The sequence below is a fragment of the Anomaloglossus baeobatrachus genome, chromosome 7 (assembly GCF_048569485.1).
Source record: "Anomaloglossus baeobatrachus isolate aAnoBae1 chromosome 7, aAnoBae1.hap1, whole genome shotgun sequence".
Taxonomy (NCBI): domain Eukaryota; kingdom Metazoa; phylum Chordata; class Amphibia; order Anura; family Aromobatidae; genus Anomaloglossus; species Anomaloglossus baeobatrachus.
The window spans coordinates 299,673,383-299,787,832 of NC_134359.1; the positions used below are offsets into that span (position 1 = coordinate 299,673,383).

General features: G+C 52.3%; 5 protein-coding genes across 10 annotated transcripts; 4 read left to right on the forward strand and 1 right to left on the reverse strand.

The window, feature by feature from the left end:
- Positions 1–19,633: 19,633 nt before the first annotated feature.
- LOC142246533 (sulfotransferase 1C2-like) lies at positions 19,634–28,015 on the forward strand. Its single transcript, XM_075319596.1, has 8 exons — positions 19,634–19,762; positions 19,867–20,039; positions 22,806–22,931; positions 23,046–23,143; positions 24,964–25,090; positions 27,027–27,121; positions 27,196–27,376; positions 27,507–28,015. Exons 2-8 carry the CDS (start codon positions 19,868–19,870, stop codon positions 27,617–27,619), a joined length of 912 nt encoding a protein of 303 aa, XP_075175711.1. The 5' UTR covers positions 19,634–19,762; position 19,867; the 3' UTR covers positions 27,620–28,015.
- Positions 28,016–32,683: 4,668 nt separating this feature from the next.
- LOC142245643 (sulfotransferase 1C2-like) lies at positions 32,684–77,275 on the forward strand. 4 transcript variants are annotated; one of them, XM_075318537.1, is made up of 8 exons: positions 32,684–32,776; positions 32,883–33,055; positions 62,584–62,712; positions 63,044–63,141; positions 63,231–63,357; positions 63,673–63,767; positions 63,843–64,023; positions 76,989–77,275. In XM_075318537.1, exons 2-8 carry the CDS (start codon positions 32,884–32,886, stop codon positions 77,099–77,101), a joined length of 915 nt encoding a protein of 304 aa, XP_075174652.1. In that variant the 5' UTR covers positions 32,684–32,776; position 32,883; the 3' UTR covers positions 77,102–77,275. The 4 variants fall into 4 exon arrangements, with proteins under 4 accessions (XP_075174652.1, XP_075174651.1, XP_075174649.1 ...); XM_075318536.1 differs by lacking the exons at positions 32,684–32,776; positions 32,883–33,055 and adding exons at positions 57,792–57,884; positions 62,360–62,438; XM_075318534.1 differs by lacking the exons at positions 32,684–32,776; positions 32,883–33,055 and adding exons at positions 60,581–60,685; positions 62,237–62,438.
- A 3,005-nt stretch (positions 77,276–80,280) lies between these two features.
- Positions 80,281–85,070, forward strand: LOC142246534 (uncharacterized). Its single transcript, XM_075319597.1, has 12 exons — positions 80,281–80,545; positions 80,775–80,886; positions 81,334–81,427; positions 81,532–81,586; positions 82,113–82,253; positions 82,972–83,132; positions 83,258–83,356; positions 83,440–83,585; positions 83,661–83,832; positions 84,004–84,116; positions 84,225–84,309; positions 84,403–85,070. The coding sequence occupies exons 1-12, from the start codon at positions 80,428–80,430 to the stop codon at positions 84,457–84,459; spliced, it is 1,353 nt and encodes a 450-aa protein (XP_075175712.1). The 5' UTR covers positions 80,281–80,427; the 3' UTR covers positions 84,460–85,070.
- A 705-nt stretch (positions 85,071–85,775) lies between these two features.
- Positions 85,776–93,614, reverse strand: NUPR1 (nuclear protein 1, transcriptional regulator). The gene is made up of 3 exons (XM_075318542.1): positions 93,207–93,614; positions 92,829–92,977; positions 85,776–86,060 (listed from the first exon to the last, which is right to left on the reverse strand). The coding sequence occupies exons 1-2, from the start codon at positions 93,304–93,306 to the stop codon at positions 92,832–92,834; spliced, it is 246 nt and encodes an 81-aa protein (XP_075174657.1). The 5' UTR covers positions 93,307–93,614; the 3' UTR covers positions 85,776–86,060; positions 92,829–92,831.
- Positions 93,019–110,024, forward strand: SGF29 (SAGA complex associated factor 29). 3 transcript variants are annotated; one of them, XM_075318539.1, is made up of 10 exons: positions 93,019–93,111; positions 104,486–104,579; positions 107,759–107,834; positions 108,313–108,385; positions 108,647–108,711; positions 108,837–108,966; positions 109,037–109,183; positions 109,255–109,290; positions 109,521–109,684; positions 109,837–109,949. In XM_075318539.1, exons 2-10 carry the CDS (start codon positions 104,505–104,507, stop codon positions 109,863–109,865), a joined length of 795 nt encoding a protein of 264 aa, XP_075174654.1. In that variant the 5' UTR covers positions 93,019–93,111; positions 104,486–104,504; the 3' UTR covers positions 109,866–109,949. The 3 variants fall into 3 exon arrangements, with proteins under 3 accessions (XP_075174654.1, XP_075174655.1, XP_075174653.1); XM_075318540.1 differs by lacking the exon at positions 93,019–93,111 and adding an exon at positions 101,183–101,288 and having other exon boundaries at positions 109,521–109,692; positions 109,837–110,024; XM_075318538.1 differs by lacking the exon at positions 93,019–93,111 and adding an exon at positions 101,183–101,288.
- Positions 110,025–114,450: the final 4,426 nt, after the last annotated feature.

The following is a 114,450-nucleotide window of genomic DNA, read 5'->3' on the forward strand; positions in this document are numbered from 1 at the left end:
CTCCGCTCACCCCATGGCTTCTCACCTCTGACCCAGGAGACCGGTGCTGCTCCTGACCGGGCGCTGTCTGCTCCGCTCACCCCATGGCTTCTCACCTCTGACCCAGGAGAAAGATGCTGCTCCTGACCGGGCGCTGTCTGCTCCGCTCACTCCATGGATACTCACCTCTGACCCAGGAGAGCGATGCTGCTCCTGACCGGGCGCTGTCTGCTCCGCTCACCCCATGGCTTCTCACCTCTGACCCAGGAGACCGGTGCTGCTCCTGACCGGGCGCTGTCTGCTCCGCTCACTCCATGGATACTCACCTCTGACCCAGGAGAGCGATGCTGCTCCTGACGGGGCGCTGTCTGCTCTGCTCACCCCATGGCTTCTCACCTCTGACCCAGGAGAGCGGTGCTGCTTCTGACCGGGCGCTGTCTGCTCCGCTCACCCCATGGCTTCTCTCCTCTGACCCAGTAGAGCGGTGCTGCTTCTGACCGGGCGCTGTCTGCTCCGCTCACCCCATGGCTTCTCACCTCTGACCCAGGGGAGCGGTGCTGCTCCTGACCGGGCACTGTCTGCTCCGCTCACCCCATGGCTTCTCTCCTCTGACCCAGGAGAGCGGTGCTGCTTCTGACCGGGTGCTGTCTGCTCCGCTCACCCCATGGCTTCTCACCTCTGACCCAGGAGAGCGGTGCTGCTTCTGACCGGGCGCTGTCTGCTCCGCTCACCCCATGGCTTCTCACCTCTGACCCAGGAGACTGGTGCTGCTCCTGACCGGGCGCTGTCTGCTCCACTCACTCCATGGCTTCTTGCCTCTGACCCAGGAGAGCGGTGCTGCTTCTGACCGGGCGTTGTCTGCTCCGCTCACTCCATGGCTTCTCACCTCTGACCCAGGAGACTGGTGCTGCTCCTGACCGGGCGCTGTCTGCTCCACTCACTCCATGGCTTCTCACCTCTGACCCAGGAGAGAGGTGCTGCTCCTGACCGGGCGCTGTCTGCTCCGCTCACTCCATGGCTTCTCACCTCTGACCCAGGAGACCGGTGCTGCTCCTGACCGGGCGCTGTCTGCTCCGCTCACTCCATGGCTTCTCACCTCTGACCCAGGAGACCGGTGCTGCTCCTGACCGGGCGTTGTCTGCTCCACTCACTCCATGGCTTCTCACCTCTGACCCAGGAGACCGGTGCTGCTCCTGACCGGGCGCTGTCTGCTCCGCTCACCCCATGGCTTCTCTCCTCTGACCCAGGAGACCGGTGCTGCTCCTGACCGGGCGCTGTCTGCTCCGCTCACTCCATGGCTTCTCACCTCTGACCCAGGAGAGCGGTGCTGCTCCTGACCGGGCGCTGTCTGCTCCGCTCACTCCATGGCTTCTCACCTCTGACCCAGGAGAGCGGTGCTGCTCCTGACCGGGCGCTGTCTGCTCCGCTCACCCCATGGCTTCTCACCTCTGACCCAGGAGAGCGGTGCTGCTCCTGACCGGGCGCTGTCTGCTCCACTCACCCCATGGCTTCTCACCTCTGACCCAGGAAAGCGGTGCTGCTTCTGACCGGGCGCTGTCTGCTCCGCTCACCCCATGGCTTCTCACCTCTGACCCAGGAGAGCGGTGCTGCTCCTGACCGGGCGCTGTCTGCTCCGCTCACCCCATGGCTTCTCTCCTCTGACCCAGGAGAGCGGTGCTGCTTCTGACCAGGCGCTGTCTGCTCCACTCACCCCATGGCTTCTCACCTCTGACCCAGGAGAGCGGTGCTGCTCCTGACCGGGCGCTGTCTGCTCCGCTCACCCCATGGCTTCTCACCTCTGACCCAGGAGAGCGGTGCTGCTCCTGACCGGGCGCTGTCTGCTCCGCTCACCCCATGGCTTCTCACCACTGACCCAGGAGAGCGGTGCTGCTCCTGACCGGGCGCTGTCTGCTCCGCTCACCCCATGGCTTCTCGCCTCTGACCCAGGAGACTGGTGCTGCTCCTGACCGGGCGCTGTCTGCTCCGCTCACTCCATGGCTTCTCGCCTCTGACCCAGGAGACTGGTGCTGCTCCTGACCGGGCGCTGTCTGCTCCGCTCACCCCTTGGCTTCTCGCCTCTGACCCAGGAGACTGGTGCTGCTCCTGACCGGGCGCTGTCTGCTCCGCTCACCCCATGGATTCTCACCTCTGACCCAGGAGAGCGGTGCTGCTCCTGACCGGGCGCTGTCTGCTCCGCTCACTCCATGGCTTCTCGCCTCTGACCCAGGAGACTGGTGCTGCTCCTGACCGAGCGCTGTCTGCTCCGCTCACCCCATGGATTCTCACCTCTGACCCAGGAGACCGGTGCTGCTTCTGACCGGGCGCTGTCTGCTCCGCTCACTCCATGGCTTCTTACCTCTGACCCAGGAGAGCGGTGCTGCTCCTGACCGGGCGCTGTCTGCTCCGCTCACCCCATGGCTTCTCTCCTCTGACCCAGGAGACCGGTGCTGCTCCTGATTGGGCGCTGTCTGTTCCGCTCACTCCATGGCTTCTCACCTCTGACCCAGGAGAGCGGTGCTGCTCCTGACCGGGCGCTGTCTGCTCCACTCACTCCATGGCTTCTCGCCTCTGACCCAGGAGACCGGTGCTGCTCATGACCGGGCGCTGTCTGCTCCACTCACTCCATGGCTTCTCACCTCTGACCCAGGAGACCGGTGCTGCTCCTGACCGGGCGCTGTCTGCTCCGCTCACTCCATGGCTTCTCGCCTCTGACCCAGGAGACCGGTGCTGCTCCTGACCGGGCGCTGTCTGCTCCACTCACTCCATGGCTTCTCGCCTCTGACCCAGGAGAGCGGTGCTGCTCCTGACCGGGCGCTGTCTGCTCCGCTCACCCCATGGCTTCTCGCCTCTGACCCAGGAGAGCGGTGCTGCTTCTGACCGGGCGCTGTCTGCTCCGCTCATCCCATGGCTTCTCACCTCTGACCCAGGAGACCGGTGCTGCTCCTGACCGGGCGCTGTCTGCTCCGCTCACCCCATTGCTTCTCGCCTCTGACCCAGGAGAGCGGTGCTGCTTCTGACCGGGCGCTGTCTGCTCCGCTCACTCCATGGATTCTCACCACTGACCCAGAGAGCGGTGCTGCTCCTGACCGGGCGCTGTCTGCTCCGCTCACCCCATGGCTTCTCGCCTCTGACCCAGGAGAGCGGTGCTGCTTCTGACCAGACGCTGTCTGCTCCGCTCACTCCATGGCTTCTCACCTCTGACACAGGAGAGCGGTGCTGCTTCTGACCGGGCGCTGTCTGCTCCGCTCACTCCATGGCTTCTCACTTCTGACCCAGGAGAGAGGTGCTGCTCCTGACCGGGCGCTGTCTGCTCCGCTCACCCCATGGCTTCTCACCTCTGACCCAGGAGAGCGGTGCTGCTTCTGACCGGGCGCTGTCTGCTCCGCTCACCCCATGGCTTCTCACCTCTGACCCAGGAGAGCGGTGCTGCTCCTGACCGGGCGCTGTCTGCTCCACTCACCCCATGGCTTCTCTCCTCTGACCCAGGAGAGAGGTGCTGCTCCTGACCGGGCGCTGTCTGCTCCGCTCACCCCATGGCTTCTCGCCTCTGACCCAGGAGAGCGGTGCTGCTTCTGACCGGGCGCTGTCTGCTCCGCTCACCCCATGGCTTCTCTCCTCTGACCCAGGAGACCGGTGCTGCTCCTGATTGGGCGCTGTCTGCTCCACTCACTCCATGGCTTCTCGCCTCTGACCCAGGAGACCGGTGCTGCTCATGACCGGGCGCTGTCTGCTCCACTCACTCCATGGCTTCTCACCTCTGACCCAGGAGACCGGTGCTGCTCCTGACCGGGCGCTGTCTGCTCCGCTCACTCCATGGCTTCTCGCCTCTGACCCAGGAGACCGGTGCTGCTCCTGACCGGGCGCTGTCTGCTCCACTCACTCCATGGCTTCTCGCCTCTGACCCAGGAGAGCGGTGCTGCTCCTGACCGGGCGCTGTCTGCTCCGCTCACCCCATGGCTTCTCGCCTCTGACCCAGGAGAGCGGTGCTGCTTCTGACCGGGCGCTGTCTGCTCCGCTCATCCCATGGCTTCTCACCTCTGACCCAGGAGACCGGTGCTGCTCCTGACCGGGCGCTGTCTGCTCCGCTCACTCCATGGCTTCTCACCTCTGACCCAGGAGAGCGGTGCTGCTGACCGGGCGCTGTCTGCTCCACTCACTCCATGGCTTCTCGCCTCTGACCCAGGAGAGCGGTGCTGCTCCTGACCGGGCGCTGTCTGCTCCGCTCACCCCATGGCTTCTCTCCTCTGACCCAGGAGACTGGTGCTGCTTCTGACCGGGCGCTGTCTGCTCCGCTCACCCCATGGCTTCTCACCTCTGACCCAGGAGAGCGGTGCTGCTTCTGACCGGGCGCTGTCTGCTCCGCTCACCCCATGGCGTCTCTCATCTGACACAGGAGAGCGGTGCTGCTTCTGACCGGGCGCTGTCTGCTCCGCTCACCCCATGGCTTCTCGCCTCTGACCCAGGAGAGCAGTGCTGCTTCTGACCGGGCGCTGTCTGCTCCGCTCACCCTATGGCTTCTCGCCTCTGACCCAGGAGAGCGGTGCTACTCCTGACCGGGCGCTGTCTGCTCCGCTCACCCCATGGCTTCTCGCCTCTGACCCAGGAGAGCGGTGCTGCTCCTGACCGGGCGCTGTCTGCTCCGCTCACCCCATGGCTTCTCGCCTCTGACCCAGGAGAGCGGTGCTGCTTCTGACCGGGCGCTGTCTGCTCCGCTCACCCCATGGCTTCTCTCCTCTGACCCAGGAGACCGGTGCTGCTCCTGACCGGGCGCTGTCTGCTCCGCTCACTCCATGGCTTCTCACCTCTGACCCAGGAGAGCGGTGCTGCTCCTGACCGGGCGCTGTCTGCTCCACTCACTCCATGGCTTCTCGCCTCTGACCCAGGAGACCGGTGCTGCTCATGACCGGGCGCTGTCTGCTCCACTCACTCCATGGCTTCTCTCCTCTGACCCAGGAGACCGGTGCTGCTCCTGACCGGGCGCTGTCTGCTCCACTCACTCCATGGCTTCTCTCCTCTGACCCAGGAGAGCGGTGCTGCTCCTGACCGGGCGCTGTCTGCTCCACTCACTCCATGGCTTCTCGCCTCTGACCCAGGAGACCGGTGCTGCTCCTGACCGGGCGCTGTCTGCTCCGCTCACCCCATGGCTTCTCGCCTCTGACCCAGGAGAGCGGTGCTGCTTCTGACCGGGCGCTGTCTGCTCCGCTCATCCCATGGCTTCTCACCTCTGACCCAAGAGACCGGTGCTGCTCCTGACCGGGCGCTGTCTGCTCCGCTCACCCCATGGCTTCTCACCTCTGACACAGGAGAACAGTGCTGCTGCTGTTCACCCTGACACTGATTGGCTGCAGCTGCCTGCGCTGCTGCATGGCGGAGGACCAGCGGGAGAGTGGATAGTCTGCGCAGTGCTGCTCCTGACCGGGCGCTGTCTGCTCCGCTCACCCCATTGCTTCTCGCCTCTGACCCAGGAGAGCGGTGCTGCTTCTGACCGGGCGCTGTCTGCTCCGCTCACTCCATGGATTCTCACCACTGACCCAGAGAGCGGTGCTGCTCCTGACCGGGCGCTGTCTGCTCCGCTCACCCCATGGCTTCTCGCCTCTGACCCAGGAGAGCGGTGCTGCTTCTGACCGGGCGCTGTCTGCTCCGCTCACCCCATGGCTTCTCGCCTCTGACCCAGGAGAGCGGTGCTGCTTCTGACCGGGCGCTGTCTGCTCCGCTCATCCCATGGCTTCTCACCTCTGACCCAAGAGACCGGTGCTGCTCCTGACCGGGCGCTGTCTGCTCCGCTCACCCCATGGCTTCTCACCTCTGACACAGGAGAACAGTGCTGCTGCTGTTCACCCTGACACTGATTGGCTGCAGCTGCCTGCGCTGCTGCATGGCGGAGGACCAGCGGGAGAGTGGATAGTCTGCGCAGTGCTGCTCCTGACCGGGCGCTGTCTGCTCCGCTCACTCCATGGATTCTCACCACTGACCCAGAGAGCGGTGCTGCTCCTGACCGGGCGCTGTCTGCTCCGCTCACTCCATGGATTCTCACCACTGACCCAGAGAGCGGTGCTGCTCCTGACCGGGCGCTGTCTGCTCCGCTCACCCCATGGCTTCTCTCCTCTGACCCAGGAGAGCGGTGCTGCTTCTGACCGGGCGCTGTCTGCTCCGCTCACCCCATGGCTTCTCGCCTCTGACCCAGGAGAGCGGTGCTGCTTCTGACCGGGCGCTGTCTGCTCCGCTCATCCCATGGCTTCTCACCTCTGACCCAAGAGACCGGTGCTGCTCCTGACCGGGCGCTGTCTGCTCCGCTCACCCCATGGCTTCTCGCCTCTGACCCAGGAGAGCGGTGCTGCTTCTGACCGGGCGCTGTCTGCTCCGCTCACCCCATGGCTTCTCTCCTCTGACCCAGGAGACCGGTGCTGCTCCTGACCGGGCGCTGTCTGCTCCGCTCACTCCATGGCTTCTCACCTCTGACCCAGGAGAGCGGTGCTGCTCCTGACCGGGCGCTGTCTGCTCCACTCACTCCATGGCTTCTCGCCTCTGACCCAGGAGACCGGTGCTGCTCATGACCGGGCGCTGTCTGCTCCACTCACTCCATGGCTTCTCTCCTCTGACCCAGGAGACCGGTGCTGCTCCTGACCGGGCGCTGTCTGCTCCACTCACTCCATGGCTTCTCTCCTCTGACCCAGGAGACCGGTGCTGCTCCTGACCGGGCGCTGTCTGCTCCACTCACTCCATGGCTTCTCGCCTCTGACCCAGGAGACCGGTGCTGCTCCTGACCGGGCGCTGTCTGCTCCGCTCACCCCATGGCTTCTCGCCTCTGACCCAGGAGAGCGGTGCTGCTTCTGACCGGGCGCTGTCTGCTCCGCTCATCCCATGGCTTCTCACCTCTGACCCAAGAGACCGGTGCTGCTCCTGACCGGGCGCTGTCTGCTCCGCTCACCCCATGGCTTCTCACCTCTGACACAGGAGAACAGTGCTGCTGCTGTTCACCCTGACACTGATTGGCTGCAGCTGCCTGCGCTGCTGCATGGCGGAGGACCAGCGGGAGAGTGGATAGTCTGCGCAGTGCTGCTCCTGACCGGGCGCTGTCTGCTCCGCTCACCCCATTGCTTCTCGCCTCTGACCCAGGAGAGCGGTGCTGCTTCTGACCGGGCGCTGTCTGCTCCGCTCACCCCATGGCTTCTCGCCTCTGACCCAGGAGAGCGGTGCTGCTTCTGACCGGGCGCTGTCTGCTCCTCTCACTCCATGGCTTCTCACCTCTGACACAGGAGAGCGGTGCTGCTTCTGACCGGGCACTGTCTGCTCCGCTCACCCCATGGCTTCTCACCTCTGACCCAGGAGAGAGGTGCTGCTCCTGACCGGGCGCTGTCTGCTCCGCTCACCCCATGGCTTCTCACCTCTGACCCAGGAGAGCGGTGCTGCTTCTGACCGGGCGCTGTCTGCTCCGCTCACCCCATGGCTTCTCACCTCTGACCCAGGAGAGCGGTGCTGCTCCTGACCGGGCGCTGTCTGCTCCACTCACCCCATGGCTTCTCGCCTCTGACCCAGGAGAGCGGTGCTGCTTCTGACCGGGCGCTGTCTGCTCCGCTCACTCCATGGCTTCTCACCTCTGACACAGGAGAGCGGTGCTGCTTCTGACCGGGCGCTGTCTGCTCCGCTCACCCCATGGCTTCTCTCCTCTGACCCAGGAGACCGGTGCTGCTCCTGACCGGGCGCTGTCTGCTCCACTCATCCCATGGCTTCTCACCTCTGACCCAGGAGACCGGTGCTGCTTCTGACCAGGCGCTGTCTGCTCCGCTCACCCCATGGCTTCTCACCTCTGACCCAGGAGACCGGTGCTGCTTCTGACCGGGCGCTGTCTGCTCCGCTCACCCCATGGCTTCTCGCCTCTGACCCAGGAGACCGGTGCTGCTTCTGACCGGGCGCTGTCTGCTCCACTCACCCCATGGCTTCTCACCTCTGACCCAGGAGAGCGGTGCTGCTTCTGACCGGGCGCTGTCTGCTCCGCTCACCCCATGGCTTCTCGCCTCTGACCCAGGAGAGCGGTGCTGCTTCTGACCGGGCGCTGTCTGCTCCGCTCACTCCATGGCTTCTCACCTCTGACACAGGAGAGAGGTGCTGCTTCTGACCGGGCGCTGTCTGCTCCACTTACTCCATGGCTTCTCTCCTCTGACCCAGGAGACCGGTGCTGCTCATGACCGGGCGCTGTCTGCTCCACTCACTCCATGGTTTCTCTCCTCTGACCCAGGAGACCGGTGCTGCTCCTGACCGGGCGCTGTCTGCTCCACTCACTCCATGGCTTCTCTCCTCTGACCCAGGAGACCGGTGCTGCTCCTGACCGGGCGCTGTCTGCTCCACTCACTCCATGGCTTCTCGCCTCTGACCCAGGAGAGCGGTGCTGCTTCTGACCGGGCGCTGTCTGCTCCGCTCATCCCATGGCTTCTCACCTCTGACCCAAGAGACCGGTGCTGCTCCTGACCGGGCGCTGTCTGCTCCGCTCATCCCATGGCTTCTCACCTCTGACCCAAGAGACCGGTGCTGCTTCTGACCGGGCGCTGTCTGCTCCGCTCATCCCATGGCTTCTCACCTCTGACCCAAGAGACCGGTGCTGCTTCTGACCGGGCGCTGTCTGCTCCGCTCACCCCATGGCTTCTCACCTCTGACACAGGAGAACAGTGCTGCTGCTGTTCACCCTGACACTGATTGGCTGCAGCTGCCTGCGCTGCTGCATGGCGGAGGACCAGCGGGAGAGTGGATAGTCTGCGCAGTGCTGCTCCTGACCGGGCGCTGTCTGCTCCGCTCACCCCATTGCTTCTCGCCTCTGACCCAGGAGAGCGGTGCTGCTCCTGACCGGGCGCTGTCTGCTCCGCTCACTCCATGGCTTCTCGCCTCTGACCCAGGAGACCGGTGCTGCTTCTGACCGGGCGCTGTCTGCTCCACTCACCCCATGGCTTCTCACCTCTGACCCAGGAGAGCGGTGCTGCTCCTGACCGGGTGCTGTCTGCTCCGCTCACCCCATGGCTTCTCGCCTCTGACCCAGGAGAGCGGTGCTGCTTCTGACCGGGCGCTGTCTGCTCCGCTCACTCCATGGCTTCTCACCTCTGACACAGGAGAGCGGTGCTGCTTCTGACCGGGCGCTGTCTGCTCCGCTCACCCCATGGCTTCTCACCTCTGACCCAGGAGAGAGGTGCTGCTCCTGACCGGGCGCTGTCTGCTCCGCTCACCCCATGGCTTCTCACCTCTGACCCAGGAGAGCGGTGCTGCTTCTGACCGGGCGCTGTCTGCTCCGCTCACCCCATGGCTTCTCAGCTCTGACCCAGGAGAGCGGTGCTGCTCCTGACCGGGCGCTGTCTGCTCCGCTCACTCCATGGCTTCTCTCCTCTGACCCAGGAGAGAGGTGCTGCTCCTGACCGGGCGCTGTCTGCTCCACTCACTCCATGGCTTCTCACCTCTGACACAGGAGAGCGGTGCTGCTTCTGACCGGGCGCTGTCTGCTCCACTCACCCCATGGCTTCTCACCTCTGACCCAGGAGGGAGGTGATGCTCCTGACCGGGCGCTGTCTGCTCCGCTCACTCCATGGCTTCTCACCTCTGACCCAGGAGAGAGGTGCTGCTCCTGACCGGGCGCTGTCTGCTCCGCTCACCCCATGGCTTCTCACCTCTGACCCAGGAGAGCGGTGCTGCTTCTGACCGGGCGCTGTCTGCTCCGCTCACCCCATGGCTTCTCACCTCTGACCCAGGAGAGCGGTGCTGCTTCTGACCGGGCGCTGTCTGCTCCGCTCACCCCATGGCTTCTCACCTCTGACCCAGGAGAGCGGTGCTGCTTCTGACCGGGCGCTGTCTGCTCCGCTCACCCCATGGCTTCTCACCTCTGACCCAGGAGAGCGGTGCTGCTTCTGACCGGGCGCTGTCTGCTCCGCTCACCCCATGGCTTCTCACCTCTGACCCAGGAGAGCGGTGCTGCTCCTGACCGGGCGCTGTCTGCTCCGCTCACCCCATGGCTTCTCGCCTCTGACCCAGGAGAGCGGTGCTGCTTCTGACCGGGCGCTGTCTGCTCCGCTCACCCCATGGCTTCTCTCCTCTGACCCAGGAGACCGGTGCTGCTCCTGACCGGGCGCTGTCTGCTCCACTCATCCCATGGCTTCTCACCTCTGACCCAGGAGACCGGTGCTGCTTCTGACCAGGCGCTGTCTGCTCCGCTCACCCCATGGCTTCTCACCTCTGACCCAGGAGACCGGTGCTGCTTCTGACCGGGCGCTGTCTGCTCCGCTCACTCCATGGCTTCTCACCTCTGACACAGGAGAGCGGTGCTGCTTCTGACCGGGCGCTGTCTGCTCCGCTCACCCCATGGCTTCTCACCTCTGACCCAGGAGGGAGGTGATGCTCCTGACCGGGCGCTGTCTGCTCCGCTCACTCCATGGCTTCTCACCTCTGACCCAGGAGAGAGGTGCTGCTCCTGACCGGGCGCTGTCTGCTCCGCTCACCCCATGGCTTCTCACCTCTGACCCAGGAGAGCGGTGCTGCTTCTGACCGGGCGCTGTCTGCTCCGCTCACCCCATGGCTTCTCACCTCTGACCCAGGAGAGCGGTGCTGCTCCTGACCGGGCGCTGTCTGCTCCACTCATCCCATGGCTTCTCACCTCTGACCCAGGAGACCGGTGCTGCTTCTGACCAGGCGCTGTCTGCTCCGCTCACCCCATGGCTTCTCACCTCTGACCCAGGAGACCGGTGCTGCTTCTGACCGGGCGCTGTCTGCTCCGCTCACTCCATGGCTTCTCACCTCTGACACAGGAGAGCGGTGCTGCTTCTGACCGGGCGCTGTCTGCTCCGCTCACCCCATGGCTTCTCACTTCTGACCCAGGAGGGAGGTGATGCTCCTGACCGGGCGCTGTCTGCTCCGCTCACCCCATGGCTTCTCACCTCTGACCCAGGAGAGCGGTGCTGCTTCTGACCGGGCGCTGTCTGCTCCGCTCACCCCATGGCTTCTCACCTCTGACCCAGGAGAGCGGTGCTGCTCCTGACCGGGCGCTGTCTGCTCCGCTCACCCCATGGCTTCTCGCCTCTGACCCAGGAGAGCGGTGCTGCTTCTGACCGGGCGCTGTCTGCTCCACTCATCCCATGGCTTCTCACCTCTGACCCAGGAGACCGGTGCTGCTTCTGACCAGGCGCTGTCTGCTCCGCTCACCCCATGGCTTCTCACCTCTGACCCAGGAGACCGGTGCTGCTTCTGACCGGGCGCTGTCTGCTCCGCTCACCCCATGGCTTCTCACCTCTGACCCAGGAGACCGGTGCTGCTTCTGACCGGGCGCTGTCTGCTCCACTCACCCCATGGCTTCTCGCCTCTGACCCAGGAGAGCGGTGCTGCTTCTGACCGGGCGCTGTCTGCTCCGCTCACTCCATGGCTTCTCACCTCTGACCCAGGAGAGCGGTGCTGCTTCTGACCGGGCGCTGTCTGCTCCGCTCACCCCATGGCTTCTCGCCTCTGACCCAGGAGAGCGGTGCTGCTTCTGACCGGGCGCTGTCTGCTCCGCTCACTCCATGGCTTCTCACCTCTGACCCAGGAGACCGGTGCTGCTTCTGACCGGGCGCTGTCTGCTCCGCTCACCCCATGGCTTCTCACCTCTGACCCAGGAGACCGGTGCTGCTGCTGTTCACCCTGACACTGATTGGCTGCAGTTGCCTGCGCTGCTGCATGGCGGAGGACCAGCGGGAGACCGCACCGTCTGCGCGCGGTACACGCGGCTTTGCTGGGGATTAAATTCCGCACAGATTAATGGCGCTGCACAATGTGACATTGCAGGAGGTGGAATTCTCATGTGTGTCTCTCATACAGGATTACACCGCGAAATACACAGCAAATATGCAATGTGTGAACATACCCCGGGAGAAGGGAGGGGGCTCCTAACGAGTATGGGGGGGTCACAGTAACCGCACATTAGGATCTGACGACTGCAGGAAAAGTGACCGGCATTTTAATGACCTTATGATTTAATGAGAATAAGTAACCTTGTAACAAATCTGATCTATAGAAGGATAATGATGGGGAATGTGGATTGTGCGCCCCGATGGGGACAGTGATGTCTGTATATAGCGCCATCAAATGCCACAGCGATGTAAGTAAAATGTAATAACACGTGATACACTAGGAAAAGTTTCAATGGTGCAGTAATGATCTCTACCTGAAGGTGGCGCCATCTGTATAATAATATCCAGGACAGAAAGGCAATCACTCCTGTAACTTTCCACTAATAGCTGCTGAAAAGATGCTGAGACCAACATACTGCACGGGTTATTACATTAGTGAGTGCAGCTCTGGAGTATAATACAGGAGGTAACTCAGGATCAGTAATGTAATGTATGTACACAGGGACTGCACCAGCAGAATAGTGAGTGCAGCTCTGGAGTATAATACAGGATCATAATGTAATGTGTGTACACAGTGACTGCACCAGCAGAATAGTGAGTGCAGCTCTGGAGTATAATACAGGAGGTACAGTTAGGTCCAGAAATCTTTGGCCAGTGACACAATTTTGGCGAGTTGGGCTCTGCATGCCACCACATTGGATTTGAAATGAAACCTCTACAACAGAATTCAAGTGCAGATTGTAACGTTTAATTTGAAGGTTTGAACAAAAATATCTGATAGAAATTGTAGGAATTGTCACATTTCTTTACAAACACTCCACATTTTAGGAGGTCAAAAGTAATTGGACAAATAAACCAAACCCAAACAAAATATTTTTATTTTCAATATTTTGTTGCGAATCCTTTGGAGGCAATCACTGCCTTAAGTCTGGAACCCATGGACATCACCAAACGCTGGGTTTCCTCCTTCTTAATGCTTTGCCAGGCCTTTACAGCCGCAGCCTTCAGGTCTTGCTTGTTTGTGAGTCTTTCCGTCTTAAGTCTGGATTTGAGCAAGTGAAATGCATGCTCAATTGGGTTAAGATCTGGTGATTGACTTGGCCATTGCAGAATGTTCCACTTTTTTGCACTCATGAACTCCTGGGTAGCTTTGGCTGTATGCTTGGGGTCATTGTCCATCTGTACTATGAAGCGCCGTCCGATCAACTTTGCGGCATTTGGCTGAATCTGGGCTGAAAGTATATCCCGGTACACTTCAGAATTCATCCGGCTACTCTTGTTTGCTGTTATGTCATCAATAAACACAAGTGACCCAGTGCCATTGAAAGCCATGCATGCCCATGCCATCACGTTGCCTCCACCATGTTTTACAGAGGATGTGGTGTGCCTTGGATCATGTGCCGTTCCCTTTCTTCTCCAGACTTTTTTCTTCCCATCATTCTGGTACAGGTTGATCTTTGTCTCATCTGTCCATAGAATACTTTTCCAGAACTGAGCTGGCTTCATGAGGTGTTTTTCAGCAAATGTAACTCTGGCCTGTCTATTTTTGGAATTGATGAATGGTTTGCATCTAGATGTGAACCCTTTGTATTTACTTTCATGGAGTCTTCTCTTTACTGGTGACTTAGAGACAGATACACCTACTTCACTGAGAGTGTTCTGGACTTCAGTTGATGTTGTGAACGGGTTCTTCTTCACCAAAGAAAGTATGCGGCGATCATCCACCACTGTTGTCATCCGTGGACGCCCAGGCCTTTTTGAGTTCCCAAGCTCACCAGTCAATTCCTTTTTTCTCAGAATGTACCCGACTGTTGATTTTGCTACTCCAAGCATGTCTGCTATCTCTCTGATGGATTTTTTCTTTTTTTTCAGCCTCAGGATGTTCTGCTTCACCTCAATTGAGAGTTCCTTAGACCGCATGTTGTCTGGTCACAGCAGCAGCTTCCAAATGCAAAACCACACACCTGTAATCAACCCCAGACCTTTTAACTACTTCATTGGTTACAGGTTAACGAGGGAGACGCCTTCAGAGTTAATTGCAGCCCTTAGAGTCCCTTGTCCAATTACTTTTGGTCCCTTGAAAAAGAGGAGGCTATGCATTACAGAGCTATGATTCCTAAACCCTTTCTCCGATTTGGATGTGAAAACTCTCATATTGCAGCTGGGAGTGTGCACTTTCAGCCCATATTATATATAGAATTGTATTTCTGAACATGCTTTTGTAAACAGCTAAAATAACAAAACTTGTGTCACTGTCCAAATATTTCTGGCCCTGACTGTAACTCAGGATCAGTAATGTAATGTATGTACACAGTGACTGCACCAGCAGAATAGTGAGCGCAGCTCTGGAGTATAATACAGGAGGTAACTCCGGATCAGGAATGTGCGGTCACTTTGTCATGTTATGTCTGCAGTGTCTTCTGCTTTTCCAGGTGATTTGTTTATTTGCAGCTTTTATTTAGTTTATTATTTTATATGATTGAGATTTCTCCAGATTATTTTTGCCTCATTTTTAAGACCAAGAACAAAAACCCCAGATGAGGAATCTATGAAAAAGTTACAGAAACTTTCCCGGACCTTGAGGCCAGAGCGGCGGAGGCTGCAGGGGAGGACGGTCAGATCTGTGCGCAGAGGATGCTGCAGGGGAGGACGGTCAGATCTGTGCACAGAGGAGGCTGCAGGGGAGTACGGTCAGATCTGTGCACAGAGGATGCTGCAGGGGAGGACGGTCAGATCTGTGCACAGAGGAGGCTGCAGGGGAGGACGGTCAGATCTGTGCACAGAGGATGCTGCAGGGGAGGACGGTCAGATCTGTGCGCAGAGGAGGCTGCAGGGGAGGACGGTCAGATCTGTGCACAGAGGAGGCTGCAGGGGAGGACGGTCAGATCTGTGCACAGAGGAGGCTGCAGGGGAGGACGGTCAGATCTGTGCACAGAGGATGCTGCAGGGGAGGACGGTCAGATCTGTGCGCAGAGGAGGCTGCAGGGGTGGACGGTCAGATCTGTGCACAGAGGATGCTGCAGGGGAGGACGGTCAGATCTGTGCGCAGAGGAGGCTGCAGGGGTGGACGGTCAGATCTGTGCACAGAGGAGGCTGCAGGGGAGGACGGTCAGATCTGTGCACAGAGGAGGCTGCAGGGGAGGACGGTCCGATCTGTGCGCAGAGGAGGCTGCAGGGGAGGACGGTCAGATCTGTGCGCAGAGGAGGCTGCAGGGGAGGATGGTCAGATCTGTGCACAGAGGAGGCTGCAGGGGAGGACGGTCAGATCTGTGCGCAGAGGATGCTGCAGGGGAGGACGGTGAGATCTGTGCACAGAGGAGGCTGCAGGGGTGGACGGTCAGATCTGTGAGCAGAGGATGCTGCAGGGGAGGATGGTGAGATCTGTGCACAGAGGAGGCTGCAGGGGTGGACGGTCAGATCTGTGCACAGAGGAGGCTGCAGGGGAGGACGGTCAGATCTGTGCACAGAGGAGGACGGTCAGATCTGTGTGCAGAGGAGGCTGCAGGGGAGGACGGTGAGATCTGTGCGCAGAGGAGGCTGCAGGGGAGGATGGTCAGATCTGTGCACAGAGGAGGCTGCAGGGGAGGACGGTCAGATCTGTGCACAGAGGAGGCTGCAGGGGAGGACGGTCAGATCTGTGCGCAGAGGAGGCTGCAGGGGAGGATGGTCAGATCTGTGCACAGAGGAGGCTGCAGGGGAGGACGGTCAGATCTGTGCACAGAGGGGGCTGTAGGGGAGGACGGTCAGATCTGTGCGCAGAGGAGGCTTCAGGGGTGGACGGTCAGATCTGTGCGCAGAGGAGGCTGCAGAGGAGGATGGTCAGATCTGTGCACAAAGGAGGCTGCAGGGGAGGACGGTCAGATCTGTGCACAGAGGAGGCTGCAGAGGAGGATGGTCAGATCTGTGCACAGAGGAGGCTGCAGGGGAGGACGGTCAGATCTGTGCGCAGAGGAGGCTGCAGGGGTGGACGGTCAGATCTGTGCGCAGAGGAGGCTGCAGAGGAGGATGGTCAGATCTGTGCACAGAGGAGGCTGCAGGGGAGGATGGTGAGATCTGTGCACAGAGGAGGCTGCAGGGGAGGACGGTCAGATCTATGCGCAGAGGAGGCTGCAGGGGAGGATGGTCAGATCTGTGAGCAGAGGAGGCTTCAGGGGAGGATGGTCAGATCTGTGCACAGAGGAGGCTGCAGGGGAGGACGGTCAGATCTGTGCACAGAGGAGGCTGCAGGGGAGGACGGTCAGATCTGTGCACAGAGGATGCTGCAGGGGAGGACGGTCAGATCTGTGCGCAGAGGAGGCTGCAGGGGAGGACGGTCAGATCTGTGCACAGAGGAGGCTGCAGGGGAGGACGGTCAGATCTGTGCACAGAGGAGGCTGCAGGGGAGGACGGTCAGATCTGTGCACAGAGGATGCTGCAGGGGAGGACGGTCAGATCTGTGCGCAGAGGAGGCTGCAGGGGTGGACGGTCAGATCTGTGCACAGAGGAGGCTGCAGGGGAGGACGGTCAGATCTGTGCACAGAGGATGCTGCAGGGGAGGACGGTCAGATCTGTGCACAGAGGAGGCTGCAGGGGAGGACGGTCAGATCTGTGCACAGAGGATGCTGCAGGGGAGGACGGTCAGATCTGTGCGCAGAGGAGGCTGCAGGGGAGGACGGTCAGATCTGTGCACAGAGGAGGCTGCAGGGGAGGACGGTCAGATCTGTGCACAGAGGAGGCTGCAGGGGAGGACGGTCAGATCTGTGCACAGAGGATGCTGCAGGGGAGGACGGTCAGATCTGTGCGCAGAGGAGGCTGCAGGGGTGGACGGTCAGATCTGTGCACAGAGGATGCTGCAGGGGAGGACGGTCAGATCTGTGCGCAGAGGAGGCTGCAGGGGTGGACGGTCAGATCTGTGCACAGAGGAGGCTGCAGGGGAGGACGGTCAGATCTGTGCACAGAGGAGGCTGCAGGGGAGGACGGTCAGATCTGTGCGCAGAGGAGGCTGCAGGGGAGGACGGTCAGATCTGTGCGCAGAGGAGGCTGCAGGGGAGGATGGTCAGATCTGTGCACAGAGGAGGCTGCAGGGGAGGACGGTCAGATCTGTGCGCAGAGGATGCTGCAGGGGAGGACGGTCAGATCTGTGAGCAGAGGATGCTGCAGGGGAGGACGGTGAGATCTGTGCACAGAGGAGGCTGCAGGGGTGGACGGTCAGATCTGTGCACAGAGGAGGCTGCAGGGGAGGACGGTCAGATCTGTGCACAGAGGAGGACGGTCAGATCTGTGTGCAGAGGAGGCTGCAGGGGAGGACGGTGAGATCTGTGCGCAGAGGAGGCTGCAGGGGAGGATGGTCAGATCTGTGCACAGAGGAGGCTGCAGGGGAGGACGGTCAGATCTGTGCACAGAGGAGGCTGCAGGGGAGGACGGTCAGATCTGTGCGCAGAGGAGGCTGCAGGGGAGGATGGTCAGATCTGTGCACAGAGGCGGCTGCAGGGGAGGACGGTCAGATCTGTGCACAGAGGGGGCTGTAGGGGAGGACGGTCAGATCTGTGCGCAGAGGAGGCTTCAGGGGTGGACGGTCAGATCTGTGCGCAGAGGAGGCTGCAGAGGAGGATGGTCAGATCTGTGCACAAAGGAGGCTGCAGGGGAGGACGGTCAGATCTGTGCACAGAGGAGGCTGCAGAGGAGGATGGTCAGATCTGTGCACAGAGGAGGCTGCAGGGGAGGACGGTCAGATCTGTGCGCAGAGGAGGCTGCAGGGGTGGACGGTCAGATCTGTGCGCAGAGGAGGCTGCAGAGGAGGATGGTCAGATCTGTGCACAGAGGAGGCTGCAGGGGAGGATGGTGAGATCTGTGCACAGAGGAGGCTGCAGGGGAGGACGGTCAGATCTATGCGCAGAGGAGGCTGCAGGGGAGGATGGTCAGATCTGTGAGCAGAGGAGGCTTCAGGGGAGGATGGTCAGATCTGTGCACAGAGGAGGCTGCAGGGGAGGACGGTCAGATCTGTGCACAGAGGAGGCTGCAGAGGAGGACGGTCAGATCTGTGCACAGAGGAGGCTGCAGGGGAGGACGGTCAGATCTGTGCACAGAGGAGGCTGCAGGGGAGGACGGTCAGATCTGTGCACAGAGGAGGCTGCAGGGGAGGACGGTCAGATCTGTGCACAGAGGAGGCTGCAGGGGAGGACGGTCAGATCTGTGCACAGAGGATGCTGCAGGGGAGGACGGTCAGATCTGTGCGCAGAGGAGGCTGCAGGGGTGGACGGTCAGATCTGTGCACAGAGGATGCTGCAGGGGAGGACGGTCAGATCTGTGCGCAGAGGAGGCTGCAGGGGTGGACGGTCAGATCTGTGCACAGAGGAGGCTGCAGGGGAGGACGGTCAGATCTGTGCACAGAGGAGGCTGCAGGGGAGGACGGTCAGATCTGTGCGCAGAGGAGGCTGCAGGGGAGGACGGTCAGATCTGTGCGCAGAGGAGGCTGCAGGGGAGGATGGTCAGATCTGTGCACAGAGGAGGCTGCAGGGGAGGACGGTCAGATCTGTGCGCAGAGGATGCTGCAGGGGAGGACGGTGAGATCTGTGCACAGAGGAGGCTGCAGGGGTGGACGGTCAGATCTGTGCACAGAGGAGGCTGCAGGGGAGGACGGTCAGATCTGTGCACAGAGGAGGACGGTCAGATCTGTGAGCAGAGGAGGCTGCAGGGGAGGACGGTCAGATCTGTGTGCAGAGGAGGCTGCAGGGGAGGATGGTCAGATCTGTGCACAGAGGAGGCTGCAGGGGAGGATGGTCAGATCTGTGCACAGAGGAGGCTGCAGGGGAGGACGGTCAGATCTGTGCACAGAGGAGGCTGCAGAGGAGGACGGTCAGATCTGTGCACAGAGGAGGCTGCAGAGGAGGACGGTCAGATCTGTGCACAGAGGAGGCTGCAGAGGAGGACGGTCAGATCTGTGCACAGAGGAGGCTGCAGGGGAGGACGGTCAGATCTGTGCACAGAGGAGGCTGCAGAGGAGGATGGTCAGATCTGTGCGCAGAGGAGGCTGCAGGGGAGGACGGTCAGATCTGTGCACAGAGGAGGCTGCAGGGGAGGACGGTGAGATCTGTGCACAGAGGAGGCTGCAGGGGAGGACGGTCAGATCTGTGCGCAGAGGAGGCTGCAGGGGAGGACGGTCAGATCTGTGCACAGAGGAGGCTGCAGGGGAGGACGGTGAGATCTGTGCGCAGAGGAGGCTGCAGGGGAGGACGGTCAGATCTGTGCACAGAGGAGGCTGCAGAGGAGGACGGTCAGATCTGTGCACAGAGGAGGCTGCAGAGGAGGACGGTCAGATCTGTGCACAGAGGAGGCTGCAGGGGAGGACGGTCCGATCTGTAAACAGAGGAGGCTGCAGGGGAGGACGGTCAGATCTGTGCGCAGAGGAGGCTGCAGGGGAGGATGGTCAGATCTGTGCACAGAGGAGGCTGCAGGGGAGGACGGTCAGATCTGTGCACAGAGGGGGCTGTAGGGGAGGACGGTCAGATCTGTGCGCAGAGGAGGCTGCAGGGGAGGACGGTCAGATCTGTGCACAGAGGAGGCTGCAGAGGAGGACGGTCAGATCTGTGCACAGAGGAGGCTGCAGGGGAGGACGGTCAGATCTGTGCACAGAGGAGGCTGCAGGGGAGGACGGTCAGATCTGTGCACAGAGGAGGCTGCAGAGGAGGACGCGAGCGGCAGAGAAGATCCTGGAAAGTGATCACACGAGCGGCAGAGAAGATCCTGGAAAGTGATCACACGAGCGGCAGAGAAGATCCTGGAAAGTGATCACACGAGCGGCAGAGAAGATCCTGGAAAGTGATCACACGAGCGGCAGAGAAGATCCTGGAAAGTGATCACACGAGCGGCAGAGAAGATCCTGGAAAGTGATCACACGAGCGCTGGAGGAAAGGGCGAGATCAGCCACCACCGAGCCCGGACTGCAAGGAAAGGTGGGCGCTGGCACTTTAAGAAACTTTTCTTTAGGAACTTGTTTATTTAAAGTGATATCGCCCCAAAAATGTTTTATAACTAAAAGTAGGTTGTGTGATTCCAGAATGGATCCGGAATTAATAAAGAAGTTAGCGGAGGAGATCAACAACATGACCATAAAAATGGAGGAGATCCAAGGCGTCCCGCTCCCCAAAAGCACCTGTGATATCTGGGACCAAATCTATAACTTTCAGGCCCGAGAGGACGATATCCTGATCGCAACGTTCCCTAAAGCAGGTGAGAGAGCGAACGGGGGAGGGGGGATCAGAAGAGACCGGACCCCACAGCTCAATATTAATGTATTATCTCTATACAGGGAGCTCCCCCTAGTGGTGACTGCAGACAGGATCTTATCATGTATCTCTGTATACAGGGGGCTCCCCCTAGTGGTGGCTGCAGACATGATCTTATCATGTATCTCTGTATACAGGGAGCTCCCCCTAGTGGTGGCTGCAGACAGGATCTTATCATGTATCTCTGTATACAGGGAGCTCCCCCTAGTGGTGGCTGCAGACATGATCTTATCATGTATCTCTGTATACAGGGAGCTCCCCCTAGTGGTGGCTGCAGACAGGATCTTATCATGTATCTCTGTATACAGGGAGCTCCCCCTAGTGGTGACTGCAGACAGCATCTTATCATGTATCTCTGTATACAGGGAGCTCCCCCTAGTGGTGGCTGCAGACAGGATCTTATCATGTATCTCTGTATACAGGGAGCTCCCCCTAGTGGTGGCTGCAGACAGGATCTTATCATGTATCTCTGTATACAGGGAGCTCCCCCTAGTGGTGACTGCAGACAGGATCTTATCATGTATCTCTGTATACAGGGAGCTCTCCCTAGTGGTGGCTGCAGACAGGATCTTATCATGTATCTCTGTATACAGGGAGCTCCCCCTAGTGGTGGCTGCAGACAGGATCTTATCATGTATCTCTGTATACAGGGAGCTCCCCCTAGTGGTGACTGCAGACAGGATCTTATCATGTATCTCTGTATACAGGGAGCTCCCCCTAGTGGTGACTGCAGACAGGATCTTATCATGTATCTCTGTATACAGGGAGCTCCCCCTAGTGGTGGCTGCAGACAGGATCTTATCATGTATCTCTGTATACAGGGAGCTCCCCCTAGTGGTGGCTGCAGACAGGATCTTATCATGTATCTCTGTATACAGGGAGCTCCTCCTAGTGGTGACTGCAGACAGGATCTTATCCTGTATCTCTGTATACAGGGAGCTCCCCCTAGTGGTGACTGCAGACAGGATCTTATCATGTGTCTCTGTATACAGGGAGCTCCCCCTAGTGGTGGCTGCAGACAGGATCTTATCATGTATCTCTGTATACAGGGAGCTCCCCCTAGTGGTGGCTGCAGACAGGATCTTATCATGTATCTCTGTATACAGGGAGCTCCCCCTAGTGGTGGCTGCAGGCAGGATCTTATCATGTATCTCTGTATACAGGGAGTTCCCCCTAGTGGTGGCTGCAGACAGGATCTTATCCTGTATCTCTGTATACAGGGAGCTCCCCCTTGTGGTGGCTGCAGACAGGATCTTATCATGTATCTCTGTATACAGGGAGCTCCCCCTAGTGGTGGCTGCAGACAGGATCTTATCATGTATCTCTGTATACAGGGAGCTCCCCCTAGTGGTGACTGCAGACAGGATCTTATCATGTATCTCTGTATACAGGGAGCTCCCCCTAATGGTGGCTGCAGACAGGATCTTATCATGTATCTCTGTATATAGGGAGCTCCCCCTAGTGGTGACTGCAGACAAGATCTTATCATGTATCTCTGTATACAGGGAGCTCCCCCTAGTGGTGGCTGCAGACAGGAGCTTATCATGTATCTCTGTATACAGGGAGCTCCCCCTAGTGGTGACTGCAGACAGGATCTTATCATGTATCCCTGTATACCGGGAGCTCCCCCTAGTGGTGACTGCAGACAGGATCTTATCATGTATCTCTGTATACAGGGAGCTCCCCCTAGTGGTGACTGCAGACAGGATCTTATCATGTATCTCTGTATACAGGGAGCTCCCCCTAGTGGTGGCTGCAGACAGGATCTTATCATGTATCTCTGTATATAGGGAGCTCCCCCTAGTGGTGGCTGCAGACAGGATCATATCATGTATCTCTGTATACAGGGAGCTCCCCCTAGTGGTGGCTGCAGACAGGCTCTTATCATGTATCTCTGTATACAGGGAGCTCCCCCTAGTGGTGATATTGGCTATGGAATTTAAAGATTAGATCCGTTGTATCACACATGATTGGCTTAGATACATGAGTCTCACCTGTGTGAGATGTAGCTGAGCCATTAATGCTGCAGTTTGCTCCGGTATCTCACCTGAGGTCAGGGCCATATTTATATGTGGGGGGGGGCAGAGGTCGGGGAGATTTGGTTGATTTCAGTCTTTTTCGCTGTGTCATCGTGAAACATGAACTTCAGATCCAAGAAGGAAATAATGACAGTGTCGGTGGGAAGGGAATTAAAGGGCCAGTGATCCTGTGAATTATCCTCCTCCATCAGGTCCTCGACACATAACCGGGCACATTGGTGATATCCGCAGTTTAGTATGTGCCCGCTCCGCTCCTCATTAGGATTTCTCTATGGTGTTGTGTGAAGTTCTCAGGAATCCGAGATGGATAATATCATAATTGTGGGTTCAGAGGAGACAGAACCCGATCTCCCGAGATAATACGACCGTTACATAATCCCCGATACCATAATACGTTCTGCGCAGCGTTACTACCAACGCCAACCGCACCGAGTTACACCGCGCCCGGGACTTGTCAGATGTTTAAAGGGACAGTACCATACATGTGATTTCAACTGTAAAAGAATAGAAAACTAATTTTAAAGGCAATGAAATAAGACTACAAATCTGGGAATAGTAGCTGCATGTCTCTTTAAGATTTAAAGGGGACATGCATAGTAATAGAAAATTTAGTTTAGGGTATAAAGCTGCTTCTTGTGGTTCAGATCAGTGATGTGGATGCATTTTTGCAGGGACTACATGGATGCAGGAGATTGTGGACCTGATCATGCTGAATGGGGATGTGGAGAGGAGCATGCGGGCCCCGTGCTTCGTCAAGGTGCCGTTCATTGATCTACATGCAAAGCCCATGCCATCAGGTAAGAGACAATTCGCCGGTCTCCAGCTTTAAGCTGCGAATGTTAACCGAGAATGTTGTATTTGTGGCAAAAGTGAGATAAACATGACTGGTTTCCGGCGTTCTGACATTTTAGGTGTGGACTCCGCCAATGCCTTGCCGTCACCGCGCCTCCTGAAAACTCACTTACCGATACAGCTCATGCCACCATCTTTCTGGGAGAAGAACGTCAAGGTGAGCGTGAAGAAATGGTGAAGAGCTTCAAAACACTCTGCCGATTTGCACTACTTGGCCTTAACCTATAGGGGTATGTGGAGACACGAGGGTCAGTGGGTGGTCTCCTCCGCTGGCCTTCAGAAAGACCTCATGGACTAGGGCTCATCCCACTGAACACTCACACTTCTTCCCCATGGGCAGAACACTACTCAGACAACATAGGGTGAGGGAACCACACATTGGTGCAACTATATTAGTCACTAACAGGCGAAAACATCAAACATGCCCAGCAGAGACACAGGCTAAAGTTCTGTAAAATATCCGAAGGAAGCAGTTTGGTGGTCCTCTGGCTGGAACTGTAGCGCGTAGGCTGAGGTCATGTAAAATATCTGAAGTGAAGCAGTTCTGTGATCCTCTAGATGGAACCGTAGCTCCTAGGCTGAGGTCTTGTAGAATATCTGAACTGAAGCAGCTCAGGGATCTGCTAGCTGGAACTGTTAGCTCCTAGGCTGAAGTCTTGTAGAATATCCAAAGGAAGCAGTGTGGTGATCCTCCAGCTGGAACAGTAGCATGTAGGCTGAGGTCATGTAGAATATCCGAAGTAAGCAGTTCGGTGAACCTCTGGCTGGAACCATAGCTCTATGGCTGATGTCTTGTAGAATATCAGAAGGAAACAGTTCTGTGATCCTCCAGCTGAAGCCGTAGCATAAAGGCTGAGGTCATGTAGAATATATGAAGTGAAGCAGTTCTGTGATCCTCCAGCTGGAACCATAGCTCCTAGGCTGAAGTCTTGTAGAATATTGGAAGGAAACTGTTATGTGATCCTCCAGCTAAAATCGTAGCGTTTAGGCTGAGGTCTTGTAGAATATCTGAAATGAAGCAGCTCAGGGATCTGTTAGCTGGAACCATAGCTCCTAGGCTGAGGTATTGTAGAATATCTGAAGGAAACAGTTATGTGATCCTCCAGCTGAAATCGTAGCATGTAGGCTGAGGTCATGTAGAATATCTGAAGGAAGCAGTTTGGTGATCTGCTAGCTGGAACCGTAGCTCCTAGGCTGAAGTCTTGTAGAATATTGGAAGGAAACAGTTATGTGATCCTCCTGCTTTAATCGTAGCGTGTAGGCTGAGGTCATGTAGAATATCTGAAGTGAAGCAGTTCTGTGATCCTCCAGCTGGAACAATAGCTCCTAGGCTTGTGGAATATTACCCTGGTGACAGAAGCAAGGCCCCTTTTATATCCCTCCGTTCTCAATTCCGGGTATTAGGTCTTACAGGATTGGTTGGAGATGACTGTTCTCTCATGATTCGCTAGTTCAATCTGACTGCATAATTTAACTCTCAATTACGTAGTCAAAGGGGCTGAAGCAATACACATTTAATAGACAATCTTTATTTAAAACACAATAGGGCTCCTATCAGTCTGACATGAGACAATGGCTAATGTCTCTTGATTTAACAAAGGAACAATACGTCTGGCCTAATTAAGAACAGTCCCCCCCCCGCGCAGACACAAAAAAGTGGCCAGACGCTGAGTTCTCAGAGGGTATTCTTAGAATATCCTGTACATCTCAGTCAAGGAGATGAGATCTTTGCCCATGTCCTTCACAGGCACCTGGATCATCACCCGTGTGCTCTTCTAACATTACTCCCTGTGACCTTCTGCTCAGAGGACGTCATTGAGGTCTCCATCATAAGGCACATAACTGTGGGGAATTAAAGGGGTTGTGGCTCTAATCTGTGGTTTAAGGTGATTGTACTTTAAGCCTCTTGGGATTGACTTCAAGATGTTGTTTGGATTGTTGATATCTCCTATCTTGTATGTTTTTCTTTCCTTTCAGGTAGTTTACGTCGCTCGGAACGCCAAAGATTGCATGGTCTCCTACTTTCATTTCCAAAGGTTAAATAAAACTTTACCAGATCCGGGGACCTGGAACGAATACTTCTCAACGTTCTCATCTGGAAACGGTGAGAGAAGAATGCTCAGCACATTCCTGAGAGTTTCCGGACAACGTTTCTCCTCCTTTCTTTACTATGTTTCTCATTGATTTTCCAAAGTCTTCCTCAGTCTCTCCTCTCCGTGCTCCTTCTAGTTTCCGCCCCACATTCCTCTCCATGTATTTCCTCGCTATGCTCCTTCTCACCATGTTCCTCCTCTGCTTCTCCACACTGTGTTCATCCTTGTTTCCACTCCATGTCCCTTCTCGTGTCCTCACCATGATCCTCCTCACTATGTTCCTCACCTTTTTCCATGTTCTTCTTTGTCTACTCCCCACATCAATGTTCTCACCATGTGTCTCCTCTGCCTCTTCTCTCCATGCTCGTCCTTATTTCTTTGCCATGTCCCTTACCTTTGACACTTTGCCATGTCACTCTCCTTTGCAGTGTTCCTCCTTGTGTTCTCTCCTCGTAGTGTTCCTCCTTCTCCCTCTCCTTGTTTCTTTCTTCGTTCCTCCTCACTGTGCACCTTCTGGTCACATTCTTCCCCTCTGCTGCTCTTCGGACCATTGCTCCTCACCATGCTCATCCTATTTCCCTCTCTTTTCCATATTTCTCCTTGCCGTACTCTTCCTTGTTTCCTCTTCTCTTCATGAATCTCACGGTTTCCTCCTCCCTGTCCCTCCTGTCCTCATTTCCTCCCCTCTACCTCTTCTCTCTATGCTATATTCTTGTTCTCTCCTCTTCATGTTACTCCTCGCTGTGCTTCAGCTTGTTTTCTCTCCTTTCCATATATCTAGTTGTTAATCTCCTTGCTTCCTCTCCAAGTGTCTCCTTGCTGTGTTCCTCCTTATTTTCTCTCCTCTCCATGTTCCTCCTCACTGTGCTCCTTCTTGTTTCCTCTCCATGTTCCTCCTCACTGTGGTTCCTCCTTCTTTCTTCTCCTCTCCATGTTCCTCCTCACTGTGCTCCTTCTTGTTTCCTCTCCATGTTCCTCCTCACTGTGCTCCTTCTAGTTTCCTCTCCATGTTCCATCACACTGTGGTTCCTCCTTCTTTCTTCTCCTCTCCATGTTTACCCTCACCACACTCCTCTTTTTTTCTTCTCCTCTCCATGTTTCTCCTTGCTGTGCTCCTCCTGATTTCCTCTCCTCTCCATGTTTCTCCTTGCTGTGCTCCTCCTGATTTCCTCTCTTCTCCATGTTCCTCTTCACTGTGCTCCTCCTTGTTTCTTCTCCTCTCCATGTTCCTCCTCACTGTGACCCTCCTTGTTTCCTCTCCATGTTCCTCCTCTCTGTGACCCTCCTTGTTTCCTCTCCTCTCTATGTATCTAGTTGCTGTTACTCTCCTTGCTTCCTTTCAATGTTCCTCCTCGCTGTGCTCCACCTTGCTTCCTCTCAATGTTCCTTCTCACTGTCCTCCTCCTTGTTTCCTCTCAATGCTCCTCCTCGCTGTGTTTCTCCTTGTTTCCTTTCAATGTTTCTCCTTGCTGTGCTCCTCCTTATTTCCTCTCAATGTTCCTCCTCGCTGTGCTCCTCCTTGTTTCCTTTCAATGTTTCTCCTTGCTGTGCTCCTCCTTGTTTCCTCGCAATGTTTCTCCTTGCTGTGCTCCTCCTTGGTTCCTCTCAATGTTCCTCCTCGCTGTGCTCCTCCTTTTTTCTTCTCAATGTTCCTCGCTGTGCTCCTCCTTGTTGCCTCTCAATGTCCCTCCTCGCTGCGCTCTCCTTGTTTCCTCTCCATGTTTCTCCTTGCTGTGCTCCTCCTTGTTTTCTCTCCTATCCATGTTCCTCCTCTACAAGCTCCTCCTTCTTCCTTCTCTCCATGTTCCTCCTCACTGTGATCCTCTTTGTTTCTTCTACATATTCCTCCTTGCTGTGCTCCTCCTTGTTTCCTCTCCATGTTCCTCCTCGCTGTGACTCTCCTTGTTTCTTCTCCATGTTCCTCCTCACTATGTCTCCTTCTTTTAGTCCCTTGGGGCAGCTGGTTTGACCACGTCATCGGATGGTGGAAGGTAAAAGACCAGCACCAGATTCTCTACGTCTTCTACGAGGACATCATTGAGGTGAGGACGATGACTTCCTCGTCACGTACCTGGACGCTCAGCATCTTACATTTACCTGTTATCTCTGTCATCAGGACCCAAAACGAGAAATAACAAAAATTGCCAAATTTCTGGGCAAAGAGCTGAGTGCGGAGGTGCTGGAGACCGTTCTGCACCACACGTCCTTCCAAGCCATGAAGGAAAACCCAATGACCAACTTCAGTGTCCTGCCGTCCTTTGTATTTGACCAGTCCATCTCGCCCTTCATGAGGAAAGGTGAGATTGTGGAGGGAGGACTATTGTATATGAGATGTGTTCATCCTGAGCAGCCTGATTCATGAGCCAGATCCTCAGGAGTTCGGCCTTTATCTGCTGGGCATTAACCCCTCATTGTTTTAATTTTCAGGTAAAGTCGGGGACTGGAAGAATCATTTCTCGGTGTCCCAAAATATTGTATTCGATGAGGAATACAAGAAGCAGATGGAGGGGAGCGGGCTGAGCTTCCGCACCGAGCTGTGACCGGGACCATGGCGGCCGTATCTCTCTGAAGGCTGTAGTTAATTACCGGGATGGTTGATTATAATGCTCCTCCCACATCTGGAGGCCCCTCCCATCACCATGGCTCCTCCCCTTTCTATATGTGTGTCAGTTTTCTGACTTCTTTTACTTGTCGTTCTTCATCATTTTGTCTCTGAAGTTCTCCATGCACCGACTTTCTGCTCAGCCGACACTAAACAGGCAGAGCTGCAGTATAAAGCATGGTGAAAATCTAGAACATTAGCTTTCACTCTCATAAAAAAATGAAGTAACTTTCAGACTACCTCAGCCTCCAGTAGGCAGCGGCGCTCAGCTGGCGCCACTGATCCTCACCTGTAAATTGTAACAAACCCTCCATAAAGAACAGTTTACATAAATCGCGTGTTATTTTTGGTGTACAGGGGTATACTATAACTAAAGCACACTGATGAATAGATTACACATCAGTGAATACAGGAAACCTTGTAGTATATTATTGGTTTTCTCATTGTTCTCACCCTCCCGGTGCCACCTGGATTTCTCTATTCTGTCTGTAAATCTTCATAAAATTTTATGTAAAAAAAAAACTGGAGGGGAGAGGAGGGAGAGGAAGCTGCAGTTACATCCCTGAGGTACTGCATACTGTGAGAGGAGGAAGGAGCAGCCTGAACATGTGGCAGCTCTTAGATAACAGGAGGCTCTGACCATCAAAAGAGGAAGAAAAAAAAAAGTGTGCATTGACTTACATTCACTCTCTGAGTCCTTACTCCCTCTTGATGACATTGCTTGCTTACACGATGCAGATGCTGTGGCCACTTTATATTCACAATCTCTGCAGCTCGTGAAATTGGCGACCACCTCACACACACCAAAACCTGCACAATTAACAGGCAACCCTGGTACACCAGCCTTACTAAAGAACTGAGGCGGGTCTCCAGGGTTGCTGAGCAGAGATGGAAGGCAGCTCACTGCAACGAGCACTTCATCACATACACTCCCTTGTCAATTTCAAGTCCACTCTCACTGCTGCAAAACAAACCTACTTCTCATGTCTTATATCCTCCCTGTCTCACAACCCTAAACAGCTATTCAAAATTTTCAACTCTCTCCTCTGTCCCCCGGCACCACCTCCCTCTCCTCTCATCTCCGCCAAAGACTTTGCCTCATTCTTCATTCATACGATTGACAACATCAGAGTAAGCTTCAGCCCACAATCACCACAGCCCCTTCTCATAACTACTCAGCATTCTTCCTCCAAATCCAGTTTCTCCACCATGACAGAAGATCATTTTTCCACTCTACTCTCAGGATCACATCTAACCACCTGTACACTGGACCCACTCCCGTCCCACCGCATCCCCAATCTCACCACAGTCTTTATCCCGACCCTAATCCATCTCTTCAACCTATCACTAACAACTGGTGTATTCCCTTCATGCTTTAAACATGCCTCTATTACACCCATCCTCAAAAAGCCCTCCCTTGACCCATCCTCTGTGTCTAGCTATCACCTCATATCCCTTCTCCCCTACGCCTCAAAACTACTGGAACAGCACGTCCATCTTGAATTGTCCTCCCACCTCTCCTCCTGCTCCCTCTTTGACTGGCTACATTCTGGCTTCCGACTGCATCATTCCACTGAAACTGCCCTAACCAAAGTCACCAATGACCTACTAACCGCCAAAGCCAAGCGACACTGCTCTGTCCTCCTCCTCTTGGACCTGTCCTCTACTTTCGACACAGCAGACCTCTCCCTCCTACTACAGATTCTCTCATCTCTGGGCATCACAGACTTGGCCCTATCTTGGATCTCCTCATACCTCACTGACAGAACTTTCAGCGTCTCCCATTCTCACACCACCTCCTCATCTCGCCCCCTATCTGTTGGGGTCCCCCAAGGTTCAGTTCTTGGACCCCTGCTGTTCTCCATCTACACCTTCGGCCTGGGACAGCTCATAGAGTCCCCCGGCTTCCAGCATCACCTCTATGCCGATGACACACAGATCTACCTCTCTGGACCCGACATCACCTCTCTACTAACCAGAACCCCACAATGTCTGTCCGCTATTTCATCCTTCTTCTCTGCGCGATTCCTAAAACTGAATTCATCATCTTTCCCCCATCTCACTCAACCCCCCTATCAAGCCTATCCAAAACCTATCCATCAAAGTCAATGGCTGCTCACTCTCCCCAGTCCCGTAAGCTCGTTGCATGGATAACACTTGACTCTGATGTCTCCTTAAAGCCGCACATCCAAGCCCTCCACCTCCTGCCGACTGCAACTCAAAAATATTTCCCTGATCCATACATTCCTTGACCAAGAATCTGAAATAACACCAGTGCATGCCCTCATTATTTCCCGCCTCGACTACTGCAACCTCCTGCTCTGTGGCCTCCCTTCTAGCACTCTTGCACCACGCCAATATATCCTCAGCTCTGCCGTCCAATGAAACCACCTCTCCCCCCGCTACTCCCCGACCTCTCCTCTCTGCCAATTTCATCACTGGCTTCCCATTCATTGCTCAAAGACACTTTTTCAAAACCCTAACCATGACATACAAAGCCATGCACAACCTGTCTCTTCCCTACATCTGTGACCTCGTCTCCCGGTACCTACCTGCACGCAACCTCAGATCCTCACAAGATCTCCTTCTCTGCTCCTCTCTTACTCCTCTTCCCACAATCGCATCCAAGATTTCTCCCGTGCCTCCCCCATACTCTGGAACGCTCTACTCCATCATATCAGACCCTACCGTAGAAACCTTCAAAAGGAACTTGAAGACCCACCTCTTCCGACAAGACTACAACCTGCAGTGACCCCGAGTCCCCTATACCACTGTACGACCATCTCTACCCTCATCTACTGTATCCTCACCCATCCCCTGTAGACTGTGAGCCCTCGCGGGCAGGGTTCTCTCTCCTTCTGTAGACTGTGAGCCCTCGCGGGCAGGGTCCTCTCTCCTCCTGTAGACTGTGAGCCCTCGCGGGCAGGATCCTCTCTCCTCCTGTAGACTGTGAGCCCTCGCAGGCAGGGTCCTCTCTGCTCCTGTAAACTGTGATCCCTCACAGGCAGGATCCTCTCTCCTCCTGTAGACTGTGAGCCCTCGCGGGCAGGATCCTCTCTCCTCCTGTAGACTGTGAGCCCTCGCGGGCAGAGTCCTCTCTGCTCCTGTAAACTGTGATCTCTCACAGGCAGGGTCCTCTCTCCTCCTGTAGACTGTGAGCCCTCACAGGCAGGGTCCTCTCTCCTCCTGTAGACTGTGAGCCCTCGTGGGCAGGGTCTTCTCTCCTCCTGTAGACTGTGAGCCCTCGTGGGCAGGGTCCTCTCTCCTCCTGTAGACTTTGAGCCCTCGCAGGCAGGGTCCTCTCTCCTCCTGTAGACTGTGAGCGCTCGCAGGCAGGGTCCTCTCTCCTTCTGTAGACTGTGAGTCCTCACGGGCAGGGTCCTCTCTCCTCCTGTAGACTGTGAGCCCTCGCAGGCAGGGTCCTCTCTCCTTCTGTGCACTGTGAGCCCTCGCGGGCAGGGTTTTCTCTCCTCTCTCTCCTCCTCACGGGCAGGGTCTTCTCTCCTCTCTCCTCCTCACGGGCAGGGTCTTCTCTCCTCACACGTAGGGTTCTCTCTCCTCCTGTAGACTGTGAGCCCTCGTGGGCAGGGTCCTCTCTCCTCCTGTAGACTGTGACCCCTCACGTGCAGTGTCCTCTCTCCTCCTCGTGGGCAGGGTCCTCTCGCATCCTGGCGGGCAGCGTCCTCTCTCCTCCTGTAGACTGTGACCCCTCACGTGTAGTGTCCTCTCTCCTCCTCGTGGGCAGGGTCCTCTCTCCTCCTGGCGGGCAGGGTCCTCTCGCATCCTAGCGGGCAGCGTCCTCTCTCCTCCTGTACCTGTCTGTGCCTTGTATTGTCTATGATTATTGGACGTGTTTGCGTTGCCTGCATTACAAACCTATATACCACCCATAAAAGAACTGCCCACCTCCAGTAACCCCTTTACAACCAAGGACGTACTGGTACGTCCTTGGTCACCTACCTCTGGTTACCGCGAACTCCAGCAGCGAGCCCGCAGTAATCCCTGCACAACACCGCCTGTAGGCGATCTGCATGGACCAGACGTGCGGTGCTCAGTGGTGGAAGGAACCTGAAGACCAAATTCAGAAATCCGAACATCACCGCCTGTGTACGATCTGCGTGATCGAGACGTGCAGTGCTCAGTGGTGGAAGTTATCTACGAACATCGGATTGCGCCTTAGCGGGTGGAGGGGGATTGTGACTGACGCCGGGGGGGACACAGACGCCTTCAAGACAAAAAGTCTCCGAATTCTAGAAGTATCTAATGGATCACATCTGAAATATATCTTTGTGTGAGTCACCACTGAGTTGCCTTTTCTGCATTGTTGCATCCCTATAACCTCTTCTTCAGCTGCACGGGAGGATCTGTGCGCAGAGGTGGCTGCGTTTCAATGTATCAGCGCTGATTTCACCTGAAGGAATTTTCGCTCACTTTACAAGGTGAAGACGGCAATGACATTCCACCCACATCGCACCCCGCGCCCTCCGCACATGACTGATAGCACCGCGGTACAATGTGACCGTGACGCCTCCCGCTACACCTATAAAATGCATATAGGAAGACGTATGCCCTAGGAAGGCTGCGATCACGCAATGTTAACCCTTCACTGTCCACAGCAGCTGCCCAAAGGAACTGGAGAGGATTGGCTGCAGCTTTGGATGTGACTAGAGGAGAAAGACATCAGTGAGTGGTGGCAGGAGGTGCCGGGCTTTCCATGGAAATTTGGGGCGGTGGGCACGTGATCCAAGAGACCAACGTAACCGCAAATCGCAATTATTGCAGGACGGTCAACAAAGAGTTAATGGTCTGCAATATGGAAAAAACGGAGGAGCACAAGACCCCGGATCTCACCATGTCTGAGACAGGTAAAGCTAAAGTCGGGCTCTTATATAGGGGCGGGACTAGGGGCGGAGCTACAATTAGGAGCCAATAAGAGAACATACAATATTCTAATACAGGAAACAATTTGATAAAGCTGGAAAGAGAAATCAGCGGCGGCCGAAGATCAATCGAGAGAAGATCCTGGAAACTGATCACACGAGCACTGGAGGAAAGGGCGAGATCATCCACCACCGAGCAAAGACTGAATCGAAAGGTGGGCGCTGGCCCTTTAAGAACCTTTTTTTATTAGGAACTTGTTTATTTAAAGTGATATCGCCCCAAAAATGTTTTATGACTAAAATTAGGTTGTGTGATTCCAGAATGGATCCGGAAATAATGGAGAAGTGTGCCGAAAAAATGAAGAACATGACCGTAAAATTGGAGGAAATCGAAGGCGTCCTGCTCCCAAAAAGCACCTGTGACATCTGGGACCAAATCTATAACTTTGAAGCCCGAGAGGACGATATAATGATCGCTACATTCCCTAAAGCAGGTGAGAGAGCGAACGGGGGAGGGGGGATCAGAAGAGACCGGACCCCCAAAGCTCAATATTAATGTATGCCAGCCCTCCAACAGGTCAAATGTATTATCACTGTATACAGGGAGCTCCTCCTAGTGGTGGCTGCAGACAGGATCTTATCATATATCTCTGTATACAGGGAGCTCCCCCTAGTGGTGACTGCAGACAGGATCTTATCATGTATCTCTGTATACAGGGAGCTCCCTCTAGTGGTGACTGCAGACAGGATCTTATCATGTATCTCTGTATACAGGGAGCTCCCCCTAGTGGTGACTGCAGACAGGATCTTATCATGTATCTCTGTATACAGGGAGCTCCCTCTAGTGGTGACTGCAGACAGGATCTTATCATGTATCTCTGTATACAGGGAGCTCCCCCTAGTGATGGCTGCAGACAGGATCTTATCATGTATCTCTGTATACAGGGGGCTCCCCCTAGTGGTGGCTGCAGACAGGATCTTATCATGTATCTCTGTATACAGGGAGCTCCCCCTAGTGGTGGCTGCAGACAGGATCTTATCATGTATCTCTGTATACAGGGAGCTCCCCCTAGTGATGGCTGCAGACAGGATCTTATCATATATCTCTGTATACAGGGAGCTCCCCCTAGTGGTGACTGCAGACAGGATCTTATCATGTATCTCTGTATACAGGGAGCTCCCCCTAGTGGTGACTGCAGACAGGGTCTTATCATGTATCTCTGTATACAGGGAGCTCCCCCTAGTGGTGGCTGCAGACAGGGTCTTATCATGTATCTCTGTATACAGGGAGCTCCCCCTAGTGGTGTCTGCAGACAGGATCTTATCATGTATCTCTGTATACAGGGAGCTCCCCCTAGTGGTGACTGCAGACAGGATCTTATCATGTATCTCTGTATACAGGGAGCTCCCCCTAGTGGTGACTGCAGACAGGATCTTATCATGTATCTCTGTATACAGGGAGCTCCCCCTAGTGGTGACTGCAGACAGGGTCTTATCATGTATCTCTGTATACAGGGAGCTCCCCCTAGTGGTGGCTGCAGACAGGGTCTTATCATGTATCTCTGTATACAGGGAGCTCCCCCTAGTGGTGTCTGCAGACAGGATCTTATCATGTATCTCTGTATACAGGGAGCTCCCCCTAGTGGTGACTGCAGACAGGATCTTATCATGTATCTCTGTATACAGGGAGCTCCCCCTAGTGGTGACTGCAGACAGGATCTTATCATGTATCTCTGTATACAGGGAGCTCCCTCTAGTGGTGACTGCAGACAGGATCTTATCATGTATCTCTGTATACAGGGAGCTCCCCCTAGTGGTGGCTGCAGACAGGATCTTATCATGTATCTCTGTATACAGGGAGCTCCCCCTAGTGGTGGCTGCAGACAGGATCTTATCATGTATCTCTGTATACAGGGAGCTCCCTCTAGTGATGGCTGCAGACAGGATCTTATCATGTATCTCTGTATACAGGGGGCTCCCCCTAGTGGTGGCTGCAGACAGGATCTTATCATGTATCTCTGTATACAGGGAGCTCCCCCTAGTGGTGGCTGCAGACAGGATCTTATCATGTATCTCTGTATACAGGGAGCTCCCCCTAGTGATGGCTGCAGACAGGATCTTATCATGTATCTCTGTATACAGGGAGCTCCCCCTAGTGGTGACTGCAGACAGGATCTTATCATGTATCTCTGTATACAGGGAGCTCCCCCTAGTGGTTGCTGCAGACAGGAGCTTATCATGTATCTCTGTATACAGGGAGCTCCCCCTAGTGGTGGCTGCAGACAAGATCTTATCATGTATCTCTGTATACAGGGAGCTCCCCCTAGTGGTGGCTGCAGACAGAATCTTATCATGTATCTCTGTATACAGGGAGCTCCCACTAGTGGTGACTGCAGACAGGATCTTATCATGTATCTCTGTATACAGGGGGCTCCCCCTAGTGGTTGCTGCAGACAGGAGCTTATCATGTATCTCTGTATACAGGGAGCTCCCCCTAGTGGTGGCTGCAGACAAGATCTTATCATGTATCTCTGTATACAGGGAGCTCCCCCTAGTGGTGGCTGCAGACAGGATCTTATCATGTATCTCTGTATACAGGGGGTTCCCCCTAGTGGTGGCTGCAGACAGGAGCTTATCATGTATCTCTGTATACAGGGAGCTCCCCCTAGTGGTGGCTGCAGACAAGATCTTATCATGTATCTCTGTATACAGGGAGCTCCCCCTAGTGGTGACTGCAGACAGGAGCTTATCATGTATCTCTGTATACAGGGAGCTCCCCCTAGTGGTGGCTGCAGACAGCATCTTATCATGTATTTCTGTATACAGGGAGCTCCCCCTAGTGGTGGCTGCAGACAGGATTTTATCATTTATCTCTGTATACAGGGAGCTCCCCCTAGTGGTGGCTGCAGACAGGATCTTATCATGTATCTCTGTATACAGGGAGCTCCCCCTAGTGGTGGCTGCAGACAGGATCTTATCATGTATCTCTGTATACAGGGAGCTCCCCCTAGTGGTGGCTGCAGACAGGATCTTATCATGTATCTCTGTATACAGGGAGCTCCCCCTAGTGGTGGCTGCAGACAGGATCTTATCATGTATCTCTGTATACAGGGAGCTCCCCCTAGTGGTGGCTGCAGACAGGATCTTATCATGTATCTCTGTATACAGGGAGCTCCCCCTAGTGGTGGCTGCAGACAGGATCTTATCATGTATCTCTGTATACAGGGAGCTCCCCCTAGTGGTGACTGCAGACAGGATCTTATCATGCATCTCTGTATACAGGGAACTCCCCCTAGTGGTGACTGCAGACAGGATCTTATCATGTATCTCTGTATACAGGGAGCTCCCTCTAGTGGTGGCTGCAGACAGGATCTTATCCTGTATCTCTGTATACAGGGAGCTCCCCCTAGTGGTGGCTGCAGACAGGATCTTATCATGTATCTCTGTATACAGGGAGCTCCCCCTAGTGGTGGCTGCAGACAGGATCTTATCATGTATCTCTGTATACAGGGAGCTCCTCCTAGTGGTGACTGCAGACAGGATCTTATTATGTATCTCTGTATACAGAGAGTTCCCCCTAGTGGTGGCTGCAGACAGCATCTTATCATGTATCTCTGTATACAGGGAGCTCCCCTTAGTGGTGGCTGCAGACAGGATCTTATCATGTATCTCTGTATAAAGGGAGCTCCCTCTAGTGGTGGCTGCAGACAGGATCTTATCATGTATCTCTGTATACAGGGAGCTCCCCCTAGTGGTGACTGCAGACAGGAGCTTATCATCTATCTCTGTATACAGGGAGCGCCCCCTAGTGGTGGCTGCAGACAGGATCTTATCATGTATCTCTGTATACAGGGAGCTCCCCCTAGTGGTGACTGCAGACAGGATCTTATCATGTATCTCTGTATACAGGGAGCTCCCCCTAGTGGTGACTGCAGACAGGATCTTATCATGTATCTCTGTATACAGGGGGCTCCCCCTAGTGGTGACTGCAGACAGGAGCTTATCATGTATCTCTGTATACAGGGAGCTCCCCCTAGTGGTGACTGCAGACAGGATCTTATCATGTATCTCTGTATACAGGGAGCTCCTCCTAGTGGTGACTGCAGACAGGATCTTATCATGTATCTCTGTATACAGGGGGCTCCCCCTAGTGGTTGCTGCAGACAGGTTCTTATCATGTATCTCTGTATACAGGGAGCTCCCCCTAGTGGTGACTGCAGACAGGATCTTATCATGTATCTCTGTATACAGGGAGCTCCCCCTAGTGGTGACTGCAGACAGGATCTTATCATGTATCTCTGTATACAGGGAGCGCCCCCTAGTGGTGGCTGCAGACAGGATCTTATCATGTATCTCTGTATACAGGGAGCTCCTCCTAGTGGTGACTGCAAACAGGATCTTATCATGTATCTCTGTATACAGGGAGCTCCCCCTAGTGGTGGCTGCAGACAGGAGCTTATCATGTATCTCTGTATACAGGGAGCGACCCCTAGTGGTGGCTGCAGACAGGATCTTATCATGTATCTCTGTATACAGGGAGCTCCCCCTAGTGGTGGCTGCAGACAGGATCTTATCATGTATCTCTGTATACAGGGAGCTCCCCCTAGTGGTGGCTGGAAACAGGATCTTATCATGTATCTCTGTATACAGGGAGCTCCCCCTAGTGGTGGCTGCAGACAGGATCTTATCATGTATCTCTGTATACAGGGAGCTCCCTCTAGTGGTGACTGCAGACAGGATCTTATCATGTATCTCTGTATACAGGGAGCTCCCCCTAGTGGTGGCTGCAGACAGGATCTTATCATGTATCTCTGTATACAGGGAGCTCCCCCTAGTGGTGACTGCAGACAGGATCTTATCGTGTATCTCTGTATACAGGGAGCTCCCCCTAGTGGTGGCTACAGACAGGATCTTATCATGTATCTCTGTATACAGGGAGCTCCCCCTAGTGGTGGCTGCAGACAGGATCTTATCATGTATCTCTGTATACAGGGAGCTCCCCCTAGTGGCGGCTGCAGACAGGAGCTCATCATGTATCTCTGTATACAGGGAGCTCCCCCTAGTGGTGGCTGCAGACAGGATCTTATCATGTATCTCTGTATACAGGGAGCTCCCCTTAGTGGTGTCTGCAGACAGGATCTTATCATGTATCTCTGTATACAGGGAGCTCCCTCTAGTGGTGGCTGCAGACAGAATCTTATCATGTATCTCTGTATACAGGGAGCGCCCCCTAGTGGTGGCTGCAGACAGGATCTTATCATGTATCTCTGTATACAGGGAGCTCCCCCTAGTGGTGACTGCAGACAGGATCTTATCATGTATCTCTGTATACAGGGAGTGCCCCCTAGTGGTGGCTGCAGACAGGATCTTATCATGCATCTCTGTACACAGGGAGCTCCTCCTAGTGGTGACTACAAACAGGATCTTATCATGTATCTCTGTATACAGGGAGCTCCCCCTAGTGGTGACTGCAGACAGGAGCTTATCATGTATCTCTGTATACAGTGAGCTCCCCCTAGTGGTGGCTGCAGACAGGATCTTATCATGTATCTCTGTATACAGGAAGCTCCCCCTAGTGGTGACTGCAGACAGGATCTTACCATGTATCTCTGTATACAGGGAGCGCCCCCTAGTGGTGGCTGCAGACAGGATCTTATCATGTATCTCTGTATACAGGGAGCTCCCCCTAGTGGTGGCTGCAGACAGGATCTTATCATGTATCTCTGTATACAGGGAGCTCCCCCTAGTAGTGGCTGCAGACAGGATCTTATCATGTATCTCTGTATACAGGGAGCTCCCCCTAGTGGTGGCTGCAGACAGGATCTTATCATGTATCTCTGTATACAGTGAGCTCCCCCTAGTGGTGGCTGCAGACATGATCTTATCATGTATCTCTGTATACAGGGAGCTCCTCCTAGTGGTGGCTGCAGACAGGATCTTATCATGTATCTCTGTATACAGGAAGCTCCCCCTAGTGGTGACTGCAGACAGGATCTTATCATGTATCTCTGTATACAGGAAGCTCCCCCTAGTGGTGACTGCAGACAGGATCTTATCATGTATCTCTGTATACAGGGAGCTCCCCCTAGTGGTGGCTGCAGACAGGATCTTATCATGTATCTCTGTATACAGGGGGCTCCCCCTAGTGGTGGCTGCAGACAGGAGCTTATCATGTATCTCTGTATACAGGGAGCTCCCCCTAGTGGTGACTGCAGACAGGATCTTATCATGTATCTCTGTATACAGGGAGCTCCTCCTAGTGGTGACTGCAGACAGGATCTTATCATGTATCTCTGTATACAGGGGGCTCCCCCTAGTGGTTGCTGCAGACAGGTTCTTATCATGTATCTCTGTATACAGGGAGCTCCCCCTAGTGGTGACTGCAGACAGGATCTTATCATGTATCTCTGTATACAGGGAGCTCCCCCTAGTGGTGACTGCAGACAGGATCTTATCATGTATCTCTGTATACAGGGAGCGCCCCCTAGTGGTGGCTGCAGACAGGATCTTATCGTGTATCTCTGTATACAGGGAGCTCCTCCTAGTGGTGACTGCAAACAGGATCTTATCATGTATCTCTGTATACAGGGAGCTCCCCCTAGTGGTGGCTGCAGACAGGAGCTTATCATGTATCTCTGTATACAGGGAGCGACCCCTAGTGGTGGCTGCAGACAGGATCTTATCATGTATCTCTGTATACAGGGAGCTCCCCCTAGTGGTGGCTGCAGACAGGATCTTATCATGTATCTCTGTATACAGGGAGCTCCCCCTAGTGGTGGCTGGAAACAGGATCTTATCATGTATCTCTGTATACAGGGAGCTCCCCCTAGTGGTGGCTGCAGACAGGATCTTATCATGTATCTCTGTATACAGGGAGCTCCCTCTAGTGGTGACTGCAGACAGGATCTTATCATGTATCTCTGTATACAGGGAGCTCCCCCTAGTGGTGGCTGCAGACAGGATCTTATCATGTATCTCTGTATACAGGGAGCTCCCCCTAGTGGTGACTGCAGACAGGATCTTATCGTGTATCTCTGTATACAGGGAGCTCCCCCTAGTGGTGGCTACAGACAGGATCTTATCATGTATCTCTGTATACAGGGAGCTCCCCCTAGTGGTGGCTGCAGACAGGATCTTATCATGTATCTCTGTATACAGGGAGCTCCCCCTAGTGGTGGCTGCAGACAGGAGCTCATCATGTATCTCTGTATACAGGGAGCTCCCCCTAGTGGTGGCTGCAGACAGGATCTTATCATGTATCTCTGTATACAGGGAGCTCCCCTTAGTGGTGTCTGCAGACAGGATCTTATCATGTATCTCTGTATACAGGGAGCTCCCTCTAGTGGTGGCTGCAGACAGAATCTTATCATGTATCTCTATATACAGGGAGCGCCCCCTAGTGGTGGCTGCAGACAGGATCTTATCATGTATCTCTGTATACAGGGAGCTCCCCCTAGTGGTGACTGCAGACAGGATCTTATCATGTATCTCTGTATACAGGGAGTGCCCCCTAGTGGTGGCTGCAGACAGGATCTTATCATGTATCTCTGTACACAGGGAGCTCCTCCTAGTGGTGACTACAAACAGGATCTTATCATGTATCTCTGTATACAGGGAGCTCCCTCTAGTGGTGACTGCAGACAGGAGCTTATCATGTATCTCTGTATACAGTGAGCTCCCCCTAGTGGTGGCTGCAGACAGGATCTTATCATGTATCTCTGTATACAGGAAGCTCCCCCTAGTGGTGACTGCAGACAGGATCTTACCATGTATCTCTGTATACAGGGAGCGCCCCCTAGTGGTGGCTGCAGACAGGATCTTATCATGTATCTCTGTATACAGGGAGCACCCCCTAGTGGTGGCTGCAGACAGGATCTTATCATGTATCTCTGTATACAGGGAGCTCCCCCTAGTAGTGGCTGCAGACAGGATCTTATCATGTATCTCTGTATACAGGGAGCTCCCCCTAGTGGTGGCTGCAGACAGGATCTTATCATGTATCTCTGTATACAGTGAGCTCCCCCTAGTGGTGGCTGCAGACATGATCTTATCATGTATCTCTGTATACAGGGAGCTCCTCCTAGTGGTGGCTGCAGACAGGATCTTATCATGTATCTCTGTATACAGGAAGCTCCCCCTAGTGGTGACTGCAGACAGGATCTTATCATGTATCTCTGTATACAGGAAGCTCCCCCTAGTGGTGACTGCAGACAGGATCTTATCATGTATCTCTGTATACAGGGAGCTCCCCCTAGTGGTGGCTGCAGACAGGATCTTATCATGTATCTCTGTATACAGGGGGCTCCCCCTAGTGGTGGCTGCAGACAGGAGCTTATCATGTATCTCTGTATACAGGGAGCTCCCCCTAGTGGTGACTGCAGACAGGATCTTATCATGTATCTCTGTATACAGGGAGCTCCTCCTAGTGGTGACTGCAGACAGGATCTTATCATGTATCTCTGTATACAGGGGGCTCCCCCTAGTGGTTGCTGCAGACAGGTTCTTATCATGTATCTCTGTATACAGGGAGCTCCCCCTAGTGGTGACTGCAGACAGGATCTTATCATGTATCTCTGTATACAGGGAGCTCCCCCTAGTGGTGACTGCAGACAGGATCTTATCATGTATCTCTGTATACAGGGAGCGCCCCCTAGTGGTGGCTGCAGACAGGATCTTATCGTGTATCTCTGTATACAGGGAGCTCCTCCTAGTGGTGACTGCAAACAGGATCTTATCATGTATCTCTGTATACAGGGAGCTCCCCCTAGTGGTGGCTGCAGACAGGAGCTTATCATGTATCTCTGTATACAGGGAGCGACCCCTAGTGGTGGCTGCAGACAGGATCTTATCATGTATCTCTGTATACAGGGAGCTCCCCCTAGTGGTGGCTGCAGACAGGATCTTATCATGTATCTCTGTATACAGGGAGCTCCCCCTAGTGGTGGCTGGAAACAGGATCTTATCATGTATCTCTGTATACAGGGAGCTCCCCCTAGTGGTGGCTGCAGACAGGATCTTATCATGTATCTCTGTATACAGGGAGCTCCCTCTAGTGGTGACTGCAGACAGGATCTTATCATGTATCTCTGTATACAGGGAGCTCCCCCTAGTGGTGGCTGCAGACAGGATCTTATCATGTATCTCTGTATACAGGGAGCTCCCCCTAGTGGTGACTGCAGACAGGATCTTATCGTGTATCTCTGTATACAGGGAGCTCCCCCTAGTGGTGGCTACAGACAGGATCTTATCATGTATCTCTGTATACAGGGAGCTCCCCCTAGTGGTGGCTGCAGACAGGATCTTATCATGTATCTCTGTATACAGGGAGCTCCCCCTAGTGGTGGCTGCAGACAGGAGCTCATCATGTATCTCTGTATACAGGGAGCTCCCCCTAGTGGTGGCTGCAGACAGGATCTTATCATGTATCTCTGTATACAGGGAGCTCCCCTTAGTGGTGTCTGCAGACAGGATCTTATCATGTATCTCTGTATACAGGGAGCTCCCTCTAGTGGTGGCTGCAGACAGAATCTTATCATGTATCTCTGTATACAGGGAGCGCCCCCTAGTGGTGGCTGCAGACAGGATCTTATCATGTATCTCTGTATACAGGGAGCTCCCCCTAGTGGTGACTGCAGACAGGATCTTATCATGTATCTCTGTATACAGGGAGTGCCCCCTAGTGGTGGCTGCAGACAGGATCTTATCATGTATCTCTGTACACAGGGAGCTCCTCCTAGTGGTGACTACAAACAGGATCTTATCATGTATCTCTGTATACAGGGAGCTCCCTCTAGTGGTGACTGCAGACAGGAGCTTATCATGTATCTCTGTATACAGTGAGCTCCCCCTAGTGGTGGCTGCAGACAGGATCTTATCATGTATCTCTGTATACAGGAAGCTCCCCCTAGTGGTGACTGCAGACAGGATCTTACCATGTATCTCTGTATACAGGGAGCGCCCCCTAGTGGTGGCTGCAGACAGGATCTTATCATGTATCTCTGTATACAGGGAGCTCCCCCTAGTGGTGGCTGCAGACAGGATCTTATCATGTATCTCTGTATACAGGGAGCTCCCCCTAGTGGTGGCTGCAGACAGGATCTTATCATGTATCTCTGTATACAGGGAGCTCCCCCTAGTAGTGGCTGCAGACAGGATCTTATCATGTATCTCTGTATACAGGGAGCTCCCCCTAGTGGTGGCTGCAGACAGGATCTTATCATGTATCTCTGTATACAGTGAGCTCCCCCTAGTGGTGGCTGCAGACATGATCTTATCATGTATCTCTGTATACAGGGAGCTCCTCCTAGTGGTGGCTGCAGACAGGATCTTATCATGTATCTCTGTATACAGGAAGCTCCCCCTAGTGGTGACTGCAGACAGGATCTTATCATGTATCTCTGTATACAGGAAGCTCCCCCTAGTGGTGACTGCAGACAGGATCTTATCATGTATCTCTGTATACAGGGAGCTCCCCCTAGTGGTGGCTGCAGACAGGATCTTATCATGTATCTCTGTATACAGGGAGCTCCCCCTAGTGGTGGCTGCAGACAGGATCTTATCATGTATCTCTGTATACAGGGAGCTCCCCCTAGTGGTGGCTGGAAACAGGATCTTATCATGTATCTCTGTATACAGGGAGCTCCCCCTAGTGGTGGCTGCAGACAGGATCTTATCATGTATCTCTGTATACAGGGAGCTCCCTCTAGTGGTGACTGCAGACAGGATCTTATCATGTATCTCTGTATACAGGGAGCTCCCCCTAGTGGTGGCTGCAGACAGGATCTTATCATGTATCTCTGTATACAGGGAGCTCCCCCTAGTGGTGACTGCAGACAGGATCTTATCGTGTATCTCTGTATACAGGGAGCTCCCCCTAGTGGTGGCTACAGACAGGATCTTATCATGTATCTCTGTATACAGGGAGCTCCCCCTAGTGGTGGCTGCAGACAGGATCTTATCATGTATCTCTGTATACAGGGAGCTACTCCTAGTGGTGGCTGCAGACAGGATCTTATCATGTATCTCTGTATACAGGGAGCTCCCCCTAGTGGTGGCTGCAGACAGGATCTTATCATGTATCTCTGTATACAGGGAGCTCCCCCTAGTGGTGGCTGCAGACAGGATCTTATCATGTATCTCTGTATACAGGGAGCTCCCCCTAGTGGTGGCTGAAGACAGGATCTTATCATGTATCTCTGTATACAGGGAGCTCCCCTTAGTGGTGTCTGCAGACAGGATCTTATCATGTATCTCTGTATACAGGGAGCTCCCTCTAGTGGTGGCTGCAGACAGAATCTTATCATGTATCTCTGTATACAGGGAGCGCCCCCTAGTGGTGGCTGCAGACAGGATCTTATCATGTATCTCTGTATACAGGGAGCTCCCCCTAGTGGTGGCTGCAGACAGGATCTTATCATGTATCTCTGTATACAGGGAGCTCCCTCTAGTGGTGGCTGCAGACAGGATCTTATCATGTATCTCTGTATACAGGGAGCTCCCCCTAGTGGTGGCTGCAGACAGGATCTTATCATGTATCTCTGTATACAGGGAGCTCCCCCTAGTGGTGGCTGCAGACAGGATCTTATGTATCTCTGTATACAGGGAGCTCCCCCTAGTTGTGACTGCAGACAGGATCTTATCATGTATCTCTGTATACAGGGAGATCCCCTTAGTGGTGACTGCAGACAGGATCTTATGTATCTCTGTATACAGGGAGCTCCCCCTAGTGGTGGCTGCAGACAGGATCTTATCATGTATCTCTGTATACAGGGAGATCCCCCTAGTGGTGGCTGCAGACAGGATCTTATCATGTATCTCTGTATACAGGGAGCTCCCCCTAGTGGTGACTGCAGACAGGATCTTATCGTGTATCTCTGTATACAGGGAGCTCCCCCTAGTGGTGGCTACAGACAGGATCTTATCATGTATCTCTGTATACAGGGAGCTCCCCCTAGTGGTGGCTGCAGACAGGATCTTATCATGTATCTCTGTATACAGGGAGCTCCCCCTAGTGGTGGCTGCAGACAGGATCTTATCATGTATCTCTGTATACAGGGAGCTACCCCTAGTGGTGGCTGCAGACAGGATCTTATCATGTATCTCTGTATACAGGGAGCTCCCCCTAGTGGTGGCTGCAGACAGGATCTTATCATGTATCTCTGTATACAGGGAGCTCCCCCTAGTGGTGACTGCAGACAGGATCTTATCGTGTATCTCTGTATACAGGGAGCTCCCCCTAGTGGTGGCTACAGACAGGATCTTATCATGTATCTCTGTATACAGGGAGCTCCCCCTAGTGGTGGCTACAGACAGGATCTTATCATGTATCTCTGTATACAGGGAGCTACCCCTAGTGGTGGCTGCAGACAGGATCTTATCATGTATCTCTGTATACAGGGAGCTCCCCCTAGTGGTGGCTGCAGACAGGATCTTATCATGTATCTCTGTATACAGGGAGCTCCCCCTAGTGGTGGCTGCAGACAGGATCTTATCATGTATCTCTGTATACAGGGAGCTCCCCCTAGTGGTGGCTGCAGACAGGATCTTATCATGTATCTCTGTATACAGGGAGCTCCCCCTAGTGGTGGCTGCAGACAGGATCTTATCATGTATCTCTGTATACAGGGAGCTCCCCCTAGTGGTGGCTGCAGACAGGATCTTATCATGTATCTCTGTATACAGGGAGCTCCCCCTAGTGGTGGCTGCAGACAGGAGCTCATCATGTATCTCTGTATACAGGGAGCTCCCCCTAGTGGTGGCTGCAGACAGGATCTTATCATGTATCTCTGTATACAGGGAGCTCCCCCTAGTGGTGGCTGCAGACAGGATCTTATCATGTATCTCTGTATACAGGGAGCTCCCCTTAGTGGTGTCTGCAGACAGGATCTTATCATGTATCTCTGTATACAGGGAGCTCCCTCTAGTGGTGGCTGCAGACAGAATCTTATCATGTATCTCTGTATACAGGGAGCGCCCCCTAGTGGTGGCTGCAGACAGGATCTTATCATGTATCTCTGTATACAGGGAGCTCCCCCTAGTGGTGGCTGCAGACAGGATCTTATCATGTATCTCTGTATACAGGCAGCTCCCTCTAGTGGTGGCTGCAGACAGGATCTTATCATGTATCTCTGTATACAGGGAGCTCCCTCTAGTGGTGGCTGCAGATAGGATCTTATCATGTATCTCTGTATACAGGGAGCTCCCCCTAGTGGTGGCTGCAGACAGGATCTTATCATGTATCTCTGTATACAGGGAGCTCCCTCTAGTGGTGTCTGCAGACAGGATCTTATCATGTATCTCTGTATACAGGGAGCGCCCCCTAGTGGTGGCTGCAGACAGAATCTTATCATGTATCTCTGTATACAGGGAGCTCCCCCTAGTGGTGACTGCAGACAGGATCTTATCATGTATCTCTGTATACAGGGAGCTCCCCCTAGTGGTGACTGCAGACAGGATCTTATCCTGTATCTCTGTATACAGGGAGCTCCCCTAGTGGTGGCTGCAGACAGGATCTTATCATGTATCTCTGTATACAGGGAGCTCCCTCTAGTGGTGGCTGCAGACAGGATCTTATCATGTATCTCTGTATACAGGGAGCTCCCCCTAGTGGTGGCTGCAGACAGGATCTTATCATGTATCTCTGTATACAGGGAGCTCCCCCTAGTGGTGGCTGCAGACAGGATCTTATGTATCTCTGTATACAGGGAGCTCCCCCTAGTGGTGACTGCAGACAGGATCTTATCATGTATCTCTGTATACAGGGAGATCCCCTTAGTGGTGACTGCAGACAGGATCTTATGTATCTCTGTATACAGGGAGCTCCCCCTAGTGGTGGCTGCAGACAGGATCTTATCATGTATCTCTGTATACAGGGAGATCCCCCTAGTGGTGGCTGCAGACAGGATCTTATCATGTATCTCTGTATACAGGGAGATCCCCTTAGTGGTGACTGCAGACAGGATCTTATGTATCTCTGTATACAGGGAGCTCCCCCTAGTGGTGGCTGCAGACAGGATCTTATCATGTATCTCTGTATACAGGGAGCTCCCCCTAGTGGTGGCTGCAGACAGGATCTTATCATGTATCTCTGTATACAGGGAGCTCCCCCTAGTGGTGACTGCAGACAGGATCTTATCCTGTATCTCTGTATACAGGGAGCTCCCCCTAGTGGTGGCTGCAGACAGGATCTTATCATGTATCTCTGTATACAGGGAGCTCCCTCTAGTGGTGGCTGCAGACAGAATTTTATCATGTATCTCTGTATACAGGGAGCGCCCCCTAGTGGTGGCTGCAGACAGGATCTTATCATGTATCTCTGTATACAGGGAGCTCCCCCTAGTGGTGGCTGCAGACAGGATCTTATCATGTATCTCTGTATACAGGGAGCTCCCCCTAGTGGTGGCTGCAGACATGATCTTATCATGTATCTCTGTATACAGGGAGCTCCCTCTAGTGGTGGCTGCAGACAGAATCTTATCATGTATCTCTGTATACAGGGAGCGCCCCCTAGTGGTGGCTGCAGACAGGATCTTATCATGTATCTCTGTATACAGGGAGCTCCCCCTAGTGGTGGCTGCAGACAGGATCTTATCATGTATCTCTGTATACAGGGAGCTCCCCTTAGTGGTGTCTGCAGACAGGATCTTATCATGTATCTCTGTATACAGGGAGCTCCCCCTAGTGGTGGCTGCAGACAGGATCTTATCATGTATCTCTGTATACAGGGAGCTCCCCCTAGTGGTGGCTGCAGACAGGATCTTATCATGTATCTCTGTATACAGGGAGCTCCCTCTAGTGGTGGCTGCAGACAGAATCTTATCATGTATCTTTGTATACAGGGAGCGCCCCCTAGTGGTGGCTGCAGACAGGATCTTATCATGTATCTCTGTATACAGGGAGCTCCCCCTAGTGGTGGCTGCAGACAGGATCTTATCATGTATCTCTGTATACAGGGAGCTCCCTCTAGTGGTGGCTGCAGACAGGATCTTATCATGTATCTCTGTATACAGGGAGCTCCCCCTAGTGGTGGCTGCAGACAAGATCTTATCATGTATCTCTGTATACAGGGAGCTCCCCCTAGTGGTGGCTGCAGACAGGATCTTATCATGTATCTCTGTATACAGGGAGCTCCCTCTAGTGGTGGCTGCAGACAGGATCTTATCATGTATCTCTGTATACAGGGAGCTCCCCCTAGTGGTGGCTGCAGACAGGATCTTATCATGTATCTCTGTATACAGGGAGCTCCCCCTAGTGGTGGCTGCAGACAGGATCTTATGTATCTCTGTATACAGGGAGCTCCCCCTAGTGGTGACTGCAGACAGGATCTTATCATGTATCTCTGTATACAGGGAGATCCCCTTAGTGGTGACTGCAGACAGGATCTTATGTATCTCTGTATACAGGGAGCTCCCCCTAGTGGTGGCTGCAGACAGGATCTTATCATGTATCTCTGTATACAGGGAGCTCCCCCTAGTGGAGGCTGCAGACAGGATCTTATCATGTATCTCTGTATACAGGGAGATCCCCCTAGTGGTGGCTGCAGACAGGATCTTATCATGTATCTCTGTATACAGGGAGCTCCCCCTAGTGGAGGCTGCAGACAGGATCTTATCATGTATCTCTGTATACAGCGAGCTCCCCCTAGTGGTGGCTGCAGACAGGACCTTATCATGTATCTCTGTATACAGGGAGCTCCCCCTAGTGGTGGCTGCAGACAGGATCTTATCATGTATCTCTGTATACAGGGAGCTCCCCCTAGTGGTGGATGCAGACAGGATCTTATCATGTGTCTCTGTATACAGGGAGCTCCCCCTAGTAATGGCTGCAGACAGGATCTTATCATGTGTCTCTGTATACAGGGAGCTCCCCCTAGTGGTGGATGCAGACAGGATCTTATCATGTGTCTCTGTATACAGGGAGCTCCCCCTAGTGATGGCTGCAGACAGGATCTTATCATGTATCTCTGTATACAGGGAGCTCCCCCTAGTGGTGACTGCAGACAGGATCTTATCATGTATCTCTGTATACAGGGAGCTCCCCCTAGTGGTGACTGCAGACAGGATCTTATCATGTGTCTCTGTATACAGGGAGCTCCCCCTAGTGGTGGATGCAGACAGGATCTTATCATGTGTCTCTGTATACAGGGAGCTCCCCCTAGTGGTGGCTGCAGACAGGATCTTATCATGTATCTCTGTATACAGGGAGCTCCCCCTAGTGGTGGCTGCAGACAGGATCTTATCATGTATCTCTGTATACAGGGAGCTCCCCCTAGTGGTGGCTGCAGACAGTATCTTATCATGTATCTCTGTATACAGGGAGCTCCCCCTAGTGGTGGCTGCAGACAGGATCTTATCATGTATCTCTGTATACAGGGAGCTCCCTCTAGTGGTGGATGCAGACAGGATCTTATCATGTTTCTCTGTATACAGGGAGCTCCCCCTAGTGGTGACTGCAGACAGGAGCTTATCATGTATCTCTGTATACAGGGAGCTCCCCCTAGTGGTGGCTGCAGACAGGATCTTATCATGTATCTCTGTATACAGGGAGCTCCCCCTAGTGGTGGCTGCAGACAGGATCTTATCATGTATCTCTGTATACAGGGAGCTCCCCCTAGTGGTGGCTGCAGACAGGATCTTATCATGTATCTCTGAATACAGGGAGCTCCTCCTGTGGTGGCTGCAGACAGGATCTTATCATGTATCTCTGTATACAGGGAGCTCCCCCTAGTGGTGGCTGCAGACAGGATCTTATCATGTATCTCTGAATACAGGGAGCTCCCCCTAGTGGTGGCTGCAGACAGGATCTTATCATGTATCTCTGTATACAGGGAGCTCCCTCTAGTGGTGACTGCAGACAGGATCTTATCATGTATCTCTGTATACAGGGAGCTCCCCCTAGTGGTGGCTGCAGACAGGATCTTATCATGTATCTCTGAATACAGGGAGCTCCTCCTGTGGTGGCTGTAGATAGAATCTTATCATGTATCTTCTCCCTGTGTTCTTCCTTGTTTCCTCTCCTTGCCATTTTCTTATTTGTTTTTCATCTTTTGTCCACGTTCCTTCTCATTTCATGTCCTCTTCGTGTTCCTTATTGTTTTCCTCTATATTCTTCTTCTTTTCATGCCATGTTCTTTTTTTCCTCATCATGTTCCTCCTTGTTTCTTCACCATGCTCCTCCTCCTCATCATGTTCCTCTTCAGTCGCTCCTCTCCATGTTCCTCACTGTTTTCATACCATGCTACTCCTCGATCTCTTGCCATGCACGTCCTTATCATGTCTATTCGGAGCCTCTCTTCACCAATCTCCTACTCACATGTCACTTGCCATGTCCCCCCCCCCCACTGATGGTTTTTGCCGTGCTCCTTCTTGTTTCCTCTTTTCTCCATATTCCTCTCCACTGAGTTTTTCCTTTTCATTTCTCCATGTTCCTTTTTGCTGTGGCCCTCGTTTCTCACCATGTTCCTGTGATCCTCATTTATCCTACATATTCCTCCTCATTGTGATCCTCGTTTCTTCTACATATTCCTACTCACTGTGACCTTCCTTTCCTCTTCATGTTCCTCCATTCTATGACTCTCTTTGTTTCCTCTCTATGCTCCTCCTCTATGTGACCCCCCTTGTTTCCTTTCCATGCTCCGCCTTGCTGTGCTCCTCCTTGTTTTCTCTCCATGTTCCTCCTCACTGTGACCCTTCTTGTTTCCTCTCCTCTCCATGTATCGAGTGGCTGTTACTCTCCTCGCTTCCTCCTCTTTGTGCTCCTCCTTTTTTCCTCTCCATGTTTATCTTTGCTGTGCTCCTCCTTCCTACCCTCTCCATGTTCCTCCTCACTTTGACCCTCCTTGTTTCCTCTCCTCTCCATATTCCTCCTCAACAGGTTCCTCCTTGTTTCTTCTCTTCTCCATGTTCCTCCTTGCTGTGCTCCTTCTCGTTTCCTATCCTCTCCATGTTCCTCCTCTACAGGCTCCTCCTTGTTTCTTCTCCTATGTTCATCCTTGCTGTGCTCCTCCTTGTTTACTCTCCTCTCCATAGTCCTCCTTGCTGTGCTCCTCCTTGTTTCCTCTCCTCTCCATGTGCCTCCTCACTGTGACCCTCCTTGTTTTCTCTTCTCTCCATGTTTCTCCTTGCTGTGCTCCTCCTTGTTTCCTCTCCTCTCCATGTTCCTCCTCCTTGTTTCCTCCCCTCTCCATGTTTCTCCTTGCTGTGCTCCTCCTTGTTTCCTCCCCTCTCCATGTTTCTCCTTGCTGTGCTCCTCCTTGTTTCCTCTCCATGTTCCTCCGCCTCGCTGTGCTCCTCCTTGTTTTCTCTCCTCTCCATGTTCCTCCTCACTGTGACCCTCCTTGTTTCCTCTCCTCTCCATGTTCCTCCTCACTGTGACCCTCCTTGTTTTCTCTTCTTTCCATGTTTCTCCTTGCTGTGCTCCTCCTTGTTTCCTCTCCTCTCCATGTTCCTCCTCCTCATTGTGCTCCCCCTTGTTTCCTCTCCTCTCCATGTTCCTCCTTGTTTCCTCTCCTCTCCATGTATCTAGTTGCTGTTACTCTCCTTGTGTCCTCTCCACGTTCCTCCTCACTGTGACCCTCCTTGTTTCCTCTCCTCTCCATGTTCCTCCTCACTGTGACCCTCCTTGTTTTCTCTTCTTTCCATGTTTCTCCTTACTGTGCTCCTCCTTGTTTCCTCTCCTCTCCATGTTCCTCCTCCTCATTGTGCTCCCCCTTGTTTCCTCTCCTCTCCATGTTCCTCCTTGTTTCCTCTCCTCTCCATGTTCCTCCTCCTCATTGTGCTCCCCCTTGTTTCCTCTCCTCTCCATGTTCCTCCTTGTTTCCTCTCCTCTCCATGTATCTAGTTGCTGTTACTCTCCTTGTGTCCTCTCCACGTTCCTCCTCACTGTAACCCTCCTTGTTTCCTCTTCTCTCCATGTTCCTCCTCACTGTGACCCTCCTTGTTTTCTCTTCTTTCCATGTTTCTCCTTGCTGTGCTCCTCCTTGTTTCCTCTCCTCTCCATGTTCCTCCTCCTCATTGTGCTCCCCCTTGTTTCCTCTCCTCTCCATGTTCCTCCTTGTTTCCTCTCCTCTCCATGTATCTAGTTGCTGTTACTCTCCTTGTGTCCTCTCCACGTTCCTCCTCACTGTAACCCTCCTTGTTTCCTCTTCTCTCCATGTTTCTCCTTGCTGTGCTCCTCGTTTTCTCTCCTCTCCATGTTCCTCCTCGCTGTGACTCTCCTTGTTTCCTCTCCATTTTCCTCCTTGTTTCTTCTCTTCGTAATGTACCTCTTTGTTTCCTCTCCTCTCCATGTTCCTCCTCTTCAGGCTCATCCTTGTTTCCTCTCCTCTCCATGTTCCTCCTCTTCAGGCTCATCCTTGTCTCTTCTCCTCACCTTGTTCCTCCTCGCTGCGTTCCTCCTTGTTTCCTCTCCATGTTCCTCCTTGTTATGTCTCCTTCTTTTAGTCCCTTGGGGCAGCTGGTTTGACCACGTCATCGGATGGTGGAAGGTAAAAGATCAGCACCAGATTCTCTACGTCTTCTACGAGGACATCATTGAGGTGAGGACGGTGACTTCCTCGTCACGTACCTGGACTCTCAGCATCTTACATTTACCTGTTATCTCTGTCATCAGGACCCAAAACGAGAAATAACAAAAATTGCCAAATTTCTGGGCAAAGAGCTGAGTGCGGAGGTGCTGGAGACCGTTCTGCACCACACGTCCTTCCAAGCCATGAAGGAAAATCCATTGACCAACTTTAGTGTCCTGACGTCCTTTGTATTTGACCAGTCCATCTCGCCCTTCATGAGGAAAGGTGAGATTGTGGAGGCAGGACTATTGTATATGAGATGTGTTCATCCTGAGCACCCTGATTCATGAGCCAGATCCTCAGGAGTTCGGCCTTTAGCTGCTGGGCATTAACCCCTCGTTGTTTTCATTTTCAGGTAAAGTCGGGGACTGGAAGAATCATTTCTCAGTGTCACAAAATATTGTATTTGATGAGGAATACAAGAAGCAGATGGAGGGGAGCGGGCTGAGCTTCCGCACCGAGCTGTGACCGGGACCAACAGGATCCACGACCACTCCTCACCCCCCACCTTATACAGGGAAATCAATCAGCACAGCTCTATGAAGGATCCAGTTGATTACTGGAATGATTGATTATGAAGCTCCACCTACAAATGGAAGCTCCTCCTCTTATTATGGCTCCTCCCCTTTGTATGTGACAGTTTCCTGACTTCTGTTACTTGTGGTTCTTCATTCTGTCCTTGCAGTTCTCTATGCACTGACTTCCTGAACAAGCAGAGCTGCAGTATAAAGCATGGTGAAAGGCTAACACACATATAAAGGAAGTAACTCTCAGACGACCTCAGCCTCTAACAGACGATTGTTCACATAAATATCCAAATAATTTGGGTTAATGAGATTTTAGACCCGGGGTCATTCAAAGAGGAAACTCAGGACTATGAAGTTTACTTAAAAAAAACAAACTCGTTCACTTACAGCTATTTTTCTCTGATATCAGCCATTTGTGGTTCTGACCTTCTCTAAGTAGACAGATGCAGAAAGTAGCTATGATCCTGCAGCCATTTTCCAGCTATGGAGCGATCATATTGTCACATGGTCACCCGGCTCCTTACACATGCACTGCCCCTTCTAGCTCCGCCTCTTCCCTTGGCTCCGCCTCCCTGGTTGGAATAAGAAGCGATTGATCATGAGGTCATTGTGTCTTCATTTCACTGGATGACAATTTATATTATGTTATAGTAAAGCTATTATTATATTACACTTGTAGTCTCCTCATCAGTGCACTTGTGGTTCCAGGAGAACTTGCAGCAGAATGTCTGTGGTCTCTGGCTCCTCCCCCTCATTTTTCAATAGAATTTTAAATGACCAACTGCCATTTCCTGACAGTTGATCGTTTAAAATTCAAATATGTGAAGTGGGAGGAGCCAGAGAGCACAGACATTCTGCTGCAAGTTCTCCTGGACCCAGTTACATCTCTCCATAGAATATTATTAGCACCAACTGCCCTGAGTACTGGGAACTTCTCTCTTCACTGAATACAGATTTTACCCGTGAATTGTGTGTAAAAGATCAAACGAGCGTCCGTCTGGGGGCGATCATCGAGCGGTAGATGGACGGAGATCGGGAGCCGGAATCTCTGTTATTCCCCCATTATCGCCCATCTGATAGGTTTGGGTAAGGACGGACTCTGCAGTTAGGGCCACGTAAACGGGGACCGCAGTCTGAGCCCTGGACATCTCCAACAGAGAATCGTCTGCATCCAGGGTCACATTATGGGGGCTCTCTACACTGAGCTGTGTATCTAATCCTGTCCTGTGTGATACTGTCTGCTGAGCCGTGGATCTAATCCTCTCCTGTGTGATACTGTCTGCTGAGCAGTGTATCTAATCCTCTCCTGTGTGATACTGTCTGCTGAGCTGTGTATCTAATCCTCTCCTGTGTGATACTGTCTGCTGAGCTGTGTTTCTAATACTCTCCTGTGTGATACTGTCTGCTGAGCTGTGTATCTAATCCTATCCTGTGTGATACTGTCTGCTGAGCTGTGGATCTAATCCTCTCCTGTGTGATACTGTCTGCTGAGCTGTGTATCTAATCCTCTCCTGTGTGATAATGTCTGCTGAGCTGTGTATCTAATCCTCTCCTGTGTGATACTGTCTGCTGAGCTGTGTATCTAATCCTATCCCGTGTGATACTGTCTACTGAGCTGTGTATCTAATCCTCTCCTGTGTGATAATGTCTGCTGAGCTGTGTATCTAATCCTCTCCTGTGTGATACTGTCTGCTGAGCTGTGTATCTAATCCTCTCCTGTGTGATACTGTCTGCTGAGCTGTGTATCTAATCCTATCCTGTGTGATACTGTCTGCTGAGCTGTGGATCTAATCCTCTCCTGTGTGATACTGTCTGCTGAGCTGTGTATCTAATCCTCTCCTGTGTGATACTGTCTGCTGAGCTGTGTTTCTAATACTCTCCTGTGTGATACTCTCTGCTGAGCCGTGCATCTAATCCTATCCTGTGTGATACTGTCTGCTGAGCAGTGTATCTAATCCTCTCCTGTGTGATACTGTCTGCTGAGCTGTGTATCTAATCCTATCCTGTGTGATACTGTCTGCTGAGCTGTGGATCTAATCCTCTCCTGTGTGATACTGTCTGCTGAGCAGTGTATCTAATCCTCTCCTGTGTGATACTGTCTGCTGAGCAGTGTATCTAATCCTCTCCTGTGTGATACTGTCTGCTGAGCTGTGTTTCTAATACTCTCCTGTGTGATACTCTCTGCTGAGCTGTGCATCTAATCCTATCCTGTGTGATACTGTCTGCTGAGCCGTGTATCTAATCCTCTCCTGTGTGATACTGTCTGCTGAGCTGTGTATCTAATCCTATCCTGTGTGATACTGTCTGCTGAGCTGTGTATCTAATCCTGTCCTGTGTGATACTGTCTGCTGAGCTGTGTATCTAATCCTGTCCTGTGTGATACTGTCTGCTGAGCTGTGTATCTAATCCTATCCTGTGTGATACTGTCTGCTGAGCTGTGTATCTAATCCTATCCTGTGTGATACTGTCTGCTGAGCCGTGTATCTAATCCTCTCCTGTGTGATACTGTCTGCTGAGCTGTGTATCTAATCCTCTCCTGTGTGATACTGTCTGCTGAGCTGTGTATCTAACCCTATCCTGTGTGATACTGTCTGCTGAGCCGTGTATCTAATCCTCTCCTGTGTGATACTGTCTGCTGAGCTGTGTATCTAACCCTATCCTGAGTGATGCTGTCTGCTGAGCTGTGTATCTAATCCTCTCCTGTGTGATACTGTCTGCTGAGCTGTGTATCTAACCCTATCCTGTGTGATACTGTCTACTGAGCCGTGCATCTAATCCTCTCCTGTGTGATACTGTCTGCTGAGCTGTGTATCTAATCCTATCCTGTGTGATACTGTCTGCTGAGCTGTGTATCTAATCCTCTCCTGTGTGATACTGTCTGCTGAGCTGTGTATCTAATCCTGTCCTGTGTGATACTGTCTGCTGAGCTGTGTATCTAATCCTGTCCTGTGTGATACTGTCTACTGAGCTGTGTATCTAATCCTCTCCTGTGTAATACTGTCTCCTGAGCAGTGTATCTAATCCTCTCCTGTGTGATACTGTCTGCTGAGCTGTGTATCTAATCCTATCCCGTGTGATACTGTCTACTGAGCTGTGTATCTAATCCTCTCCTGTGTGATAATGTCTGCTGAGCTGTGTATCTAATCCTCTCCTGTGTGATACTGTCTGCTGAGCTGTGTATCTAATCCTATCCCGTGTGATACTGTCTACTGAGCTGTGTATCTAATCCTCTCCTGTGTGATAATGTCTGCTGAGCTGTGTATCTAATCCTCTCCTGTGTGATACTGTCTGCTGAGCTGTGTATCTAATCCTCTCCTGTGTGATACTGTCTGCTGAGCTGTGTATCTAATCCTCTCCTGTGTGATACTGTCTGCTGAGCTGTGTATCTAATCCTCTCCTGTGTGATACTGTCTGCTGAGCTGTGTATCTAATCCTCTCCTGTGTGATACTGTCTGCTGAGCTGTGTATCTAATCCTCTCCTGTGTGATACTGTCTGCTGAGCTGTGTATCTAATCCTCTCCTGTGTGATAATGTCTGCTGAGCTGTGTATCTAATCCTATCCCGTGTGATACTGTCTACTGAGCTATGTATCTAATCCTATCCTGTGTGATACTGTCTGCTGAGCTGTGTATCTAATCCTCTCCTGTGTGATAATGTCTGCTGAGCTGTGTATCTAATCCTCTCCTGTGTGATACTGTCTGCTGAGCTGTGTATCTAATCCTCTCCTGTGTGATACTGTCTGCTGAGCTGTGTATCTAATCCTCTCCTGTGTGATACTGTCTGCTGAGCTGTGTATCTAATCCTCTCCTGTGTGATAATGTCTGCTGAGCTGTGTATCTAATCCTATCCCGTGTGATACTGTCTACTGAGCTGTGTATCTAATCCTCTCCTGTGTGATAATGTCTGCTGAGCTGTGTATCTAATCCTCTCCTGTGTGATACTGTCTGCTGAGCTGTGTATCTAATCCTCTCCTGTGTGATACTGTCTGCTGAGCTGTGTATCTAATCCTATCCCGTGTGATACTGTCTGCTGAGCTGTGTATCTAATCCTCTCCTGTGTGATAATGTCTGCTGAGCTGTGTATCTAATCCTCTCCTGTGTGATACTGTCTGCTGAGCTGTGTATCTAATCCTCTCCTGTGTGATACTGTCTGCTGAGCTGTGTATCTAATCCTCTCCTGTGTGATACTGTCTGCTGAGCTGTGTATCTAATCCTCTCCTGTGTGATACTGTCTGCTGAGCTGTGTATCTAATCCTCTCCTGTGTGATAATGTCTGCTGAGCTGTGTATCTAATCCTATCCCGTGTGATACTGTCTGCTGAGCTGTGTATCTAATCCTCTCCTGTGTGATACTTTCTGCTGAGCTGTGCGTCAGTGAGGCGGATTCCACTGTGCAGTAATGATCTCTACCTGAAGGTGGCGCCATCTGTATAGTAATAGAAAGGCAATCACTCCTGTAACTTTCCACTAATAGCTGCTGAAAAGATGCTGAGACCAACATACTGCACGGGTGATTACCATAGTGAGTGCAGCTCTGGAGTATAATACAGGAGGTAACTCAGGATCAGTAATGTAATGTATGTACATAGTGACTGCAGAATAGTGAGTGCAGCTCTGGAGTATACTACAGGAGGTAACTCAGGATCAGTTATGTATGTACACAGGGACTGCAGAACAGTGAGTGCAGCTCTGGAGTATAATGCAGGTTACATCACAGATTGAGTGTTGTATTGATGCTTTGGAGGGTTACTATAAAAACTTACTGCCTCCAAGCAATGTTACATACCGGAGCTGCAGACTATACCCATATTTGTTGGGGGCGGGGGGGTCTAGTTTTAGTTTTGGACCTAGAGGCTTTTGCCTCCTGTGAGTCTTTGTCTGTGCAGCCCCTCTTGAGTTTGGCAGCGCTCCTTGGTTACGTTAGGTATCTAGTAGCTTTTCCCGATCCCCTTCTTGGAGGCAGATTCTCGGCTTTCTCTAGACTTTGGGCTCCGCTCTTGGACACAGGTCGGTGCCGCGTCCTCTATATATGTGATTCTCATCAGTTCTAGGCTCGATAGCTCGGCCTCAGTGGAGTCATTGATGGACGACCGCTGTCTGGAATATATGGTGGTCACCAACCTCTGCTCTCTCCTCCCAGGATGGATCCTCAAGTCATACAGAAAGTCGTGCACGAGATGGCCAACTTCACCCCCAAAATGAGCGACATTGAGGGGGTTCCTCTCATCAAGGGAATCTGGGACACAATATACAACTTCCAGGCTCGGGACGGCGACATTGTGGTGGTGTCTTACCCCAAATCAGGTAAGGGGGAGCGGGAAGTATTCTCTGCTGTAAGAGGAGACCATAGGACGTGAGGATGTGAAAGATGCAACATCTCACGGCAGGGACCACTTGGATGCAGGAGATCCTGGACCTGATCGTCCAAGAGTCTCTAATTTTCGCAGTGACTTGGGGGAGCTGGTTCGACCACGTGCTTGGATGGTGGCAGGCAAAGGACAAATACAAGGTCCTCTACGTCTTCTATGAGGACATGATTGAGGTACCTGAGACTCTCATCTGCTCAGGACATGTCACGTAGGGTGTTAATACTTCTGACTCCTCCTTGGACAGGACTCTCGACGTGAGATCAAGAAAGTGATGAGGTTCTTGGGCAAAAATTTCTCTGAAGACATCATTCAGAAGATCCTTTTCCACACCTCCTTCAAGTCCATGAAGGACAACCCAATGGTGAACTTCAGTGCCATCCCAGAGACGGTCCTAGACCAGTCTGTGTCATCCTTTATGAGGAAAGGTAGGCTGCCGAAGAGGCAATGTGAATTAGTCCTGTATCATTAACACCACTCGTATGTACATGGCCCAGTAGTTTCTTGTTACTTGACGTGTGGTAGAGGTTACACCAAGTTGGCATCTCTGGGCTAACAAGGTTGTATTGATCGAACCACCCCAGAAATCCTAATCTTCCCCTTCTGCTTTCAGGAACTGTCGGAGACTGGAAGAACCATTTTGTTGAATCTCAGAACATGATATTTGATGAAGAGGATGGCGGGCAGCGGTCTGGTCTTCCGTAACGAGCTCTGAATGATTGTATCTGAATGCTACCTTGTCTTTTATCTAATGTATATGTACTAATTAATAAAATACATTTTGTGAATCGAGGGTCTCTGCTGCCCCCATTATTACAGGGCTCAGGGTGGTCATGTTGTTGGTTCTGCTCTATGATACAATCTTCACGTTTTTCTCGCCTCCTCCTCACTTCCATGGACTTTTGCGTCTCTTCTTAGTCTTTCATAGTCGTTCAGTATTTTGAGTAGTAGCAGAAATTAGAGGGTCTCCAAGCTATGGTAAGGTGAAGACCCTGATCTCGGACCATGACCCTTCAGGGATCCTCACCAGAAATACCACTAACTGAGATGGTCTTCAAGGGAAAGGTCACTGTCCAAAAATGTTTCCCTCATATCCTCACCTGGGTCACGTCAAACACTTCTTAGTCTCCCCTATTCTTAGTCTACACTTCTTAGTCTCCCCTATTCTTAGTCTACACTTCTTAGTCTCCCCTACTCCTCAGAGAGAAGGTAAGCATAGATGACCACTGGCCTCAGGAAATGACTGGCAGGCCTCCGACTGTTCTCTGGGCCCTGGATGGATCGTGCTCAGGTTTCGGCCTAGCAGCTCACACAGACCCTCAACAACATCCTGGTCTAGCACCTCACGTAGTTAGTCCATACTCCCCGAATGGCAACAAACTTCCTTCTTGCACGGCTTGCCTTCACCTCTATTGTCACCATGATGGTGCAGTGTACTGAGGTCAGTACCCTCCACCCCAGCAAACCATTGTATGGCTCTCCATTGGTCAGCCCAAACTGCCATACCTCCTCTGTAACCCATCCTCCAAAGATCTCTCATTCCTTTATCCAGTCACAGTCCGCAATATGCACCGCAATCTGTGACCTGGATGAGTCGTCACCTAGGCAACCCACCACCTAGGTGAGAGGTTGTGTGTCACCTAGGCAACCTGCCTCCTAGATGACCGGTAAATTAGATAAAATGACCTTGACGTTCTGATACCTAGACAACCTGAGAAGTAGATGATCCATTACCTAGACAACCTACAACAAAGATATTTCACTTGTACAACCTGTTGGTTAGATGATTGGTGACCTAGACAACAGGCCAACTAGATGACCCATCACCTAGGCAACCTGTCACCTCGAAGAATTGTCAACTAAATCACGTGACCTAAAGGTTCTGTCACATAATCCGTTATCTAAGAGACCCATCACCTAAATATCATATTAGCTAGATGACTGGTCACCTAGACGACCTCTTACCTTCACTGCTGGTTACCTAGACAACCAGTCACCTAAACTGCTGGTTACCTAGACAACCAGTCACCTAAACTGCTGGTCACCTAGACGACCTGTTACCTACACTGCTGGTTACCTAGACAACCAGTCACCTAAACTGCTGGTTACCTAGACAACCAGTCACCTAAACTGCTGGTCACCTAGACGATCTGTTACCTACACTGCTGGTTACCTAGACAACCAGTCACCTAAACTGCTGGTCACCTAGACGACCAGTCACCTAAACTGCTGGTCACCTAGACGACCAGTCACCTAAACTGCTGGTCACCTAGACGACCAGTCACCTAAACTGCTGGTTACCTAGACAACCAGTCACCTAAACTGCTGGTCAGACCTGTCACCTAGACGATGTCATCTAGCAAATAAAACCCAAAAACCCCCTGCACTGTGTATGAGAGTCATTTCGGCAATCATTTTATGAGAGGTTAATCTTTAACCGTCGATCTCTAGATTCTCAGGTTATGGCCTCTCCCGAAGCTCGGGCACGTCACACTCGGCGCTACGTTCACTTTCCAGCTGGTCTATCGCCAGGGAGCAATGCATTATGGGATGTGCAGATCGTCTGCAAACTTTAGGAAAAACTCAGACACGGGCTGGAATTGTCAATGCAGCTTTGGATGTGATTGGAGGATATAATAATATACTAAACCAAGAGCTTCACAACGGAGGTAGGGACACCGAGGGGTCCGGGCGGAGGTAGGTACACAGAGGGGTCCGGGCGGAGGTAGGGACACCGAGGGGTCCGGGCGGAGGTAGGTACACAGAGGGGTCCGGGCGGAGGTAGGGACACAGAGGGGTCCGGGCGGAGGTAGGGACACAGAGGGGTCCGGGCGGAGGTAGGGACATTGGGGGGTCAGGCGGAGGTAGGTACACCAAGTGGTCCGGGCGGAGGTAGGTACGTCGAGGGGTCCGGGCGGAGGTAGGTACACTGAGGGGTCCGAACAGAGGTAGGTACACCCAGGGGTCTGGGCGGAGGTAGGTACACCGAGGGGTCCTGGTGGAGGTAGGTACACCCAGAGGTCCGGGCGGAGGTAGGTACACCGAGGGGTCCTGGTGGAGGTAGGTACACCGAGGGGTCCTGGTGGAGGTAGGTACACCGAGGGGTCCTGGCAGAGGTAGGTACACCGAGGGGTCCTGGTGGAGATAGGTACACCGAGGGGTCCTGGTGGAGATAGGTACACCGAGGGGTCCTGGTGGAGGTAGGTACACCGAGGGGTCCTGGCAGAGGTAGGTACACCGAGGGGTCCTGGTGGAGATAGGTACACCGAGGGGTCCGGGCGGAGGTAGGTACACTGAGGGGTCCGAACAGAGGTAGGTACACCCAGGGGTCCTGGTGGAGGTAGGTACACCCAGGGGTCTGGGCGGAGGTAGGTACACCGAGGGGTCCTGGTGGAGGTAGGTACACCCAGAGGTCCGGGCGGAGGTAGGTACACCGAGGGGTCCTGGTGGAGATAGGTACACCGAGGGGTCCTGGTGGAGGTAGGTACACCGAGGGGTCCTGGCAGACGTAGGTACACCGAGGGGTCCGGGCGGAGGTAGGTACACCGAGGGGTCCTGGTGGAGGTAGGTACACCCAGAGGTCCGGGCGGAGGTAGGTACACCGAGGGGTCCTGGTGGAGGTAGGTACACCGAGGGGTCCTGGTGGAGGTAGGTACACCGAGGGGTCCTGGCAGAGGTAGGTACACCGAGGGGTCCTGGTGGAGATAGGTACACCGAGGGGTCCTGGTGGAGGTAGGTACACCGAGGGGTCCTGGCAGAGGTAGGTACACCGAGGGGTCCTGGTGGAGATAGGTACACCGAGGGGTCCTGGTGGAGGTAGGTACACCGAGGGGTCCTGGCAGACGTAGGTACACCGAGGGGTCCGGGCGGAGGTAGGTACACCGAGGGGTCCTGGTGGAGGTAGGTACACCGAGGGGTCCTGGTGGAGGTAGGTACACCGAGGGGTCCTGGCGGAGGTAGGTACACGCATGGGTAGGGCGGAGGCCGGCGTTTTGTACATAGGGTGGGGATTAATCTCCTCCCCGGCAGGTCATGCACCTTTAATTGGTAAGTGTGACAGTGCGCAGCACGGAGCGGGCAAGTGGTGAACGGGCAGGTCACATGCCGAAATCTCTATTATCTTGGCTCCGGTTCTCCATAGAAACCATGTGAAGAGGAATTCCTGCCCGCAGCCTTTCCACTTTCTCGCTCGGCTTTCATCATATTTGATTTCTCCATAGTTCTCTGACCGGTCGTGCGGCGTCATCTTCATGGCTTTTGCACGGAGCGCTCAGCTCTTTGGCGGTTACGTGATGCCGCGGCCTCGTGTCGGACACGTCGCTGGCGTCCCACTGGACCAGAACACGTGTGACACGTGGGACGATATCTGGAGATTTCAGGCACATCCGGAGGACGTCCTAGTGGCCGCTTATCCAAAAGCAGGTATGGAGGAGATCATACCTGTGTTCTCTAGTCACAGCCAGAGCTGCGTACAGCTCTCGGAATATTCGCTTTCTGACTGCAGAATTGTGAGCGCAGCTCTGGAGGATAATCAGTATTCGATAACTGTGAAGCCTCTTTCTCTAAGGCATCACGTGGATGCAGGAGGTCGTGGATATGATATGTCAGGAAGGCGACGGAGAGAAATGCCGCCGGGCGCCCACCTACGACAAACACCCATTTCTGGAAGCTGTGGCACCAAAACCCATCCCATCAGGTGAGTAACGCCTATATACCACGCCGTTTACACCTTTCTGACTCCAAACCTACACTCTTACTTTCTCAGCATCTTGATTCTATTGTTCCTTGCAATCAGCCACTATATTTTGGCTGATAACTGGGAGCAATAGCATTCATGAACTCTATCGTTTATGACTAAATATGGAAGTAGATTACGCTCCAGCACCATTTTTAGCGGCATATAGTCACCAGGTCACCCAGGCTTCTCAGAAATGCACAGTCCCGCCTCTGTCTGGACTCCTCCCCCTTGACTGATCCATGGTTGCAGGGGTGAAGAGTGAGGCGGCCTTTGATTTCCTCTCTTTAAGGACTACAGTTGGCAGAAAACATGGAGCCGCCGCGCATCCTAAAAACCCATCTTCCCGTCCAGCTGCTGCCGCCGTCCTTTTGGGAGCAGGACTGTAAGGTAATGGGGCTGAAGGTCGTCTCAGGGTCCCTGTCACCAGGTAGGTTTGGACTGATCCAGAGGTAGATGCCATTTCCCCTTCTGTGCAGGTGATTTACGTAGCACGGAACGCCAAGGACAGCATGGTGTCGTACTATCACTTCCAGAGAATGAACAAAGGTCTTCCGGAACCTGGAGACTGGGCCGACTACTTCTCAACCTTCCTTTCTGGAGACGGTGGGTGTCAGGGCCTCAGTCCTCAGCAGCATAGTAAAGGACAACCCTGCTAATTAACTGGAATATTAGAATATTTCAAAAGGAAGGGCAAAATGAAATCATGGCCCCTAGTCCGTGCCCATGGCGGTCCCTAAAAAAATTGCAATGGGATCAAATAAACATTGAGTAATGTCAGCAATTGGCAGGGGAGCAGGGATTTGTCACTCAAAAACCATATCACTATTGAATGACAGTAATCAGACGGGGCTGTGGCATTATATATATTTCTGTATTATGGAGTTCCCCTTGAAGATTCTCCATTTTCTCATCTTGCAGTCTTTTGGGGCAGCTGGTTTGACCACGTGATAGGATGGTGGGAAATGAAGAATCATCGTCAGGTTCTTTACATCTTCTACGAGGACATGATGGAAGTAAGAGGTGAAACACGGGGAGACAAGAGAAGGTTGTTGTTTTCAAGTCAATCTACGATTTCTTAAATTTGCCAGAACACGAGAAGAGAAATCGAGAAAGTGATGAGGTTCCTGGGAAAGCAGCTCCCCGAGGAGATCCTGGAGAAGGTCTACAAGGAGACCACCTTCCAGGCCATGAGGGACAATCCCATGGCCAACTATAGCACCATCCCCTCATTCGTCATGGACCAATCAATATCACCCTTCATGAGGAAAGGTAAATGGCCCTCACTACCCCCATAATAATAACAGCGATATCCACAGTGCCCCCATAATAATAACAGCAATATCCACAGTGCCCCCATAATAACAGCGATATCCACAGTGCCCCCATAATAACAGTAATATCCACAGTGCCCCCATAATAACAGCGATATCCACAGTGCCCCCATAATAACAGTAATATCCACAGTGCCCCCATAATAACAGTAATATCCACAGTGCCCCCATAATAACAGCGATATCCACAGTGCCCCCATAATAATAACAGCGATATCCACAGTGCCCCCATAATAACAGCGATATCCACAGTGCCCCCATAATAACAGTAATATCCACAGTGCCCCCATAATAACAGCGATATCCACAGTGCCCCCATAATAACAGTAATATCCACAGTGCCCCCATAATAACAGTAATATCCACAGTGCCCCCATAATAACAGCGATATCCACAGTGCCCCCATAATAACAGTAATATCCACAGTGCCCCCATAATAACAGTAATATCCACAGTGCCCCCATAATAACAGCGATATCCATAGTGCCCCCATAATAACAGTAATATCCACAGTGCCCCCATAATAACAGCGATATCCACAGTACCCCCATAATAACAGCGATATCCACAGTGCCCCCATAATAACAGCGATATCCACAGTGCCCCCATAATAACAGTAATATCCACAGTGCCCCCATAATAACAGTAATATCCACAGTGCCCCCATAATAACAGCGATATCCATAGTGCCCCCATAATAACAGTAATATCCACAGTGCCCCCATAATAACAGCGATATCCACAGTGCCCCCATAATAACAGCGATATCCACAGTGCCCCCATAATAACAGCGATATCCACAGTACCCCCATAATAACAGCGATATCCACAGTGCCCCCATAATAACAGTAATATCCACAGTGCCCCCATAATAACAGCGATATCCACAGTGCCCCCATAATAACAGCGATATCCACAGTGCCCCCATAATAATAACAGCGATATCCACAGTGCCCCCATAATAACAGTGATATCCACAGTGTCCCCATAATAACAGCGATATCCACAGTGCCCCCATAATAACAGCGATATCCACAGTGCCCCCATAATAACAGCGATATCCACAGTGCCCCCATAATAACAGTGATATCCACAGTGCCCCCATAATAATAACAGCGATATCCACAGTGCCCCCATAATAACAGCGATATCCATAGTGCCCCCATAATAACAGCGATATCCACAGTGCCCCCATAATAACAGCGATATCCACAGTGGCCCCATAATAACAGCGATATCCATAGTGCCCCCATAATAACAGTAATATCCACAGTGCCCCCATAATAACAGCGATATCCACAGTGCCCCCATAATAACAGCGATATCCACAGTGCCCCCATAATAACAGTGATATCCACAGTGCCCCCATAATAACAGTGACAGCCACAGTGCCCCCATAATAACAGCGATATCCACAGTGCCCCCATAATAACAGCGATATCCACAGTGCCCCCATAATAACAGCGATATCCACAGTGCCCCCATAATAACAGTAATATCCACAGTGCCCCCATAATAACAGTGACAGCCACAGTGCCCCCATAATAACAGCGATATCCACAGTGCCCCCATAATAACAGCGATATCCACAGTGCCCCCATAATAACAGCGATATCCACAGTGCCCCCATAATAACAGTAATATCCACAGTGCCCCCATAATAACAGTGACAGCCACAGTGCCCCCATAATAACAGCGATATCCACAGTGCCCCCATAATAACAGTGACATCCACAGTGCCCCCATAATAACAGCGATATCCACAGTGCCCCCATAATAACAGTAATATCCACAGTGCCCCCATAATAACAGCGATATCCACAGTGCCCCCATAATAACAGTGACAGCCACAGTGCCCCCATAATAACAGCGATATCCACAGTGCCCCCATAATAACAGTGACATCCACAGTGCCCCCATAATAACAGCGATATCCACAGTGCCCCCATAATAACAGTAATATCCACAGTGCCCCCATAATAACAGCGATATCCACAGTGCCCCCATAATAACAGCGATATCCACAGTGCCGCCATAATAACAGTGACATCCACAGTGCCCCCATAATAACAGCGATATCCACAGTGCCCCCATAATAACAGTAATATCCACAGTGCCCCCATAATAACAGCGATATCCACAGTGCCCCCATAATAACAGCGATATCCACAGTGCCCCCATAATAACAGCGATATCCACAGTGCCCCCATAATAACAGTGACATCCACAGTGCCCCCATAATAACAGCGATATCCACAGTGCCCCCATAATAACAGTAATATCCACAGTGCCCCATAATAACAGCGATATCCACAGTGCCCCATAATAACAGCGATATCCACAGTGCCCCCATAATAACAGCAATATCCACAGTGCCTCCATATTAACAGCGATATCCACAGTGCCCCCATAATAACAGCGATATCCACAGTGCCCCCATAATAACAGCGATATCCACAGTGCCCCCATAATAACAGTAATATCCACAGTGCCCCCATAATAACAGCGATATCCACAGTGCCCCCATAATAACAGCGATATCCACAGTGCCCCCATAATAACAGTAATATCCACAGTGCCCCCATAATAACAGCGATATCCACAGTGCCCCCATAATAACAGCGATATCCACAGTGCCCCCATAATAATAACAGCGATATCCACAGTGCCCCCATAATAACAGTGATATCCACAGTGTCCCCATAATAACAGCGATATCCACAGTGCCCCCATAATAACAGCGATATCCACAGTGCCCCCATAATAACAGTGATATCCACAGTGCCCCCATAATAATAACAGCGATATCCACAGTGCCCCCATAATAACAGCGATATCCATAGTGCCCCCATAATAACAGCGATATCCACAGTGCCCCCATAATAACAGCGATATCCACAGTGGCCCCATAATAACAGCGATATCCATAGTGCCCCCATAATAACAGTAATATCCACAGTGCCCCCATAATAACAGCGATATCCACAGTGCCCCCATAATAACAGTGATATCCACAGTGCCCCCATAATAACAGTGACAGCCACAGTGCCCCCATAATAACAGCGATATCCACAGTGCCCCCATAATAACAGCGATATCCACAGTGCCCCCATAATAACAGTAATATCCACAGTGCCCCCATAATAACAGTGACAGCCACAGTGCCCCCATAATAACAGCGATATCCACAGTGCCCCCATAATAACAGCGATATCCACAGTGCCCCCATAATAACAGCGATATCCACAGTGCCCCCATAATAACAGTAATATCCACAGTGCCCCCATAATAACAGTGACAGCCACAGTGCCCCCATAATAACAGCGATATCCACAGTGCCCCCATAATAACAGTGACATCCACAGTGCCCCCATAATAACAGCGATATCCACAGTGCCCCCATAATAACAGTGACATCCACAGTGCCCCCATAATAACAGTGACATCCACAGTGCCCCCACAATAACAGCGATATCCACAGTGCCCCATAATAACAGCGATATCCACAGTGCCCCCATAATAACAGCGATATCCACAGTGCCCCCATAATAACAGCGATATCCACAGTGCCGCCATAATAACAGTGACATCCACAGTGCCCCCATAATAACAGCGATATCCACAGTGCCCCCATAATAACAGTAATATCCACAGTGCCCCCATAATAACAGCGATATCCACAGTGCCCCCATAATAACAGCGATATCCACAGTGCCCCCATAATAACAGCGATATCCACAGTGCCCCCATAATAACAGCGATATCCACAGTGCCCCCATAATAACAGCGATATCCACAGTGCCGCCATAATAACAGTGACATCCACAGTGCCCCCATAATAACAGCGATATCCACAGTGCCCCCATAATAACAGCGATATCCACAGTGCCCCCATAATAACAGTAATATCCACAGTGCCCCCATAATAACAGCGATATCCACAGTGCCCCCATAATAACAGCGATATCCACAGTGCCCCCATAATAACAGCGATATCCACAGTGCCCCCTGTCACAAACCACCGGGGGGGTCACTCAGAAATCCCCCGCGCTGGCTACCAGTACGTCACAATCGGGGGGTAACAAGTGGGGGTCACCCCTCCTTTATACCTCCCGACCGACAGACAGAGCACGTGACGCGCTCTCTAGCGCCCCTCTTATAGTCAGGCCAATTATGGAATTGCCCGACAATAAGCAAGGAGGCCGCTATACTACTTATGCCGATTATTGAAGGGTCCCCGGTGAGAGTAGGGTATATATTCCCCCGACCTCCGCGGGCGGAATATATAAAATCTCCCCGAATCTCACTGGCCTCCCCACAATAATCCTTGGCACAAACTCGCTGCCACCAACCGCTTCACGGTAACTATTAGCCGAACACACAGACGTGGGATTCAAGATCGAGATAACAGAACAGCCCAAGATTAATTATATAATTTAATCAGCCTAAAGCACACTAGAAACTACAATATATACAATAGGGAATCTACAGAATATACATATGTCAGAGTACAGTTACAGTCAAAGCATGGGTTACAAACAGGCATACACAGTTCCAGCAGTTACCTTGTTGCGTCTGGCCACAGGGGGGCGCTGTAGGCCAGGTTTCTAGGATCCTTCCCACAGATGTTTCCTACACGTGCCCCCAGCGAAAGAACACTGGAAGATGGCCGAAGTAGGGTTATCAACCTGGGCACATCCAGGTCCCCTCCTACCTTAGTGACCTCAGAGGGAGCACTGCTCCACCCCTGGCTGGAGTTATGGACAATCCACAACATGGAATATGGGCCATAACTTTGCCTGGGAGCGTCGTAGGCGGACGCCAATGCTCTCATTGTGACAGTTATGAATTTAGCTACAGAACGAGGGGACTCATGACCTGTCTGCCAGTTCCCCATTGGCTGATATCACGCCTGGGGCATTTCCCAATGTCCTGCTCCCATAAAAAGGGGGGTGCCGGCATCGTCCGCATGCGGAGACACCATTTTTATGGTTGCCATATTTATCGGAAATATGGCTTGCGAGATATGAACCATTTTTTACTGGAGTCGTTCTGTCTGGCTATTTCCATAGCCTTGCTAACTAGCTAGCAGCTCCTACTACAGGGTCACGGCAGGGAGTCATCCTGTGTCCATTGTCCTAAAGCCACCTAATTTCCATATCACAGGACATGGCCATGGAGGTGTAAGTGGAACACTGAGAACAAGAAGGGAGGGGGCACTGCCAGGGAGTGATGAGGGATTATGACTGGAGTCATAATTCATCTTCATATCCCGGGATTTGCCTCACACCCCCATAATAACAGCGATATCCACAGTGCCTCCATAATAACAGCGATATCCACAGTGCCCCCATAATAACAGTGACATCCACAGTGCCCCCATAATAACAGCGATATCCACAGTGCCCCCATAATAACAGTAATATCCACAGTGCCCCATAATAACAGCGATATCCACAGTGCCCCCATAATAACAGCAATATCCACAGTGCCTCCATAATAACAGCGATATCCAAAGTGCCCCCATAATAACAGCGATATCCACAGTGCCCCCATAATAACAGCGATATCCACAGTGCCCCCATAATAACAGTAATATCCACAGTGCCCCCATAATAACAGCGATATCCACAGTGCCCCCATAATAACAGCGATATCCACAGTGCCCCCATAATAACAGCGATATCCACAGTGCCCCCATAATAACAGCGGCATCCACAGTGCCCCCATAATAACAGTGACATCCACAGTGCCCCTATAATAACAGCGATATCCACAGTGCCCCCATAATAACAGTGACATCCACAGTGCCCCCATAATAACAGTGACATCCACAGTGCCCCCATAATAACAGCGATATCCACAGTGCCTCCATAATAACAGCAATATCCACAGTGCCCCCATAATAACAGCAATATCCACAGTGCCCCCATAATAGCAGCAATATCCACAGTGCCTCCATAATAACAGCAATATCCACAGTGCCTCCATAATAACAGTGACATCCACAGTGCCCCCATAATAACAGTGACATCCACAGTGCCCCCATAATAACAGCGATATCCACAGTGCCCCCATAATAACAGTGACATCCACAGTGCCCCCATAATAACAGCGACATCCACAGTGCCCCCATAATAACAGTGACATCCACAGTGCCCCCATAATAACAGCGATATCCACAGTGCCCCCATAATAACAGTGACATCCACAGTGCCCCCATAATAACAGTGACATCCACAGTGCCCCCATAATAACAGCGATATCCACAGTGCCCCCATAATAACAGCGATATCCACAGTGCCCCCATAATAACAGTGACATCCACAGTGCCCCCATAATAACAGTGACATCCACAGTGCCCCCATAATAACAGTGACATCCACAGTGCCTCCATAATAACAGTAATATCCACAGTGCCCCATAATAACAGCGATATCCACAGTGCCCCCATAATAACAGCAATATCCACAGTGCCTCCATATTAACAGCGATATCCACAGTGCCCCCATAATAACAGCGATATCCACAGTGCCCCCATAATAACAGCGATATCCACAGTGCCCCCATAATAACAGTAATATCCACAATGCCCCCATAATAACAGTGATATCCACAGTGCCCCCATAATAACAGCAATATCCACAGTGCCCCCATAATAACAGTAATATCCACAATGCCCCCATAATAACAGTGATATCCACAGTGCCCCCATAATAACAGCGATATCCACAGTGCCCCCATAATAACAGTAATATCCACAATGCCCCCATAATAACAGTGATATCCACAGTGCCCCCATAATAACAGCGATATCCACAGTGCCCCCATAATAACAGCGATATCCACAGTGCCCCCATAATAACAGTGATATCCACAGTGCCCCCATAATAACAGCGATATCCACAGTGCCCCCATAATAACAGCGATATCCACAGTGCCCCCATAATAATAACAGCGATATCCACAGTGCCCCCATAATAACAGTGATATCCACAGTGTCCCCATAATAACAGCGATATCCACAGTGCCCCCATAATAACAGCGATATCCACAGTGCCCCCATAATAACAGTGATATCCACAGTGCCCCCATAATAATAACAGCGATATCCACAGTGCCCCCATAATAACAGCGATATCCATAGTGCCCCCATAATAACAGTGATATCCACAGTGCCCCCATAATAACAGCGATATCCACAGTGCCCCCATAATAACAGCGATATCCACAGTGGCCCCATAATAACAGCGATATCCATAGTGCCCCCATAATAACAGTAATATCCACAGTGCCCCCATAATAACAGCGATATCCACAGTGCCCCCATAATAACAGTGATATCCACAGTGCCCCCATAATAACAGTGACAGCCACAGTGCCCCCATAATAACAGCGATATCCACAGTGCCCCCATAATAACAGCGATATCCACAGTGCCCCCATAATAACAGTAATATCCACAGTGCCCCCATAATAACAGTGACAGCCACAGTGCCCCCATAATAACAGCGATATCCACAGTGCCCCCATAATAACAGCGATATCCACAGTGCCCCCATAATAACAGCGATATCCACAGTGCCCCCATAATAACAGTAATATCCACAGTGCCCCCATAATAACAGTGACAGCCACAGTGCCCCCATAATAACAGCGATATCCACAGTGCCCCCATAATAACAGTGACATCCACAGTGCCCCCATAATAACAGCGATATCCACAGTGCCCCCATAATAACAGTGACATCCACAGTGCCCCCATAATAACAGTGACATCCACAGTGCCCCCACAATAACAGCGATATCCACAGTGCCCCATAATAACAGCGATATCCACAGTGCCCCCATAATAACAGCGATATCCACAGTGCCCCCATAATAACAGCGATATCCACAGTGCCGCCATAATAACAGTGACATCCACAGTGCCCCCATAATAACAGCGATATCCACAGTGCCCCCATAATAACAGTAATATCCACAGTGCCCCCATAATAACAGCGATATCCACAGTGCCCCCATAATAACAGCGATATCCACAGTGCCCCCATAATAACAGCGATATCCACAGTGCCCCCATAATAACAGCGATATCCACAGTGCCCCCATAATAACAGCGATATCCACAGTGCCGCCATAATAACAGTGACATCCACAGTGCCCCCATAATAACAGCGATATCCACAGTGCCCCCATAATAACAGCGATATCCACAGTGCCCCCATAATAACAGTAATATCCACAGTGCCCCCATAATAACAGCGATATCCACAGTGCCCCCATAATAACAGCGATATCCACAGTGCCCCCATAATAACAGCGATATCCACAGTGCCCCCTGTCACAAACCACCGGGGGGGTCACTCAGAAATCCCCCGCGCTGGCTACCAGTACGTCACAATCGGGGGGTAACAAGTGGGCGTCCCCCTCCTTTATACCTCCCGACCGACAGACAGAGCACGTGACGCGCTCTCTAGCGCCCCTCTTATAGTCAGGCCAATTATGGAATTGCCCGACCATAAGCAAGGAGGCCGCTATACTACTTATGCCGATTATTGAAGGGTCCCCGGTGAGAGTAGGGTATATATTCCCCCGACCTCCGCGGGCGGAATATATAAAATCTCCCCGAATCTCACTGGCCTCCCCACAATAATCCTTGGCACAACTCGCTGCCACCAACCGATTTACGGTAACTATTAGCCGAACACACAGACGTGGGATTCAAGATCGAGATAACAGAACAGCCCAAGATTAATTATATAATTTAATCAGCCTAAAGCACACTAGAACTACAATATATACAATAGGGAATCTACGGAATATACAGTTATGTCAGAGTACAGTTACAAGCAAAGCATGGGTTACAAACAGGCATACACAGTTCCAGCAGTTACCTTGTTGCGTCTGGCCACAGGGGGGCGCTGTACCCAGGTTCCTAGGATCCTTCCCACAGATGTTTCCTACACGTGCCCCCAGCGAAAAGAACCCTGGAAAATGGCCGAAGTAGGGTTATCAACCTGGGCAAATCCAGGTCCCCTCCTACCTTAGTGACCTCAGAGGGAGCACTGCTCCACCCCTGGCTGGAGTTATGGACAAAATCCACAACATGGAATATGGGCCATAACTTTGCCTGGGAGCGTCGTAGGCGGACGCCAATGCTCTCATTGTGACAGTTATGAATTTAGCTACAGAACGAGGGGACTCATGACCTGTCTGCCAGTTCCCCATTGGCTGATATCACGCCTGGGGCATTTCCCAATGTCCTGCTCCCATAAAAAGGGGGTGCCGGCATCGTCCGCATGCGGAGACACCATTTTTATGGTTGCCATATTTATCGGAAATATGGCTTGCGAGATATGAACCATTTTTTACTGGAGTCGTTCTGTCTGGCTATTTCCATAGCCTTGCTAACTAGCTAGCAGCTCCTACTACAGGGTCACGGCAGGGAGTCATCCTGTGTCCATTGTCCCCAAGCCACCTAATTTCCATATCACAGGACATGGCCATGGAGGTGTAAGTGGAACACTGAGAACAAGAAGGGAGGGGGCACTGCCAGGGAGTGATGAGGGATTATGACTGGAGTCATAATTCATCTTCATATCCCGGGATTTGCCTCACACCCCCATAATAACAGCGATATCCACAGTGCCTCCATAATAACAGCGATATCCACAGTGCCCCCATAATAACAGTGACATCCACAGTGCCCCCATAATAACAGCGATATCCACAGTGCCCCCATAATAACAGTAATATCCACAGTGCCCCATAATAACAGCGATATCCACAGTGCCCCCATAATAACAGCAATATCCACAGTGCCTCCATAATAACAGCGATATCCAAAGTGCCCCCATAATAACAGCGATATCCACAGTGCCCCCATAATAACAGCGATATCCACAGTGCCCCCATAATAACAGTAATATCCACAGTGCCCCCATAATAACAGCGATATCCACAGTGCCCCCATAATAACAGCGATATCCACAGTGCCCCCATAATAACAGCGATATCCACAGTGCCCCCATAATAACAGCGGCATCCACAGTGCCCCCATAATAACAGTGACATCCACAGTGCCCCTATAATAACAGCGATATCCACAGTGCCCCCATAATAACAGTGACATCCACAGTGCCCCCATAATAACAGTGACATCCACAGTGCCCCCATAATAACAGCGATATCCACAGTGCCTCCATAATAACAGCGATATCCACAGTGCCCCCATAATAACAGCAATATCCACAGTGCCCCCATAATAGCAGCAATATCCACAGTGCCTCCATAATAACAGCAATATCCACAGTGCCTCCATAATAACAGTGACATCCACAGTGCCCCCATAATAACAGTGACATCCACAGTGCCCCCATAATAACAGCGATATCCACAGTGCCCCCATAATAACAGTGACATCCACAGTGCCCCCATAATAACAGCGACATCCACAGTGCCCCCATAATAACAGTGACATCCACAGTGCCCCCATAATAACAGCGATATCCACAGTGCCCCCATAATAACAGTGACATCCACAGTGCCCCCATAATAACAGCGACATCCACAGTGCCCCCATAATAACAGCGATATCCACAGTGCCCCCATAATAACAGCGATATCCACAGTGCCCCCATAATAACAGCGATATCCACAGTGCCCCCATAATAACAGTGACATCCACAGTGCCCCCATAATAACAGTGACATCCACAGTGCCTCCATAATAACAGTGACATCCACAGTGCCCCCATAATAACAGTGACATCCACAGTGCCCCCATAATAACAGCGATATCCACAGTGCCCCCATAATAACAGCGACATCCACAGTGGCCCCCATAATAACAGTGACATCCACAGTGCCCCCATAATAACAGCGATATCCACAGTGCCCCCATAATAACAGTGACATCCACAGTGCCTCCATAATAACAGTGACATCCACAGTGTCCCCATAATAACAGTGACATCCACAGTGCCCCCATAATAACAGCGATATCCACAGTGCCCCCATAATAACAGCGATATCCACAGTGCCTCCATAATAACAGTGACATCCACAGTGTCCCCATAATAACAGTGACATCCACAGTGCCCCCATAATAACAGCGATATCCACAGTGCCCCCATAATAACAGTGACATCCACAGTGCCCCCATAACAGTGATATCCACAGTGCCCCCATAATAACAGTGACATCCACAGTGCCCCCATAACAGTGATATCCACAGTGCCCCCATAATAACAGTGACATCCACAGTGCCCCCATAATAACAGCGATATCCACAGTGCCCCCATAATAACAGTGACATCCACAGTGCCCCCATAATAACAGCGATATCCACAGTGCCCCCATAATAACAGCGATATCCACAGTGCCTCCATAATAACAGCAATATCCACAGTGTCCCCATAATAACAGTGACATCCACAGTGCCCCCATAATAACAGCGATATCCACAGTGCCTCCATAATAACAGCAATATCCACAGTGCCTTCATAATAACAGCGATATCCACAGTGCCCCCATAATAACAGCAATATCCACAGTGCCCCTATAATAACAGCGACATCCACAGTGCCCCCATAATAACAGTGACATCCACAGTGCCCCCATAATAACAGTGACATCCACAGTGCCCCCATAATAACAGTGACATCCACAGTGCCCCCATAATAACAGCGACATCCACAGTGCCCCCATAATAACAGCGATATCCACAGTGCCTCCATAATAACAGCAATATCCACAGTGCCCCCATAATAACAGTGACATCCACAGTGCCCCCATAATAACAGCGATATCCACAGTGCCTCCATAATAACAGTGACATCCACAGTGCCTCCATAATAACAGTGACATCCACAGTGCCCCCATAATAACAGTGACATCCACAGTGCCCCCATAATAACAGTGACATCCACAGTGCCCCCATAATAACAGTGACATCCACAGTGCCCCCATAATAACAGCGACATCCACAGTGCCCCCATAATAACAGTGACATCCACAGTGCCTCCATAATAACAGTGACATCCACAGTGCCCCCATAATAACAGCGATATCCACAGTGCCCCCCATAATAACAGCGACATCCACAGTGCCCCCATAATAACAGCGACATCCACAGTGCCCCATAATAACAGTGACATCCACAGTGCCCCCATAATAACAGTGACATCCACAGTGCCCCCATAATAACAGTGACATCCACAGTGCCCCCATAATAACAGTGATATCCACAGTGCCCCCATAATAACAGTGACATCCACAGTGCCCCCATAATAACAGCGATATCCACAGTGCCTCCATAATAACAGTGACATCCACAGTGCCCCCATAATAACAGTGACATCCACAGTGCCCCCATAATAACAGCAATATCCACAGTGCCCCCATAATAACAGTGACATCCACAGTGCCCCCATAATAACAGTGACATCCACAGTGCCCCCATAATAACAGTGACATCCACAGTGCCCCCATAATAACAGCGATATCCACAGTGCCCCCATAATAACAGTGACATCCACAGTGCCCCCATAATAACAGTGATATCCACAGTGCCCCCATAATAACAGTGATATCCACAGTGCCCCCATAATAACAGCGATATCCACAGTGCCCCCATAATAACAGCGATATCCACAGTGCCCCCATAATAACAGCGACATCCACAGTGCCCCCATAATAACAGTGACATCCACAGTGCCCCCATAATAACAGCGATATCCACAGTGCCCCCATAATAACAGCGATATCCACAGTGTCCCCATAATAACAGTGACATCCACAGTGCCCCCATAATAACAGTGACATCCACAGTGCCCCCATAATAACAGCGATATCCACAGTGCCTCCATAATAAGTGACCCCTGGTCCTCTTTTCCTCCAGGCATGGTGGGAGACTGGAGGAATCATTTCACGGTTGCACAGGACGAGGTGTTTGAGGAGGAATATGGCAGAAGAATGGAGGGGACGGGGCTGACTTTCCGGACGCATCTCTGAGGACCCCGGCTGCTGGACATTGGGACTTTATAAAGGACATTTAACCCTTTGTATCTAGGACTTGTAGCCGTAATATGATACCTGCGCTGCTGTGGAACTACAAGTCCCAGCATATGGGCTCTTTTCCACTCGCGATTTCCTGGTGCGAGTCAATAAAACATTAGATTAACACTGGTGCGAGCGCAATCAATGAGGCCGTGTCCTCTGTCCTTTTATTTCTACACATGAATCGGGCTCTCGGTGTCATCTCACCATGCTGCGTTTTGCACCGAGTCTTGGCTCACACGAGTGTAAAATCGCACTCGCATTACACTAGCATTACTTGAGTCGTGTAGCTAATCCTCTCCTGTGTGATACTGTCTGCTGAGCTGTGTATCTAATCCTCTCCTGTGTGATACTGTCTGCTGAGCTGTGTATCTAATCCTCTCCTGTGTGATACTGTCTGCTGAGCTGTGTATCTAATCCTCTCCTGTGTGATACTGTCTGCTGAGCTGTGTATCTAATCCTCTGTGTGATATTGTCTGCTGAGCTGTGTATCTAATCCTCTCCTGTGTGATACTGTCTGCTGAGCTGTGTATCTAATCCTCTCCTGTGTGATACTGTCTGCTGAGCTGTGTATCTAATCCTCTCCTGCGTGATACTGTCTGCTGAGCCGTGTATCTAATCCTCTCCTGTGTGATACTGTCTGCTGAGCCGTGTATATAATCCTCTCCTGCGTGATACTGTCTGCTGAGCCGTGTATCTAATCCTCTCCTGTGTGATACTGTCTGCTGAGCTGTGTATATAATCCTCTCCTGCGTGATACTGTCTGCTGAGCCGTGTATCTAATCCTCTCCTGTGTGATACTGTCTGCTGAGCTGTGTATCTAATCCTCTCCTGTGTGATATTGTCTGCTGAGCTGTGTATCTAATCCTCTCCTGTGTGATACTGTCTGCTGAGCTGTGTATCTAATCCTCTCCTGTGTGATACTGTCTGCTGAGCTGTGTATCTAATCCTCTCCTGTGTGATACTGTCTGCTGAGCTGTGTATCTAATCCTCTCCTGTGTGATACTGTCTGCTGAGCTGTGTATCTAATCCTCTCCTGTGTGATACTGTCTGCTGAGCTGTGTATCTAATCCTCTCCTGTGTGATACTGTCTGCTGAGCGGTGTATCTAATCCTCTCCTGTGTGATACTGTCTGCTGAGCTGTGTATCTAAGCCTCTCCTGTGTGATACTGTCTGCTGAGCCGTGTATCTAATCCTCTCCTGTGTGATAGTCTGCTGAGCTGTGTATCTAATCCTATCCTGTGTGATACTGTCTGCTGAGCTGTGTATCTAATCCTCTCCTGTGTGATACTGTCTGCTGAGCTGTGTATCTAATCCTCTCCTGTGTGATACTGTCTGCTGAGCCGTGTATCTAATCCTCTCCTGTGTGATACTGTCTGCTGAGCTGTGTATCTAATCCTATCCTGTGTGATACTGTCTGCTGAGCTGTGTATCTAATCCTCTCCTGTGTGATACTGTCTGCTGAGCCGTGTATCTAATCCTCTCCTGTGTGATACTGTCTGCTGAGCCGTGTATCTAATCCTCTCCTGTGTGATACTGTCTGCTGAGCCGTGTATCTAATCCTCTCCTGTGTGATACTGTCTGCTGAGCTGTGTATCTAATCCTCTCCTGTGTGATACTGTCTGCTGAGCCGTGTATCTAATCCTATCCTGTGTGATACTGTCTGCTGAGCTGTGTATCTAATCCTCTCCTGTGTGATACTGTCTGCTGAGCTGTGTATCTAATCCTATCCTGTGTGATACTGTCTAATGAGCTGTGTATCTAATCCTCTCCTGTGTGATACTGTCTGCTGAGCCGTGTATCTAATCCTCTCCTGTGTGATACTGTCTGCTGAGCTGTGTATCTAATCCTCTCCTGCGTGATACTGTCTGCTGAGCTGTGTATCTAATCCTCTCCTGTGTGATACTGTCTGCTGAGCGGTGTATCTAATCCTCTCCTGTGTGATACTGTCTGCTGAGCGGTGTATCTAATCCTCTCCTGTGTGATACTGTCTGCTGAGCGGTGTATCTAATCCTCTCCTGTGTGATACTGTCTGCTGAGCTGTGTATCTAAGCCTCTCCTGTGTGATACTGTCTGCTGAGCCATGTATCTAATCCTCTCCTGTGTGATACTGTCTGCTGAGCCGTGTATGTAATCCTCTCCTATGTGATACTGTCTGCTGAGCTGTGTATCTAATCCTCTCCTATGTGATACTGTCTGCTGAGCTGTGTATCTAATCCTATCCTGTGTGATACTGTCTAATGAGCTGTGTATCTAATCCTGTCCTGTGTGATACTGTCTAATGAGCCGTGTATCTAATCCTATCCTGTGTGATACTGTCTAATGAGCTGTGTATCTAATCCTCTCCTGTGTGATACTGTCTGCTGAGCCGTGTATCTAATCCTATCCTGTGTGATACTGTCTGCTGAGCTGTGTATGTAATCCTCTCCTGTGTGATACTGTCTGCTGAGCTGTGTATCTAATCCTATCCTGTGTGATACTGTCTGCTGAGCTGCTGTATCTAAGCCTCTCCTGTGTGATACTGTCTGCTGAGCTGTGTATCTAATCCTATCCTGTGTGATACTGTCTGCTGAGCTGCTGTATCTAAGCCTCTCCTGTGTGATACTGTCTGCTGAGCAGTGTATCTAATCCTCTCCTGTGTGATACTGTCTGCTGAGCTGTGTATCTAATCCTATCCTGTGTGATACTGTCTGCTGAGCTGTGTATGTAATCCTCTCCTGTGTGATACTGTCTGCTGAGCTGCGTATCTAATCCTATCCTGTGTGATACTGTCTGCTGAGCTGTGTATCTAAGCCTCTCCTGTGTGATACTGTCTGCTGAGCCGTGTATCTAATCCTCTCCTGTGTGATACTGTCTGCTGAGCTGTGTATCTAATCCTCTCCTGTGTGATACTGTCTGCTGAGCTGTGTATCTAAGCCTCTCCTGTGATACTTCCTCTCAGCTCCTCCCATCATCTTTCTGTGTGATAAATGTATACGTATAATTACGGTATTCCATAATAAATGACATTACCCTTAACCAAGATGGCGGCTCCAGTCCTTCCACTCCATCCGGAAGTGACCCTCCTGTGTGCCAGGTTTTAGGACTCTATGATTTTTTTTGACACGTTGCACGTCAGGTCACGTCACCACCAGGCCGGAGCACTCTGGGAAATGTAGTGTTCTCGGGTGACGTAATATTTTGCTTTACCTGAGCCTCCGTTTGTGTGCGGACTACAAGTCCCGGCGGCTCCTTGTGGTAATTGAAGCCGGCTCAGTAGAGCGGGGCTCGGAGTAGTGAACATGTCCGGGAAAGTGAAGGTTCGGGCGGCCGCTAATGCGGAGTCTATGGCCGGGGCCGTGTCCGTGAACGAGAGGATCCTGAGGGACTGTCACACCCTGTACACGGACGAGGAGAACGGTGAGAGCCGGCTGTGTGTGTGTGTGTGTGTGTGTCCCCTCCTGTGCCCCGCGGGGTGTGTGTGTGTGTGTCCCGCGGGGTGTGTGTGTGTGTGTGTGTGTGTGCGCGCCCCCTCCTGTGCCCCGCGGGGTGTGTGTGCGTGCCCCCTCCTGTGACCTGCGGGGTGCGTGTGCCCCCTCCTGTTCCTCCTCCTGCGCCTGTCACCCTCCGCTCGTTGTCTCCTCCGCAGGGCTGATCGCTCTCTCCTCGCACCTCGGCCTCACCTTCTTACCTCCGAGGAAGAAGATCACCGTGATGTTAATGGGAAATCACTCAGCCGGGAAGAGCAGCTTCATCAACTGGTGCGTCCTGTGGGGGGGGGACGCTGGTGTGTCCCGTGCGTCCCGTGTGGGGGGGGGGACGCTGGTGCGTCCCGTGGGGGGGGGGGGGGGGCGCTGGTGCGTCCCGTGGGGGGGGGGGGGGCGCTGGTGCGTCCCGTGTGGGGGGGGGGCGCTGGTGCGTCCCGTGTGTGTGGGGGGGGGGGGAACGCTGGTGCGTCCCGTGTGGGGCACTGGTGCGTACTGGGGGGGGGCACTGGTGCGTACTGGGGGGGGGCACTGTTGTGTACCTGGGGGGGACTGGTTGTTTTGCGCTTTGTATCTCCCCCTCCCTATTTATGGCCAGGATGTGTGTAACGTATATGGAGCAACATAATGACCCCCAATATCACTGGTTGGAGCCCCCTGACCCAGCCCCTCCCCCGCCGCCTTCTCTCCCCCCGCCCCTCACGGTGTCTCCGTCCTCTGCAGGTACATAGAGGAGCACATACAGAGGACCGGCGTCGCTATAGAAACACAAGGGTTCGCCTTCATAACCAGCGGCCGCAAGAGAGAGTCCCTGACGGTGAGTGGAGGGGTCTGCGGAGAGACCCCCGGATGGAGGCGACATTGTGAGCTCCGGAGACGGTGGCTGCTGTGTCTCAGTTCTCTCTCTGGTTTCCTCCTCAGGGCGATGCCACCCTCCACCTGTACCCGCACTTCAAGCCCCTGCAATCCTTTCAAGGTAAGGAGCCCCCCTCGGCATCGGTGGCGCTGCTCTGGTGGGCTGCCCCCCCCCGGCATCGGTGGCGCTGCTCTGGTGGGCTGCCCCCCCCCGGCGTCGGTGGCGCTGCTCTGGTGGGCTGCCCCCCCTGGCGTCGGTGGCGCTGCTCTGGTGGGCTGCCCCCCCTGGCGTCGGTGGCGCTGCTCTGGTGGGCTGCCCCCCCTGGCGTCGGTGGCGCTGCTCTGGTGGGCTGCCCCCCCTGGCGTCGGTGGCGCTGCTCTGGTGGGCTGCCCCCCCCCGGCGTCCGTGGCGCTGCTCTGGTGGGCTGCCCCCCCCGGCGTCGGTGGCGCTGCTCTGGTGGGCTGCCCCCCCCGGCGTCGGTGGCGCTGCTCTGGTGGGCTGCCCCCCCCGGCGTCGGTGGCGCTGCTCTGGTGGGCTGCCCCCCCCGGCGTCGGTGGCGCTGCTCTGGTGGGCTGCCCCCCCCGGCGTCGGTGGCGCTGCCCCTCTGTATCCTCGGCGGTGCTGACCTGTGTTCCCGCTCCCGCAGGCGTCTCTGAATACCTGTGCACAGAGATCTCCACCTCGCGGCAGAAGAAGTTCAGCCTGGTCACTTTCGTGGACACCCCGGGGCTGGTGGACGGGGACATGAAGTACCCCTTCGATGTGAACAGAGCCCTCTTGTGGCTGGGTGAGTGATCTGCTGATGGGGCCGTCAGTTGCACCAAATATGCTGGATTATCAGGCGGCCATCGCACAGGGTGGAAAACTCGCGGCTCTGAGGCCCGAGGGCAAGCTTTGGTTTCTCGGTATGTGACGCATCCCAGAAATGTGCCCTTCCCCCCCGGAATCCAATCCCCCTGTCCTGGCTCTTGACCCTCTCTCCCCGGCTCCCCCCTGTCCTGTCCTGGCTCTTGACCCTCTCTCCCCGGCTCCCCCCTGTCCTGTCCTGTCCTGGCTCTTGACCCTCTCTCCCCGGCTCCCCCCTGTCCTGTCCTGGCTCTTGACCCTCTCTCCCCGGCCCCGTCCCGTCCCGTCCCGGCCCTTGACCCTCTCTCGCCCCGGCCCTTGACCCTCTCTCGCCCCGGCCCTTGACCCTCTCTCGCCCCGGCCCTTGACCCTCTCTCGCCCCGGCCCTTGACCCTCTCTCGCCCCGGCCCTTGACCCTCTCTCGCCCCGGCCCTTGACCCTCTCTCGCCCCGGCCCTTGACCCTCTCTCGCCCCGGCCCTTGACCCTCTCTCGCCCCGGCCCTCCCCTCCTGCCCCGGCCCTTGACCCTCTCTCGCCCCGGCCCTTGACCCTCTCTCGCCCCGGCCCTCCTGTCGTTGTCTCTGACCCCCGGCCCTCCCCTACTGTCCCGGTTTCTGTCGTCGTCGTCGTCTCTGACCCCCGGCCCTCCTGTCTCTCAGGGGAGCTCTGCGACCTGGTGCTGGTGTTCTTTGACCCGATGGGTCAGGCGCTGTGTAAACGAACCCTGGACATCGTGGAGAAGATCAACGAGAGCCACGGAGACAAACTGCGCTTCTACCTGAGCAAAGCGGACGAGGCCGGCGGGGAGAGCGACCGGCAGGTGAGCGCAGACCGTACTCCAGTCACCCTCAGAGCTGCGGCTGTCGACTTCCCAGGCGCAGTCTGCAAAAAAAACGCTGAATTATGATGGCAGCTCTGGAGGTGACTTGTGCATTTTTCTTCCAGCGAGTCCTGATGCAAATCGTCCAGGAGCTGTGTAAGAGGCCGGGGCTGAACAAGTGCGGCTTCGACATGCCGACCATCTACATCCCCAACCCCAACAAGGTGAGACCCCGCAGGACGGGGGACGTGAGGGTCCGCGCGCTGCTGCCCCCCGGTGTCCGCTGACAGCTTCTGTCTCTTTCCAGCCCAGCCGCTGTGTCAATCAGATCGAGGACGTGTGTAAGACCATAGAGAAGACCATCACCCAGACCGTGCAGACCACCCTGAACGCCCTCGGGAGAGACTGCCAGAGACTGAGCGAGGGCATCGAGAGCAAACTGAGAGAGGATGAGTGAGCGCTGGCCGCAGGCGTGGGGGGATCTCCTGTAATCCGGGGTCTGTGTGTGACCGGGTCCTCTCCCTGCAGTGACACTGTGTGGAGTAACAGACGGGCCCGGGTCCGCGGCTGCCTCTTCGGGCTGACGGGCTTCCTGCTGCCGCTTTTCCTCTTCGCCTCCATCTTGTTCGGTGCCCTCCCCCGCCAGCTGTGGCTGAGTCTGCTGGGGCTGTCAGGAGTGGAGACCCTGGAGCTGTACCTGGTGAGGATGGGGGGAGTAGTCCGTACAATGGGGGTTGTACAATATACTGGTGCAGAGCGTGGTCTCCCCCGTATTCCTGCACTGATACAGAGTAACAGACCCGCAGCAGTGAGGTCCAGATTCTCAGTTTTTCTTTGTCGGGGGCCGGGACCCCTCTTTCTCCTACCGCAGTCTCCCCTGCAGACCCTGTGGTCCGTCGTCCCGGAGGATTACGTGCTCTACACCTTCCTGGCGCTGCTGCTCCTCACCCTGCTCTTCCTGGTCCTGGCGCAGAGATGTTTCAGGTACCTGCCGCCCCCTTTATCGCCCAGCATCTATAGTAGGCCTGCTGGTCGTTGTGGTGCAGCGTCCCCCGTCTTCTAACCCTCACCCACCTCTTATTTCCTTCCCAGAACACGGGAGACTCTGACCAAGAAACAACGCCGCTACTTGCTGGACCGCCGCGCCTACGTCACCGAGGTGGTGGAGCACAAGAGGGTAAGCGCGCACCTGCCCGTCACCGGCGATTGTCTGCAGCGCTGCACGTGGTGCCGTCCATCAGACGCCTCTCACCGTTATCTCTCTCATCAGAAGCGGCTGTACGAGGATTACCTGAAGCAGAGCGTGGGGGAACACGACATGAGCTGAGGGGGGCCGGCGCCCGCAGAGACCCCCACACGGCCCGGAGGAGGGCGACTGTCTGCAGCATCCGCCGCGGCACATCCTCACCAGCAATAACTGAGCGCCGCTCCTCCCCGCAAATGTGCAAAACCCTCCACACACAAGAACTGGCGGACACTGATTATTACATGGCGGCCTGCGGGGGCGAGACACTCCAGGACGCTGTGGTGTTACATAGGACTGCAGGCCACATCCACTACATTATGTCTCCTTACATAGGACTGCAGATAATGCATCTCATGATCTGTGCTGTTACATAGGACTGCAGGCCACATCATGTCTCCTTACATAGGACTGCAGACCATATCTACTACATTTTCTCCTTACATAGGACTGCAGATAATGTAACTCATGATCTGTGCTGTTACATAGGACTGCAGGCCATCATCTCTCCCCTGTATGAGTCAGTGACACGTTCGGCTCTGTTACACCTCCTCTGCAGAGTTACGCTCCGGCTGATCATGGCGCCGGCTCCGTATTTTTGCCACGTTGGTCGGTACGGTTTTTATTTTTTTGTCCTGTGCCTGAGATTCCTGAACCTGCCAGTGCTGCCCGGGGGGGGGGCGCCCTCTCTCTGAGCGGGTGGGGGGGGGCGCGCGCCCTCTCTCTGAGCGGGTGGGGGGGGCGCGCGCCCTCTCTCTGAGCGGGTGGGGGGGGGCGCGCGCCCTCTCTCTGAGCGGGTGGGGGGGGGCGCGCGCCCTCTCTCTGAGCGGGTGGGGGGGGGCGCGCGCCCTCTCTCTGAGCGGGTGGGGGGGGGCGCGCGCCCTCTCTCTGAGCGGGTGGGGGGGGCGCGCGCCCTCTCTCTGAGCGGGTGGGGGGGGGCGCGCGCCCTCTCTCTGAGCGGGTGGGGGGGGCGCGCGCCCTCTCTCTGAGCGGGTGGGGGGGGGCGCGCGCCCTCTCTCTGAGCGGGTGGGGGGGGCGCGCGCCCTCTCTGAGCGGGTGGGGGGGGCGCGCGCCCTCTCTCTGAGCGGGTGGGGGGGGGGGGCGCGCGCCCTCTCTCTGAGCGGGTGGGGGGGCGGGCGCCCTCTCTCTGAGCGGGTGGGGGGGGCGCGCGCCCTCTCTCTGAGCGGGTGGGGGGGGCGCGCGCCCTCTCTCTGAGCGGAGGGGGGGGGCGCGCTCTCGGCCATATCACCCCCCCACCACCAATCCCCCCCCCGCACTGTGAAATCATCAACGTTCTTCCATTTTTTTTCTACAAGAGAATAAATTATTTCCATTGGTTTATTACTGATATTGTGAGATCTGCGCTCCCTGTCACTGAACGAAAACACAACCGCGCCAAATCTGCGTCACACCTTTATTACAGCTCCTCAATCAAGGGGTTAATGGAGCGGTGACGATAATACAGCAAAACAGGCGGAGCAACGCTCTGCACCTTCTCTACAGCGCCGCTGACGGGTGCTCTGCTGGCGGTGTGCCGGAGCGATGCTCTGCAGCCAGTCTACATCCAACCGCCGTCAGCGTCTGCTGCATGTCTTCCTGGTGACAGCGGAGACTTCTGTCCACGAGTTCTGTGTCTGTCACAAGCCATCGAATCCTGCGCCCAAGAAACCGTCCGGAGAGAGAACCTGGAGGGCGAGACCACGAGTATACAGTCACCGGGCGGTATTATAGCAGTTATATTCTTGTACATAGGGGCAGTATTATAATAGTTATATTCTTGTATATAGGGGCAGTATTATAATAGTTATATTCTTGTACATAGGGGGCAGTATTATAGTAGTTATATTCTTGTACATAGGAAGCAGTATTATGGTAGTTATATTCCTATATATAGGGGCAGTATTATAGCAGTTATATTCTTGTATATAGGGGCAGTATTATAGTAGTTATATTCTTGTACATAGGGAGCAGTATTAAGTAGTTATATTCTTGTACATAGGGGGCAGTATTATAGTAGTTATATTCTTGTACATAGGGGCAGTATTATAGTAGCTATATTCTTGTACATAGAGTGCAGTATTATAGCAGTTATATTCTTGTACATAGGAGCAGTATTATAGTAGTTATATTCTTGTACATAGGGGCAGTATTATAGTAGTTATATTCTTGTACATAGGGGCAGTATTATAGTAGTTATATTCTTATACATAGGAGCAGTATTATAGTAGTTATATTCTTGTACATAGGGGCAGTATTATAGTAGTTATATTCTTGTACATAGGGGCAGTATTATAGTAGTTATATTCTTGTACATAGGGGCAGTATTATAGTAGTTATATTCTTGTACATAGGAGCAGTATTATAGCAGTTATATTCTTGTACATAGGAGCAGTATTATAGTAGTTATATTCTTGTACATAGGGAGCAGTATTATGGTAGTTATATTCCTATATATAGGGGCAGTATTATAGCAGTTATATTCTTGTATATAGGGGCAGTATTATAGTAGTTATATTCTTGTACATAGGGAGCAGTATTAAGTAGTTATATTCTTGTACATAGGGGGCAGTATTATAGCAGTTATATTCTTGTACATAGGGAGCAGTATTAAGTAGTTATATTCTTGTACATAGGGGGCAGTATTATAGTAGTTATATTCTTGTACATAGGGGCAGTATTATAGTAGTTATATTCTTGTACATAGGAGCAGTATTATAGTAGTTATATTCTTGTACATAGGAAGCAGTATTATAGTAGTTATATTCTTGTATATAGGGGCAGTATTATAGTAGTTATATTCTTGTACATAGGGGCAGTATTATAGTAGTTATATTCTTGTACATAGGGGCAGTATTATAGCAGTTATATTCTTGTATATAGGGGCAGTATTATAGTAGTTATATTCTTGTATATAGGGGCAGTATTATAGTAGTTATATTCTTGTATATAGAGGGCAGTATTATAGTAGTTATATTCTTGTACATAGGGGCAGTATTATGGTAGTTATATTCTTGTATATAGAGGGCAGTATTATAGTAGTTATATTCTTGTATATAGGGGCAGTATTATAGTAGTTATATTCTTGTACATATGGGGCAGTATTATAGCAGTTATATTCTTGTACATAGGAAGCAGTATTATAGTAGTTATATTCTTGTACATAGGGAGCAGTATTATAGCAGTTATATTCTTGTACATAGGGGCAGTATTATAGTAGTTATATTCTTGTATATAGGGGCAGTATTATAGTAGTTATATTCCTATATATAGGGGCAGTATTATAGCAGTTATATTCTTGTATATAGGGGCAGTATTATAGCAGTTATATTCTTGTACATAGGGAGCAGTATTAAGTAGTTATATTCTTGTACATAGTGGCAGTATTATAGTAGTTATATTCTTGTACATAGGGGCAGTATTATAGTAGTTATATTCTTGTATATAGGGGCAGTATTATAGTAGTTATATTCTTGTACACAGGGGCAGTATTATAGTAGTTATATTCTTGTACATAGGGGCAGTATTATAGTAGTTATATTCTTGTACATAGGGGGCAGTATTATAGTAGTTATATTCTTGTACATAGGGGCAGTATTATAGTACTTATATTCTTGTACATAGGAGCAGTATTATAGTACTTATATTCTTGTACATAGGGGCAGTATTATAGCAGTTATATTCTTGTACATAGGGAGCAGTATTAAGTAGTTATATTCTTGTACATAGTGGCAGTATTATAGTAGTTATATTCTTGTACATAGGGGCAGTATTATAGTACTTATATTCTTGTACATAGGGGCAGTATTATAGTACTTATATTCTTGTACATAGGGGCAGTATTATAGTAGATATATTCTTGTACATAGGGGCAGTCTTATAGTAGTTATATTCTTGTACATAGGAGCAGTATTATAGTAGTTATATTCTTGTACATAGGAAGCAGTATTATAGTAGTTATATTCTTGTATATAGGAGCAGTATTATAGTAGTTATATTCTTGTACATAGGGGCAGTATTATAGTTATATTCTTGCATATAGGGGGCAGTATTATAGTAGATATATTCTTGTATATAGGAGCAGTATTATAGTAGTTATATTCTTGTATATAGGAGCAGTATTATAGTAGTTATATTCTTGTACATAGGGGCAGTATTATAGTAGTTATATTCTTGTATATAGGAGCAGTATTATAGTAGTTATATTCTTGTACATAGGAAGCAGTATTATAGTAGTTATATTCTTGTATATAGGGGCAGTATTATAGTAGTTATATTCTTGTACATAGGGGCAGTATTATAGTAGTTATATTCTTGTACATAGGAAGCAGTATTATAGTAGTTATATTCTTGTATATAGGAGCAGTATTATAGTAGTTATATTCTTGTACATAGGGGCAGTATTATAGTTATATTCTTGCATATAGGGGGCAGTATTATAGTAGATATATTCTTGTATATAGGAGCAGTATTATAGTAGTTATATTCTTGTATATAGGAGCAGTATTATAGTAGTTATATTCTTGTACATAGGGGCAGTATTATAGTAGTTATATTCTTGTACATAGGGGCAGTATTATAGTAGTTATATTCTTGTACATAGGAGGCAGTATTATAGTAGTTATATTCTTGTACATAGGGGCAGTATTATAGTAGTTATATTCTTGTACATAGGGGCAGTATTATAGTAGTTATATTCTTGTACATAGGAAGCAGTATTATAGTAGTTATATTCTTGTATATAGGGGCAGTATTATAGTAGTTATATTCTTGTATATAGGGGCAGTACTATAGTTATATTCTTGTACATAGGAGCAGTATTATAGCAGTTATATTCTTGTACATAGGAAGCAGTATTATAGTAGTTATATTCTTGTACATAGGGGCAGTATTATGGTAGTTATATTCTTGTATATAGAGGGCAGTATTATAGTAGTTATATTCTTGTACATAGGGGCAGTATTATAGTAGTTATATTCTTGTACATAGGGGCAGTATTATAGTAGTTATATTCTTGTATATAGGGGTAGTATTATAGCAGTTATATTCTTGTACATAGGAAGCAGTATTATAGTAGTTATATTCTTGTACATAGGGGCAGTATTATAGTAGTTATATTCTTGTACATAGGGGCAGTATTATAGTAGTTTATATTCTTGTATATAGGGAGCAGTATTATAGTAGTTTATATTCTTGTATATAGGGGGCAGTATTATAGTAGTTATATTCTTGTACATAGGGGCAGTATTATAGTAGTTATATTCTTGTATATAGGGGGCAGTATTATGGTAGTTATATTCTTGTATATAGGGGCAGTATTATGGTAGTTATATTCTTGTATATAGAGGGCAGTATTATAGTAGTTATATTCTTGTACATAGGGGGCAGTATTATAGTAGTTATATTCTTGTATATAGGGGCAGTATTATAGTAGTTATATTCTTGTACATAGGGGGCAGTATTATAGTAGTTATATTCTTGTACACAGGGGCAGTATTATAGTAGTTATATTCTTGTATATAGGGGCAGTATTATAGTAGTTATATTCTTGTACATAGGGGGCAGTATTATAGTAGTTATATTCTTGTACACAGGGGCAGTATTATAGTAGTTATATTCTTGTATATAGGGGCAGTATTATAGTAGTTATATTCTTGTACATAGGGGCAGTATTATAGTAGTTATATTCTTGTACATAGGGGGCAGTATTATAGTAGTTATATTCTTGTATATAGGGGCAGTATTATAGTAGTTATATTCTTGTATATAGGGGGCAGTATTATAGTAGTTATATTCTTGTATATAGGGGCAGTATTATAGTAGTTATATTCTTGTACATAGGGGCAGTATTATAGTAGTTATATTCTTGTATATAGGGGGCAGTATTATAGTAGTTATATTCTTGTATATAGGGGCAGTATTATGGTAGTTATATTCTTGTATATAGAGGGCAGTATTATAGTAGTTATATTCTTGTACATGGGGCAGTATTATAGTAGTTATATTCTTGTACATAGGGGGCAGTATTATAGTAGTTATATTCTTGTATATAGGGGCAGTATTATAGTAGTTATATTCTTGTATATAGGGGGCAGTATTATAGTAGTTATATTCTTGTATATAGGGGCAGTATTATAGTAGTTATATTCTTGTACATAGGGGCAGTATTATAGTAGTTATATTCTTGTATATAGGGGGCAGTATTATAGTAGTTATATTCTTGTATATAGGGGCAGTATTATAGTAGTTATATTCTTGTACATAGGAGCAGTATTATAGTAGTTATATTCTTGTACATAGGGGCAGTATTATAGTAGTTATATTCTTGTACATAGGGGGCGGTATTATAGTAGTTATATTCTTGTACATAGGGGCAGTATTATAGTTGTTATATTCTTGTACATAGGGGCAGTATTATAGTTGTTATATTCTTGTACATAGGGGGCAGTATTATAGTAGTTATATTTTTGTACATAGGAGCAGTATTATAGTAGTTATATTCTTGTACATAGGGGCAGTATTATAGTAGTTATATTCTTGTATATAGGGGCAGTATTATAGTAGATATATTCTTGTACATAGGGGCAGTATTATAGTAGATATATTCTTGTACATAGGGGCAGTATTATAGTAGTTATAATCTTGTACATAGGGGCAGTATTATTGTAGATATATTCTTGTACATAGGGGCAGTATTATAGTAGTTATATTCTTGTACATAGGGGCGGTATTATAGTAGTTATATTCCTGTATATAGGGGACAGTATTATAGTAGTTATATTCCTGTATATAGGGGACAGTATTATAGTAGTTATATTCTTGTACATAGGGGCAGTATTATAGTAGTTATATTCTTGTACACAGGGGCAGTATTATAGTAGTTATATTCTTGTACATAGGGGCAGTATTATAGTAGTTATATTCTTGTATATAGGAGCAGGATTATAGTAGTTATATTCTTGTATATAGGGGACAGTATTATAGTAGTTATAATCTTGTACATAGGGGCAGTATTATAGCAGTTATATTCTTGTACATAGGGGCAGTATTATAGCAGTTATATTCTTGTACATAGGGGCAGTATTATAGCAGTTATATTCTTGTACATAGGGGCAGTATTATAGTAGTTATATTCTTGTACATAGGGGGCAGTATTATAGCAGTTATATTCTTGTACATAGGGGGCAGTATTATAGCAGTTATATTCTTGTACATAGGGGCAGTATTATAGTAGTTATATTCCTGTACATAGGAGGCAGTATTATAGTAGTTATATTCTTGTACACAGGGGCAGTATTATAGTAGTTATATTCTTGTACATAGGGGCAGTATTATAGTAGTTATATTCTTGTATATAGGAGCAGGATTATAGTAGTTATATTCTTGTATATAGGGGACAGTATTATAGTAGTTATAATCTTGTACATAGGGGCAGTATTATAGCAGTTATATTCTTGTACATAGGGGCAGTATTATAGCAGTTATATTCTTGTACATAGGGGCAGTATTATAGTAGTTATATTCTTGTACATAGGGGCAGTATTATAGCAGTTATATTCTTGTACATAGGGGGCAGTATTATAGCAGTTATATTCTTGTACATAGGGGGCAGTATTATAGTAGTTATATTCTTGTATATAGGTGCAGTATTATAGCAGTTATATTCTTGTATATAGGGGACAGTATTATAGTAGTTATAATCTTGTACATAGGGGCAGTATTATAGCAGTTATATTCTTGTACATAGGGGCAGTATTATAGCAGTTATATTCTTGTATATAGGAGCAGTATTATAGTAGTTATATTCTTGTACATAGGGGCAGTATTATAGTAGTTATATTCTTGTACATAGGAGCAGTATTATAGCAGTTATATTCTTGTACATAGGGGCAGTATTATAGTAGTTATATTCTTGTACATAGGGGCAGTATTATAGTAGTTATATTCTTGTACATAGGGGCAGTATTATAGTAGTTATATTCTTGTACATAGGAGCAGTATTATAGCAGTTATATTCTTGTACATAGGGGCAGTATTATAGTAGTTATATTCTTGTACATAGGGGCAGTATTATAGCAGTTATATTCTTGTACATAGGGGGCAGTATTATAGTAGTTATATTCCTGTACATAGGGGGCAGTATTATAGTAGTTATATTCTTGTACATAGGGGCAGTATTATAGCAGTTATATTCTTGTACATAGGGGGCAGTATTATAGCAGTTATATTCTTGTACATAGGGGGCAGTATTATAGTAGTTATATTCTTGTACATAGGGGGCAGTATTATAGTAGTTATATTCTTGTCCATAGGGGCAGTATTATTGTAGTTATATTCTTGTACATAGGGGGCAGTATTATAGTAGTTATATTCTTGTACATAGGGGCAGTATTATAGCAGTTATATTCCTGTATATAGGGGCAGTATTATTTATATCATGCGCCGCCTCGTCTCACCTATCACTCTTTTCCAGGTTTACTCTTCCTCTTGGTTTCCGTCTTCTGCATTTTCTCTACGATCTTCCTCTCGTGGCCCCCGGGATTCTCCTTATTGGTGTTTTCTCGCGCCTCTTTCTTCGTCCGCCCCTTTCTGGCTGCAGCAGTTACTGGGGGGTGAGAAGCCGGTTAGTATTGAGCGCTGCTGCTGCTGGTACTCCTGTGACACAGATCTGTCCCATATTCAGCACTTAGTATAATGGGGGCGCTGGCCCTTTAATTCCTCGGATTTCGCAATACTTGGGTGAGTTTATACACGCGGGATATCAGCCGCATTGTACGGATCCCCCCATTATTGGTCGCATTATTTGGGGGCTCCCGGGGTCAGAGGTTACTTACAGGAGTAGCGGTCGGTGAGGTTGTAATAGTCGTAGTCATCGTAGTACCGCACTTCGAAGTCGGTCGGCTGCAGCTTGTCGGCCTGGACGTAGGAGGTCATGGCGGATCTGGGGGTCTCGCTCGTGTCTCTGGGCGTTTCGCTCGTGTCTCTGGGGGTCTCGCTCGTGTCTCTGGGGGTCTCGCTCGTGTCTCTGGGGGTCTCGCTCGTGTCTCTGGGGGTCTCGCTCGTGTCTCTGGGGGTCTCGCTCGTGTCTCTGGGGGTATCGCTCGTGTCTCTGGGGGTCTCGCTCGTGTCTCTGGGGGTCTCGCTCGTGTCACTGGGGGTCTCGCTCGTCTCTCTGGGGGTCTCGCTCGTCTCTCTGGGGTCTCGCTCGTCTCTCTGGGGGTCTCGCTCGTCGCTCGGCGTCTGTCGCTCTCAGATTCTCGGGTTGTTTTTCTGTCTCTTCTTTGTCTGGAGTTTATATATGGGGAGACTCCGCCCCCTGTCCTGGCCCCGCCCCCAGCTCTGCCCCTCACATTGCATCAGACTGCGTGTCCTGTGTTTACATCAGATTACAACATCGCTGCAGAGCGTCTCACCTGAGATGCATCACACCCTGTGCTGCTCTGCAGAGCGTCTCACCTGGGGCTGCATCACACCCTGTGCTGCTCTGCAGAGCGTCTCACCTGGGGCTGCATCACACCCTGTGCTGCTCTGCAGAGCGTCTCACCTGAGATGCATCACACCCTGTGCTGCTCTGCAGAGCGTCTCACCTGAGATGCATCACACCCTGTGCTGCTCTGCAGAGCGTCTCACCTGAGATGCATCACACCCTGTGCTGCTCTGCAGAGCGTGTCACCTGAGATGCATCACACCCTGTGCTGCTCTGCAGAGCGTCTCACCTGAGATGCATCACACCCTGTGCTGCTCTGCAGAGCGTCTCACCTGAGATGCATCACACCCTGTGCTGCTCTGCAGAGCGTCTCACCTGAGATGCATCACACCCTGTGCTGCTCTGCAGAGCGTCTCACCTGGGGCTGCATCACACCCTGTGCTGCTCTGCAGACCGTCTCACCTAAGATACATCACACCCTGTGCTGCTCTGCAGAGCGTCTCACCTGGGGCTGCATCACACCCTGTGCTCCTCTGCAGAGCGTCTCACCTGGGGCTGCATCACACCCTGTGCTCCTCTGCAGAGCGTCTCACCTGGGAATGCCTCACACCCTGTGCTGCTCTGCAGAGCGTTTCACCTGGGAATGCATCACAGCTTTTCTTTTTGCTCTGCAGAGCGTCTCACCTGAGATGCCTCACACCCTGTGCTGCTCTGCAGAGCGTCTCACCTGAGATGCTTCACACCCTGTGCTGCTCTGCAGAGCGTCTCACCTGAGATGCCTCACACCCTGTGCTGCTCTGCAGAGCATCTCACCTGGGGCTGCATCACACCCTGTGCTGCTCTGCAGAGCGTTTCACCTGGGGATGCCTCACACCCTGTGCTGCTCTGCAGAGCGTTTCACCTGGGGATGCCTCACACCCTGTGCTGCTCTGCAGAGCGTTTCACCTGAGAATGCCTCACACCCTGTGCTGCTCTGCAGAGCGTCTCACCTGAGATGCATCACACCCTGTGCTGCTCTGCAGAGCGTTTCACCTGGGGATGCCTCACACCCTGTGCTGCTCTGCAGAGCGTCTCACCTGGGGATGCCTCACACCCTGTGCTGCTCTGAAGAGCGTTTCACCTGGGGATGCCTCACACCCTGTGCTGCTCTGCAGAGCGTTTCACCTGAGAATGCCTCACACCCTGTGCTGCTCTGCAGAGCGTTTCACCTGGGGATGCCTCACACCCTGTGCTGCTCTGCAGAGCGTCTCACCTGGGGCTGCATCACACCCTGTGCTGCTCTGCAGAGCGTCTCACCTGAGATGCATCACACCCTGTGCTGCTCTGCAGAGCGTCTCACCTGAGATGCATCACACCCTGTGCTGCTCTGCAGAGCGTCTCACCTGAGATGCATCACACCCTGTGCTGCTCTGCAGAGCGTCTCACCTGAGATGCATCACACCCTGTGCTGCTCTGCAGAGCGTCTCACCTAAGATACATCACACCCTGTGCTGCTCTGCAGAGCGTCTCACCTGGGGCTGCATCACACCCTGTACTCCTCTGCAGAGCGTCTCACCTGGGGCTGCATCACACCCTGTGCTGCTCTGCAGAGCGTCTCACCAGAGATGCCTCACACCCTGTACTGCTCTGCAGAGCGTCTCACCTAAGATACATCACACCCTGTGCTGCTCTGCAGAGCGTCTCACCTGGGGCTGCATCACACCCTGTGCTCCTCTGCAGAGCGTCTCACCTGGGAATGCCTCACACCCTGTGCTTCTCTGCAGAGCGTTTCACCTGGGAATGCATCACAGCTTTTCTTTTTGCTCTGCAGAGCGTCTCACCTGAGATGCCTCACACCCTGTGCTGCTCTGCAGAGCGTCTCACCTGAGATGCTTCACACCCTGTGCTGCTCTGCAGAGCGTCTCACCTGAGATGCCTCACACCCTGTGCTGCTCTGCAGAGCGTCTCACCTGAGATGCCTCACACCCTGTGCTGCTCTGCAGAGCATCTCACCTGGGGCTGCATCACACCCTGTGCTGCTCTGCAGAGCGTCTCACCTGGGGATGCCTCACACCCTGTGCTGCTCTGCAGAGCGTTTCACCTGGGGATGCCTCACACCCTGTGCTGCTCTGCAGAGCGTTTCACCTGGGGATGCCTCACACCCTGTGCTGCACTGCAGAGCATTGTATTCTGTTAAATAAGACATCTGTTTTCTGCAGACTATTGCACCGTTATCAATAGTCCATGAAATCTGTTGCATGAAGCTGCAGAGTTTGATGCCTGCAGCACATTGCAGCTTGTCTGCATTAACCCCTCCCGCGCCGGCCGCTGCTGGGTGATGTAAACACTCGGTCACATCCGCCGCCGCGTTCTGTTTCCTCTCCCGGGATTTTATGGCTCTTGATTATGATTGTCCCCGGTGGCGGCATTAACCCTGCGCTCTCCACGATGGGGGATTATCGCTTTCTAACAATGTCACCGACTCGGAGAGGTTTCGGTTATTTTCTCGATTCTTCCTCGGGGGAGGGGCGGGGGCCGGCGACAAACAGAGGAGCAAATACACAGGAGCCGGGGGGCTACAAAACATCTGCTCCTGGGAAAGCTGGGTGACCACCAACATGGCCGCCGTCACCCAGCTTTCCCACACTCCTGACCGGCCGCTATGTCTTGTTACATTGGAATAGATCCCCTCGTTGTAAAGGCGGCCATATTGGTTGTCACGTTCTGGAATCTTTTGATTGCCAGCTCTGCAGACGAGAATCTCCGGATCACGTGTTGTTATTGGTGCAGATGTGAGTCACTCCGGTCAGAGCGCCTCGTCCTTCCCTGTGCACGTGACTGTGTGCAAACAAACACGTCCCGAGGCCACAACGTGACTATGACAGCTCCGCCTGTCACCAGAGGCCCAAACTCACACCGCACTGAGCAAATATTACAGGAGGTGACGAACAATGGCGGAAAGTCACAAGCGCCATGCACGTACCTCACCAAAATATCTCACCGTCGCCTCCATCCTCAGTATTCAGTGACCGCCCGTCTCCTCCGTCCTCAGTATTCAGTGACCGCCTGTCTCCTCCGTCCTCAGTATTCAGTGACCGCCCGTCTCCTCCGTCCTCAGTATTCAGTGACCGCCCGTCTCCTCCGTCCTCAGTATTAGTGACTGCCCGTCTCCTCCGTCCTCAGTATTAGTGACTGCCCGTCTCCTCCGTCCTCAGTATTAGTGACCGCCCGTCTCCTCCGTCCTCAGTATTCAGTGACCGCCTGTCTCCTCCGTCCTCAGTATTAGTGACCGCCCGTCTCCTCCGTCCTCAGTATTCAGTGACCGCCTGTCTCCTCCGTCCTCAGTATTCAGTGACCGCCCGTCTCCTCCGTCCTCAGTATTCAGTGACCGCCCGTCTCCTCCATCCTTAGTATTCAGTGACCGCCCGTCTCCTCCGTCCTCAGTATTAGTGACCGCCCGTCTCCTCCGTCCTCAGTATTCAGTGACCGCCTGTCTCCTCCGTCCTCAGTATTCAGTGACTGCCCGTCTCCTCCGTCCCTCAGTATTCAGTGACCGCCCGTCTCGTCCGTCCTCAGTATTAGTGACCGCCCGTCTCCTCCGTCCTCAGTATTCAGTGACCGCCCGTCTCCTCCGTCCTCAGTATTCAGTGACCGCCCGTCTCCTCCGTCCTCAGTATTCAGTGACCGCCCGTCTCCTCCGTCCTCAGTATTCAGTGACCGCCCGTCTCCTCCATCCTTAGTATTAGTGACCGCTCCGTCTCCTCCATCCTTAGTATTCAGTGACCGCCCCGTCTCCTCCGTCCTCAGTATTAGTGACCGCCCGTCTCCTCCGTCCTCAGTATTCAGTGACCGCCTGTCTCCCTCCGTCCTCAGTATTCAGTGACCGCCCGTCTCCTCCGTCCTCAGTATTCAGTGACCGCCCGTCTCTCCTCCGTCCTCAGTATTCAGTGACCGCCCGTCTCCTCCGTCCTCAGTATTAGTGACCGCCCGTCTCCTCCGTCCTCAGTATTCAGTGACCGCCCGTCTCCTCCGTCCTCAGTATTCAGTGACCCGCCCGTCTCTCCTCCGTCCTCAGTATTCAGTGACCGCCCGTCTCCTCCATCCTTAGTATTAGTGACTGCCTGTCTCCTCCATCCTTAGTATTCAGTGACTGCTCGTCTCCTCCGTCCTCAGTATTCAGTGACTGCTCGTCTCCTCCGTCCTCAGTATTCAGTGACCGCCCGTCTCCTCCGTCCTCAGTATTCAGTGACTGCTCGTCTCCTCCGTCCTCAGTATTCAGTGACTGCTCGTTTCCTCCGTCGTCCTCAGTATTCAGTGACTGCCCGTCTCCTCCGTCCTCAGTATTCAGTGACTGCCCGTCTCCTCCCGTCCTCAGTATTCAGTGACCGCCCGTCTCCTCCGTCCTCAGTATTCAGTGACCGCCCGTCTCCTCCGTCCTCAGTATTCAGTGACCGCCCGTCTCCTCCGTCCTCAGTATTCAGTGACCGCCCGTCTCCTCCGTCCTCAGTATTCAGTGACCGCCCGTCTCCTCCGTCCTCAGTATTCAGTGACCGCCCGTCTCCTCCGTCCTCAGTATTCAGTGACCGCCCGTCTCCTCCGTCCTCAGTATTCAGTGACCGCCCGTCTCCTCCGTCCTCAGTATTCAGTGACCGCCCGTCTCTCCTCCGTCCTCAGTATTCAGTGACCGCCCGTCTCCTCCGTCCTCAGTATTCAGTGACCGCCCGTCTCCTCCGTCCTCAGTATTCAGTGACCGCCCGTCTCCTCCGTCCTCAGTATTCAGTGACCGCCCGTCTCCTCCGTCCTCAGTATTCAGTGACCGCCCGTCTCCTCCGTCCTCAGTATTCAGTGACCGCCGTCCCTCCGTCCTCAGTATCAGTGACCGCCCGTCTCCTCCGTCCTCAGTATTCAGTGACCGCCCGTCTCCTCCGTCCTCAGTATTCAGTGACCGCCCGTCTCCTCCGTCCTCAGTATTCAGTGACCGCCCGTCTCCTCCATCCTCAGTATTCAGTGACCGCCCGTCTCCTCCCCTCCTTAGTATTCAGTGACCGCCCGTCTCCTCCATCCTCAGTATTCAGTGACCGCCCGTCTCCTCCATCCTCAGTATTCAGTGACCGCCCGTCTCCTCCATCCTCAGTATTCAGTGACCGCCCGTCTCCTCCATCCTCAGTATTCAGTGACCCGCTCGTCTCCTCCAATCTCAGTATTCAGTGACCGCCCCGTCTCCTCCGTCCTCAGTATTCAGTGACCGCCCGTCTCCTCCGTCCTCAGTATTCAGTGACCGCCCATTGCCTCTGTCTGCCATGACGCCCCAACCTAAAGCCATTTTTGTCTCTGAAGTTGCCGTGACAACCTATGGCTCTGCTTATAGCCGTATGAACATAAGACGGCTTCAGCGTACATTAGGCAGCTGTGCTCGCGGTCCTCCAGACAGGCCGAACTGGTGCAAGGCTGAAGAGGATTGAGGGAAACGGACCCAGCACTGAAGATCCGTGTATATAAAAATCAAACAACTTTATTGGACATCTTAATATCTTCAAAGGGATCTATAAGGTGAGAGGCCGCACATAGAGAACCTCACGCGTTTCGGATGAAAAATAAAAACAAGTCCTTAATCATAGGTGAGTTCTCTATGTGCGGCCTCTCACCTTATGGATCCCTTTGAAGATATTAAGATGTCCAATAAAGTTGTTTGATTTTTATATACACGGATCTTCAGTGCTGGGTCCGTTTCCCTCAATCCTCTTCTGCTCATATCCGCCTCGCTGTTTCTGACACCCGCCATTATAGATATCGCAGGCTCTTGATTGGTTTTGCCATATTTACGGTGGTTTCAGGGTGTGCGGTGTATACAGTGGTTTTGGGCTGTGTGGTGGTTTCGGGGTGTATACGGTGGTTTCGGGGTGTATACGGTGGTTTCGGGGTGTATACTGTGGTTTCGGGGTGTGCGGTCTATATGGTGGTTTCGGGGTGTATACGGTGGTTTCGGGGGGTATACTGTGGTTTCGGGGTGTGCGGTGTATATGGTGGTTTCGGGGTGTATGCGGTGGTTTTGGGGTGTGTGGTGGTTTCAGGGGGTGAGGTGTATATGGTGGTTTCGGGGGGGTATACAGTGGTTTTGGGGTGTGCAGTGTATACGGTGGTTTCGGGGGGTATACAGAGGTTTTGGGGTGTGCGGTGTATATGGTGGGTTTGGGGTGTATACAGTGGTTTTGGGGTGTGCGGTGTATATGGTGGGTTTGGGGTGTATACAGTGGTTTCGGGGTGTGCGGTGTATATGGTGGTTTTGGGGTGTATACAGTGGTTTCGGGGTGTGCGGTGTATATGGTGGGTTTGGGGTGTATACAGTGGTTTCGGGGTGTGCGGTGTATATGGGTGGGTTTGGGGTGTATACAGTGGTTTCGGGGTGTGCGGTGTATATGGTGGGTTTGGGGTGTATACAGTGGTTTCGGGGTGTGCGATGTATATGGTGGGTTTGGGGTGTATACAGTGGTTTCGGGGTGTGCGGTGTATATGGTGGGTTTGGGGTGTATACAGTGGTTTCGGGGTGTGCGGTGTATATGGTGGGTTTGGGGTGTATACAGTGGTTTCGGGGTGTGCGATGTATATGGTGGGTTTGGGGGTGTATACAGTGGTTTCGGGGTGTGCGGTGTATATGGTGGGTTTGGGGTGTATACAGTGGTTTCGGGGTGTGCGGTGGTTTCGGGGTGTGCGGTGTATATGGTGGGTTTTGGGGTGTATACAGTGGTTTCGGGGGTGTGCGGGTGTATATGGTGGGTTTGGAGGTGTATACAGTGGTTTCGGGGTGTGCGGTGTATACGGTGGTTTCGGGGTGTGCGGTGTATATGGTGGTTTCGGGGTGTATACGGTGGTTTTGGGGTGTGTGGTGGTTTCGGGGTGTATACGGTGGTTTCGGGGGTGTGCGGTGGTTTCGGGGTGTGCGGTGTATATGGTGGGTTTGGGGTGTATACAGTGGTTTCGGGGTGTGCGGTGTATATGGTGGGTTTGGGGTGTATACTGTGGTTTCGGGGTGTGCGGTGTATACGGTGGTTTCGGGGGGTATACTGTGGTTTCGGGGTGTGCGGTGTATATGGTGGTTTCGGGGTGTATACGGTGGTTTTGGGGTGTGTGGTGGTTTCGGGGTGTATACGGTGGTTTCGGGGTGTGCGGTGGTTTCGGGGTGTGCGGTGTATATGGTGGGTTTGGGGTGTATACAGTGGTTTCGGGGTGTGCGGTGTATACGGTGGTTTCGGTGTTTTTGCCGTTGCTGCTCCGGTCACCAAATAAATGTAACTTCTGGGGAAAAAAAATCATTAACACTAATATTAGAAGCAAAAAAGTTGCAAACCCTTGCACGCATGCGCAGTAAACTCCCCAACAGCTCCACTCCCAGCATGCCCCGCGAACTCCTGGCCGCGGTCTCCATGGTTACGGTGACGCCATCACTCGGCGACCACGGTCCGTCCGCTCGGCGGCTGTTCTCCGTGGCGAGGCCTGTCGCTGCCGCCGCCAGGTAAGTCGCGATATCATTGGTTCCTGCGCAGGAGTGTGTCGTGATATCACGCTCCACCTCCCAGCGCCTATATAGGGGCCCTGGCGCAGCCGTGTGAGGAGGGTACGATGTGTGAGGCGGCCGCTGACATGTTGCAGTATGTATCGCGATATAGCACGACAGTGTTGTTACCTGTCTGTTTTGTAACGTGGTGGTATCGTGATGACTGTAAACGATCTAATGGAGGTCAGTGTGATATGTGGGGGACTACAAGTGTCAGCGTGCGCGGGCTGCATGTGTTGGGGCATTACATAAACTGGCCACTACAGCACTACAACTCCCAGCATGCATTGAGAGCATGTGGATATCCCCGCATGCTGGGAGGTGTAGTTTTGGAACCCGTAAAGGGCAATGAGGCAGAGGGGGATGCTGGGAGTTGTAGTTTGTGCGGTGACTGAGGGGCTGTGAGGCAGAGGAGGGGGATGCTGGGAGTTGTAGTTCTGCGGTGACTGAGGGGCTGTGAGGCAGAGGAGGGGGATGCTGGGAGTTGTAGTTGTGCGGTGACTGAGGGGCTGTGAGGGCAGAGGAGGGGGATGCTGGGAGTTGTAGTTCTGTGGTGACTGAGGGGCTGTGAGGCAGAGGAGGGGGATGCTGGGAGTTGTAGTTCTGCGGTGACTGAGGGGCTGTGAGGCAGAGGAGGGGGATGCTGGGAGTTGTAGTTGTGCGGTGACTGAGGGGCTGTGAGGCAGAGGAGGGGGATGCTGGGAGTTGTAGTTCTGCGGTGACTGAGGGGCTGCGAGGCAGAGGAGGGGGATGCTGGGAGTTGTAGTTGTGCGGTGACTGAGGGGCTGAGGCAGAGGAGGGGGATGCTGGGAGTTGTAGTTCTGCGGTGACTGAGGGGCTGTGAGGCAGAGGAGGGGGATGCTGGGAGTTGTAGTTCTGTGGTGACTGAGGGGCTCTGAGGCAGAGGAGGGGGATGCTGGGAGTTGTAGTTCTGCGGTGACTGAGGGCTGTGAGGCAGAGGAGGGGGGATGCTGGGAGTTGTAGTTCTGTGGTGACTGAGGGGCTGTGAGGCAGAGGAGGGGGGTGCTGGGAGTTGTAGTTCTGCGGTGACTGAGGGGCTGTGAGGCAGAGGAGGGGGATGCTGGGAGTTGTAGTTCTGTGGTGACTGAGGGGCTGTGAGGCAGAGGAGGGGGATGCTGGGAGTTGTAGTTCTGTGGTGACTGAGGGGCTGTGAGGCAGAGGAGGGGGATGCTGGGAGTTGTAGTTCTGCGGTGACTGAGAGGCTGTGAGGCAGAGGAGGGGGATGCTGGGAGTTGTAGTTCTGTGGTGACTGAGGGGGCTGTGAGGCAGAGGAGGGGGATGCTGGGAGTTGTAGTTCTGCGGTGACTGAGGGGCTGTGAGGCAGAGGAGGGGGATGCTGGGAGTTGTAGTTGTGCGGTGACTGAGGGGCTGAGGCAGAGGAGGGGGATGCTGGGAGTTGTAGTTCTGCGGTGACTGAGGGGCTGTGAGGCAGAGGAGGGGGATGCTGGGAGTTGTAGTTCTGTGGTGACTGAGGGGCTGTGAGGCAGAGGAGGGGGATGCTGGGAGTTGTAGTTCTGCGGTGACTGAGGGGCTGTGAGGCAGAGGAGGGGGATGCTGGGAGTTGTAGTTCTGCGGTGACTGAGGGGCTGTGAGGCAGAGGAGGGGGATGCTGGGAGTTGTAGTTCTGCGGTGACTGAGGGGCTGTGAGGCAGAGGAGGGGGATGCTGGGAGTTGTAGTTCTGTGGTGACTGAGGGGCTGTGAGGCAGAGGAGGGGGATGCTGGGAGTTGTAGTTCTGTGGTGACTGAGGGGCTGTGAGGCAGAGGAGGGGGATGCTGGGAGTTGTAGTTGTGCGGTGACTGAGGGGCTGTGAGGCAGAGGAGGGGGATGCTGGGAGTTGTAGTTCTGCGGTGACTGAGGGGCTGTGAGGCAGAGGAGGGGGATGCTGGGAGTTGTAGTTCTGCGGTGACTGAGGGGCTGTGAGGCAGAGGAGGGGGATGCTGGGAGTTGTAGTTCTGTGGTGACTGAGGGGCTGAGGCAGAGGAGGGGGATGCTGGGAGTTGTAGTTCTGCGGTGACTGAGGGGCTGTGAGGCAGAGGAGGGGGATGCTGGGAGTTGTAGTTCTGCGGTGACTGAGAGGCTGTGAGGCAGAGGAGGGGGATGCTGGGAGTTGTAGTTGTGCGGTGACTGAGGGGCTGAGGCAGAGGAGGGGGATGCTGGGAGTTGTAGTTCTGCGGTGCTGACTGAGGGGCTGTGAGGCAGAGGAGGGGGATGCTGGGAGTTGTAGTTCTGTGGTGACTGAGGGGCTGTGAGGCAGAGGAGGGGGATGCTGGGAGTTGTAGTTCTGTGGTGACTGAGGGGCTGTGAGGCAGAGGAGGGGGATGCTGGGAGTTGTAGTTCTGCGGTGACTGAGGGGCTGTGAGGCAGAGGAGGGGGATGCTGGGAGTTGTAGTTCTGTGGTGACTGAGGGGCTGTGAGGCAGAGGAGGGGGATGCTGGGAGTTGTAGTTCTGTGGTGACTGAGGGGCTGTGAGGCAGAGGAGGGGGATGCTGGGAGTTGTAGTTCTGCGGTGACTGAGGGGCTGTGAGGCAGAGGAGGGGGATGCTGGGAGTTGTAGTTCTGCGGTGACTGAGGGGCTGTGAGGCAGGGGAGGGGGATGCTGGGAGTTGTAGTTCTGCGGTGACTGAGGGGCTGTGAGGCAGAGGAGGGGGGTGCTGGGAGTTGTAGTTCTGTGGTGACTGAGGGGCTGTGAGGCAGAGGAGGGGGGTGCTGGGAGTTGTAGTTCTGCGGTGACTGAGGGGCTGTGAGGCAGAGGAGGGGGATGCTGGGAGTTGTAGTTCTGCGGTGACTGAGGGGCTGTGAGGCAGGGGAGGGGGATGCTGGGAGTTGTAGTTCTGCGGTGACTGAGGGGCTGTGAGGCAGAGGAGGGGGATGCTGGGAGTTGTAGTTCTGCGGTGACTGAGGGGCTGTGAGGCAGAGGAGGGGGATGCTGGGAGTTGTAGTTCTGCGGTGACTGAGGGGCTGTGAGGCAGAGGAGGGGGATGCTGGGAGTTGTAGTTCTGCGGTGACTGAGGGGCTGTGAGGCAGAGGAGGGGGATGCTGGGAGTTGTAGTTGTGTTTTTGGTTTTTTTTTTCTTTCCATTTTCTCGCTCTGAATTATTCTCAGTTTTCATTTTTTTGTTGTTCTTTCCCAAGGGCGATCGAGGAGGCCAAGATGGCGCTGGTTTCCGCGGACACGAAGATATCGGAGCTGCTGAGTGAACTTCATCAGCTCATAAAGCAGACGCAGGTGGGGCGGCCTTCAGTGCTCCTGTATACAAGTTTGCGGCACGTGCAGGTGGGGCGGCCTTCAGTGTTCCTGTATACAGGTTTGCGGCACGTGCAGGTGGGGCGGCCTTCAGTGTTCCTGTATACAGGTTTGCGGCACGTGCAGGTGGGGCGGTCTTCAGTGCTCTCGTATACAGGTTTGCGGCACGTGCAGGTGGGGCGGCCTTCAGTGTTCCTGTATACAGGTTTGCGGCACGTGCAGGTGGGGCGGCCTTCAGTGCTCCTGTTTACAGGTTTGCGGCACGTGCAGGTGGGGCGGCCTTCAGTGCTCCTGTATACAGGTTTGCGGCACGTGCAGGTGGGGCGGCCTTCAGTGTTCCTGTATACAGGTTTGCGGCACGTGCAGGTGGGGCGGCCTTCAGTGGTCCTGTTTACAGGTTTGCGGCACGTGCAGGTGGGGCGGCCTTCAGTGCTCTCGTATACAGGTTTGCGGCACGTGCAGGTGGGGCGGCCTTCAGTGCTCCTGTATACAGGTTTGCAGCACGTGCAGGTGGGGCGGCCTTCAGTGCTCCTGTATACAAGTTTGCGGCACGTGCAGGTGGGGCGGCCTTCAGTGCTCCTGTATACAGGTTTGCGGCACGTGCAGGTGGGGCGGCCTTCAGTGCTCCTGTATACAAGTTTGCGGCACGTGCAGGTGGGGCGGCCTTCAGTGCTCCTGTATACAGGTTTGCGGCACGTGCAGGTGGGGCGGCCTTCAGTGCTCCCGTATACAGGTTTGCGGCACGTGCAGGTGGGGCGGCCTTCAGTGCTCCCGTATACAGGTTTGCGGCACGTGCAGGTGGGGCGGCCTTCAGTGCTCCTGTATACAGGTTTGCGGCACGTGCAGGTGGGGCGGCCTTCAGTGCTCCTGTATACAGGTTTGCGGCACGTGCAGGTGGGGCGGCCTTCAGTGCTCCTGTATACAGGTTTGCGGCACGTGCAGGTGGGGCGGCCTTCAGTGCTCCTGTATACAGGTTTGCGGCACGTGCAGGTGGGGCGGTCTTCAGTGCTCTCGTATACAGGTTTGCGGCACGTGCAGGTGGGGCGGCCTTCAGTGTTCCTGTATACAGGTTTGCGGCACGTGCAGGTGGGGCGGCCTTCAGTGCTCCTGTATACAGGTTTGCGGCACGTGCAGGTGGGGCGGCCTTCAGTGTTCCTGTATACAAGTTTGCGGCACGTGCAGGTGGGGCGGCCTTCAGTGTTCCTGTATACAGGTTTGCGGCACGTGCAGGTGGGGCGGCCTTCAGTGTTCCTGTATACAGGTTTGCGGCACGTGCAGGTGGGGCGGCCTTCAGTGTTCCTGTATACAGGTTTGCGGCACGTGCAGGTGGGGCGGCCTTCAGTGTTCCTGTATACAGGTTTGCGGCACGTGCAGGTGGGGCGGCCTTCAGTGTTCCTGTATACAGGTTTGCGGCACGTGCAGGTGGGGCGGCCTTCAGTGCTCCTGTATACAGGTTTGCGGCACGTGCAGGTGGGGCGGCCTTCAGTGTTCCTGTATACAGGTTTGCGGCACGTGCAGGTGGGGCGGCCTTCAGTGCTCCCGTATACAGGTTTGCGGCACGTGCAGGTGGGGCGGCCTTCAGTGCTCTCGTATACAGGTTTGCGGCACGTGCAGGTGGGGCGGCCTTCAGTGCTCCTGTATACAGGTTTGCGGCACGTGCAGGTGGGGCGGCCTTCAGTGCTCCTGTATACAGGTTTGCGGCACGTGCAGGTGGGGCGGCCTTCAGTGCTCCTGTATACAGGTTTGCGGCACGTGCAGGTGGGGCGGCCTTCAGTGCTCCTGTATACAGGTTTGCGGCACGTGCAGGTGGGGCGGCCTTCAGTGCTCCTGTATACAGGTTTGCGGCACGTGCAGGTGGGGCGGTCTTCAGTGCTCTCGTATACAGGTTTGCGGCACGTGCAGGTGGGGCGGCCTTCAGTGTTCCTGTATACAGGTTTGCGGCACGTGCAGGTGGGGCGTCCTTCAGTGCTCCTGTATACAGGTTTGCGGCACGTGCAGGTGGGGCGGCCTTCAGTGTTCCTGTATACAAGTTTGCGGCACGTGCAGGTGGGGCGGCCTTCAGTGTTCCTGTATACAGGTTTGCGGCACGTGCAGGTGGGGCGGCCTTCAGTGTTCCTGTATACAGGTTTGCGGCACGTGCAGGTGGGGCGGCCTTCAGTGCTCCTGTATACAGGTTTGCGGCACGTGCAGGTGGGGCGGCCTTCAGTGTTCCTGTATACAGGTTTGCGGCACGTGCAGGTGGGGCGGCCTTCAGTGTTCCTGTATACAGGTTTGCGGCACGTGCAGGTGGGGCGGCCTTCAGTGTTCCTGTATACAGGTTTGCGGCACGTGCAGGTGGGGCGGCCTTCAGTGTTCCTGTATACAGGTTTGCGGCACGTGCAGGTGGGGCGGCCTTCAGTGTTCCTGTATACAGGTTTGCGGCACGTGCAGGTGGGGCGGCCTTCAGTGCTCCTGTATACAGGTTTGCGGCACGTGCAGGTGGGGCGGCCTTCAGTGTTCCTGTATACAGGTTTGCGGCACGTGCAGGTGGGGCGGCCTTCAGTGCTCCTGTATACAGGTTTGCGGCACGTGCAGGTGGGGCGGCCTTCAGTGCTCCTGTATACAGGTTTGCGGCACGTGCAGGTGGGGCGGCCTTCAGTGCTCCTGTATACAGGTTTGCGGCACGTGCAGGTGGGGCGGCCTTCAGTGCTCCTGTATACAGGTTTGCGGCACGTGCAGGTGGGGCGGCCTTCAGTGCTCCTGTATACAGGTTTGCGGCACGTGCAGGTGGGGCGGCCTTCAGTGCTCCTGTATACAGGTTTGTGGCACGTGCAGGTGGGGCGGCCTTCAGTGCTCCTGTATACAGGTTTGCGGCACGTGCAGGTGGGGCGGCCTTCAGTGCTCCTGTATACAGGTTTGCGGCACGTGCAGGTGGGGCGGCCTTCAGTGCTCCTGTATACAGGTTTGCGGCACGTGCAGGTGGGGCGGATTATTTCCACTTCTCATGGACGAGCCACAAAACTAATGCAAATCCATAATGCACGCAGTTCACACCGGTGCGTCGTCCTCGTGCTCCGCAACGTCCATGTAGAAACCCGGCCTTAAAGGAGATGTCTGGAGCCGCTCGGTGGACTCTGTGTGAGCAGACTGCACCGCACTCACCCGCTGCCATTAATTTCCAGGAGGAGCGATCGAGGAGCGAACACAACCTGGTGAACATCCAGAAAACACACGAGCGGATGCAGACCGAGAACAAGAGTGAGTGGAGGGGACGCCCGTTACTGCCCATCATCCCGGGGGACCGCACTGCCCGTTACTGCCCATCATCCCGGGGACGCCCTGCCCGTTACTGCCCATCATCCCGGGGACCGCCCTGCCCGTTACTGCCCATCATCCCGGGGGACGCCCTGCCCGTTACTGCCCATCATCCCGGGGACGCTGAGAGTTGTAGTTATTGGTTAGCTCCGCCCCTCTGACTCCTGGAGTGCCCTTATCTTTTGCCCACAGTGGGGCCGTTACTTCCTCTTCCCAGGACATGAGCTGTTAACCCTTCGTATGGTACTGGCAGAGAACACAGCGTTATTGGAAATGTTTGATCATTGATGGTTTTTATTCCACTATTTGACTGTTGCTTGAGTGACCCTCATTACGGGACCCCCGGACCGACCTCACAGGGGTCTCCTGCCACTGAGCAGTTGTCAGTCCTTAATATGGCTCCTGTTTTCTGTCCCCTCAGTCTCCCCGTATTATCGCACAAAGCTGCGCGGTCTCTACTCAACGGCGAAGGCCGACGCGGAAGCAGAATGCAAGTAAGTGAGAGGCCGGAGACCATCACCGGGCACTAGTCCTGACATTCTGGGGTCCTGGTGATCGTCTGTCACTTCCAGGGTATGTTGTGGTGGTACCTGAGGGCTGCGCCCCGGCCCCTTCCGTGCGCTCGCGGGGCTGCGCCCCGGCCCCTTCCGTGCGCTCGCGGGGCTGCGCCCCGGCCCCTTCCGTGCGCTCGCGGGGCTGCCCTCTGCCTCCGGTCCCGTGATCTCGTCTGACCCGCTGCTTTCTTCTCTCTTCAGCATTCTGCGGAGATCGTTAGATAAAATAGCGGAGATCAAGTCCCTGTTGGAGGAGAGACGCATTGGTGAGTTCCCCGCCGGACCCCGTACACGTGCATTAGAGGGCCGCCGCCTCTCGGACCCTCATCTACTCTGTGCTGAGACTGTACTGCGGTTTACTGGGTTTGGGATCCATTGTGTCTCTTTGCAGCTGCCAAGATCGCCGGCCTGTACCACGACTCTGAGCCGCCCCGGAAGACCATGAGGCGCGGGGTGCTGATGACCCTCCTGCAGCAGTCGGCCATGACCCTGCCCCTGTGGATCGGGAAGCCCGGGGAGAAGTGAGTGCTGGCCCCCGCTCCCCGCAGTGTCCCCCCGTGCGGCTGCTGTCATGTCGTCTCCTCTGCGCAGGCCGCCCCCTCTCTGCGGAGCCATCCCAGCAGCCAGCGATTACGTAGCCAAACCCGGAGACAAGGTGGCCGCCCGCGTGAAGGCTGTGGACGGGGACGAGCAGTGGATCCTGGCCGAGGTGGTCAGCTACAGCCACACGGCCAACAAGTAGGTTCTAGCCCAAGGTGTGCAGCGCGGGCATGTGGCCGGGCATCGGTTAACCCTTCACTCTCTTCCAGGTACGAGGTGGATGACATCGATGAGGAAGGAAAGGAGTAAGTGTCACATGATCGGCATGAAAACAGGGAGTTCTGGGAGTTCTGTGAGGGATCACCTCCAGAGCTGCAATCACAATGCTGCTGGTGAATGTGAAGATGCTATGATGCAATTCTCCCAGAGAGCTGCAGATCACTGATTGTAGATGCAGCTCTGGTTGTAACTGGAGTATGAGGGGCTCTCGCACCTGTAAGGTAGGGCTGACCCCTACGTGTCGTCCCTCCGCCAGGCGTCACACCCTCAGCCGCCGGAGGATCATCCCTCTGCCCCAGTGGAAAGCCAACCCAGAGACGGACCCGGAGGCTTTGTTCCAGAAAGATCAGCTGGTGCTGGCGCTGTACCCCCAAACCACCTGCTTCTACCGCGCCCTGATCCACACCCCCCCCGCAACGGGTGAGTACGTGCCAGGAAGAGCTAAGGGAGGGACGGAGCGTCTCCTGAGACTCGGGCGGCCGATGAGGAGGGATGTCCTGTCTGTGCAGGGGTCACTGAGGCCTCCCTGGCCGGATGGGCACTGTTTAACCCTTTCCTTGCTGTATCCGCAGCCGCAGGACGATTACTCTGTGCTCTTTGAAGACACGTCCTATGCAGATGGCTACTCGCCCCCCCTCAACGTGGCCCAGAGATACGTGGTGGCCTGCAAGGAGCCGAAGAAGAAGTGAGACCCTCAGAGATGGGGAGACGGGGACTTCTCGGCGTCGGGAGGGGGTTGGGGGGGGATTTTATTTTCTTTTTTTTATTCTTTGTGGCATTAAATGTTTTTTTTTCTTCAGTGCGTTATTACAAGGTGAAATAAACAGCAGTTTTATTCTTTGTAGGGGCCGCGTGGAGGTTATTACTGGTGAGGTTTCACCCCATTGCCTCAATGATGAGGGTCTGGGCGGTCGGGGGCTGCTCCGGTGCAGACTCCAGCTCTTCAGGTGGTCGGGGGCTTTACAAGAGTCTAACAGATCCATATCCCTCTAACGGCCAAAGTATCTAATACAGTGCGTCCACCCGTATCCTGTATACACCGCACCTATATACAGTGCGTCCACCCATATCCTGTATACACCGCACCTATATACAGTGCGTCCACCCATATCCTGTATACACCGCACCTATATACAGTGCGTCCACCCGTATCCTGTATACACCGCACCTATATACAGTGCGTCCACCCGTATCCTGTATACACCGCACCTATATACAGTGCGTCCACCCGTATCCTGTATACGCCGCACCTATATACAGTGCGTCCACCCGTATCCTGTATACACCGCACCTATATACAGTGCGTCCACCCATATCCTGTATACACCGCACCTATATACAGTGCGTCCACCCGTATACACCGCACCTATATACAGTGCGTCCACCCGTATCCTGTATACACCGCACCTATATACAGTGTGTCCACCCGTATCCTGTATGCACCGCACCTCTATACAGTGTGTCCACCCGTATCCTGTATACGCCGCACCTCTATACAGTGTGTCCACCCGTATCCTGTATACACCGCACCTCTATACAGTGTGTCCACCCGTATCCTGTATACGCAGCACCTATATACAGTGCGTCCACCCGTATCCTGTATACACTGCACCTATATACAGTGCGTCCACCCGTATCCTGTATACACTGCACCTATATACAGTGCGTCCACCCGTATCCTGTATACACCGCACCTATATACAGTGCGTCCACCCGTATCCTGTATACACCGCACCTCTATACAGTGTGTCCACCCGTATCCTGTATACACCGCACCTCTATACAGTGTGTCCACCCGTATCCTGTATACACCGCACCTCTATACAGTGTGTCCACCTGTATCCTGTATACGCAGCACCTATATACAGTGCGTCCACCCGTATCCTGTATACACTGCACCTATATACAGTGTGTCCACCCATTTCTTCGGCGCTCCATTGGGAGACCCAGACGATTGGGTGTATAGCACTGCCTCCGGAGGCCACACAAAGCATTACACTAAAAAGTGTAAGGCCCCTCCCCTTCTGGCTATACACCCCCAGTGGGATCACTGGCTCACCAGTTTTCTGCTTTGTGCGAAGGAGGTCAGACATCCACGCATAGCTCCACTGTTTAGTCAGCAGCAGCTGCTGACTATGTCGGATAGAAGAAAAGTGGGCCCATATAGGGCCCCCAGCATGCTCCCTTCTCACCCCACTTGCGGTTTGTAAGGTTGAGGTACCCATTGCGGGTACGGAGGCTGGAGCCCACATGCTGCTTTCCTTCCCCATCCCCCCTCAGGGCTCTGGTGAAGTGGGATCTTACAGGTCTCCAGGCACTGAGACCGGGCTCCATCCACAGACCCAGAGAACCTGCTGGATATGGAGCTGGGTATCGTCAGGGACAGGCCCTGCTACATTAAGGTACTCTGTGTCCCCGGGCAAGCGCGCACACACACACCAGCATTGCTGGGAGTGTTAGTGCGCCGGGGGTAACAGCGCGGAGCGCTCGTGCTATTATTCACTACAGCTTTGCTGAGTGACTTTATGTATTGGGAACTGCCGCGCCGGCCGTTGCTGGGTGTTTTTTACACTGTGGCGCGGCTGGGACTTGTGGTGCGCCAGGGACTTCCGCGCTGGCCGTGCACATAGGACGGCCGCGCTTATTACTCGAGTCCCCGGCTTTGCGGCCTAGTTTTCGTTTCGTTCCCGCCCCCAGCCCTGCCAGTCAGGGGAGAGGCGGGACGCTGTACAGACAGTCAGCGCCGAGGGCTGGAGTCTGCTTTGCATTCTCCAGCCCCCTTCACTGGACACAGTGGGACGCCAGTTTCCCGCTCTTGTCTGGGGCACGCCCACGGCCCGACCCTCGTCACACGAGCTGGAGAAGGACGCCGGCAGCCATTCCTGCAGTCCGAGCTGGGGAACGGAGACATGCTCTGGGCAACCAACACAGGGCTCTGGCGACCACACACCCGCGTTATAGGCGGGCGGTAAGCAGCACCTGAAGTGCTGACCCCACTAACTACCGAAGTGTCCATTTGTATTTTATGCTTGTATGCTATACACTGCACTGTAGGTCGCTATCTTTGGCTATATGCCCTTCTAGATGGCGAGATAACAGCAGCAAAAACGCAAGGGTGCTAAGGCACAGGTTTTCTAGGCTGCTTGTATTGCATGCGCTGAAGTGTTCATTTGTACTTATGCTTGTATGCTATACATTGCACTGTACGGTCGCTACTCTGGGCTATATTCTCCTAGATGGCTGGACAACAGCAGCAAAAAAGCATGGGCGCCAAGGCACAGGCTTTCTATGCTGCTTGTATTGCATGTGCTGAAGTGTTCATTTGTACTTATGCTTGTATGCTATACATTGCACTGTACGGTCGCTACTCTGGGCTATATTCTCCTAGATGGCTGGACAACAGCAGCAAAAAAGCAAAGGTGCCAAGGCACAGGCTTTCTATGCTGCTTGTATTGCATGTGCTGAAGTGTTTATGCTTGTATGCTGTACATTGCATAGATGACTAGAATACAGCAGCAAAAAAGCAACACAGGCTTTCTATGCTGCTTTTCCTGCAGATACTGTTCCACCGGCAGGTTCCACTGACCCCCATTGTGTGCAATGCTCCCCTGTAGCACTTGGTCAGCCGGGGTCTCTACTAGAAGTGGCCAAAGAAACCACCTGTGAACCCTGTCCAGGGACAGGGACGGAGATTGTCATGGGATGGAGACTTTGCACTCCAGACAGGCCATGGGCAATCTTGATTAATGCTCCCTGGCCACCCTCATTTGGAACGCACTCAGTGCTCCGGGGGGGTCCCAGGCATTCCAGGGTGAAGGCTCTGACACGGACGGCAGTCCCAGACAGCCTAAGCTAGCTCGCTGGGTGCGACACTCTGCTTCATCACTGGTCAAGGTCCCAGCAGGAGGACTCTCTGTATGATGAGGCAGACGTAGCTGATCAGGGCTTTGGTCCTGACACCGCTCTCAATCCGGATACACCGGAGGGTGACGCCATAGTGAATGATCTTATAGCGTCCATCAATGGAATGTTGGATATTGCTCCCTCAGCTCCCCCAGTGGAGGAGTCAGCTTCACAGCAGGAGAAATCCTTTTTCAGTACTCATGCGTAGATTGAGTACTTTTTCTGACCACGCTGACTTCAGAGACGCAGTTCAGAAACACCACGCTTACCAGATAAGCGTTTTCTCCAAACGTATTAAGGATACACGTTATCCCTTTACCCTGATGTGGTACAGCGCTGGACCCAGGGTCCAAAGGTGGATCCCCCAATCTCCAGGCTTGCGGCTAGATCCATAGTTGCAGTGAAGATGGGACTTCACTTAAAGATGCCATTGACAGACAGATGGACTCTGGTTGAAATCTGTCTGTGAAGCTATCAGTGTGTCGGTTGCTCCGGCATTCGCAGCCGTATGGGCACCCTAACCTATTTCAGCTGGTCTTGCGCAGCTGGTCTTGAGCACATGTACATCTGTGCCGCAGGTGGTGTCCTTAACCTCGCAATGTCTGCATTGCGACTTACCCTAGTAATGCTGTCCTGGGGGGACAGTCGAGGTTGGTCCTTCCCAGGCTCGGGCAAGTCCCAATTGTACTCGTCTAAAAGGGCTCAAAAGGCTCAGAGGGGCTCAGATTCCGGCCGGGCTCATTCACGCCCAAGGAAGGCAGCAGGAGGAACCGCTGCCAAGGCGATCTCCTCATGTATTTCAGCTCTCTCTCCCCGCATCCGCGGTGGGTGGCAGAATCTCCCGCTTCTGGGTACATTTAGCTGCCACAGGTCACAGACCGGTGGGTGAGAGACATTGTGTCTCACGTGTACAGGATAGAGCTCTGTTCTCGTCCTCCGGCTCGATTCTTCAGAACTCCCCCCCCCCCCACCGAGCCGATGCTCTTCTGCAGGCAGAAGGAGTGGTAATCCCTGTTCCTCTTCAGGAACAAGACACGGTTTTTTCCTCCAATCTTATTGGGGTGCCAAAAAAGGGTGGCTTTTTCCGTTCCATTCTGGACCTAAAACTGCTCACCAAGCACGTGAAGGCCAGGCGGTTCCGGATGTAACCCTCCGCTCCGTCATTGCCTCAATGTCTCAAGGAGATTTCCTAGCATCAATAGACATCAGGATGCTTATCTCCTCGTGCCGATTGCTCCAGAGCACCAGCGTTTGCTACGTTTCGTTATTGAAGACGAGCATCT

Excerpts from the sequence above, each read along its gene's own strand:
- SGF29 (XM_075318540.1), top strand. The coding sequence starts at position 101,200 with ATGGTTACGGTGACGCCATCACTCGGCGACCACGGTCCGTCCGCTCGG. Across the intron at positions 101,289-104,485 it reads CCTGTCGCTGCCGCCGCCAG|GGCGATCGAGGAGGCCAAGA; the intron begins GTAAGTCGCGAT and ends TTCTTTCCCAAG. Across the intron at positions 104,580-107,758 it reads AGCTCATAAAGCAGACGCAG|GAGGAGCGATCGAGGAGCGA; the intron begins GTGGGGCGGCCT and ends ATTAATTTCCAG.
- LOC142246534 (XM_075319597.1), top strand. The coding sequence starts at position 80,428 with ATGTCCGGGAAAGTGAAGGTTCGGGCGGCCGCTAATGCGGAGTCTATG. Across the intron at positions 83,133-83,257 it reads GCGGGGAGAGCGACCGGCAG|CGAGTCCTGATGCAAATCGT; the intron begins GTGAGCGCAGAC and ends TTTTTCTTCCAG. Across the intron at positions 83,357-83,439 it reads ACATCCCCAACCCCAACAAG|CCCAGCCGCTGTGTCAATCA; the intron begins GTGAGACCCCGC and ends GTCTCTTTCCAG.
- LOC142245643 (XM_075318537.1), top strand. The coding sequence starts at position 32,884 with ATGGATCCGGAAATAATGGAGAAGTGTGCCGAAAAAATGAAGAACATG. Across the intron at positions 62,713-63,043 it reads ACCAAAACCCATCCCATCAG|GACTACAGTTGGCAGAAAAC; the intron begins GTGAGTAACGCC and ends CCTCTCTTTAAG. Across the intron at positions 63,358-63,672 it reads AACCTTCCTTTCTGGAGACG|TCTTTTGGGGCAGCTGGTTT; the intron begins GTGGGTGTCAGG and ends CTCATCTTGCAG.
- NUPR1 (XM_075318542.1), bottom strand. The coding sequence starts at position 93,306 with ATGACCTCCTACGTCCAGGCCGACAAGCTGCAGCCGACCGACTTCGAA. Across the intron at positions 92,978-93,206 it reads CCTCACCGACCGCTACTCCT|TAACTGCTGCAGCCAGAAAG; the intron begins GTAAGTAACCTC and ends CTCACCCCCCAG.
- LOC142246533 (XM_075319596.1), top strand. The coding sequence starts at position 19,868 with ATGGATCCGGAATTAATAAAGAAGTTAGCGGAGGAGATCAACAACATG. Across the intron at positions 22,932-23,045 it reads TGCAAAGCCCATGCCATCAG|GTGTGGACTCCGCCAATGCC; the intron begins GTAAGAGACAAT and ends CTGACATTTTAG. Across the intron at positions 23,144-24,963 it reads TCTGGGAGAAGAACGTCAAG|GTAGTTTACGTCGCTCGGAA; the intron begins GTGAGCGTGAAG and ends CTTTCCTTTCAG.